General features: G+C 43.6%; 1 protein-coding gene across 7 annotated transcripts; it reads right to left on the bottom strand.

Moving 5' to 3' along the window:
* Positions 1 to 1,695: 1,695 nt before the first annotated feature.
* Positions 1,696 to 99,702, bottom strand: NDST4 (N-deacetylase and N-sulfotransferase 4). 7 transcript variants are annotated; one of them, XM_053941306.1, is made up of 17 exons: positions 99,499 to 99,702; positions 77,430 to 77,569; positions 64,978 to 65,081; positions 54,555 to 55,792; positions 35,408 to 35,495; positions 30,835 to 30,989; positions 24,761 to 24,946; positions 23,706 to 23,834; positions 12,720 to 12,902; positions 11,730 to 11,826; positions 11,505 to 11,628; positions 10,458 to 10,632; positions 9,290 to 9,460; positions 8,206 to 8,315; positions 5,310 to 5,412; positions 4,544 to 5,061; positions 1,696 to 2,354 (listed from the first exon to the last, which is right to left on the bottom strand). In XM_053941306.1, exons 4-16 carry the CDS (start codon positions 55,533 to 55,535, stop codon positions 4,942 to 4,944), a joined length of 2,622 nt encoding a protein of 873 aa, XP_053797281.1. In that variant the 5' UTR covers positions 55,536 to 55,792; positions 64,978 to 65,081; positions 77,430 to 77,569; positions 99,499 to 99,702; the 3' UTR covers positions 1,696 to 2,354; positions 4,544 to 4,941. The 7 variants fall into 7 exon arrangements, with proteins under 7 accessions (XP_053797281.1, XP_053797283.1, XP_053797284.1 ...); XM_053941308.1 differs by having other exon boundaries at positions 99,568 to 99,702; XM_053941309.1 differs by lacking the exon at positions 99,499 to 99,702 and adding an exon at positions 91,873 to 91,941.
* Positions 99,703 to 121,896: the final 22,194 nt, after the last annotated feature.

Raw genomic sequence — 121,896 nt, 5'->3', positions numbered from 1 at the left:
CCTCGTAGCTCAGCTCCTCCTCTGAAGAGAAGCTAAATTACCCAACAGGGGATGTGTGTTACAGATAAGTTCTGCAAGACAGAAGAACATCCACCAGACTCTAAGAAGTGGCAAGTACAAAGTCAATTGGATGACATGCAATTATCTCCCAAATTATAAACCACGCTTTTCAGCCCCCACAGTATTTTATGGAATTGCAGCTTAGATTGAAAAATCCCACTCCACCTGCTGCTGACCTTCCCCTGGCTGAAAATAACCTCTGAGAAAACCCCAGGATGACTCCAACTACCAGCCCATAAACCCCCCTGACCTTCTGCAATGGAGACAGATTTGTGAATTAACGTGTCACATTCCCATTCCCAAAGAAATAGGAGCACTATAAAACTGGCCCGGGTCTGGTTAGAGGGAGCTGCAGCAGGACAAACAGCTCTGCAAACCCAAAGTGGCACATAAGGGTTTATTGAGATGTTTTAAATGTTTTTCTCCCCACCCAGCAGCTGCAGCTGACTGAAATGCAAATATCAATCTGGTTTCCTGGGAAGTCTCTAATTCGTCATGAGCGGAAATAGGAGTATAAATTATATGCAGGATTCATTTCTGCTGTTCTATAAATCAGTTGCTGACTGAGATTTGGATATTTACAGGCCTGACAAAGACCTCTCCTCTCCTCTCCTCTCCTCTCCTCTCCTCTCCTCTCCTCTCCTCTCCTCTCCTCTCCTCTCCTCTCCTCTCCTCTCCTCTCCTCTCCTCTCCTCTCCTCTCCTCTCCTCTCCTCTCCTCTCCTCTCCTCTCCTCTCCTCTCCTCTCCTCTCCCACTGCACACAGGAAAAGCTCTTTACACGAACAGATCACTTCACAAGTTTGTTTGGTGCTTTCAGGTTTCCAGGTTCCAGGAGGGAATAGTCTGATTAATGAATTTTGTGGCAGTAGTAAACTTTTGGAAGAATTCTGCTATTGTTTTATTGAATAAGATTGAGGCAGGAAATTTGCCAAGGCCTGGAAAGCCTGATGGAAAGCCAGCAGATTTTTAGGGCCTACAAGAATAGGGGCCTAAAAGTTTGGGCTTTTTTAGTTCTTCTAAAACAGATTTAGACTCCTAAAATACTTGGAAAATTTAGCTACCTTTGAAAATTTGTCTACAAGCACCAAGCAGACCTGGAAAAAAAAGATAAAACTTGTGGTGCGATATCTGAAATGTCATTTCTACTTTGCTCAATGATAGAAACTCTCGGGAGGTGGAATTTGCTATTCTGGGAGGTTTGTAGAAAGAATCCTCGACTCTGATAAGATTTAACCTCATTCTGACACAGATCAGTAAAACAAATGAATATTTTATAATAAAAAATAGAAGCATTATGAGATTCTAGGGAGGGAAAACAGCTGTCTCATACTTCTGAGTGCACACTTTGAGAACTTTGCAATAGCTGGAACCAGGGCCTGTTAAGATTCTTCAAACAGAGCAGAAGGAAATTATTTTTAATTAGGGCAAGAGCTTGCTTGGGGCTGCACGTCCCTCTCCTGTGGGGTGCAGGGAGGCCAAACTTTGGGAGGGCAGGCCCAGGAATTGTGTGTAACAAATACTGAAGGGTCAGACGTGCCTGGGTCCACGTGCCCGCCTGGGAGGAAGAGGAGGAGGAGGAGGAGGAGGAGGAAGAGGAGGAGGTCAGTGGCAGTGCCAGGAAATCCCACGTTTTTGGGGCTGCTGTGCTGAGGGCGGGTGGAAGCCCCGGGGAGATGCCGGGGCAGGAGGAGTTGGGAAGGTGCACGGTTTGAAATCCATGGCAGAGGCCGTTGGAGAGCAGGTTTTGGCTCAGGAAATGGGAAAGAGGGTTTAAGGAAAGAAGCAAAGCTCTCCCTGTAATACACCATCAGAAGTGTTTATTCTGCAGCAGTGAGAAGAACCGATAATCAGGTGTGTGCACATCAATTATTTAAAACAATTCCAGCAAATACAGCCCTTGACCTCCCTCATCACCCCCACCCCCCCCAACAAAAATACTTTGAGTGATCAAAATTTATTTTAATTCCTTCTGCTTCAACACCAAGTGTTTGTTCAACTGGATGTGCTGTCGTCACGTAGGAGGGGAAAGAAAAATTTAAAAAAAAAAGAGCTTGGGCAAGACAGTGAAGTTTTTCCTCAGCTCTATCAACAGGATGTCCTTTGTTCTGAAATACTACAGAAATCATAGTAAGTCTTATAAAAGTTATCCAGTCACTGGAGCACTGAACAATTCAGAATTTGTGTTGCTTGCAAATACTTATTTCTTTTTGGCAGCTTTTCTAGACAGGAGAGTGATGGAGGAATCGAGTCCATGGGCAGGTCCACACCTTTGCAGTCACACTAAAAGGATGAACTGAAAGCACAAAAAGAGAAATAAAGACAGTGTAAGAAATGTTGTCTGATGGGGAAATTCCTGTCCCATGAACACAGAGTTATGTAAAAGAAACCCCAAACTTAGCCTTATTTAAGTACAATAAAATCAGCCATGTGGTCACTGCTGATTTATGTCCCTGTGCTGTACCTGTTTGACACAGATGTCACACACTCATATTCCTGTTAGAAACACTGATTTTAAGCCCATGATAAACATAATTCGTTACTGATGGGAACTAAGTGAGTGGTTGATGTCTCCCTTTTGGGGGCCCAGCAGAGAGGAAATGAGCACCCCACACCCCAATCGTTCAGGGGAGGAAAGATCCCCCATCTCCCTGGCTCAAAATGGGGAGAGGGGGGAAGGAAGAGGAGAAAACACTCAGCTCTTGATTCTGCATTCAGGGCACATCCCCACTGCCTTATTATCACATCAGAGAGCCTGGACCCATCAGTGCTTTCATTACACAACCATTTCCTCCCCCAAGAATTTCTAATTCTGCCATTTTAATTTGTTTGGGGGACTCTCGGCAGCCTGCTCCCCTATCAGAGCGGAAATTTGGTTTATTAGACAACATCTCAGAGCAGTTAATCCTGCAACTTTATTTTAGACCTTGAGAGGTCAATGCATAATTTAGAGGGGTTTGGATTCTGTTCTTCTTGCCTCTCTCAAAGACAACCTCAATTATACGAGCTCAGCTTTCCGAGGGCCAAAGCCCTGCTTTCATCATCAGCTCTGCTGCCAGGCCCTGACTCCCCTGCCTGGCCCACAGGGTCACATCCTGGAATCCTCCTTTCCAGGGGAATGGGAGCAAACTGCAGCTGCAGCCCCCTGCAGGATGGGAATCCCGTGGCTTACAAGCAGGAAAGAAGGACCAGCACGATCTTTCCCAGCCACAGCCCTCTTGCCATCAATAATTGTTTCATTTTTGTGGCCTTTGTTTTGCTGGTCTGCAAGGATCCCAACAATGATGTGGTCAGTGACAGAAAAAGGCATAAAAAGCAAAGGAGATCATTTCCAGACAGTTCACAAAGGCTCCTGTGTCACATGGTGGTCCAAAGAAATCCTGTGCTGATGGCTCCTGTTACAAGTGAAGGGAATGAAACTTGGGAATACTGTTATTTCATCTTTGTGACACATAAAGAAGTCAATTCAAATGTCAGTTCTCAATGGAACACGAGATCTCTCGGAAATGTGAGGCCCATTCAGACTTAAAAAATAACAGTGAGGTATAAAAATATCCAGTGGATTTTCAGGACATGGTGCCATTACAGAGCTGAGAGTTGGAGACACAGACCTCTTTCTAAATAAAAAGCTAAGAACAAGAAATAATTTTCTGGATTCTCTAGTGTTTTTCTCATCTCCTTGAAAGGCTCCTGAAACCAATGTCATGTTTATTCAGCTTTTAATCAAGAGTTAGGCAGTCCTCTTTTAATTAAAGCTGAGCCAATTTTAATGCATTTTAACAGCTATAATTCTATCAAATGCTCCATTTAGATACTCTTCTCTGACCAAGCCTGACTTATCCAAAGCTCTCATTACTCCAGTCATCTGTGGTGTTGCCAGTGCTCTAAGATAAGGGAGTGTGAGTTTGCATGTTACAAACACAAATACGTGTGTTCACCACTTCCAGATCTGAGGAATGGCCTCCGTACAGGACAAGTAAGGAGTTTCTGCCCAGCCTTGCTGACTTTGCCCCCACAGCTCTGAGAACCAAGCACAGTTCATGTCATATTTTTGGTAAACCACCCTTCCATTTCCCTGTGGGCACAAAAAGGAGATATTTAAAACTGAGTGTGTCTGATCTAGAGATACACTGGGTAGATATTCAGGAATGAAGATATGTATGTCATACACGTATATGTGATATACAATAACTGTCTTTGTCCTTTCACCTCCAAAAAAGTCTACAGGAAGAGTTTGTGCTTCAGCAGACTGTCCTGTGTCCAGAACATTTCAAAAGGTAATTAAAGTTATTTTTCTGCACCGGCTTGCAGACTGAGACCCTAAATGCTCACCCAGTGCCTGAAGGCTTCAGAGCCACAGCGCTGCTTTGCAGACAGAAACCGAGCTGTCAGAATTAGGCTATCGGCGGCGCGCTGCTGCGTGGCCTGCTTGGCATTTGAAAGGATTTGAAAACAAAAGTGGGAAAAGCCCAGCGCGTGACCAACCTCCCAGTCCAGCGAGAGACGTTCCCATCCTTCGCCCGTGTCCTGCCAGACTGCAGTCCGTCAGTGATCCGGGCTCCGCCGGTGCTCCGCGGGGCTCCTGGCACTTCCCGGCGAAGGGAGGGACGAGGCTCCGCGCGGCTCCCGCCCCGGAGCCCGGGGGTGCCGCCGGCGCCTGCCGGGAGCTCCGCAAGGGCTCGATGCCGCTCCGCGGGCAGCACGAGCGCGCCGACAGGCGTCGGCCTTGGGTCTGGGGCTTTTTGACTTATTCTCTTGCCGTTTGTCCGGTTTCGCTGGGAAGAGCGGGGTCCGTGAGGTCCTGTCCTGACGATGCCGAGTGAGCCGGAGGAGCGGGGGGGGTCTGAGCGGGCAGGAATGCGCCTGGCCGGGTCCCCCCGGTGCTACCTGACCTTCTGCAGCTCCTGCCGCAGCCAGGAGGGCAGCGGCTGGCCCAGCCTGTGCAGCAGCTTGGACAGCTCCACGTTGTGCTCTCGGTAGTAGCTCGACAGAAACGCTCGGGACTGAGCGGGGTGGGGGGGGAGAAAGCAAACCAAGATCAGGTTAAAGGAAACCCATCCCACAGGCAAACGTGCTCTGCTGCCGCAGAGCGCTCTCACCGGGGGAACTCTATGCCCTCTCTTCCAAAGCTCGAGGTTCTGATTTTTAAAAACATCAATCCAATGAAAATGCAGCAAAGAAAAAAAAAATCCGTGTGTTTATTTCGGGCCAATATTAAAACTGCTCCCATAAATCTCTGAAAAGCCCTTACCTCTTGGTCCATTGGTGGGTATTTCCGACCTTTGCTTTTCCCCAGGCACTTTGTTTTCCCTCCTTCCAATAACTGGCACCAGAAGCCTTTCTGAGGGTCGAACCTGTAGAGGATCATATCTTTTAAAAGACCTTGCTACAGAAACATCTCCTGGCTCCTGAGACATCAGTGTCAGCCCACAATTAGTGCTGCACACATTCCTCTAGATGACTGGAATTCTGAGGCCAGAGTGGGAAACAGCTTTCCTCTCCTGTGTAAACTCTGGGGATTCATTTTTCCCCACAAATCTGCCTTGGAAGTGCCTAAAGGCAGGAATGTTCCCCCACTGTGCTCTACCTGCACTGGCTCATTTCTGTTGTCCTTGTCCAGCACACAGGGTGATGTGCAGGTCTCCTAAGGAAGCGCTGGCTGGGTGCTGATGATTTAACCCGCCTGAAGAAGGAGCGGGCTGCTCCCTATCACTGCATCTAAAGACCATTTTCGTTCCTAGGATGGCATTGTAGCATAAACACTGTCTTAGCAGCCTTATCTGAAACATGCAGTTTGATTGTGATGTCTGAAATGCAGAGATAGAAGAGGTTTGGATTGAGGCTTGGAAACACGCACTCGCTGAGGAACCAAGGGCACGTGGCGTTGGGTTTGGAATTTACTGCTGTGGGACTTGCAGCAGGCATAAAACATCCAAACGCTGCACATTCCTGCTGCTCAGCAGATGTTTGAGAAGGATGAAGGATAATTGGCTGGAACAGAGAGTTAATTAGTTACACACCACCTTTCTGCCCCTGCTCTGTCCCTGCGACATGGATGCACCTGCAATTTGCTGCTGCACAGAAGTGGGCAAATTTCAGGAGAAGGGTGAACCTTCTTCATGGGCTTTTCCTTGCCCAGCCTATTAATGCAGCCTGACCTTTGTTTCCTGAATTGTCTCTGTAGCTGTGTCAATTAAAAACAAATAAATCATTGATTAAATGGGTATATTGATGATAGATTAATTTCTGCTTTGGCCTTTCCCATCTGCTCCTTGCATGGTGAAGTGCTTTAGCTGCCCTGCATTAATTTCCCAAGAGGAGCAGCAGTATCTGTGCTGAGTAAAAGGGAAACTGCAAAACTATGCCCCAATCTCTCTGCCTCAGAAGGAGATTATTGAACATTATGAAAAGGATCTGCAAATTTGGGAAGGGGAATAGAGGGTGAGACAGTTCGGGCTGAACTCAACCCTCTGCGTTCAGAAATCACAGAACTCTCAGGGCTTCTGTAAACGTAATTGGGCACAGTGGAAGTATTTATTTAGAAATAGTGATAGCCCTAAGGCTAAAGCTACAGGGGAGCGTTTTAGAGCTGTCAGCAGAAATCTTTGGAGGCCTGGTTATCTTCCCTTCCCTGCAGAGTAAGCCTGGGGGAGAGGCAGGGTTTTGGGGAGGCAGTACCGGATGCCAGAGGCAGGGAATGCCTGCGAGGGCAGAGCCAAGCAATGTCACCATGAGGATCTTTCTCTCATTCTCTGACAGAATGTAGCAGCCCTCCAAGGGAGAACATTTTCCTAAGCGCACTCCTCTCATCTTGTGTTTTCCTCGGGCCTTGCCTCTGTGTGCTCTTTGCTCCCCTCCCATGGGGAGGGTTCTGCCTGGGTTGATTTTACTCTCCTGCAAGACTTTCACGTAATTTCACTCAGGGTGATGGACTGGTTGCTCAGTGTTGTTCACAGGTCTGGGTCCTTAGGCTGCTTCCTGACACCTTTAAAAATGTGTGGTGGGCAGTTGTTAGGCAGTAATGACTAGGAACAATCCTATGCCATCTTTTCCCCTTTGACAAGCCCTGCCAGAAAGCAGCTACACACTTTAATGCATTTTCCCCTTCCATCCCAAATCCGTGGAGAAGTGTGTGCTTCCACAGCACATTTGCATTCTTGATGCCTCTAAACAGGGAGTGCATAATTTTATGGATCTGTTTACAATCCATTTTTCCTGTCCAAACCAGTATGAGAGGCCAAATTTCTTCCTGCCGTGCGACTCCACTGACTTTAATTTAGTTCCAGCAAGGAAGATGTATGTCTGTGGGTGTGGATTTTAAAAACCCAGCAGAAGGCACTGCAGATGTGCAGTTGTGAGTTGTTCAAACATCAATAGCTCAGCTCAGTGATCAGACTCCTCCTTCCCTCCATCCTCTTTGGAAAGCAGTGACTTAAAAAATTGCGTTCTGAAATCCAAAATTCTTCCTCTAGAAAAAGGTTTTGGCAGAGCAACTTCCTTAAGCACTGAAGTCTTACTTTGAACCTTTGATACAAAGAAGCTGAACCCTGCCAGGAGAGGAACATTAAATGGTAATTGCAAGCAGAGAGGAGCAGTGTGGGGCAGCTGCAAAGTCCATGGTTGTGTTTCCCTCAGGAGCAGCCTGCAGGGAAGGTGAAGCAGAGGCTTTGCTGCTTCCCACTCCATGTGCTGGCTCAGGGGCTTGGAAAAGCAGGGCCAGGCTTCCCAGCTCACGGATATCCCAGGGTGGGGCTGTAAGGAGATGGTGATCCTCACACAGGGAGGCCCAGGGCAAAAGCTTCTTACAGTTTTCTGCTGGACTAAGAGGGGAGAGGGGAATTCAGCCCACTCCCACCCCTGCAGGAGTCTCAGTGGTTCGTGGAAATCCAGAGGGGAAAATGGGATTAGGGAACGAGCGCTTCTCACCCAGCCTCTGCCATCAGGCTCCTTTGGAATGGTAAAGCCAAACTTGCCACACCTGACACTCCAGGCTTCAGCTCCTGGAGACTGATGGAAGAGAGCCCCAAGCTTCTCAAATTATTGTTCTCCTGATGTGTTGTCTGTTTGTAATTAATAATGAAGGGATCCTGGTGGGAGGGGATGTACCCTGGGATCGACAGGGCAGGTGAGAAAAGGAATACACTCACGTTAGGGCTTCGGAGTAATTGTAGTGAGGAGAGACTCCCAGAAACTTCTGCACTTCATCCATCACAGTAGCAGGGTCACTTCTCAGCTGCTGTCCATCAATAATGAGCAACTGCAGGGGTAAATATGGCACTGATTTGGAAACAGGACTAAGGTTAATCAAAAATGGCATTATTTCACTTCTGTGACAACCTGGACTTAAATTAGCACATGACTTTGTACAGTGCTAAAAACATTCATGTGGATGAGCTCCTTTTTTAGGTTTGCTTTTTACTTTATTGAGTTGGATTTGCATAGGTGGGCACCTTGTAACTCTGTGTGTGCACCTTGTTCAAATGCAGGAGTTAAACCTCCCAAGCCAAACCTGACACTCAGACAATTCTGAGAAGAAGAGATAAGGAAAGGACATAAAATATTGTTGAGGTTTATGATGTGTCTGTGGGAAATCTCGAGGAGAGAAGGCAGCAGCTCCAGGTGAGGGCAGAGGAGGAGCCCAGGGAACAGGGCACGGGAAGCTCAGCACCCTCTGCATGCTCAGAGTTTGCCAGGACATCCCCCTCTCCTTTGGAGGGGTAAGCTGGGATGAGGTGGGCGAGGAGGAGACGTGGCCTGTTCGCTCCCAGGGCAATACTGCCCTTGCTGCCACCTCAGCATCTCTGGGCAGGACTCCCTCCCCATTTACAAAAGAGCAGGAAGGCCAGAGAGGGAAGAAGGAAGTAAATGACTGACTGAGATTTTCTCCCTTCTCCTTGAAATGGGATTGACCTGCTTCTCCTCTCTGTAGTACAGCTGAGGCTGTATAAAAGGAGAAATTTCTGCAAGAAGGCAGAGCTTCTAGTTCTTTTTGTTGTTTTTTTCCCCCCAGGTCCCTGACAAAGTAGGCAACGCTCAGCTCTGCCTCCTTTCAGCAGAATTCTGTCCCACCAGAGCAGTCTCTGGGGATCCTTGCTGGTTTGCTCTCTCATGAAACAGCCTTTTGCAGCCTTGTCTTACAGTAGGTGCAGACATGGACTGCCATAGGACCATGTCCTTGGATAAAGACCGCCTTGGGCCGTGCCGAGGCTCGGTGAGCGGGGCGGGCCTTACCTGGGAGGCCGGGAAGTGCGAGAGCCACCTCTGGATGTGCAGCGCGTACCAGCCGGGCGTCAGGCAGCGCCTCTGCAGCGCCCGGAGCTCCGGCGGCGCCCAGGGGCCGCAGGTGATGACTTGGTAAAAGTTGAACCGCAGCGCAGCGGGGTCCTCGTGGGAGCGCTGGTGCTGGGGCAGACACGGAAATACGTGGCACCGGGATGCTGGGGATCGAGCCCGAGATCCTGCGGGAGCTCCCCCTCGGTGCCACCTCTGCCGGGCAGGAGAGGGATGGGGCCGGGGGAGCAGCGTGGGGACACCGTGCAGCCAAGGCGCCCCCGGGCAGCGGGGAGTCACCGCCGTACCGCTCTGCCTTGGCAGCTGGGAAGGTGCCAATGAGATATTACCCGGGTGCAAACTGCGGCCCCTGGCCACGCTTTGTTCCTTGCAGAACTGCCTGGCAGGATCAGAAATGATGTATTTCTTGCTGTTCCAGCATGATTAATCCGAGTCTCTTTTAACGCTGCATTTATTGTTTCCTTTATGTGCTTGCCTACGCCATTTTTCACAAGCATGCATTCTCGTTTCATTATACATTTCTCTAAAAACAGAATTTTTAAATAGTGCAGATTTTGTTATGGAAGGATGTGGGCTCAATGAAAGGCAAGGAAGAGCATCCTGGAGTTTTCTGGGGAAAACAACAGGCTTGCTTTTGTTTCCGAGGAGAAAAAAAAAAAGCCAGTGTCTCCAGTCACAGCTCTTTTTAACTCCTTGGAAACTTCAGGAGACACTGGGTCCATCTGTGCACCGCACACATTGCTGAGCTTACACGCTGGGGGAAGGGATGGGGGCCAGACCCTCAGCACCAAGAGCTCTGGTTCCCTGGCTGGGCCACGCTCCTCTTCCCTGTGCATCTCCCTGGGCTCGGGGCACTGCTCCCCCTCTGTGCCCTGCCAGCTGTAGTTGAGATTAAACTGTTTGTTTGCAGCTGGTGGCACCTCTGTGCTGGGAAGTTTCATCATTCCTGACACCGGTGTCATCCAGCTGGCATCCAGCACCCTCCTGCTCCCGCGGGGTGCCAAGGCTGTGCCATAACTCCCATTCCTTGCTCAAGGACATGGATTCCCAGCCCCCATCCCCTGCTGCCGGCTCCACTGCGCATTCCTCGGGGCAAAGGATTCCCTACCTGGTACCAGGAGTACGCGCGGTCCGACGGGTCGATGAGGATGGTGATGATCTTGGCCTTGGGGATGAGGGAAGCAGCTCTCCTGGGAGCTTCCTCAGAATGGAAATAGTTGGCACTTTTCTCAAACAGGAGGTCGGTGGTGGCGTTGGAAGGAGTGGGGAAGAATTCCATGTACCTTGGAGGGGAAGAGACTTGTCAGAATTAGCAGCAGCACAAAAGGGTCATGGCCCCGTGCTTCCCATTTCATGGTGGGTGAGAAGGTGAATTTTCAGACATAATTCTCAAGAAGGAAAATTGAATTTTTCAGCTCAGCCCAGACTGGAGTAATAGGAATGCATCTTGGCTCTTAGGTGGTGCCGGTAATAGCTAAAGCCCTCATGAAGTCTGGTAATTAGGTTTTTCCTGTGATGGATGGGATTTTTGCTAATAACTGCAGTGTCAAAGGGATATCTTTCACCAGTTTGGAGTGAGTTCAGTTTTAGCTGCAGAAAAAACATGGGAAAGCTTCAAAATGTCAACATTTAATGTCAACATTTAAATGTCAAACTGTTTAATTTTAACATTGTTGAAGTACTTCATTTTGGAACTGACATCTTTGCTTTTGGACGCTTTCAGAATGCAAGATTTGAATTTTGGCTTTGAATGGTCTTTTCCATTTAAAATTGATTGGATGGATTCTCGTGAAGAGATAAATGGAGCCTTACTTCATGAAAAGCCACTTTGGAAGGAACAGAGTGTCAGTCAGTGCAGCTACAGCTATGACAAGACAGAGATGTCATTCAGCGTGAAGACAGAACTCATGACAGAACTGCCTCTTGCATGCATTTGTGTGAAAACTCACAAAATTCTTACCGTACTATCTAAACAAAATTAGGGGCTTGATTAAATGTCCCATCGTTACCAATTAGATTCTCTTTCTATCTGATAATTCCAAGCATAACGAGTTCATCCAGTGATTAAGGCAATGTCACACCCACTCCTGGAATTGTTCCACTGTGATTTTCCATGTATTAAGAATGAACACCTCGTTTTTGTCATTCTTCTTACCAGTCAATTCCCTTGTGGTAGTTGTTGCCATTGAAGAATTGAACTTCCTCAAAAGTTTTTGGACTGGGGAGATTGCTGATAATGGAAGGATGCATCAGAAGGAATAAATAAAGGGCTGTTGTTCCTATGACGACAAAAAGAGATGCCATTAGGAAATATTAGAAAATAAAAAAGGCACCTTTGACTTTGTAGAAACTTTTTAAAAGCTCTCCTGGTGCTTCTTACCTGTTTTCTGGGGTCCTATCACCAGGAATTTGGGCAGGTGGTCGCAAGTTTTGTCTCTGGACCAAATATCCCTGTGTCGCTTATCGTCACACGGGTTCTGAAGGACAAAAGGTGGTTGTGGCCATCACACTGGGGGATCCCAAATCTTGGCAGGGTCTCGATGTCATGCACTAATGCCAGAGCCCTACACTGAGTAGCAAAATCCCACAGTGTGTGTACAATGGTTTTGAACGACTGAGGGCAAGGTTCAGTCATTAGCAGAAAAGACAAAGTGGGGAAAAAAAAGATTGGAACATTGATTTAATCACGTTTCCATTTGAGGTTCAAATGCAAACCTCTGAATAGCTTTGAGGCATTACTTTTTGAGCTGTCAGAATGGTTCCGGATGCATGGGGCTTAGTGCCAATTTTAATTTACGTGAGAATGCAAAAGGGAAGGACAAAATAGAAATGTGGGATATTATTCATCTCCTTATCTTTCTACTACCTATGAATGCAAAATAAAAGCCTGTGAACAAAAGGCCCCACAGAAGAGGTTGGGACTGGCTGCTCTTCAAAGCAGTTATCATACAGATGCTGCTTTTGCATAGGTAACAGAGGATACACTTTGCTGGTGAATTAAAGTAACAAAATATGACTGAGAAAATCATCAGCTGAAGGGAATTGCTGCAGCCCAGTGGAAATATTATAGATTTATACTGCCTTTGTAGCTGGGCCAAAAATAATAGGGCAAATTTTCAGCACCTTTTTGCCAGTGTAAGCCCTAAGTAACTGCACAGGTTTCCTTGGTGCCCCCCTGGATTTATGCCTGCATAGCCAAAAGCTCAGTGTGGTTCACAGTATTCTGGTGAAGAGAGGAGGCAGATACGTGTAACCATTAAATTACACTGTTGAGCTCACATTCCCATGCTTGAAAAAGGCTTTTTAGAGGAAAAGATGCTTGCTCCAGCAAGCAGATTGCAGCTGGAGGAGGAACAAGAGGTGACTTTACCTGCCAGAGGGGGTCTGTCTGCTCAGGGAAGAGCTCGAAGTACTTCTGAGCCAGCTGCACGGGGGGCAGCGTCCGCAGCCTGAGGTTTGTGGAGCTCTTGACAAAGCTGGCGAGGTTGGCAAAGGTGTACAGGCCCAGGCGGTCGTTCCCGTAGTTGGACAGGTGGGTCATGAAAATGCTGATCTGGGGGCAAGAGGAGCCTTTCAGGCATGGCACACCAAAAATCCAATATGCTGTCCCCCCGCCCGGCGCCTGGAATAGCATGGCTGTAAGTAGGGGAATAAATTCTGACACAGAAACACTCCCAGGCTTTGTGAAGGATGGTATCTCAGCTAAGTATCTCTGTCTTTATTTTCTCCTTAAAGCTGATATAACTTCTGTCTTTTTATCAGCCTTTACGTGGCCACTGCCTTGTAGATGTCATGATTTATTTCAGAGGGATAAAGAGAGTTTATAAGAACAATGTGACAAATGTTCTACCCAGCATTTTCTTTCCACGAGGTGATTAAACTCAGTTTTGTGGCTGTTTTACCTGTAGATTGTCATTATTTACTTTTATGGAGATGGCACCAAACTGAACGTTGACACTTGGCTGTTTTAGTCAGTGCAGTGGCCTGAGACTAGATGGACTGACAGTGCAATTTGATTACAGCTGCAGGCAGATTTGGGGGGACTGAAGCACCATTCTGAAGAAATTAGCTATCAACAGTGAGCACACCTGATTCCCAGGTAAAAGGTTTGCTTTGCAGAGAGATAATTGTGTTCAGGTGAGCCTCGATTCGGCTGATTAGGAATGGGAGGCGTTTATAAAGTCACGCGCAAGAGCACAGGGAAGAGGTTGTAGGAGAGCACCTGCACCTTCCTCCTTTGAAAGCTGCTGCGGGAGTCCTGTTCAGGTCGCTGAATGTTGAGGTTTTTAATTCAAAGTGAGTTGGACTGATGTGCTGGAGGGCTGCCGGATATGGTTTCAGTGATGCCTCGCACAGCCCAGGCGTGGGGGCCAGTGTTTACACAGCACTCCTTTGGGGCCTGGGGTGTGGGTCAGGTATGCTGGAGATATGCTCTAAAATACCTCTGTGCGTGTCTCAGGAAGGTTTTTTAGCAGTGATCCACCTGACGAGAAAGCTTTCCCTCTGGTCGGTCCCTGCTCTGTTGTCCCAGGCTTGTTCCTAGCACATCAGGGATGAGAAGCTGCCAGCTTCCCACTCTCACCCTCCTGCTGTGCCAAGGTGGCAGCCCCCAGTGCTGGAAAATGTGTCCATTAGTTAGTTAAATTATTAACAAGGCTTTTAGTACTCCTCCAAGGGGGAGACAGATGGAGCTTGGGAGAAGGTGTCCCTCATGGCCCTTCTGCAGTGGGCTTGCATTCTGCACGCTTTATGCCACAAAAGGTAATTTATTCTTCCCTTCTCTTCTGCTCTGGGCCTTGGCTAAGCAGAGACTGGAAACTGTATGAGTTGTTTTTTTCTGTGGATTGATTTGGTGGATTCCAGTGCCTGTGTGTTTTATGACCCCAAGTATTTGACGTAAACAGAGTGAATCTTAAAATTACCCTGAACTTGGTGCATGTCTCTATGTACTACCCCAGAAACGGCAAGGAAGGTAATAAATCATCCTCTCCTCACAAAATAAACCCTAGCCAACACAAACAGATCCTTGCTAGTTCAACTCCTGCAAATCTGAAAAGTTCTTCCAGCAAACTCTTTTGAAGTGATGAAAAGAAAATCACTAGTAGGAAATGTTGCTGGAGAATATCACCTTGTCTCTGGAGTGTTCATTTGATGAGTGCTAAAGGGTCTGCCAATGACATTTAATGTCAGTGCACCAAGTGAAGTCTGCAAGTAAGTCTGCATGCTCTTTGTGCTTTGTTTATGCTTGAAAATGGATGAGATTGTTTTTAATGTTAAAATCTGCTTGTAGGAGATGAGCATTAGCTTATTCCAGGAGTTTCATTATGCTGCAAACCAATTTAAAAGATCCAGTTAATCACTTTTCATGGAGTCAAAAGATCTTGGGCATCTCTTTTGACTTCTTTTGCTCTGTTGGTCCTTTTGGAAGTGAAAAAGCCCCAGACATGATGCATTATTCATGGAGTAAAATGGGATTTAATTCTTTCCCATCTACCTCCACATCACTGGGGATGAAAGGTGATGGGTTTTAACTGTTTGTATTTAGAGCATGGATGATACCAGATTGTTTGCAAACTAATGGCAGGACCATCGCACCATTTCACTGTGTGGTTTTGTTTCTAGGGCTATTTCATATCGCTTACATGTAGAATTTAGATACAGAGTGTTTTCTCTATATGGAATATTTGTATATGCAGGCTTTTGGTATATAGAAAGTGAAAGCTACGGTAGCTAGTAGAGAGAAACAAAGGGCTTTTTAGAAGAATGATTTGACTATAAACCAGTGCCTTGAAACTGCATTCTGTGCTCAGTTTGTGTGCTTGCTCTGGCTGCACAGCCCTATTAATGCAGAGTCGAGAGCTTTTTTCCTTCTGTAACTGCCAAACTTAGCACAGCTTTAGCGAAAAGCACTTGGTTTTGGACAAAGATTAGCCACCTGGCTCTGGAGGGCACAGCTGAAGCGCCACACAATCTCAAGGATGGCAATTCCATGCTGTTGATATCTGAAACTCTGCCTTATCCATCGATCAAGCACTTGCAATGAAAAAATCCATTAGCAAACTTAGGTACAGATGTGTTCCACCTCATCCTCTCAGCCATTCCATAATTAAATAGGATCAATGTTCCCTTGTAGGTCCTTTCCTCCTGCTGCTTGGCCCGTTGCTGGAAAGCCCAAGAGCCGGGTGTCGTGTGGGAATTCCGCTGTTCTGAGAGGAAATGGATGGCTACTGTCTGTAGCGGCTTTTTAAAGTAAGAGTTGCCAGAAGGGAGGAATTAATGCAAGGGGTGTAGCTCGGCCTTGTGCATAGCGGAGCCGGGCTATCCGTGGTGCTCCTGCAGGGATGTGGAAGTGCATTTACTGTGGAAGTGCATTTACTGCCCGGCTCCTCTCCCACCAAAACGAGTTCAGCTCCTCCGCGCTTTTCCATCGCGCTGGCAAAATGCCGCGTCCCGGAAGGGGATGTGGGGGGCAAGCCCTTGGATTTCTGCCCGTGTCAGTGGGACGGCAGGGCTGAGGAGCCCAGGCCTGCCAGGTCTTCCTGTGCTCATCCCCGGCAGCTCCGTGCCAGGCTGGCCGGGCACTGCCTCTCTCGGTCTGGGGTGGCTCATCCCTGTCCCGGCGCAGCAGCCTCCCGTTCTGGATTTACAGCCTTGTCCCTCGGGAGCCAGAGCCCCGCTCCCGGATATTGAATCCCGTAATGCAGCTGTTTGTGCGGCTAAGGGGAAGCTGGGAGGGAGATTTTTGTGTTGACAAAGCACTAATTTTAATAATGACAAATGGCTTCTCTAGAATTCAGCACTATTCATATTCATGACCCTTCTGCTGCTGAAGCAAAATCATTTCTATGCCTGAAAATCGCGGGGTTTTTTTTTTTTTTTTTCCCCTCTTTCCACTCTGCACATCTGTTTACACTTTAATGTTCTTGACAGGATAATCAAATATTTTCCAAATATAATATCTCTAAAGAAAGCAACAAAGTCAGTGCTTGGACAGAAACATTTTTGTCTCTGATTGAAGGGGAAACAAAACCATTGAATGGCATTTTTTTTCCTATGCCCATATTCATTACTGTGTCTGCTCTCCACCTCGAGTGCTCCCAGGATGGGAGTGGAAGCTGCTGTCCATCAGTGGTGGGAAGTGGCCCTGGGACAGCTGTACAAATGCTGTAGAGCCTCCATGTTATTTTAAAATTCCCTATTGGAAGAGCAAAATTGTTTCTCATTTACCCGGGAACGCTTTCTACTTTTCCATTGTTTAGATGGCAGGATTAAATGAATTCCTTAGTATTGACAGAACAATCCCGCGCCTTGTTCCTTTCCTTCTGAGAATACAGTTGCTAGGTTTGATATTTTATTTTTTTCCTGTTATTTCTCCAAGTTTTGCTTCTAAAATAAAGGCTAAATCCTGAGCACATTCCAACGCTGCCCCTGCTCCCCAGGTCATACACGTTTTTGACACCCCAATGTGCATGGGGTCCCAGATGAAGAAAACTGGTTGGGAGGTTCTAATCCATTAGTTATATATATTAAATACCTTTTTTTTTCAAAGCCTGCCAGTAGAAAATATTGGGGTTTTTTTAGGGTTTCTTTTTTCTCTCAGCACACGTGTTCAGAGGCTGTGAAGAAGATAACTGCTGCTTCTGATGAATTTGTGCAATTGGTGCGTAGCTGCATGAGGGTAGAAAATCTGAATGGGTGTTTAATGGCTGTCCATTTGTCACACTTGTGTAAGTGATCAGCAGCACAGCTAATTGTGGCCAATGCTGAATGAATTCTGCCCAAATGTGCTGCTGCCACTCACATCTGTGGGCCCCGGGAAGCCTTTGCAGAAGTCTACAGCAATTCAATTCTCTTGTTATTTCCATTTCCTAGTGAAATTCATGATACAGGAATTTGTTTTCTTGCCATCTGTGTTTTCTCATTGAAAAGATTTCCTTAGACTATAAGCTCTCTCTTAAAAAAAAGAAATAAATCTACTCAGTTCAGACTTAAGAACAAACCCAAGTTCAAATTAAGGAAATCAAGCAGATCGCGGTGGTGTTGGGTACTGTTGGTTTAGGTCAAGCTGAACATGAAGCAGAGCTGTGGAGGTCAAGGGGCATGCAGGCAAAAAGAAGCCCAAATGATGATGAGTTTGGATAAGTGCCCATAAATGACAGTTTCTCTGCCATTTCTCCTTAGAGATGTGGTAAATTAAAAAATGATGGGAGGAATTATGTCATTTATACCTGACATGGCACTCTGTAATCTCCAGGTGGAGGCAGGAAACACAGTCCTGGCATTCCCTATGGAAACAACTGCCCAGGACCCTGCTGCACAGCACACCAAGTTATAGAACAAGTCTAAATCATTCTGTTTATTCTGAGCTCTCCTATGAACACTAAGAAAGAGTTTTCTCTCTCCAGGATATTTTCTTTCTAACTGCGAAGAAATGCCTGGCAAGTTGCTATAGGTTGGAGATGCAGGAAATTTATCATTGTTTTTATAACAGTTCTACTGTCATGTTGCTATCTTGGCAGTTTTCTGACTGCTCTGGGTTATAGAGTGCTCATAAATGATGATTAATTAATCCAGTTTGGTGGCCTACTCTGAGCAAACAAACCTCAGAGTTAATTTAATTCTCCACTCTTGGTTTCAGAAAAAAAAAATAGGCAGCATTTTCAGTTCACTAGAGGATATAATATTCTCAAATCAGCCACTTTCCAATTAATTTTGAATGGTGAACGCAGTGAGGAAATTTAGTTCTCGGCCATTTACTTCTATTAAGGATTCATTTTCAATAATCAGGGAGTTCTGAGTCAGCTTGTTTTCACCTGAAAGGCTTGCTCCTGACACTTAAATAAATTATTGCATGGCTTATGCATGAAGGTAACAAATTCTTTCCCTCTTCCCCAGTATCCCCTTGTTGACACACAGTCATTTACTGCTATTTCTGCCATCACCCAAGTTGCTGGGAAGGAATGCTGGTAAAATATCAAAACGTGTAGAGTGGAGCAGCAGCTTTTATAAAGCAGGAAAATGTCATGAAAGAAGGAAAGGAGATGTGCTATCCTTGAAATGTTTTCCTCGTGCTCTGGGTTTCAAGCTAATTAGTTTCTAAATATGCTGCTGAAGGCTTGGGTTTCCAAGGGATAATTTTTCCCTGTAGTAGCTCTGTGCAGCCATGTGAGATGAGGGGGAAAAATGATTTACCAAGGGGGAAAAAGATTCAGAAACATGAGGAAGGTCAGGATTGGCTTGGTGTTTTTGTGACCATTAAGATAAATTCTGATGTAACTTGTTAACGAAACTCCCTTTTAATTTGGTGGAATGAACCTTTCCTCTTACCAGGTTGGAGAGGGACACGTCTGTCCCTGTGGGCTGCACCCTGGTAATTGCAGCTCCACAAATATTGACATTTTTTATTGGGAGGTTGCCTGCCTGCTTTTTCCTGTCCCCGAAATGTGCTGAGATGCTCAGCTCACAGGGCCCTCAGCAGAACTGCACTGTGAATTACTTTTGGATTGCAGCACATTTCCTACAATGCCCAAGGTTATTTTTTATTCTTTCTCTAACTACGCTCAGAGAAACAAAGCAAATAAAAAGAAAAACATTACCAACGCTCAAGATGTTCCATAATAACATTCCCAAATCTCTTGTGGAAGGTATAAATTAACCCCTCTCTGCATTTACTTTTAATATTCTGAAGCAATAGCGTGTGATTCTCCTCTGTCTCTGTGATGAGAGAGAGCAGGGAACAAGAACAAAATCTTCCAAGTGTGGCACATGCAGGACGTGGAGAATGCAGATCTAACAGGCTGGAAATGAGCAAGAGCCCTTTAGTCACGGTGAGAGTTTAAAAATGGAAATGCCTTTAAGTGGCCCTCAGAATTAAAAGCGTCCCATGCCACTTCCCAGGGAGTTAGAATAATAATGTACATTATTATGGGCTGCCTGTAGCTTCTGCTGAGGGGAGTTCAAAGTTACCTTTCAATCACAGGTCTGGTTTCGCTCTTGACAACCAAATTCCTGCAAAAAAAGAGCTAATCTTCCTGAAATTCATCTGCCACGTTTCACCTCTGGTTAAAGCTTCTTAGGGGTGTTTGATTGAAGTGGGAAGAGAAGCCTGAAGAAGTGTTTAACTTGTCCCTTTTTCTGCTGCTTTTCCATTTTTAACCTGATCTGTCAATTGCAAATACGTGATACTTTGGTGGGTTTGTGGGACAAATGTTGTGCAGGGTATGCCTAGATCCCATGTGGGTGAGGCAGGTGTAAACCTAGAGTAGGGAGGGTTATATATATAAAAATACGGAAAAAAATGACTTGTGCCCATTTTTATGGTGGAGCTATGGAAAGGAGTCAGTGGGAGATGGAGTAAAAACACCCTGTGAGAGGAAGGGGAAGGGAAGAGTCAGCCCGGGTGAATTCCTGTGTAACAAGGAGAGAAAGGGAGAGTGGGAAGGGTGCTGCGGGAAAGGGCTGCCAGGATTCTGGGTTATCCAAAAGCTTTTCAAGGTTAACAGGTAATGGAAAAAGCTGTATCACATTGGCAAATAAATTAAATATCCAATTCACTGACTGCTCAACCAGGCCCGTGGCTGTTGCTGCTTCTCCTCAAAGCCCTGTGCGCTGATTTTTGCTGTAGTGCTTGACTGAGGTGCCTTTTGTGCTGTCACTTGCTGGCTTAATAAAAAGCTCTCTGGTTTAAAGAGGTGGTTTTTTTTAGGAGAAATGACTCTCTCACTGTTGTTTGTGGAGGCAATAATATTTAGGGCTGTATTTATTAGCTTATCTTGGCTGTTAAATGTTTATGGCTGTTGTTTATGGCCCATGGAGCAGGGGAGGAAAGGAGAGGAGCTATCAAACAGATAGTGGGAGACCTTGTGGATGCTCAAGAGGTGATAAATAGAACAGTTTTTAAAAGCATTAAACATGTCAGGCTCTTCCCAGGAGACTGAATGAAGGGCAGTGGTCAGAGAATCCGCTGGGTTTTGAGCCTGACATTTGGATGTGGAAAATCCCCCTGAAAACTTCAACACCAATGGGGTTCTCTACCTTTTCCTATGAGAAACCTGCTCCTTTTTTTTTTTTTTTTGTGCTGCTGAAAGCATTTCAATTTTGGGGACTTTGTTACAATTTGCCTTTAATTCTGAACTTTGATGGGTTACATTTGGAAGCAAAGCAGGGATTTGCTCTGTTCATCCCATTTGCTCTCTTTGCTCCGTGTTTGGTCATGCTAGCAGACGATGGGAGCCTTGGAAAATACCAAAGCTTCCACACCAAACTCCCTTTCCAAAAAAAAAAAAAAAAAAAGCAGGCACCTTAAAGCAGGCTGCTTTTACTGCTGGTTCCTTGTCTTTCTCTATGGAATGTGGCAAAACCAGAAGTGCCTGGAGAGTTGATGGGAAGAGGTTTAAAAGGAAAACAATGTGGCACAGCACTGGTGAAATAAGCAATGAGGAAGGGAGATTTTAAGAACGTATTCTGTGAGAAGAAAAAGTGATTCAAAAGCACAATTAAGCTCAGCAAATAATGAGCGGTAGAATTTTTAAAAGGCTGAAAATAACTGAAATGTTGAATTCCTTTGAAATGCCATAGGTTTTCTTTTCATCTTATATAACCCAATGAAGCAAATGTTAAAAAAATATCTTTGAAAGCACCTCAAAGCACTGCAAGAAGTTGTAAAGAGTTGGGAAGGTTTAGGAAAAGAAAAAAATGACATGATGCTGTTCAAAATGGTTTTAAACAGGAAATAAATTTTTACAAGTTTCAGGCTGACTTTGCTTCTGCTGCTGGAGCTGTGGAATGCTGCACACCTGCAGAAAACCTAAATATTTTTTCACAATGCTGATCAGAACCAGAGAATTTTCTAACATATTTACATAGCTGGGTAGTGCTACATACCTATTAAGGACATGGTGATTTTGTTGTCTGATGCTCTTTGGTGTTCCACTCCTGTCTTTGAAGATACACCATGAGTAGCAACGTATTTCTTTGAGTATTAACGTGTTTTCTTGGCTTAAGATCTAACCACACTTAATACTTATGCTGTCCCAAGATTCATGTGTTGGGACAAGTTTTATTTTGCTATCAAAATTAGACTGGGCACAAAACCAGTTTTGTAAAGGTTTTTACATTTTGATTGGTTGAAGTTTTAGATGTCTTTTTTTTTTTCCCTCTTCTTTCCAGTGGGTGTGGTAGTTTTGATGCTCTCTTTTCACTGCTGCTGTGCAAGTGCTGATGCTACAGCTTTTGGGAGGTCTGTCCTAATTAAGATTTAGTGACTAACTGGGTTTTGATGCTTGTCAAACCACATAGGAAATAACATCAAAGATGATTATAACTTAATTCTGAACATCCAGCTTTGGTCTGGCATGGGAGATAAGAAACTTTTAACTGAAATTTTTCTGAGTTGTATTAAATAGTAAAGCAAAAGTCCAATAAGATAATATTTCATTTTCTGCCCCAAACTGTATTTGTATTTCTTATTTGTACATACATCTGCATCTCCTTGTTATTGCTCTAAGCCTCCAAATGAAGGAAACCCTTCAGAGGGGAACCGGATTGATGCCTTTGAAAGAGTTTGACTATTTGGGTTTATTTCAAGCCCAGTCTGTTTGCTGAGCCTTCCCCACTAACTTTAATGAGCTTTGCTTTGAAGTGTTTATGCAAAGAGTAAGTACCCCAATCTGCAGACTTGAGCAGCCTGCTGCCTTAGCTGGATTCTGGAAAGGTCTGCCTGGGATTCTTGTAACCCTCATTAAAACTCCAAGGAAGTTGGTTTGATTTCTGTCTTGGTGGAATTTATCCCTCCTCTGCCTACTACTAAATCATCTCTGCCAGACATGACTCATCTTTAAGATTCATAAATTAGACAGTGAAAATATCTCTCTGAGCCACGGAGTATTCAGTAGAAACCATTTTTAAAAAATCCATCAGTAGATCCTCTTGACAATCTCTGTGCAAACTTTATTCCAATGCAGTGTCCCTTGGGCACTTTCTAATTTAACCATCTGTGTGGTATTGCTTCATGGAAGCACAAGCATTTTTGGTATTTGAACTTAATATGTGTTTGTAATACATTTGCTGAAATTGCTACCATGACCTGAGGAAGGGACAGAGTTTATATAAACCTCTTGAAAAACTGTTTAATCAGAAGTTGATCATTGCAGTTTTTTCAAATACCACCACCAATATCTAGGGCACTCTCAAGTTATTGGGACACAGATTGGCTGAGGAATTTGGACTGTTCTAAGCATTGCTTGTGGGGTTAGGAGCTCTACATGCTCTGCTGCAGGCTGCTGCACTGCCCAAATCTCAGGAAATCTTCACATGAGTGAGAAGTGCACAGGTATTCGTCCAAGTATGATAAAGCTCAGTGTGAATTCCAAGCTACACTTCAGGAAAGTATGGGAAGAAAAGCCAGCTTGAGAGAACTGCAAGTAATGGGGAGACAGGATCAAGAAGAGGGATTTGTTTTATTCTCAAATGAGGTGTCATGTGTATGGTGCAGAAAATTTCCTGATAGAAATGTTCCATTTCTTTAAGACTACTGTATCAGACTCGGACACCAACTTACTTACCCAGCCAAAATGTTCACTCACAAGCCTCTAACTGTATAACACCAAAAATCTATATTTAGGTCTCTAAATAAAAGTGACCTGGATTTGGGAGTCAGCTCCACCTGAAGTTTCTTTAGCTCTGCAGAGGAGTCAATGAATACTGCAGTTTAGACTCACTGAAAATGAGGCCACCTGGCAAGACAAGGGACATTCTTCTTGTGCCTACTGTAGCTTGTTTGGGTGCAATGGGAAGGAGGGAGGACAATGTCAAGAAAATAATAATTGATATATGGGGGGGTTTTGGCTCTTTCCCTTGATCCTTGCACATTTAGGTCTCTGTCTTAAATGGTACCAGGCAGTTTTTTAGCTCAAAACCTTTTTTTTTTTTTTTTTTTTAGGAGCTGGTGGTAAAGGAATGATATCAGGTCTGAGCCCTGAGGTTTCCATTGAGCTGTATGAAGAGTGCCTGAGGAGCCAAGCTCATGGAAAAAGGAAAAAAAAATTAACAAGATGAGTTTTTTCTACCCTCATGGGTTAGTTTCAGCTTCAGACATGTCTCTCAGGGGGACCTGGCTTCAGGCTGGGAAACAATAAGGAGCTGGAATTAATGCAATTCCCAGGAACTTGTTGCACATACAGTTATAGCTGGAAATTGGCAGAAGATGTTTTTCTCCTTTCTTCTTGAACTGCTTGTTACCTCAGAGCAAGGGGTCCTGGTTTTGATTTCCCAACCTGATCTCCTTCCCTCCTCCCTCCCTCCTTCCTCCCTCCCTGTTAGTCAGCACATCCAAAAAACAGCACAAGAAGGTACCTACGGGGTTCAGGAGAATGGTGAGGAACAGTTCACCTCCTCGGATACTTTTGTCCAGCTCCTGAGGACCACCAGGATATTCCTTGTAAAAAATAGTGTGGGTGAAAAGGCCACAGGTCTGTCGAGGGAGCACCTGGGAACAGAGGAACAGCAGCTTACAGGTATTGCAGTGCCATAATAGACCTGGGGAAGGACTTTTGTTTCCCTTGATTCAATTCAATATTTTATATTTTGTTACCCAGTTAAAACAACAACCAAAACCTGCATTTAGTAGAGCATTAGAGTACATGTGTAAAAACACTGCTGATTTTGAGTCTGTTCCAGCAGTCATTGGACTCCGCAGGAATTTGGTTTTGAGACACTCCCTCTGCCTTGTTTACGGGATCGCAATTTGGACTTGGTATGCACAGGCAATACTCAGATTAGCTTTTGGGACTTTAAACCATCCCTTGGAATATTTGTCAGTTCACTTCAGCACACCCAGCCTAGGGGTTTGCGGCTGGCTGGTAGGGCAGGCCAAAGGGCTTGCTAAGGTTTCCTGTCCTCTGTGCACTTTTAAGTGCATGGGAGGAGCCTTCTCTCCCCTGGCACACATGCACAGGGTATAAGAGACAGGCCTGTGTCCCAGTCCTGCCTCTGGGAATTTCAGGAGCAGAGCTGAAACTTCAGCCTTGCAGAAGTGCTGGAGGAGATTACTTCCACCTGTTCACCTTCCCAGGTGATGGATTTCTAATCCTTTCATGCATAAAGAAGCAGCAGAGCTGGGAACAGAGGTCTTAGGCAGTTTAATGATTTCACAGGGTGCAGCCATGACTCGGTCGGTAGTGGCTGGGGCCACGAGCACATTTTGTTTCTGAGGAATACTTCTGCAGTTGCCCGAGTCTGCGTGACTTGCTTTTCCCCCTCTCTTAAACTGCCTAACAAATGCACTCTTTTGGCAGCCTTAAAGCCGCTGGATCCCAGGGAATTTTAAGGGTGCCGGCACACGTGAGGCCTCCAGTAAAAGCAGCCCCTCTGGGGTCCCTGCACTAGGGCTATGAACATGGAAATGCAGTGTACCATGATGCCATTGTGGATGAAGCCCCGTCTGTACCGTGCAGGCTTCAGGTGCGGGTACTCTTCCGTGCTGGTGACGCGGATGTGCCACACCTTCTTCCAGGCCTCGTAGAGCTGCACGTGCACCGGGTACACCCCGGAGTGGTGCGGAGCCACCGCGTAGCCCATGCCCGTGGGGATGCCGTGCTCCTGCGGGGCGCCACAGGGAGGGACACAGTTAGGGACACACTGAAAACCCCCGTGTCCTTATTCAAAGCCGCGCGCAGTGGCACTGCAGAGCTGCTGTCCCTAGGCAGAGTTGTACCTACTGTAGCACGAGCTGGAAGGGAGGGCAGGCGGAGGGAACTGCAGTTTGAGGAGTAATCCTCCTGGACTATGGCCCATTGCTGTTGCATGGAATAGATTTGCCTCCTGTTCTGTTACGTATTGCACGTATTTTTATATGCATCCTACCTGTCTGGTTCCTTTTAAAGGTGATCTAGTGAACTACTGCTGCTCATTTACTAAGCTAGTAAACAGATGGAAAAAAATGTTGCAGTGACATACATGGGATTTTGTTTCCTAGTTCTGGCATAGGAGAAAGATTCCTTCCTAGTTTAATAAATAAATATCCTGCATATCTCCTAAACCTCCTTATTTTTTTCCATGGTAGTAAGGGAGTAGCAAAAAATAGCTTGGACTACTTTAACATTTTATAAATATTTATATTTAGCTCCATTTCTATATGGAAATATGTGCATCTTCATCATATAATCTATAGATTATCTTGCAAATCTCTTCCAAAGACACAAATTCATCTTGCTCCCAGTACTACCGGACAACGTCAGCTCTTTTCTACTCTTTTAAAACTGATGTGCAGAGGGAAATGGCTAAAATATGAGATGATTATTTTATGGGGTTTTTTGTCCTTCCTCTTGCTCATATTATCCATTGATTACTTTAATTCCAGGAACAGCAGGTTCTGCTGGGCATCCTCAAGTACTTAACAAAGAAAGGGTTTTGATTCATTGGCAAAAATTAAGTTAAGTCTGTAGGGAACACTCATTCCTACATCGCACAATGCAACCACTTTAAATGATCCACTCCTTATAGTAAAGACCTCAGGTTACTGATTGATCCTGTAAAAGAGAAACCCGAACTCTCTATTTTGTAATTTACTGAGAACAAAATGTAATTTCAGTTTACTTAATGCTGTTACCTACTTGAGAGGCATGAGTCAGTTTAAGGGTGGAATGGGGAATAGCTCTATAATGACAGACAGTAAATCACCCTGTTCTCTATTTTTTTTTTTTTTTTTTTTTTTTTGCCATGGACATGTAAAAAGGAAAAAGCTGTATCAAAAGATTTCTTTAAATCTGGCCATTTATTGCCATGCCTGAGAGGTCTCTGATGCTCAGACTGTCAAACAGTTAACATGAATATCCTGTCTCAGCTTTTATGTACAAACCTTCACCAAATGTGGGGTAGGGAGTACACAGAAACATAGATGTAAGGCAGATGTGTCCTGGGGTTGACAATGAACACTGCTCTGGATGACATATCCCAAAGCAGGGATCTGGATGAACATGTGTAAGATCCTGTTTATCTCCTTACTGTTTGATGCTGGGATTGCCATAGCAACAGAATGCTGAAACGGTGATGTGCCATTCACAAATAAAGTCAGGCAGTTTTTCAGGAGTTCTCAACATAAAACACAAGTTAGCCTCTGAATAAAACCTGCTCACTACATAGTTCATCACAGAAATACATCAGGTACCCAGATAGCCAATATGGAATTAAGAAGAAACAACTATTAAATAATTGTATTTTCTTTGGGCAGTTCTATCTGCAGTTTACCTGGGAAGAAAAAATGCTGTGTGTCCCCTTTTAGTGATTTTCTGTTGCACTTTTCTCCTTTTCCTCTCATTTTATTATTAAACTTACTTTGGGAGTGAAAACTCGTGTGATAAAGGAGGAGTATACCACTGTGTCAAGATATGAGAAATACCTGTACTGAGCATTTTTTCCTGTGTATTCTAAGGAACAATTTCCTGATTTTTACATTCACAATGTACATTGGGTTTTTGTTTTTTTTTTCTTTTTCATTTCAAAACTTGTGCTTGTTGGTTTACTTTGGAATGTAGGTATGATTTGCCATTGTCAGAGAAAATAAGAATGCAAACTTTAAATTTATTAAATTCTATGTCTACTGTAGGTCTTTCCATGAAGTCAGTCAAGGTGCAGGTGTGAAGGCTTTTATTAGATGAAAAAGCTAAATACAACCTCAGCTAAGTTTGCCCAGCCTTTTGGCTTTGTCTGATAGCAGGTGATGCAGCAAATGAGTATTTCAGAAGAAAATAAGGTGAGGCAGAATAAATCTCATCCTGCTGCACAGGATGATGTTATCCTATATTCACAGCCCATTTTTAGAGGCAATCTCCAGTGGGCATCTCTCCTTCCCCACATTAAGTACAGCTATTAATAATGGGACAAATTAGGCTCTTTTCATCACACATAGATGCTTTGCCTTGGCTGTGCGGTCACTGGGCCCTCACATCGTTGGGGTTTAATTGGAGTATTAAAAGCTCCTGGTGTACTTGTGGCTTGAGCAGCTCAAGAGGTGCAGGCGGAGGATGTGCTAATGTGCATCTGCAGTTGGTTGTAAGCAGGAGGTGGGAGCCAAGGAGTGCTGCTGGACAGGTTCTCAATTGATTTGTTTAGTTTTACATCTTTGTTTCTTCTTCCTGTCAGCTCACAGCTGCCTTGTACAGCCAGTGACAGTTTTTGCCCCATCTCTGCTGTGCTTTGGGCTCTGTACTCACAAATGAGCACAGAAGATAATCACTGAGCAAACAATCCAAAGGATGGAATAAAGAGCTACAGGCTTTGGATTAGATACATTCTACTTGTTTTTGTCAGATAAGGATGTACAAAGGGGGAGAAGGAATATCTTGTTGTTGATGGCAGGGAAAGCTGGGTTTGCTTTATTTTTGGAAAATATGCTATCAGAGACTTCCCCTTGAGCAATTTTTTTGCCTCTCTGTGTACCATTGCATTGCCTATAAACAAGGAGAACAATACTTGAGGAATTATCAGTTTGTAAAATTTAATCTGAGATTTTGTTCATTAGCATCTTTGAAGGGTTTTGGAATTCTCTGATAGAGAAAAAACCCGAACCACAAAAAAACGATCAACTCAAACCCAACTGATAATCAAAATAATTATGATTTCCCATTTCCTTAGGCAGGCTCTGGAACACACCATCCATATTTCCATAAATAGGATGACATTGGGATAGCAGAGCTTTGGGTAGCCTGGGACTTAGCTTACCACAGTCAAAACCTCTGTCTCTTGTCCCTCTGGGGCTGAGGATCTTGTGCTTGATGAGAGATTTGGCAGTGAGGACTTTGGGAATGGGGCTACGGATGGTGCAGCTGTGGGGCCCATCACTCAGGTGCACAGGGATAAGGATTTTGCCAGGCAAAGCTTCCCCTGCTTGCCTGCCAGATCCAGAGCAATGGGACAATGACATTTATTGCAGGATGTGAGGAAGTTTCTTCCTCTCACCATTTAGGCAGTGGAAATGATAAATCTCTCAGGGATGGATGGAACAATTTGGAAGGGCTCTGGGTGAGGGCAGTCTCCTGGCTCACAAGCAGTGTAGGTGGATGGGAATCCTTGAAGGCAGATGCACAGAGGTGTCCCTATCTGCACTGAAATCAGGGCAATTAGATACCTAATTAGCAATTAGTTCTGTGTGTACAGAACTGGTTAAATACCTGATTTCTATCTGCATGCTGTGACAGAGCTATTTGAGGCAGGCTGCAATTGTAAGCTCCCATTTTACAGAACCTTGTTAGGAGGTGTGGATAAAGCCCTGTGAAACAGAGCCAAGGCTTTTATCTACCAGCCAGAGGAGCCAAAAGGTCTTAATAAACACAACTTTTGTGTGTTATTTAGAATCTTCAGCAACCTTGAGTATTGTTCTTGGATATAATGGTGTGCTTTCCCTTCCTGAAAACCCTGTTATCTCCTTAGCCATGTTTAAAAAAAGTGAACAAAGAAATAGCACATTAGGTGAAGAATTAATGTGATCACACTTCCAAATAATTACTGCAGCTTTCCTTGCAGAAGCTGACACAAAGTGTCACCTCTATGTGGAGCCAAAACAGGAGGTAGGGAGCTATGGTCAATAAATGAGAAATGCAAGAGAAAATGGCACAGCATCAAGCTGTGTTCTCCTGAGTAGAATATTAAACAAAGATGGAGGACAACAAACAAAACACGTGTAACATCAAGCAATTTTTCTATCTATTCTAATTTAAATTTGGATCCACCTTGTGACATCAAAAAAGAATGGAAAAAGGTTTGCTTTAACTTGGAGGGCTTAGAGAAGTGCAGCTGCAGGGAGTTAAGACATGATGGTGAGGATGAGAAAGCCGGGGATGAAACCTGCTCTGAAGTCAAGGCTGGGACCTCTCTGATAGCTATCAGGGAGGCTGTCATATCGGGAAGATGGATTTCTCCCACAAGAGAGAATTTCAGAGGAAGCCTTTTGAAAAGGAATGTTCTCATAAGTAAATCGTACAGCTCATATAGATTCAAGGTCAAGGGGTTGATACAACCCCTGTTGAAATGTTAGCAGGAAATAAAAGTGTAATAACAGCAGCTTTTCACTGACATCAGCTCCTTATTTATAGGCACCCTAAGGAGTCTCTACCCTTCAGGACACGGGCTTTATCTTTCTGCAGTTGAAGTTACAAGCAGATTCCATTACCAGCTCTGTTTTCAGGCTATGCTGTAGATTTTACTCCCAAAGGTCGCTCGACCTGGACGACTTCATGCTTCCTGAAAATACTAGGAGAATTTCCCCATAGGTTTAAAGATGAAGGGGCTGTGTCTTTTTGAGATATGGATTGTTGAAAAAAATTACTGTTGCATTTAAAATCTCAGCTCTGTTTGGGTCTCTGAGCCAGGCTACACAAAAGGCATGAACAGGCCGTGCCAGGAATGAGGCTGACAGGGAAGCAGAACTGTAGAAAGGAAAGGAAGTCATCCTGCCAAGCAGGAGATGGGAAGGGGGGAAGTCTGGCATAACGAGTAAACAGTTAAGCCATTTTTAATTAATTTTCTTTAAAGGTTGGTAGGGAAATATTTCCATAAACAAGGGAATAAATTGCTTCCAACTGCTTGTTCAGGCATTTGCCTCTGCCTTTTTCCTGATGTGCCTTGGCTCATGTGAGGGATGGGAGGAAGGGGCTTGGCATTTTGGAGCTGAGAAGGGCTGGGGAATTGCTGTTCCCAAAGCAGCTGAGAAAGCCCCACTGTGTCCCTCAGCTCCTGTGAGCAGCTCTGGTTGCTTGGTATTTCTGTGCCTCACCAAAGACCACACAGTGTCTTTCCCAAAGCCAGCTTTTACAGATTTCTGGTTCTCTTTGTTGCGTGCAATAAGCCAGCAGAATTATCCTGAAAAGGCTGTAAATACTACAAGCACCGTGAGGTCTGGGCAAAGGGGGAAGGTGGCTCGTGGAAGTTGAGTACAAATGAGGAAAAGGGAAGCACCACTATCTGTCAATATTAGCGAGAGGTTAGCTATATAAAGAGCATTTTTCAAGCAGGTCATTTAAAAAGGCACAGGGAAATCCAGCAGCTTCACTTGTTTGGCTCTGTCAGCATCAAGATTTCTCCCAAACCATACACCAGGCTTTAGGGTTCACTGCAACTTCCTCCCTGCCTTACTGAGGATGCAGCAGAGTTTACCAAGCTGATAACCTGTGTACAAACAGCTGCCTGAAGCTTAGAAGGCCAGCTGCTGTCTGCTGTGTTTTCACTGGTTCTGATCCCTATGGTCCTGCCAGGATCCTTGGGGTGGGGCTGCTCCCTCTGCAGAGAGCCTGTGTCAGTGGGAAAGGCCAAGACAGAATTCAGTTTGAGTCACAAACAGGCTGAGTTTGGGTTGAGTCTCTAATCTCACTGCCTCTGTTTGCATGCCTGAGTAAATATATAGATATTGTATGAGACAGGCATGAAACCAGTGGGGAAGGCATGGCCATGGTAGTGAAGGCATCCCAGTAAATCTCTCGGGAACTCTTACTCACCATTGCAAACTCTTTGTTGAGGATCATCTGCTCCACCAGCGAGGACTCATTGTGGAAGAGGTGTGGCTGCATGTGACTCCACATGTGGGGAAACCACCAGAACTCATCCACAGATCTCAGCAGCAGGTCATCACCCTCATCCTCCTCCTCAGTGCCTGCAGAGGGAAGAAAGGGACAAAAAAGATACTGGAAAGCAAGAAAGGCCCACAGTTTCTTTTTAAGGACAGAAGAATCTGCCAAAAACCCTGGTGTCCTTGGCTTGTCTCACTGTGCTCCTGTTATGTTTATGAACTATGGGAATATTGAATATAAAGATTAGGACGTTTTTTTAAACATATATGATCTTAAAAGCCACCCCCTCCCCATTTTCTCTATTTGCTTTATTTTAATGCCAGACTATCTTTTCATCCCCATAACCTGGCAGCTTGGATTTAACATGACAAAACTGTGTCAGGAATATTAATGCTGTTTTCCAGGTCTTTTGAAAGCTGGACAAATGAGGATGTTCAGTATTAAAGAAAAGGTATCAGTTATTCTCCATTTTGTCCTGATAATAATGTCACTGTTAAATACAAAATACTCTCCATAAAGGCAACATATGGATAAAAATGAAATCTTATCAAAGCTTCTCCTCTCTTCTCCTTGTAACTACCAGTTTATTAGCCTTGGTTAATTAAAATCTGATAATTTCTGGTAAAGTGTGAAGCAAGTTTTAAAATACAATTAGGTGGAAAGCACGAAGCTGTAATGGCAAAAGGCTTCCAAATATTTCTTAGGGTTCAGTATTCAATTTTGCTCAGATTTAATCTTGAAGTAAACCCAATAAAACCTCCTGTGTTAGTGAAGGGTATCTGCTTCAGGCAGAAGTGAGGACATGTGGCTGTAACAAAGAAAATCTTCCGTTTGGGAAAGGACACAATGCTGCTCCCACCATCTGCAGACACGTCTGCCCTGCCTTTACAGCCTGGAAAGGCAAAGTGACATTCCAGTCATTTCACCTTCAAGCCACCCAACAATATTTGGTTTATAGCACATTTCCTTTGTGTTCTTTGCCATTTGAATGCTTTTATTTTGCTTCAGTCTAAGAAATAATTGCCAAATTCAGTCTCCTGATGGAAACATAGAAATCCTGTCTTCTTACAGGCCCTTTAATGTTTTGCAGAACTCATTGGAAGCAAATGCTCCATGGATGTCACTGTTTACTTGGCAGGAACATTCAGAGTTGCCTGTTCAGTGCCTGCACTTCAGCTCTTGGCTTTTATTTTCCATTTCTGCGGTGGTTTTTGAAGAATGCCACTACACGAGGAGAGCAGTACTTTGAAACTTTCTCCCGGAGTCACTGAATCCCTTTGCTCCCCTCTTTGCAGCACTCTGCAAGTTCTAAGGCAGCTGCTCTCCTACCGATGGGAGTGCTGCTGGAAAAAGAAAACAACCATGTTTACTAGAGAATTCCATACTGAAAAGAAAGGCCTGGTGGCTGCTCCCTCTGTGCTCTGCATTTTGGGAGTGACTGCTGTCTGGTTTTGGGGTATGTGCTTCACTTGCAGTCACTCAGGCATGGGCAAGGGAAGAAACTTAACACAGGCTTTCAAAATGGGGCAGAGCAGGGAGAAAATGGAGTTTGTGAGGCAACTTTGATAAGCCAAAGTTAGGGATGAGGAGGAAACAAGTGGGTCTTGGAAATGCATTAAGAACTACAATCCGAGATTGTAGATTTAGGTCAAAGTATAATTTAGTGCCTTAATAACTTTTGAAGTAGAGTGTGGTTCTTGAAATAAAAATCCTACTTTTGCCCATTAATTTCTTTGTAAATTTAGATATACATGTAATAAAACTTTGCACTTCTTTTACTATAACAAAAAACAAACAACGGAGCATAATGCTTTCCATTTTAAAGAAGAATAACCCTGTCCTGTAATGCCAGAGGTGAGGCAGAAAGGTTGGAAGTTTAACCTTAGGTAATGGCATTGCTTATGAGGTTAAATTTTCTTGCAAACCTTAGAAAAGAATGTTGTTTGATTTTATGAATTCTTAGGTAGTATTAGTTCCAAAAAATCTCATGCAAAGTTTGAATGGAGAATTTGATGCTTATATTGTTTAAATATTTCTGCCCAACCCCTTATGCGGAGTAATGGAGGCTAAACAAGGGATCTTGAGATTTTAATTTCTTGTACAATCAACATCCTTTCTGTAACTGTCTTCATTTAAATGTGAAATCTGAAAAACGCATGAAACCTATGAACAGGGTGAGCATGTGTCTGCTTTGAGTGCGCTTTACACAGGTAATAATTCAAAGTTTGTTGGTGCATAATATTTAACCCCATATTTTAAAACTATAATCATAGTTATACAGTTGGAAGCTGCTACCAATAATCTTGTACATCTACAATGCAAATTCTGAGAATGTGTTAATTTCAGCTGCTGCAGCATGAACAAGTGGAAAGTGTTTGTTAAAGCTGCAGAACTAACAGGGTCTGCTCATTCTTTTTGTTAATGTTGTTAATGCAGTGCAGAGTTTACCAGCTGATGTGGCCTGATGTATTGCAATATCTGAGTTGTCAGCAGCATCTTTCCATGAAAATGTGTAACAGTTTAGTCTGCCAACACATCCCCACACTCATCTCCCTCCCATAGTTTTAAAATGATCCAAGTTTTGTAAAGGACAGCACAATGTCACACTAAGGAAGTTGAGTACTTGCTAGTAAAGCCTCTGTGGGTCAGCAAACCACGTGTACAGTAATTAAAGAACACCTTTCCATGCTTTCTTTATAATGAGTCAATAAAGAGCATATTGCATGGAGAATATGCTGCAAGCTTTCCAGTAAGCTGAGATGACAAAGGGCTGTCTCCACACTGTAAATGAAGTGCTCTGTTAAAAACCCAGCTGCTTCCAGGCCTCTTCATGGAGCCAAGGCCATGCTTCAGCTTGGGAAGTAGCTCTGTGCTATTCTGGGAAGCTTTAGGAGGATGGGCACACATCCATATCCTCCTTCTTTCTCTCTCTACAGCAGTAGCAACTCTGCAATTGGTCAGCATTGTACCAGAAAACCTGTGACAGCATCGAGAGTGCTGGGATGAAGGAAAGAAGGAAAAATAGTGGCAGGTCAGGGAGTGGGGTTTTCACAAAGGCTACATATTCTCTGCCAGCCACTGCCCACTGTGTCATAATACTAACAGTAACACCGTCTCTTCCTCCATCTCCTCCCCTCCACGGATCACCTTTCTCCACAGTGGGCACAAATGACTGATGCCAGCTGTGCTCTGGAGATGGCCACAACAGAGCAGCTTCCTGCTTTAGAGCAGCTCAGAGCCTCAGGCTGCTTTTGTTTGTTTTGCAGGCTTGCACGTGTGTCCAGTTCATCTCCAGCAGGAGCAGCTGCACAGGCAGGTCAGTGTGAAGTGCTGCGTGTGTAGCTCTGTCCCCAGAGCTGCTCTCTGACCACAGGTCTGCCACTGCCTTGTTATATGACTCCAGGCAAGTAATTCCATCTCTGTCTGCCTCTCGTCGTCCCCAGGCTCTCCAGCCTGTATCTTTAGTCCATGAGGTTTCCTGGGCAGCAGTTGCTCAGCATTAAGTGCTTGCACAAGGGGAAAACAACCTGGACTTAGTGACAGTGATACAAACACATCATTTTGCCTTCTCTCTACTCATCCAGCTGCCTCACGGTCTAGGAAAGCAGGGACTGCCTCATTCCTAGGTTTTAAACTCACCCTCCCATCCTCTTGCTGCCTTCTCCCAAGCTCCAGATAAGTTTCCCTGGCATCACTCCGTGAGTGTGGCTGAATGGGCTGACAGCTGAGGCTTTTGGAGCTGGTCTCCAGAGGTGGCAAGGGTTATGGGGTTTGGAAAGAAGGCCAGGAGGTTCTCCCTTGCAGGGAGTCTCTTCTTGCCTCAGCAGTACTAGGGAGCAGCACAGCTCCGTGGCACCACAGGGAAGCCAGAGTGCAGGTGCGGCAAAGGGGAAGGCAAAAGAAGAGGAAAAGAAACAACATTTTTAAAAAGGGGGTATTGTGCTGTGAAGAAATGGAGCAAAAAGGAGTCACAAGGACGAGGAGGTGTGGAAGTGCCTCATCTTCCACAGAAGCACAGGTTTCAATACAAATTCCTTTTCATCATGTTTTCCTTTATTTTCCCTCCTGATTTGCAGATCACTGAGACAGATTTCCTTCACAGGCATAACAAAATCTGGTGCATCTCATTGAAACGCATCTGCCTCCTCAGAGGTTCTGAGACATGATTTTCCCAGTCTTTTATAATTCATTATACCTATCACACCTGGAAAACCTTACTCTGTCTTCTGTGCTGGCCTGTCTCCTGAGGAATTAGAGAGATCTCTGCAACTACTTTGCCTCCTTTATAACACTATGATTTACCACCACACATCTTTCAGGAAAACACCAAGGGCATCATTGTGTACCTGAGCAGCTCATCCACAGTGTGTCTTTACCCCTTTGGACACTGAAATGATGGAACATATATTTCCCAGTGAGTCACTGATTTTTTAGAAAGGGAATGTTTAAAGCTAGATTTAAAATTCTGTCACCTATTTAGCTGCATGAAGTTCCTTCTTACCTGTGTGGTAAAATTTTCCTGAAAATCCAAGGTTGAAGGTAAAATTTGCAACCTGAGTGCGCAGTAAATTTTGAGTCTCTAGTAAAGCCTGAAATAAATAAGAAATTAACATGGATTTAGAAAAATTAATATTATTTTGGGCTCATATTTTTTTTTTAGGACTATTACAGAGAGCTTAATTTGTTCCATGAGAGTTTGGTGGGCTGGAAAAGGTAGAGTGCCTGAGTATCCAAGGAGGTGATGGTTCTGTGGCTTGGCCCAAGATATTATGCACTGGGGCAGTGATCTGGGGCAGGACTCAAATCCAGCCACTCAAAGGCAGCAATATACTGGGTCACCCATGCTCTGGCTTATTAGTGAGGCTTGATAAAATGTGCTAAAACCCCAAAATAAAATTAGGAGTACTACTCGTCATCTAGGCATGAAGGCATTGAGATTTACTTACCTGCAGGACCATTTTGGGCTGTGTCTGAATAGCAAATTCAGCCTTAAGTGTGAATGAGCAAAGCTTCAGGTTTGACCTCTGGTAGAAGCTGTGTCCGTGTCATAAATGAATTTTTAATGTAATTAATGTTTATTTTTATTCTCTCCTCCAAGCTAAGAGAAGCCCACTGTAAATGAAATGGAAGGAAAGGGTGTTGCTTATAGAAGAAATAGGTAGTCTTGGCCACTTGTCCACTTTTTGTTTTGGACACATTTCCAGCTACTAGGGAAAGAGAGAAGATGGATAAGCCTGTGTGAGCTTTACTTGGTGTTTACTGCTGGTTGTTAGCTCTGCACTGCTCCTGCAGCTGGCCCCTGTGCACAGATCTGCTCTGGATCCCAGGCCCCTGGAATTTGGGTGTGCTGCATGTGAGATGGGGAGTGCATTTCTCTCCCTATTGGCCTTGCCAATGCTGAATAGGTTATAAACTCTGTTTTTCATCAATTTTTTGTGTCTCCATTATGTGGCCCTTGAGAACTTTACCTATTATCTATTAATAACACTCTATTGATTGGATCTTCATGTTCTTGCAGAGTTCAAAGATAAAATTATTGCAGTGGTTTACACAAACCCCTAGCCCAGCTAATGTCCTTCATTTGAAAAGATTGCACTCTGTATGGTCATAATTTCCCTGAACTTTGTAGGAAACTAGTTTTTTGGTCTAATTTAAGCAAGGACTAGCACCCCTGCTTGGGACCAGAAACCAAAAGTATCTCCAGTGCAGGATAAACAATGAAACCAGGGTTTAAGCAGCTGAGGTGTGTGAGTGTAATGCAAGAGACTTCCAGGCAGTGTGCATCTGCCTGGATTTTTTTTAATAGAAACGTATTTACGGTGGCAAGGAAGATGTAAAATTGAGATAGTGTTTATCAGCTGCAACAGTCACCAAGCAAATTCCTCTCCTTGCTGGAGGAAATAAAGTAATCTTATGACAGTAAATCTTGTGCTTTAGCATTAAATATTAAGGTAGTTGTATGGTTTCCAGCCTATCTTGCCAGACATTTAGTAAGTTGATTATTTCAATCCTGTGACAATTTCACATGTGGGACTATATTTACATAATATATAACAAGTAAATATTCACTAAAATGCAAAATCTCAGAGATGAACACCACTGTTAGCTGAGCCATTGAGGAAAATCCCCAGCTGGTAAAAACTGCCACTAAATTGACACCATTAAAGTCAGAAGCATAGAATCTGAGTCGTTATATTTTAGAACATAATTTTCCAAGCTATCTAGAGCGTTTTAGATATGTTGAGAAAGACTGATGGGCTGAGCAAAATCAATTTAATTTTCCTTTGAGGGAAGAACGTCTTGAGAAATTATCATCACTTAACATATAGTAGGAGAAGGGGCACCGAACAAACATCATTTCATCACCTGGGCTCCTCTCCTGCTCACCTCACATCTCAGTAAGATGACAGAGCTGCAGGATAGGTGGGAGCCTTCCAGCCCAGTGAGGCCTCATTAAAAACACAAAGCGAGGATTAAGATGTAAATCCTGGAACCTGCAGTGTGTCAAGCCTTTTCCTCTGTCTAAAGGGCAAATCTGTCACTCAAAATGGATTTGGCTTGGTCCTAAAGACTTCTTTTTTGCCATTTCAATTTCCATATATGCATATTAATTTATATAATATGCAGCTCAAATTTTTTTGTCGTGACCTCACCTCTTTTTAATGCTAAGAAGATATTGTCAGCTAAGAGAGTCCAAACTTATTTTGTCACTGCTTGTCTGTTTGGAGGAAAGGCACTAATGTCTTTCCCACCCTTAATACGGAAAAACTTTTTAAGTGATTAGGGTCTGCCTTGCCCATCTTTAATGAAAGAGTGGAGAGGCTGCATATCCCTGGCAGCCAGGGCCAGAAACCTTCCAGGGATTTGCACAGGCTCCATGGGAGGCAGAAGGTATTTATTTCATTTGATTCCGAAGGTTCTGCAGGGTGGAGAAGGGCTGTTGAATTTTAACAGCTGCAAAGCTGTTCCCTTTCCAAGGCCAGGTGCCACACAGCTATTCCCACCCTGCCTGCTGTCCCTGACCTCACAGGTATGCCCCCTTCCCTGGGGGCTCAGTGGTCCCCATCCCATCCCTGTCTCCACTGCATGCCTGTGGAAGTACAAGCAGCGGTCCCTGTTGAACCCACAGGTGGTTATTTTTGGACAGTTGAATAGATCATGCCTAATAACTATCCTTGCCAAGGAAAGAGCCACGGAGCACACTGTGCCTGGACAAACAGGCATGTCTCTGTGCCTGACTAAGCAATACAGGGGCTTTTTTTAAGGTAATCTAAGCTGTTCTTTCAAATACAAGCCCTTAATTGCCCGGAATCTCTCAAAACTCACGGATTTAACTTTATTAATTGATTCTTTGCTTTGTCAGTGAAGCTTCTGTCTGACACTCACATGATACAGTTTCTTCATTATATTGCATTCAGTAGCTTTTTACATTAATCCATATAATTACCTTTTGTAGATTTGAAGTTGCCATGTCTTTATTCTTCATAATTGATGCATCTATTAGGAAGAAGTTGATATTTCCCTGCTATGTCCTTGTTAATTATAACTCTATCCTTCATTTACATAATAAACTTTTTGGGGCGATTTCTGCAGGAACATTTCATGCCTAATAGGAAGCAATTTGCTTTCCTTCATTAAGTACATTAAAACTTCATGTCCCAGACATCATTGACTGTAAACATTTGATTCTGCTGAAATTTAATGCACCAAGGCATTTTGCTCTGCCATATTAGGTTTATTTATGTGCTATGTTCTGGATTGTTAGCTGCTAATGAGACTTTGGCTCTTATTGCTCTAAGGCCTGAACAGTAACCTCATTTTAATGAGTTCATTATTTGCTGCCTTCTGAAAGTGAAAGACAACAAATTTTCCTTTTAATTAAAGGTCAAAACACCTCTGGCTGAGGGAAGTGTAGAGGTTTTCAAATCCTGAGAGAAGGCAAATGAATGACTTTGCCTGATTTTGATGCCAGGCATGGGCTGGCCAGGCTGAGGTAGAAGGTGCCTCTCCGGGGAGCAAAACTCCAAATCTAAGTTAAATGAGAACAATGCTAAAACGCAGTACTGGATTTCTGAAGACATTGTTAGGGCAAAACGGAACCTGAAAGCCAGCCCAAGTAATTAAAGAGGCTTTCCTCCCACCCCAGAGGTCTGTGTGGATCAATGGAGCTGCTAAAGCATGAGCCAGTCCTGGCACAGGCAGTGGTGTTTGGGGTGAGGAGGGCAGATGCCACATGGATTGAGCCAGCACAATGGAATCTCATATCTCACACTGGGGGTCAGTACTGGGGCTGTTTGTAGGGAGAGAGATATATGTGCAGATGTGGGCTTGTGTGTGGGCAAGTGATCCCTGAAACTTCAGTTGAACCAAAAAAGGATTCATTATGGGAATTGATGCCCAGATCCTTGTCCTTTTTCTAGCGTTCTCTTAACCAGTATTGTTTCATGTGCCTTTCATTCTGTTCCCAGCACAGGTAACAGCATTAGAGGCAAGAAGGGCTCTTGGGAAAGAAAGGATCAGTGTCTGTGACATCAGCTGGTGAAAACTTAGTCTAGTTTTGAAGGAAAAATCCTAGAAGTCTCTGAGACGTAGACATTGTTTAGCTTGAAAACCGCAGCTGTCAGAATATCTTTATGACACCTCTAAACATTATTTCTGCAAAACAGAACTAAACTCCGGACACTCAGAGGTGTCTCAGGGACGTTCTCAGAAACTGAGAGCATCAGGGAAGGCACAGGAAGGACACAAGCTTTGCAGGACTTGACATTTCCCCGGTGTGGAGCAGACAGCCTGGCATTTAGGGCTCCTGCTCATGCATGTGCCCTTCCAGAGGCAACACTGTGAATGTGAATTTTGGGAAGCAGCAAAACCTGCAGATCTTGGAGGTCCCCATGCCTGTGGCAGGATCTGTGTGGTCGTGGTGCTCTGGGCCATTCCACAAGGGAGAGCTGCCCAAGGAAACACCATCCCAATTTACCACAGAGCCTGTTGGTGAGGACGCACAGTGGGTGTGGCAGGTGAGGAAGGTCTTCATACGGTCTGGAAGGAGATAAGGGAAGGAGGGGAAGTTAGATATCCCAGCTGTAATTCGCTGTCATCTTGAGTTATTTTACTTGCACAGACTGGTTGAGGAAGTGTTTCTGGCACGGGAGGATGTGCCAGTGCCCAGCTTCCCAGGGGTGCCTGGCCAAGGTGACACTGTCCCATCACCTTCGGAGGGATATGACTGAGAATCTTGTCAAAAATGGGCTCGCTTGCCGTTACTCAAAGTCATTATTCATTTGGGAGCAGATCCTAGTGCTGGATAGTGATTGCACTGCTGCAGGTTTCTGCTCTTTTGTGTGTGTGTATAAAATATGGATATGCTCACTATAAACACAATACTTTTTATTTATATCTACTGTGGGCAGAAAATACATGGAAATATTTGCACATATATAACTTTAACATTACCTCTGCTTTGAGCTGGGGCTTAGATTAGATCACCTCCAGAAATTCCTTCCAACCAAAATTGTTTTTCACTTCTAGACAGTTTTCTCTTCTATGGTACATATTTGTTATTAATACCAAGAAGTCTTTTAATGCAGTTATTCATTTTTGTCCCTAACATCTGTCCTTAATGCTTGTGCAGCCCCATAGCCCTGAGGTTCATTCCCAAGCTGTTCTGTGCAGCAATTTGCTGGTGGTCTGTGCAAAGTTGAAGGACTACAAAATAATAGTTTTTACTCTAAATTTCCAGCTCAAATTTTTTGGAAGGAAAAAAGAAAAAACAAAGAGTACTTCAGCAATGTTTCTTTGCACTGCAAGCAGCTGCTGTCAGGATGTGATTTTTTGATTGCCTCTTCCAGCTCTTGCTCCCTCCCTGAAATCTATGCTAGGATAAAAAAATCTGACTAAGCCTGCTGTGGTCTTGGCAATTTTCAAAGCTGGCAGAGCTGGAATTGATAGGAATACCACAAAGCAGTTAAAATCATAGTGATGACTGTAAGGAAGGTGTGAAATAACTAGCCACTGCTATTTTCTGACAGGAAAGCTGTCAGTAAAAAAGTCATGTCTAGCCTGACATTACTGATGGGGTCACTGCAAGACTGGGATTCCAAGTTCCTTATTTTCAGCTTTCAGACTGCAGCATAAATTTCTGTCATAAGGGGGACAATCAACTCAGCTGTGTCTGCGCTTGTTAAAACTCACCTTGGTGAGGAATTTATAAGCCCAAGGAAGCTGAGTTGATGATTTCTGTGTGGTGAGGATTGAAGCCCACTTCCTATGCTTGTAGCAGATAATACCAGAGTGTAGGAATTAGGAAGAATCCACATTACTGACTTAGTGGCTAGAGTTTGAAGGCAGTTTAGGGGTTGGATTTAGTAAAATCTGTCATGGGATTTGGAAATCACTCGCCCTATACCCTATGCCAAACCTGACTGGAATAGCAGGGCCCGGATGAGAGGGAAACTGCCAAATCTCAAAGACCTGGAGACACTTCTCACCCAGTTTTGCTACAAATGGTGCCACTCCCAGTGCTGGCTGCAGAGCGCTGGGCACAGCCAGGGCTTTGGCCCTGCCTTCCTGAGGGATGGGACTGCATTTCCTTGTGCTTTTATTCCTGTGAAGCACACTGCTAATCCGTAGTGCCATATAAATAATTAACAGGGAGCTCTCAGCTGGGGCTGGACACAGCCAGCTCTGGCTGCAGATCTATTTTTTACTGTAGAGCTATTACTTGAGCCTGTTTAGCATTTCCCTGGAGCTGGCTGCCTTTGTGTGAGGTCTGACAGCTCAGGTGGGTTTCTTTGAAGCAAGACAAAGGTGATGCTCTGCACATATTTCTGTAGTATGTTTATTGGAAACAGAAAAAAAATTATTTTTCCTTCTTGAATGGAGCACTCAGTTTATCAGATCTATTGCTGCTGCTGTGTTGTAACTCTGTCCTAAAGTCAGAAAACTGTCAGGAGGCTACCTGCATTAATTTGACCCAGAGGAGTGCATCTGTCCCAGTAGAGGTTCAGCCAGTTTCAGCTGAAGGAGATGAATGGGGTGATACTGCACCAAATTTACTCCTCACTCATGACTAAGTGGTGAATAGCATCCCTGAGAACTCAGGAGGTGGCTTTTGACTTAGGATTAGAAGAGAGATGATGCTGAGTGTGACACAGATACCCCAGCAGTGAGAGCACCTTGACCAACTGCACAAGCGTGGGTGCACACATACATAAAAATATCCATGGCAATTATCCAGTGTCTCTTCTTGGAAAAAGGAATTCCTGGCCTTGGTAGAGCTTCTAGCAGCAAAAAGCTCAAATGAGGAGCAAGGTGACAGTCTAGCAGGGCAGAAAGTATGAATAGAAGATAAAGAGCATGAATAAAAAGCAGGGTTTATTTTAACCAGGGCCACACAGGTGAGTTAAGGCAATTGGCTCCCATTCTGGGCAGGATCCAAGGCGTTAGGCCTGGCTGGGAGCATGCACAGGAGCTGGAGCTGCAGGAGCAGGGAGCGGCTGCAGTGCTTTCCTGCCAGCAGTGATTGCTGCTCTGTGTTGGCCCTACCTGCTGAGAAGATTTACAGCCTGTTTGGGAGAGCACTGAGGGTCTCCAATATCAGTCACTGCTGATTCTGAAGGATTTTCTAGGAATACTAACCAAATGTGCTGACAAGTCCTGGGAGGGGAAAAGGCAGCCTGTGCCCAAGCTGAGAGCAGGTGGCAATTCCCTGGGCTGTGGGAAGCCTGCTGGCACAAGCCTGGGCTGAGCAGGATCCCTCCCTGCAGGTTCATGCAGCAGGGACAGGAGCTGGTGGCACTTGGAGCCGAGCAGTGAAGGGGCTTAGAGATTATTGCTTATCAGTTCTGACTTTTCAGAAGCTTAAGCATTTTCAGCCAAAGAAATCTCTTGAAGAAAGGCTCTTCAGGCAGGGGAATCAGGGGAAGGCAATCTGCCCGTGGGAGATCAAGGATTATTGGTCCAGTTTTTGAAACAACCTGATCAGGAATGCTTGTTTTAATTTCAATGGCTCTGCCCCTTACGGCTGCAGTTCGGCCTGGCCAGCATAACAGCCCCATGAAAAAAAAGAAGAGGTGCTCTATTTCCCCATATCCACATCTAGGGATTGTCACACAGGGTTTCTCTCTCTCTAATTCCACTGTAGAGCTACCAAGAAAGAGGCCCAAAAGGCAGGGACAGAACCCTCAGGTCAGCCCTAAGCAATCACAAAATTAGTCCCTAAAACAAGTATTCAACAGCAAAAGAATGTCAAGACTTTACAGGGACAACATCAAGGTCTAAAGTAGTCCATTAATAAAAAAAAAAATGCATGTTGAGCCATAGTGGTCCTGTTGGAGGAAACTGTGCTGGTGTCAGTCACTGTGCTGTATGTCACCAACATAAAACCCAGACTGGACATGACCATGAGCTCAGGTCATGTTTAGGCCATGCCAAAAAAAAGGATCAAAGTGTCTCTTTCTCTTTGGCACAATACAGATATAGGGTAAAAGACAGGTTACACCAACAACTGCATTTTGGTTTAGTTGTATTGTATATTTTTTTCTTATGTCTCGTTGCTTCAGACTTGCTTTCTTTAGCAAAAAAAAAAACTACAAACAAACTCTACAACATGTTACAGGTGGGTATTCAGTTGCTATAAATTATTTAAAGGCTAGACTAATGGAAGCTACCTTATTTATCTTCTTTAATTTATGGACTTGGATCTACTAAGGTTTAATCAGAGTGGTTTTCTGTTCCTTCACTGCCCTTGGAAATCATTCACTCAGATAACTTGTCACAAAAATAAAACTTCCTTCAAGTTCTCATCATGTACATTTATCTCAAAATTCTGAGCACCTACCAGCAGTGTCAAATTCCTGCCTTAAATTTACTGCTTAAAAACTAACTGCTGTATATGCTTTGTGGTGGGGAATTAAGTTTTTTTTTTTTTTCTAGCACATATTCAATCATAAAGGAGAGATTGGAGCAGGTGATATACCCCGAACTGAGGTGTGTCCTTCAGGGTTCAGAGTGGGCGTGTTGGCACAATGATGGATCTGTCTTGTGGCTTTAAGAGAGTGCCTCCATATCTTTGGGGTCTTTTCCCTATGTGAGTCTGCCCATTGCCCAGCCTCTCCATAAAAATCAGAAACCAGGGAGGTCTGGAGAACTGGTTTTTCCTTGGTTATTGTGAAACCTTCAGTTTGCAGAATCTTGATGAGTAAGGGTGTGCTTTAAAAACCACTAGGATTGAGTGTTGCTTTTTAATGTTTTTGAGATGCTTGATACTTGTCTGGCAGAGCTTAACTCCTCTGACCTTTCTTCCTTCTTTGTGATGCTGTCTTCCATTACCCAGGGAGCTGGCTTCAGTGTTCTGATAACTAGAATTGGATGTTTCTGTGGAATGAAAAGGGAATTTCAAGGCAAATGTTCTTGCTTTACACTGCATCTCTTTCACCAGAGATCAGAGTGCTTCTGCCACCCTCTGCTCCTTCAGGTTCACAGCGGAGGGAGCTAAAACCTTTATTGTCCTCCAGGACAGGTTTAAAATCCCTCCATCCTGGAAAATCCTCCTTGCTTGCCACTGCTTCATTATCCTTCCCAGCATGAAGACAGCATAGTGAGCTGTCCAGAGGAGGAGGCTGGAAGATCCAAATTAAAATGGCAATGCCCTTCTTAGAATTCTACTCCGTTCTCTTGAATAGAAACATGGAAGGCCAGTATGTTGTCCAACAAAATCAATTCAGATCACCAACTGAGGCTGGCACATTTGAAATGAACAATTTTCAGAAGTTCCAGTAGGCTACTTCTTCATAAAACTAGGTAATTTCAGGTAAAATTGAGAACAAATCTCTTTAACAGTCAAAGGAAATGTTTCAGGTTCAAAAGTATCACCACACCCTTTCCCATAAGTGGGAATATTACACTCAGAGCAAAACTGAAGTACTGCTCTTCCTCAGATCACTCTGGAATACAGACTGGCAAAAAACTCAAACCTGCACCCTTGAGAAATTGAAGGGGTCCAATGTAATTGTGGAAAAGTGATGAAATCTTTCAGTCCTTCCAGCAACTTCCCAGGAAGAAAACTTCTGCTAACAGGAAGCCCTTCTACATGGCTTTTCCAGCTTAGCCTTGTGTAAGTGCCCACAGCAAGCCAGCTGGTCCCAAGCTCCCTGAGCAGACCCTAGAGGAGCAGCATGTCTTCCAAGAGTAATAATGGCTGATGGCAATAACAATCCAGTGAAAAATCAGTGTTTGTCATCCTTTCCTGAGTCTCATAACAACTGAAGCTCTTGGCTTTTCTCTTTCTCACATACAGGAGCACACTGGTTGTGAACCCTTGTGGTGAATAGGTCTCCAGCACTTGGGACCAGGCAAGAGAGCTGATCTCACCAGCACATGGAATGCTTGCATAGCATTGTCTTAAAAAACAAAATCAACACAGAAAGGTTGGGACAGAAAGGGTTGGTTTTTGCCTAAAACAGATTCCTATTTCAGAGCCATTCATATGCATTTTGGTGGCAGCCAGAAAGTGGCATTACTGAGGCAGTTAACTTTGAAATCTAGTTGCTTTTGATCTTAATCATTAAAGGCAGCACTTTTCCCTCTAAATATTCCCATTGAAAACTGTAGCTACTTGCAGTGTCAAGTATGAATTCATGTAACACAGGACCATTAAACTGAAAAATATGTTCAGCAAACTATCAAGCTTTTAATTATAGTTGTTACACTAAATTTCCACTCATTTCAGAAGTGAGAGATTCTATTACTCTCACAGCTGAAGGGTAATGCCATAATTTTATTTTATATGGGAATAGCTGTTTAAAAATCACAAATACTGAATTGCTGTGACAGGCTTTGCTTGGCTAATCTCTGCTAGCCAAACAGGACTGTTTGATAAGGTGTATATCCAAATCCTGGAAATAATTTGCAGCTGTAAGATGATAAAGAGCTAAAAACTGGGTGCTATTTTCCATTGTGGAAAATGTTCTTTATTCCTCAGGCTCTCCTTTGAGCTTGCATTCCCCCTTGTTTTTCCCCTCTCTCCTCTGCTGGGGTTCAGCACACCCCACGTGTTAGGTCGCCAGTGAAAGGAATAATCCAGGATATTCCTGTAGGTGGAATCTCAGCTGGCTTGGAGCAGTTGAAGAGCAGAAGGGTGGTTTTAACCGTCCTACAGCAGGCTCTTTCCAGGCACAGGTTTCCTGCCCAAAATTCCCTCTGGTCTTTAACACTCACCTTGCAAGATTTACAGCAGGGATGGGTGGGTTTTGTTTCCTGATAATGTACTGGCAGCCTGTGCCCAGTTACAGCAGAAATAAGAGGGAAAGCATATGGGAAACTGTATTCCCTTTCCTAATAACAAATACAGTGGAATTACACTTTATAGTAGCACAGACGTATTTGTTTATGATGCACATAAATCTTGGGATATGTTACTAGGAAGAGACATGCAGAGCTTTTTTATTAAAGAATTCACATTCTGCAGCTGAACCTATTTTTTAAGTGCAATGCATTATTACTATTATTATTATTATTATTATTATTATTACTATTAACTATGCAGAGCATAGCCTCAGAAGTTCTCATTGTCCCTGGAACTCCTAAATTAATACAATTATAGAGTATTTAATCTCTATTAGTTATAGATTCATATAGATTAATGCTTATTTATGCATGTATATTCAATTAATTCCCAAACATATGTGCTAATTTGGTGAAAAACCTACAGTAAATATTATTACAAAGGAGGTCTTCAGTCTTGTAGCCCTCAGGGATTGAATATTACCGGAAAATGGACAAAGCACTTTGATCCTCATCCCCTGGGCCTCTCTCCCTTAGCAGGCTGCTTTTCCCCAGGTACAACCTGCTGCCCACATGATTTGCCCTCTTAAAACAATTGGGTCTCCACCAAAAAAGCACTTGTGCTATCAAGAATCACTGACAGCTTTAAGAGCCAATATTTCATGAGGTTTGGGCCAGGCAGGCAAATACAGTCTCCTGTCAAAAATGTGAATGCCATCATTTTTTATACCATTTTTTACTTGAAGGGCTGATGTTTTGGGGTAAAAAAACCGCACAGGTCCTGAAGCCCATGGCTTTACTTGAGTCTGATTCAATCCAAGCAGTTCAAGTGGAATATTGAGACAACTTTTAGGAATTGCCTCAGTGTTGGTATTTTAGATTTAATATGTAATGTCAAAGCTACATTAATAATTCCGGCTTTTACATGAAATGAAGAGGCAGCAAAAACCTGAAATATCCATTTCCTGGGAAATTCTTGTATTAAAGAAATGTCTCAGCAAAGTGTGAATTACTTGCATTTTTTAATTTCTGGAAGATCAGCAATTCCAAAGGTACATTTAATTATCATCTTTGGAATTTATTTTTTTTAATTTTCTACGAACTGCCCCCTTTTCCTTTAGTCTGCCAGAGCAGATGAGCTGGCAGAACACAATTTTGTTTGACTCATATTCCAGTGAAACATTCTGCCTTTCATAAATCAACCTTTTGCCACAGGAAGCTGTTTCACTGGAGCAATCCAGGTTGATCAAGTAACAGGAATATAAACTTAATTTTCCTCTGCCTTGTCACTTTGCCATTTTGGAAGGATTTTCCACCCATTTAGTATAAGGATAAATGGCTGAATGAGTAGGATGAAAGGCAAATGAAAATCCTAACCTCTAACTCTTTGAATTTTTCCATACCTTGGTCACAAAGTATTGGGAAGGTGGTATTAGTTTTAATAGATTTAGTTTGTGTTTTTTTTTAAACTAAATGCTAAGATGCCAATTAAATGATGACATCAATTAAAAAGCTAAACTCTGAGGTAAGGGATTGAGCATTTTCCAATCAGAAGTGTTAAAAATAGCAGGGATGTGATGTGCTAGAGGAGCTGAGTGTGTCCCACACCACAGATCCCACTTGTGTTCGGGTACTGTCTGGATGAAAAATGTGAACAGCAGACTATGAGAGTGCAGGTAATTAGCAGAAAGAGCAGGATCACAGAAAAGAGTAAGGCTTACAAACATTTAGAGACTTTTTCATGGCTTAGTAAAGGACATTTCTAATTTGTGCTTCTGAAGGGGAAAAAAATACTTGATCCATGCCTTTATTTCCTAAAGAAGGCCATGAAGTGTTTTGAATAATACACTGGTTTGCAGGAAATTCTTACTAGCTTATCCTTTAATTTTCTGGTAAATTTGGAAAACTAAATTCTTAATGGAATTCAATAAAATTTGTTTTGTTTTCTCCCTGACATTTCTGGAGAGAAATTCTGAACTAACTTAATATCTTAAGACATTATCTATAAAATGGGTATGACTGTTTAAGTTATAAGCTACTATATTTAACATTAGAAATTTTGTTGACACAAAATGACAAAACTAAATTGCTAAATAGTCTTATGTTAGAATTTCCCATGAGGTGAAAAACTCTTTAGTACTTTGTTGGATTTTTTTCCTGCCTGGATGGAAAGAAGATACTTGGAGGTGTAGAACACTGGAAGTAAAAGCAGTAATTGAAGGGATCTTTAGCCATATTCATAGAAAAGAAAAAGACCATAAGATGTAATTTCTGTGAGGATGTGTATATAAAGCTAGAGGGGTGGATGGATAGATGGATATGTCTAAGGATTTGAAGCCAGACTTAGTCAAATATTTGGCTTGATACTTCATTGTGACACAGAGGTTGACAAAAAATGCCTGGTTAATTATTGCTAAGTAATTGAAGTCTCAAATTTCTCCTTTTCTCTTGGAGATTTTCTCTGTTCCTCACCTGTTTGTCCATCTCTCCCTGTACCCACCCTTTTCCTGGGCGCTGCCACTTGCACATCATTTGAATAATGCCAAGAGTGCTAAATGCAGCTTTTGCTCTAAGTGTTCCTCCTGCTCCCATTTGGATGACAAAAGCATATTTAAAGTCACTTAAGTAACACTGCTCCTGAAGGAGCTGCGTTATAGATGGGCTCCTGGTAATGTGTTTATTGCTGCTTCAAGTGCTTTTAAGGAAATAATTATGACTGCTCTTGCAGTCTGCACTGCCTGGCCCTTCTACAAGGCTATTCCATCATTTCAGAGTGCTGTTTTCTGTGCAGGAAGCAACTGTTAGGGCTCCTTTTTAACTAATATGTGTTGTTTTAAAGCTCAGGTTAATGCAGGTCTCCTGAGGGTTGCTATTAAGCAGATGTGGCTTTTGGCTCCTATGGATTCCCTAAGTGAGGCTAAATTAAATAGAGTACCACGTGTATGCTGGAAATATATCCAGTTTGATAGAACCTATGACTTCAGAATTAATTTGGGGAAAGGATTCAAGAAATCAGTACAAATCCGGGAAATCAGTGCAAGTGTAGAAGAGCAATGTGCCACAAGTCAGTGACACAAATCAGCTTGGCACAGGACATGAGCACTAGAAATCTCTGAATTTGATCTAGAAGAACTTCAATTTCTATATTTTAAAATGGATTATGACATTTTTTAAACCATCAAATTTCAAAATCTTTTTCAAAATTAAGTTCTCTTTAGTTCTTATAGCCAGAATGAAGGATGACCTTTTTTAATAATTAATTTGTTGTTTTGTGGAATAGTATACTTTTTTCCTTGGGGAAAAAAAAACCCAAACATCTGAGATTAATTCTGTGATGAACAGAGATTATTCTGAGATTAACATCTGAGCTTAATTGCTTGTACAAACAATACCAAATTGAACTCCTTGGAGTCTTGTAACCCTACAGACCAAAAACCCGTGTCTTCCCTGGGACAGAAGAATACCGAGGCAGTTTTCAAACATTCAGGAAAATCTTGCTGGGGAGATAATTGTTCAATAAATTCAAAAGGTAGAAGATTTGAGCCACCAGGATCTATTTTCTGGCGAGACTCTATAAAACACTGTCAAGACCCCCTAATCTGGAGTGGGAGCCTGGCAGATGAGAGAACCCCAAATCTATTAGAATTCAGGGAGGGTGCTTGGATAGACAGTCAATCCATCAGGCTGCCAAGGAGAAGAATAGAGGTTCTGCTGGTGGCAAGGGAATTGTGGTTTTTAACTACATTGCTACTGAAGTTCTGAATGAAAGAACAGGCCCTGGTGAAACAAAAGAAGTATGAAATATTCTGTCTGATGTGTCTTGTCAAGGCACTTGAGAAGTATTCAACACTCAAATTATTACAGAAAGAATTGGGGGATTCAAGAGACCTGAACAAGGAAAATATTGAATTAACTGTCATTTCTGATGAAGCAGAATGGAGCAGGCACTCCCATTTTAAAAAAAGATTATTAAAGTTTTTGTGTAATGCTTCTCAGTTGCTTTTTAAATTCATTTTTAAAGACTTTAAGCCCATCCAAAAGTGGGAGCTGCCGAACTCCACTTGGTTGTGTTCTTCACTGTCACTCTCAAGTGCTTCAAAAGGTGACAGAAGTGCCACCCAGCCTGCAGTGACTGATGCTTGGCTGTGTGCTCTGGGTTCCTGTGCTCACACATCTCCTGGGCTCAGCTTGTCCCTGGGCTGGCCATGGCTATGCTTACTTTACTGGAAGGGGCTTATTGTGATTAAAAGGATATCAGGGTGACTGTTTTATCTCAGGACTGAGCATTCTGCCATGCCTGGTGATGTGGCCCAGACATTGCCAGTAATTCCACCTGAAAGCAGCTGTCCTTGCACAAAAATCAGGGACAATCATATGCTGGAGAGATTGAGTGGTTGGGCTCAGCTCCCTGCTGTGCCAGTACTTTCTAATTTGGAATTGCCAGGAAAGATGCAAGTCCAACATGAATTCTTGTCTTTAAAACACTAAAATGAGCCAGAAATCACAGGCTTTTAAGTGTTCCAGGCATTTTAATGATGGTGAATGTCAAAGACCAAGCGCAGGCTGTGGCAGTGAGGGAGTGTCAGAGACAAATTCTGATTTCCACTGAAGGAAGTGGACTGGAGCTCAGAGAGGGAGGCAGCAGGACAAGGCAGACAGGCTGCAAGGAGAAGGGAGGCCTGCAGTCAGCACTAGCACAAAGGACCTTCCCGGGCATGGCTCCATCATTTTACCATAGCTCAGAAAGTCAAAGGATCCCATCCCAATAGTGACAGTGAGAGGGATTACAGAAAGGGCAAGTTGAGGTCTTAGAGAAGGGGGCTCTGGGATATGGTGGTGCTGGGACGGTCAATTTCTCCTTGATAATCTTATCAGCTCCAGCTGGGAGAGTGGGAGAAGAGAGGGGAACAGGTGGTTCCTGAGTCCACCCAGAAGAAGGTGTGGTGCAGTCTAAATTGTAGAGCTGAGAGGGGGGTACAAAGTGAAAAGCTAAAGCTTTTTTGTTAATTTGGAGTTTTTTTTATTTGTTTTATTTATTAAAGGGTAAATGCCTTAGCTTGCACTGTGCTCTTGCAGGGAATTGAGTTAACAATAGGATGTGTATTTGTGAAAGGTGTTGGAAAAGCCCTGGTGACTGCATTGAGCTCTTCCTGGGTGAGTAAAGACTGTACTAGCTCATACTATGGCAACAGAAAATATAGAAATGCTTCAGCAAGTTCTTACTCCTTGTTTGTGCTCAGTTAAAAGGAAACTTTAAAAGTGAAAGCTTTGTATTTATTCTGTGTGGCTCTCCCAGAGACAGCCTAAAAAGACATTTCCAGGAGTTTTTTTGCCAAATCACTGATGGCAGTGATACTGGACTCATGTGGCTGGGAACCAGTATCATTTACAAGTACACAAATTCAATGTTTCTGCAAATTAAGTGAAGAATTCTTTTGCCTTTGAAAATCCAGCACTGAGATGATACATTGGCAGGCAAGAAAGGGAGAAATTCATTTGCAGAGGCTCGCTAGGCTCAAGATAGAACTCCACAAAGCTTGGAAAAACAGCTTTCTGTGGCTCTGCTGAGTTCCTGTTAATTACTTAGCCAGACATGACCTTGCAAAACTTGTTCAATACCAGGGACTAGGAGATTTTCTGTGGTAAGGAGAGCCCATAATAACCCTGTTCTCTAATCTCTGTTTCTGTAGCTGATGCTACAGAATTTTATAAAAGCATGTGTGTATATATACATATGTCCCCGAGGCACCTAATTGAGAAATGGCTTTGTGAGGGAATAACAATATTTGGGTTGTAGGAGGTAATTACACAGGCACAGGTTGACTGGTTTGATTACTGTTACATGCCAATATTGTCATCAGGAGATTGGCTGTGTATTAAAGCATTCCTGAGGGATTTGGGTGGGCATGGCACCTTTGGAGAGGCTAGCAGAGTCCCTAAATCTCTGCTGTCTGTGAGCAGCCACAGCCACTCCTCCCGAAGGCAGGGCAAGGCTTTGCCATCACTGAAATATCAGCCTCCTAAGTAGTGGTTATTTTTGCCTCTCAAGCAAAGCTGTTGTGCCTTATGGGGTGAAGGCAGGTCTGCTGGTTCTTAATTGCCTCCTTCCCCAGTGACTTGGGAGATTGTTCTCTAACTGGCTGTAATTACCCTTTTCTGTAAACTAACCAAAGTGCACTCTGCTTTCGGTGTTATGTTCATGAACAGGATTCTGTTCTGTGGGTTAATGTGTGCTGGGAATGTCCAGTCTGTGGGAACAGACTGATGTGTGCAGAAAGTGTTTGTGAGGTACCCTGAGGAACAAATCTGTGCCAGGTAACTGATTCAAAACAAAATCCCTAATGTTGAGGACAGAGTATCTATGGGTGCTCAAGTTGCAGGGTGGATTTATGTGCGAAATATTCACCTAAAGAGGGGAGATGAACTTTTTATTGTCCCCGAAAGAGAGCTTGAGGGGAAGGCTGGTTCTGAGCCTCTCTCTGCAGATTTCTCCCTGCGGTGAGTGATTGTGCCATGATTACTTGTGTGAGGTGAGGAGGGGATTTATCCCATGAGTGGCACTTCTGGTGTTTTTGTGAGGAAAGTGGCTGCTAATTTGGCACTGGAGAAATATGGGAAGAATGAAAGCTTCCCTTTGTACCCTGACTCAAGCATAATGAATGAAAGAAGGCTCGCCATGCATTGCTTGAAAAAAAAAATGTTGAAAGGTCTGAATCCTAGCAGATGTTTTCCTTGTTATTGTCTAGATATTCAGCAGTGTGCACTGGTTGGTTTTCAGATGGATAAAGGCGTGCAGCACATAAATAGAATTTGGAATGCTTTTAACAGCATCCAGCTCTTATTGCAGCCCCTGGACGTGGAGTTTTCTGCTGTGTCCCCTATAATGAGCATGGAAGCACGACTGCTGTGCCAAGCACAACTGGAAAGGTTTGCCTAGCGATGTTGTAGACTGCTGGATAGTAATGGGGGGTGACTTGGGTTTTTCCCTGCATAAGGAGATGATTCCAGTGAGAACTCGGCTCTGAATCTCCAAGTGTCTCTGTGTGGGCACTGCTCTGCTGGCAGTGGGGCTCTTGAACCGCTGTGGAACAGTAACAGGCTTCCTTAGTGCAGCAAACCACGTCACAAAGACCCTCTCAAAAAGGCACAGGCGGGAAGCTATTGCTGAAAAACTTGTTTCACAATTGCCTTTGGAGTGAATTTCCTCTTGTGTGCGAGCCCTCGCTCAGAGCATTTCCCCATGTATTTCCAGAGAGAGAGCACTTGATGGCTGGGCTTGTGTGCAGTGCTCAGCTCTCAAAGGCACCAGGCACTCCAAGTGCTTGGTGCTCAGAATCAGCCCTGATGAGCATTCATACGCCTGGTTTGGCTAATAGCATTACCCCAAGTGTTCTGATGTGCAAAATTGTTTCAATTGTATGCGAGACTACTGCTCTTGCTGGGTTCTTGGATACCCCAATGGTCTGGAGAGGAGGCAGGTGAATATAGAAATTGTAGAAACGGAAATAAGGATTTAGAAATTAAATAGAAATCTGCTTTTAAAAACAAAAGGCTTGCTTATTGTTCCTGAAAGCATTGGGTATTTACAGGAAAAACCCTCGAGAATAAAGTCTGGAGAATGTGATATTGCATGCTTAGGGATTCAATTAATCTCTATGATTCCCACATGTGGAAAATGACAAGAAATAACTGTCATGCTGTTGAGCTCTGTCTATTCTTTCCAAGTTGCACACATCTTTGAAAACTACTCTGAACAAATTTAATGGTGTCCCTGGATACTACAGATCAGGAAAATAAGTGTAGAAGAGCCCCCAGTGAGTAGTCTGTGGGCCTTTCACTCTATCAGATGCTTATGTCATTTGCTCAAGTGCATGCTGTGCTTCCACCCTGTAACTGGTAACTTTAAATGCTTACCTGCTAGTCTGGTAATGAAAATTATCCTGCTAACTCTTAGAAGTCATGCTGGGGCTGTAACTCCTTGAGGCTCTTGTTTTTCCATTTGCTCTTTTTGTTCTTTTTAAATTCAGTGATGGTGAGGTTCAAAAAGACAAGCATCTTGTATTGTTCTGGCTACTTGACAGCAATAGTGAGAGAAATAATACAGAAGAGGGTCCTAGAAGATATATATATGCAACATACATGTATATGCCCCTACATATACACAACCATAAGTGCATCTCTGTACGCATGTGGGGAAAATAGCCTTTAATCTCAGGTTGTGGTTTATGTATCTGCTGGCTGCACCTGTGCACTTTGAGCCCTTACCAGGAAAAAGAGCTTCTCAGATTTTCCAAGCTTTGTCTCCTTTTAAACGCCCACTAGCACACACACGTGTCTGGGATGGTATCCCCCAGTTCTTGCCTTACCTTCACGTCGTCGATGTTCATCCTCGTCCCCTCCTTCCCGACAAAGATGTCGTCGATGTCAACCAGAATGTACCTCTCCAAGGAGAGCGTGAGCTTCTTTCCCGACAGGAAGGAGATGGCGTCGATGAAGATGAGCTTGTGGAGCCAGAAGGTCAGGTTGTTCCCAAAGAGGACCCTCTGGATGCCGTCGTGCAGGCCCAGGTCCTGGATGACGGTTGCATAGAGAGCAGCCCTGGGCAGCGTGGCGGGGGTGGGCCTGGCGGGCTGCAGCTCGCTCAGGAGCACGGGCTGGTAGGTGGAATGGTTGAACTGGAACACTGTCCAGTCCTCGCCGGGCAGGGGGCCCTGCTCCACCCTGGGCGCTTTGGTGATGCGCAGCAGGGGCGACCGAGGGTTCACCACGCAGTCTCTGAGGGCCACGTTGTTGTACAGCTGTAGTGGCAGCCCTTTCAGTCTGGTGCTCGGGGAGCTGTTCTCGTTGGCTTTATGAAAACCAATTATGCTAACACTGTATTCCACACAGTATTTTTCCAGAAGCTCTCTATTCCACGAGTCCATGGACACGTACTTTAAAATATTCTCATATATAACAATCGTGTACCTCCCTCTACCGTTGTCTGTGAGAGGGGGAACGTCCCCCTTGGCTGGTGCGATGACCATGTGGTACTGAAACTTGCTGGACTCGAGGATGGCTATGATGTCTTGCCCCAGCTGGGAGTACTGGCTTTCCACGAACAGGAGCACGGTGGGATCAGTCCTAGAGGGATCAATTGGCTTAGGTGTTCTCAGCTCCGCAGACCTGTAGGGCAGAAGTTTGAGGTCCTCGCACTCTGCTTGCCCAGTGGTTTCCACGAGGGCCATTTCCTGCTTGTAGCCAGTGTAGAGGAAATAGGCAGAGATGACAATACTGGCCAAGCAGAAGGTGGCCAGGAGAATGACCAGCGTTCGGAAGCTTCTGCGGAGCTTCCCGATGGGATTCATCTTTCACAGGGCTTCCAGCTCCTGCTGGACTTGCCGCTTTGCCAGGTGCTCTTCCTAAAGTGCCATGGGAACGAGGAGTTGCGGAGGTTCCCCTTGCAAGACGTTCATGTGACCATTGCAGTGCATTTAGGAAGCGTTCGGGGGGGCTGTAAGGCTGTCGGAGCGGGAAGTCAAAGGATCCGCAAAGACAAATTGGAAGAGGTTTTCTCAGAACGCAGCAGCTGCCAATAATCAATGAAGAGGGCTCTTAACATTATCTGCAACAAGAAGTAAAAGAAGAGTAAGTAAAACAAAATCCATAGAGCAATTAAAAACACACATTAATAAGGCCGGTGATTGATACTGGTAATGTGAGTAAAGAGGGAAGTTTCTGAGTAGTTCAAGGAGCACTCAGTGTCACTTGCTTTCTTGGTGCATTAAGATAAGCTGCATTAAACAGCTCCCCTGTGTTGTTAGGATACAGAAATGAACTCTGAACATAACTTGTTGAGGATGTGCAACTACTTATCAGCTTTTCTTATCTAAAATGCGTTGTTGCTATTGCAGATGGGAACAATGAAAGATTATGGGGGCAAAATTAGGTCAAAGTGAATTTTTGTTGAATCTGGGACCATGTTCTATGTCAAATTCAAATTGCATAAGGGATAAATTCTGTGCTGGATTGGAAAACTAATGTGACCCAAGTGAAAGACCTGGCAGGACTTTGAGGAGAGGTTTGTAGGGCTTTCTCTCCAGTTTCCATTCTGCACTTGGAGCGATCCGAGTTCACAGCCTGGTTTGGGAATGATAAAGATTCTGTGGGGATTTTCCAAGTGAATGGACAGGCTGCAGGGTGCAGCTGTGCCTGGCTCTGCCTCCACCAGGGATCAATGGGAGGTGCTGTGTAGCAGAAGTACCTCAAGGGGGCTGTTGTAGTGCTAGGTGGGCAAGTGGGTGATGTGTGTGCTGGTCCATGACACCTCTGGCTGAAGCCCTCGGCCTCTGCTCTGCCCCTGTATGGATGAAGTACGAGGTGCTTAAACCTCATTGCTCTGAAGCCCTTGTGCAATTCCTGGCAGTTCTGCCGAAGTTCATGAAAAATTGCCATTGGTAACAGTAAACCCTATGATTCAGAGGCAGTTAAAGCTAACTAAATAAATAGCCCGTGCTGCTCTATGGATTTAAGTAGGAATTAACATCCTTGTGAATTATTTATATTGTTTGTCTAGTGGAACAATGTGAGACAGTAAACAATGAATGATTTTGGAACTGCAGGGAAGAAATGCTTTTTCCAGGCAGATACTTCCCAGTTGATGAGTTCTCCTCCATTAACTCAGATTACACTTTTGACTTGTGTTCTGAAAACTATGCATTCATCTTAAGGTTTGCACCTAAAAGTGGAAAATGCTTGTAAGAAGCATGTAGAGAGGAGGAGTTGTTTTCTGAGGCCATTCGTGACTCTGGCAGGTTCAAGCTGTTATCTGATTTACCTTCCTCAGTTGGAATCTTGCAAGGAGACATTGATGCCCCTGGATTGTGGGCTATTCCAGCAGTGACTCTGTTGTGTCACACAACTGGCCAAGAGGGGAGTGAGGTAGGGGCAGAAATAAGAAACCTCTTCTGCATTTACTCCTTTCTTTTCTGTGAGAGAACAAATGTAAGAGAAATCACAGCTACCATTAGGAAATTGAAGTCACCCTGATAATCTTAAGGGTATTTGCCCTGCTTTGGTGCTTCCCTTGTTCTGCAATTGTCTGCTTGCTGGGATTTCACTTCTTATAAAACCTCCAATTAAGATTTCTTCAAAAGATAACACTGGATCAAGTGAAGCATCCTCTGCAAGACGGCGTTGGAGTTTGGGTGACATTGAGGACTCACTCAGCCCGGCTCCGAGGCTTTTTCAGATCACGACTCCTGCTCTCCGTGGGCGGGGCAGCCTCCAGGGCTGGGTGGTGTGTCCCCCCGCAAAGAGCTGACTGCAAAAAGCCTGTTCGGTCAGCGCGAGACAGGAAAAGCGTCCCGAACTCCCCCTCCTCGGGCTGTGCATCCTGGGCTTGCTTTGGGCACTAGAGGGCAATCGCGTCTTGCTTTTGCGAGGCAGCGCCTGCTCTCCCCTCGCTCCCCGGCACACGGCCCTGCCCGCGGCCACGCTCCCCCCAGAAGGCTTCGGAAATCCCCAGGGCACCCCGAACACCTTAATTAAGACTCCGATGTTTAAAATGAAATAAAAGCCAGGAGTTCTACTCTAAGAAATGTGCGGCTGGATCACCCTGGATGCTTTGCGAATGGTTCAGCCTCCACCTGTGGCACAAGGGAATAGCTTGTGGGAAGACCTAAAATGGCACTGTTTTCCCTCTGTGCCTGGCTCTGCTGGATCTCCTGGCTACTGGTATTGCAAGCTGTCAAAACAATAAACCTCACGAATATTATAGCTTGTCTTGTTAAATTTGGAGAAGCCCCTGGCTTTATACTAGTTGAATCAAAACTATGGTCTTCATCCCTGTTTCCTCCCAATGACACTGGTAAAATCTCATTGAGATAAAATACTAATAATCAGATTTCATGTTATCTACTATGTGTTGTATGTTATAATTAAGTGCAAGTATTCCCACTTATTGAGATGTATAATTACATAAAATTGATAAAGAATTTAAACTTGCATAAGGAAACCTGGCATTGGAGCATACCTTTTTTAGTCTGCACATTGTTTTTCAACTGCTCTGTTGAACTGATTATACTGTTCAGTAAAAAAAGGATGGTGTGAAGTAATTAAAGGTTATGAAAATAAATCAGCTAAATTAGCCATTAGTGGAACTTTCTCCAAGGCATAATTGGAAGTTAAGTGCCATTTGTGCCTTTGAAACTCTCCCCCTTAAAGTTCAACAGCTTTACATTCACTCCAGAATTCAACTGTCTTTGGAGAGTTCCTGTGCTAGATTAATTTGAAAAACATGAAAATAGGCCATATTTCATAATTAGTGTTACTAATGGAGTTTCATTTTGGTAACTGGTATTTGAGGTCCTGTGCTCCTGTGGTCACTGATGAGCATTCATCAAACCTCCTCTTCAGGGAGGTGAAGCCCAAAGCGGGGCACACGTGGTCGAGGAATCAAGGCTGCATTGATCCAGAGTTGGTCCTTCAGTAGATCTTGTCCATTCAGCTGATTTCCTCAATGTGGGGCCTTTGCCCAGCAAGAGCAGAGCGCTGCAGTACGACTCTGTTGTGATGTCAGAGACATCTGCGGGGAGTCTAATTTTTCTTTAATTCAGGCAGCTGAAGAAAAATGGAGGTTTAAAAATTGCTGCCTCCTTGCTAAATAACACTTCCTGCTTGCCCGCAAAAGCGCGTTTGATGGATGACTAAAGTGTGCTGATTTTGAAGATGATTGATTGGGAGATTAGGACTTGACTATTTAAAACTGATAGCACGACAGCGAGGAGAAACAGCCCCTTGTTAATGCCATGTGTTAACTGTGCAGCAGGAATTAAAGCTGACTCCTCGTGGGCCAGCTCCCACGGGGAACAGCTTCCCCCAGGGCTTGGTGCCTGAGCCAGCAGACTTGGTGTGTGGGCTGGGGGAGCTCCTCTTACCTCTGATCATGGGTGGGCAGAGGATCCCTGAGCCACCTGAGCTTGTGGGAAGTAGAAATATTGATATTAAGCCATCAGTTGTGTTGGCTCACCCTGAGGACGGAGCTAATGGACTTGACATCTGCAGCGGGTTCGGAGCGCGTCAGTGCTGACAGTGCCCAGCAGAGGAGCAGGACCCTCGTTGTTCCACAGCAGTGTGGCCATTCCCGACCTCCTGTCTGCACCAGAGTGCACCGCAGGGAGCAATTCACCTGGAGGCAGGCCAGAGCTTTCCCTTCCTTATTCCGGCATAAATCAGAAGTCAGAATGTCTTTATTGTCTGTATGTAAAACTTCCCTTTAGGCTAAAAACCTAATGTAAAGCCTTTCCTCTTTTCTTTCCTTTCTAAGCTTGTATGACTCCTGTCATTTACTAGCAGCCCAATGAATCATGATAGCTGCCTTGCTGCTCCTTGCATGGGGCTCCTCATTCATTACAGAAACAAGCAACCTGATTTGAGTGATAAATGACTCCTGGTGGCCATTTGCAAAAAATTCAGGACTTCTGTTCACTGCGGAAGGAAAAATGAGCATTTTTCTTTTCTTTCTCTCAGAAAAGTTTCCAGGAGATTTTTTGGCTGAGCTCACAAAACTTAGAGCCTCTTTGAAAGTAGTTTTTGGTTGTTGTTTTGTTTTTTTTTGTTTGTTTGTTTGTTTTTGTTGTTTTTTTTTTTTTAATTTAACAAAGCTACGAGGTCTTTTGTGTTTGTAAATGTGGCTTTGCTTGAGAGGGGTGTTGGTACCAGCTTCTCATAACTCCTCAAAAGGTATTAGAAAGCTCTTTTTACCTAGGATAAGGCCAGCCTCTCAGCTGATAAGGGCTGTTGCAGACCTTCTGACTTGTATTTTATCATTTCTGAGTGGAGAGGCCGCTCACTACTTTTATCTCTTTTGTTTCTTTTCAATGCATAATCATGTGTACGTTCAACCCTCAATTTTTCACTATTTTTAGCCGTTTGATCAAGTCTATATTGTACATGTAATCTTCTGTGATTTCAGAAAGCTAAATGATGCCAGAGGGTGAAGTCAATAATCAATTAATATAAAGCAAAGAGTTTGAAATACTTCAACTTGTGCACTTGATGAAAGCTAGTGTGATTTTAGCGTGAAACAATTGGAAGGGAGCTGTTTGACCCTTCTGACGTCTATTTCTCTTTGGCTTTAAGCTTTTCCAGATGATTGCAGAGAGTAGTGAAAAGGCTCCCTGGTGGAGCAGTGGCTGGAGGGTGACTTGGAAATGAGTTTTGCCCATAGGGATCTTCTCACACATGTACACACCTATGCACATGCACATCCTTTGGTTCCCCAGCCCAAATGTGACGTTTCATGTGGCTTAGCTCCTTGCAGAAATGCGTTTTAAAACTTAGCCAGGCCACCCTTCTGGTGAGTGTTGCCTGATGTTCAGCCTCACTGCTTCCTTCTTCTGACCCATTAACTTCCAACAGTCCCACGGTCATTTGGACCACCCAGAAAACCCCATAAGTATCCCATCTGGGATCTTTCAGTGAGGCTTCCTCCAAATGGCACAATTTATGGGTCTCTAACGCATCGGTACTTCTGAACATAAAGAGTAGTTGCAAAATTTCTGACTTGTGCTTTCTCTGGAGTGTCAGGAGTGGAAGCTCCTAGAAATCAGTAATGTAGGTATAGTCTGAGGAGAGCCATGCATGGAGAGAACCTATATATGTATTTCTTGTTTCTTGACAGAGTGGCTCTAGTGATCATCACAACAGATAAGTGTTAGTGACCACGCTCACCCTCTGAGCAGCTCCAGATGTTGTGTGGCGGTACCAAAATTATCACAATGCACATAATATTTTGATGTCACAGGCAAAACATCTTAACTTTGAGGCTAGACTTAAAATAATTTAATGATGACTTTAAATGTACCTTCTCAATACAGTTTCTAATAAATGTGTCTCTCTAGCATGAATGATGATATTAAGATCTACCACTTCACACCAGTAACTCACCAAAAATTGAAGAAGCTAAACAGCATTAAAGGGTACAAGCCTGACTTTTCCGAGGTCCCTCAGACACCTGTGACTGAGCTGGAAGCAGCAGCCCCTTGCCCTTGCATAATGCCCTTCAGCAGCTGTTTCCAGCCCTCATGATGTACGTAGGAAAGCGAAAGGCTGAGAAGGTGGTGTTGAGAGATGATCTGAAGGTCAGCAGCTTACTGCCAAAGGCACGATGACAGAGCCAAAATGTCAGGGCAGGGAGTTGGGCCTGTGAGCACAGATGTGTGTGCTCTGCAGGACTGGGTCCTTGCTTTGCTTTCCTGGTGGGATTACTGGAAAGGGCAGGTGGAATCACCATGCTGTCAGTGCCCCAGCCCAGGGGAATGGAGGTGGGAATAAAAGCAGGCTCTGCACGGTGTTCTGAGGCAGCCCACAAAACATTCCCCCTGACTTGATGCAACAAATCTCCTCCTCTCACTTGGTTAATGGCTCTTCATCACTTTTCAATTCATAGTTTAATGCTCCAATGGAAGCCAATTTGAATTCATTTAACTCTTCAAATAAAACTTTTGTGAGATGCTGTATCAGATGTTTTATTACAGTCCATCTATTCTGGTACTGTTTTCCACTTTCATAATGCTGTCAATTAGCGATCCAGTTCCAACAGAGTGATTTGTGCTGTGAACTCAGCTGAGACACAACATTTGTGCAGTGGAATGGCTGCCTAACTAGGACTCCTAAAAGTCAATCAGTGCAGTAGCCAAACTCTGTGCGTGTTGTTTGATCGGCTACACAAGTTAAGCCACTAAAAAAAATTGCTAAAAACTTTTTTTATAGTTCTATTACAAACCAAGTAACTGCACGTCTTCTATATTGATTTTGAAAATTTACCAAAGATTTCAGGTTTGTGGGTGAGTACTAAAACTTTACTTTTTGGAGGTTTCTTACACACACACACAAAAAAAAAAAAAAAAAAAAAAAAAAAAAAAAAAAAAAAAAAAAAAAAAAAAAAAATCCCAGGCTCTGGAACAGCCCCTTAGAAGCTAAACTATTTGGTCTTTATGATTTTTTTTTTTTAGTAGTTAATTGTTTCCCACACTTTCTGTTGTCCTATTGCTTTTCTGGGAGCTAAAAATGTTTGCCACCATGTGAGATAATTAAAATGTGTCCACTCTTATACCAATGTCAATATATTTCACTGAATAACATGCTTTGTGGTGTCTGTATCCTGTCATAGGGACTATTTGTGAGCAAGTCAGATGTGGTCACATCTGTGCTAGGAATTAAAAGGAGGCCACTAACTTATTTCAGAGGGACTACTGCTGTCACATAGTAGTGATCTATTGCTACTGCAGAGGAAGTCTATTTAAACCCAGATAACAAAGACTTTTTACTTAAATCTTTCATACAGCACGTTTGCCACATGAAATTTAAACAGAGCTTTATTCTGAGTTGGCTCAAGCCTGGTTCCAGCCAGTCAGACACAGTTTTCAAGCTCTGTATACATTAATTCTCATTATAACAGCTTCCCTTTATTTATTCTTTGAGTAATTTCTGCTGGAGTCCCCTATCTCTATCTTTGTCCTCACTGGCTGAAGGGTGTTGTTATCGTTGAGAGGATTTGGTAGAAAAAGAGGAAGAAGACACAGAGTTTGGTCCCACCAGTCTCTGATCAGAGCAGATGTGAGGGCTGGAGCATCATCCAAGCCACCAGTCCTGGTGACAACCTGGCAGGGCTTGGCAAGTAGTGGCTTTCAAGCAAAATGAAGCAAGGAGAGTAAATGAAGCCAGAGTGACCCTCCATGTGTGCCTCCTCTTTTTGTGTGTGTGTGCTTCTTGGGCTTGCAAACAGCTTCTAAAGGGGAAAATTCAGTCCTTTCCATCTTGCTCATAAATACTTGCATTTATCACTGCTTTTATTGCATGGCAGCTGGGGAGCAGCAAGTGAAGTTTATAATATATCTCCTGCTTCTTCCTAGTCTTGGTTCTAGGCAGTCCTCCAAGAAAATTTGGAGTCTTAGTACCAGTGTTTTACAGGCAAGATGAGCTTTTTGTGGCAACCAGTTAAGGCTGCACATATGACTGTTGTCAGTAAAACTCATCTAGACAGAGAAATTTGGTCATGTAACAAAAATACTACAATATCCAAGAGACTTTGCTTTTAATGTACTTAAGTGTTGCAGACAAGACAGAGGAAGTTTTATGCAAGGTGATTAGCACAAATTCAAATTCTTACCTTGAAACAACTGGAGGGGTACTGTTTGCCTGTCAAGAGGAAAATTGCTTTATGGTGAAAAGGTAGGGAGTAGAACCTTTGATTTCTGTCTGTGCCACTATTGTGTTTTGCCCTCTGAAGGCCACTGATTTTTTTCAGTATTTCATTTTCCCTGTCTTTGCTGAGGGAGTACTGGTCTTTTCTACCTTTACATGGGCATTAGCTGTAAAATGCTCTAAGATGATTCATGTTTGGTTCAGATGTTTATAGCATGGATATTGCAAAGTGTGCTTTTGGGAAAGCCAGTACAAAATTCATACTTTCATGTGCAGGCAAATGTGTTTGCTGTCCTTGCTTCCTATTTCTTCTTTTTTGTTGTACCCTGGTTAAATTCCTTTGTGTTTATTCCTGCCACTGCTTTATGGGGTTTCTCTGAGAGAAGCCACTTTGTCAGCCAAATGAAAGATCTCTTCAGAGATTTCTGGTGTGTCATCTGTGACCTATAGATACTGTTTTGCTCTTGATTCAAAATATAAACAAATGTTTCTTTTTGAAAGATCTATTCTTTGTTTTGTCTAGATAAAGTTTAATTTGGAAATGCCACTAGTAGGATAAAGGTCCTGCTTGGGAATTCAAGGGATTTTTTTGTTGAGTCACGCTGAGCTCAGAGACTGGAACTAGAACTAATACCATTAGAGCTCTGTGATGGAGTAGAGAGGCTTTGATTAACCTCTTGCTTTTGTGAAAAATCTCTGTTTATTGAACTACTGAGGCATTAACTGATTGTTGAAGGGGGAGAGTGTAGAATAATAAAAAAACTCCAAATGGTTGTCAGTCTTTCTGAACATACTGCCCCTGAATCAGGCTGGGATTGTCTTTACATTCCTGTCCTCTCCTGGGGGCTGAGTGCATAACTCCACTTGGTTTTCAATAACAATCTCCAGGATGTATCATGGACAAGGAACTCCAGCCTGGCCTTCTGGGTTATGGAAGGGGCTGACAAAATTATGTCTCATCAATTGACATAATATCTTGTAATCCATAAAGCTCAGTTTTAGGTAACATATACATAGAGACTTTATTTTCTGCCTAAACACAATTATTTTTTTTTCCATGGGGGAGAAAGCCCTTTAGGAGGTCCTTCAGCTACAAATCTGAGTGTGCAGAATGATTGCCTGTGGTTGATGCAGGCAGATGGAGCTTGCGCCAAGGCTGATGGAGAGTTAGTCTGATGGGAGCCTGTCTGGTGTTTCGAGGCATGCATGGCTCGCTTTGCTTGCTGTGTGGACACTGCATATCACAGAATTCTCTTTATCTTGAACTGTGATTTTTGAGGTACAAATAATGGTACCATGCCCTTCTGCAGGTGATGAATTCACCAGGATTCTGATGCACAGTTCCACTCTAAAGAGCAGGACTCTGAGGGGGTAGAGTAGTGAAGCCATTTAAAATTGCACCCCAAATATGATTTACAGAGTAGTAATAAATAAAAATGTCCTATAGTTATACCAGCTATTTAGAGGGGTAGAGTGAAGGTAGTCTGGAAAAAATATCAAGGCAGAGGCTCCTGCTTTTTTTGGTTTAAATTAAAAAACCCTGAGATGCTATGAGGGCTTTAAAATCAAATGTGATCAATAAGTCTAATTTCTGTATCTTACCTAGAAGCCTAGAAGAGTGCACTTTCCTCTCATTTCCAAACATTTCTCTGTGAATCACTGACCAGCTGCCCTCCCTTCTGGTGGTTTAGGAGATGATCTATACCCTGGTGAGAGAGATTAAATTCAAGAATACCCTGAGGGTCTGGAACTTGAGCTCTGGCCTCCTCCTCGCATAATATGGTCCCATGGAAAGGGACAAGTTGTTGGCTAAAACAGCCCCTGGAAGTAGAACACAGAGGAGGTGGGTGCATATTTCATGACAGACTGTTTTAACTTTCCAAACAGCCACCTCTTTTACAGCCAGCAGCTACAATTAATTATTTATCAGAACACTTATTTATACACTAAAAGCTAAATGCAATCCTTTCAGTGGAGCCTGGCAGAGTGTGGGCTGGAATAAGTAGCTGTGGATAGTCCTTCAGGAGGGGAGGTTTTGTGCAGAGCTCTGCTCAGTGGAGAGCCTGTCCACATGATTCTCTCTGCTGTTTGTGCCTGGTACTGATATTTACATGTGGAAGATGAAAACCCAGCCGTGAGTAAGAGTCTGTAGCTGTGGGGGCATCAGCCTGATCTCCCTTGGCCAGGTTTAGTAAGCCAAGGACAGTTCTATGCCACCGGCATCCAAGGAAGAAGAGGGAATTCCTTCCTTTGTGCCTCCTTCCTCATGAAGGAAGCCCACCCTGTCCTGGCTTCTCCTTCTGTGTTTGCTCTGGCTCTATAAAACCCATCCTTGCAGCAGAGGAGGGAGGATGAATTTGCTCACTCTTCCTCCATTTAGGGAGAGCAGTTGTGACCCCTTCTGTAGCCAGAGGGAAGGAAATAGGTTTAAATACGTCTCTGTTCCTTTCAGAACTGAGGTCAAAAGGCCATCCATGATGGCACTTCCAGTGCCAGTGTGTTTTCCTCATCAAATACTGACATGGTTTCTACACTGGTGTGCTGTTGCCATGTAATTCTGGTGGCATTGCTGTTTAGGTAAAATATTATTGTTTTTCTATAGCAACTGTTAGTTTCAGTAGGAATTCCTATTCCATTGTAATTATTCCTGACAGTAATTGTAATAAATTTTTGGGATTGATATGCATGATTTTCATTTTCTTCCAGCAGCCAATGCTTTTAAATGGCTCCATTTTTCTAATCTGAATGTTGAGATAGATGGAGAATTGATTCTGGATTTCCACCTGGCACTCTTCTGGGTGGCTTACCTTGGTGAGGGGCATTGCTTTAACATCTCAATAGGAGAGAGAGACTTGTTGCTGTGAGCTGTGCCTTCTTCAGCCTGTCTCAAAATGGGAGACAGGACTCTTTGGCATTCCACCTGATTTCTAGCAGAGACCCTCCTTCTCTCTAAGAGTCCAGCCCTTCCACCTGCTCTAATGCTGCTCAACTGCATCCCAGGCCTGAGAACACGGGATCTGATAAACTGCCACCTTACACTGCACTCTTTAACACTTGCAGATGGCTTCAACCCAGGCTGCCCTCCCCTTGGAAAGTGTGGAGAGCCCTTGGCTCACCCAAGCTCAATGTCCTGTTCTTGAAATGACTCCCCAGGCTGGACCAAGTGCAGCTTTCTGCACAATTCCGAGGTAACCTTTCCTTCAGCCATCCAGGCCCCAGCTTGCAATGCCTTGCTGCTCTCAGCCCAGGGGTTGCTTTGTTCAGAAAAGCCAATTTTGTGGGTATGGAAAGCAGTTTCTTGGATGCACCTATGGAGCTGCAGAAGAGGGTTGGCATTAGATACTCTTTAAGGTCCCTCCCAACCCAAACCTTTCTTAGATTCTGTGATTATGGAAGCTTTGCAAGGCAAACACTTGATGGAAGCAAACAGCAGAGTATTCATGCAGCTGAAGCTCAGCCAGCCCTGTGGTCATAGAGGCAATCAAAGCAGAATTGTTTGTGGGCAAATCAGAATGATTTGCAAGAGAAATTATACTTTTTTTTTTTTTTTTTTTTTGGTAGAAGTTCATTATATACTTCCTTTACTGCTTGTAGAGAAATGATAAATCTTTTTCTGTGGATAGAGAGTTAAATGCCATTTTTTGTTTATCTAACTGAAAACTCATATCAGAACTAATAGTAACTCATCAGCGTTTTCTGTGCTCAGTATTGCTGTGGGTTTGCAATATATGGCCACATTTTCCTTAAAGTATCTCATTATACTGCTGGGATAATTCCTGTACTGCAACCCTAAAAAAACCTATCCTTACTGTTAGCATATTTTTATCCTGCTCATAGTGAATATGGTAGTTGAACTCTAGAGCAGCTCATGATTCCTGCACGGTGCTAAGTCTGATCATGGCCATTACAGAGAGTGATGCAGCAGATATCACAGCCTCTAAACACCCATAAAGTTTTAATAGGACTTCCAGCACTTGATAGTGTGAGTGAATAGGGTGCTCAGTCTGAACAGGATTTATATGTGGGGGTGTGTGCACAAGTGGTCAGTCACTGAAGCATTCTGCTCTCTGCTGAAATGTAACCCTTTGAATTTGATTTACTCTGATAAAAGGCAACTGAGAGGAGCATTTCCCCAGCCTTGCAGAAGAGAGTGGTGTCAACAACACACCAAGATACTCCTGCTTTCAATTCTGAGGCTTTCAGACATTAGGCATCTATTATGAAACAAAAAAAAAAGGCCATGTTCTAAGGAAAGGGCCTTAGAAACCTAACAGACAGTCGTAAACCTGTGCACTGAGCACTGGCATGAGGAACATCTAACCCAACTGAGCAGATCACTGGATCTGATTGATAAGATTCGGGAGAGAACTCAAAGCCAAGAATTTCCTTAGTTAGATGAGACTTGGCAGTTTACAGCCCACCCCCAGCCCCTCCTTTAGAGCAGCATTTCCAAAAGCAAGGCAGGCAGTGCAGCTTGGTGGAGGGGAAAAGGTGCATGGGCAGAGTGCACAGACAGGATAGGGCGAGACAGGGAGCGCCTGGAAACGTTGCCAACTATTGAAACTTGATGAACAAGGAGATCCTGCTCTCCTTCCACAGGCTGAACATTTATGGCAGGAGGACCATGATTCAAACTGCTGAAGGAATGGGTGAAAATGAGTTACCTCTCTTTCTAGTTTTTATCTCTGTGAGCATTCCAAGCTAGGACAGGTGGAGTAACCTGCTACAGGGGGGCAGGCCTGATTCTGCAGCATTTATTACATGGAGGGAAGGAGGGAGGCTTCAAGCAATGTGAATGAGAGTGGCAGGAGTTAGTAAAAAACGACCTGGTAAATTCCCTGGGGAAAAGAGAGCTGCATGAGTGTGGGGTCTTGTATGTGTGGTTACAGCAGTGCAGTGCTTGAGGGAAGAGATTCATTCACCTCTAAGCATTTTCCTGTGGGTGTTCATTCCCAGCAGCAGTGACTTGGAGCCCCTGTGCCAGCTGTGAGATAAAAACCCTGGGCTGCTGCTGGACTGGGCTCTGAAGAGCCCAAACTGATTTCCTCAGTTTACCTCTCACTACCTCTAACAGTCCTTGCTTCCACTCTATAAATGATCATGCTGTTTAAAACAAAAAAACGTTGCTGACATAGTTTGCTATCAAACTGGTGGAAGAGAGCAGATCTGTAAGTTTTGGCTTCCTCACAGTACAATTACTCTTGTTTTGGCACGTATTTAATGTATCTCCATGGAAAGCTTCTACCATGTCCTTCTAGTACAGTAGTTCTGCTGAACTTTACTAGATGGGAGCAAGTAAAAGCAAAGGATGTGGAGAAGACTAAAGAAGCAACTGTATCCTCTTTTCCCCCTCACATAACTTCCCGTGCTCTCCCTTCCATGGTCTTTCATATATTTGGCAGACAGCTGTTTCCCTCGGAAACAACATCCCTTTGCATCAGGGGCACTTGCATGCAAACGTGGCCAAGACTGTCTCAAACTTCCAAATAATCCTTGGAATGCCAGGCTCCAGGCTGCTTTTGGAAGCACTTAGGTTCCAGGCAGACCACTGGGCACACTCTGGGTATTTGTGCCTGCTCTGAGTATAGGCACTGTCTGTGTGCTGGTATGAATGGATGCCCAGAGGTTGAGAAGCTGAGCAATAGCTTACCTAGAGAAGAATTTCTCTTCCTAGCGTGCAGCAAAGAGACACCTGCTATTCAAAGCTCTTCACGGGGCTCCAGGTAAACCAGGCAGAGTCTGCAGTTGCCAGCAGCTGTCAGCGGCATCCCAGGAAGGCTCTTCTTGCTCCGGCCCCAGTCACTGAACTCCACCGGCGCAGTCACATCTCATTTGTACCCAGCCTGTCCTTTCAGAGCGAGCAGCCAGCTGGAACGAGTCAAACCTCTGCTCGGCACGCCGCTCCAATTGCAGCTTCCTTCTTGGACCCGGGGATTACGGCGGGGAGCCGCCAGGCTCCGGCAGGAAGGCTGCGAGAACTCTGGAATGAGCCCGGGAGCCGCCGCTCGCGGTCCTGCCGCCGGCGCCGCGCTCCCGAGCGCCGGAGTCAGCCTCCGCCTCCCGCGGATCTGCGGGAGCAGCGAGGCGGCTTCGCCGGGCTGTGATTGGCAGCAGCGCCCGGCTCCTGCCGCTAATCAGCCCGCGGACTCGCACGGGCTCGGAGCCGCTCTGATGTCATTCCGGCCGAGGCGGGGATGCTGGCGAGGCTGGTTCGGAGATGAGCCGCGTTCCTCTCCCACCGCCCCGATCGATTCCGTGCTCCGCGAGGATTTGCACAGCCTGTCATCGTGCGGCTGGAACACCTCCCCTCCCGCCCGCCCGAAATGCGGGAGGGAAGTGCCTCTTCCAGCGCCCGGGTTTACACCTGAGCCTGCAGCGGAAAGCCCCGGAGAAAGGAGAAGTTGACAGAATCATTTTTCTGACAGGAGGATGTTCGTGCCCCCAGCGCCCCTCATCACCCCTCACCGTCTCCAGATGCTAAAAAAAGAAGCTTAACAAAATCCCAGCACTGGAAGGCTTTGGGTTCCTACTCTTGTTAGGTCACGGATAAGATCACCTGGTACAATGAAAGGTGGGTTTTAGCGCATGACCAAAATCAAGCAGGGGTCACCCAGCAAGTTTGTTACAGACGATCTCCCTGGCACCAGCAAATATTCGGTGCTCGGAGGTGAAAAGTATTTTCTTGCTGTATGTGACACAAGTTCCACCTATTTGTTGCATAATTTCTTATTAAAATCCTTTATTTCGTCCAGCTGGAGACAAAACCTACCTCCACAGCCAAGAAACATGACTGCTACGTGACTTCAAATTGTATTACAAAGGCATAACTAAACACTTGCTATATTAAAAGAATTAGATTTTATTCCAATCTAATTTTCAATTTTTGCCAGCCTGACATCTTTCACTCCAAAACTGTTCTTTGTACAATACACCTTGGAATTGAAATTCAGCCAATTCTGTGCAGCAAATGTGAGGAGAAAATAGTTTTGTTCAAGGAGACGGGAACAAACCCGTTCTGAGATGATGAATGACGCTGTAAACTCAGATTTGAATCATAGGAGGGTCAGCTCAACCTTTCATGTTTCCAAAGCAATGTAAATAAATGGTGTTCCCTGCAGTTCCCCATTTACATCCTTCAGCTGGGACCTTCTACATGAAGAGCTGTTTGCTCTCTGAGAATATCCAAGTTTCAAAGATGGTAGAGATTCCAGACTGGAGACTAATTGATTCCTTCTGGCTAAATTAGAAACAGAGGGAAAATTAAAATTCAAACCACATCTGAGTAATTTCCTGCAATTTCTAATTACAAAGCACTTGCTGGGAGATCTTTTAAAAATGCCTTGCACCTATGGCCTGGCTGTGGATTTGGGATTTGTTTTCCAAAGACTGTTGTGAATGCTGGCCTTGGGGATCCCCCTGCAGCTGGGTGGTGAGCAGGTGCTTCCTTGCATCCTGTATGAAGGTCAGAGCTTCAGTCAGGCTGTAAACTAAAAGAGCCAAATTGAGTTACAAGTTGGGAAGAGTCTCTTCCCAACACCAGGAAATCTTCTGGTACAGTTTGTCCAAAGCCTGCCAGAGCTTCCATTGCTGGATGATGTTGTGAAAAGAAACAGACCAGCTGTTTGTTGCTCTCGGTGCTGCTATCCTTGGCTCCTGGCTGCACTTGGAGAGGGAGGGTTTGGCTGAGGGACAGCTGTGCTGCTCCAGATGTGGCAGGAGCAGCGCTCTGCCCCCTGCCACGGCCGCGGATGTTCCCGGGTGGGCCAGCGGCCAAGTGGTTGCACAAATGTTGAGAGTGTGTTTTAATTCAGATGCTCAAGTCACTCTTTGAACTGAAATCCTTGGCTTAAGCCCTGCTGAGCTGGGTGAATTCAACATGAAGAGGCAGGGCTGTGGATTCACGCTGCCCCCAGAGCTGTTTGCTCTGCTGGTGGTTCATTTTAAGTGCAGGATCAGGAGAATGACTGTGCCAGGGTCTGCCCTCATGAGAAACATGTGGGAATCTGCTGGCAGAATTGCTCCAACTCTCTGTAGCAGAAAGAGCACACCAACCCTTGGGAGACCAGAATACTGTTGGAATTTTCACTTCCCTCTCCTTTGGGTAGTGGAGAGAATTGAACTCTTCCAGCTCGGTCACAAATGCATTTGAGTTACCTGGAATGTCCTTGTGGTCATGATATAATTCTCCAGCTCTGCTTGAGGGGAAAAATAGATAAGAAAGAAAACAGGACAGCAAGAAACAGAAATGAAGTGTGGATGGAGAGAAACAAGAAAATAAGACAAATCCTAGTAATAAAGCACTCTATGAATGAGGCAGCACACTTATGCTGAGATCCTTGGCCCAGGAGATAAGTTTTCCTGGCTCTTAACCTGCAGCACGGATTTGGCACTGGGTGCTGTACATTATTCTGTACCTGTTATCCTCGTGTGGTTTATTTCCTCCCTGCACAGGCAGGCAATCACAACAGCTTATTATTATTTTGGTAGAACAGAACCTAGAGCTGGAACCTACCATTGCTTTGCCCAAAACCTTCTGAAAAACGTGACTTTCTGGTTTCTGAACTGTGGGTTTGACAGCAGTTGGCTTTTTTGGGTTTTGGTGGGGTTGTTTTAGGTGGTTGTTTGTTGCTGTGCTTTGTTGGACAGGTGAAAGTCAGTGTTGCTGTGTTCTGCCCAAATCTTCTTGCAGCTTACACACCTATCACTGCAATGTCTGTACACATTTTTAAAGTATTCACCTTCACACCAGCAGATGTGGGACACACAATTCCTGCAGTTCTGTGGTTAGAAATATAGAATGCTAGAACCATTTAAGTTGGAATAGACCTTTAAGGTTATGGAGTCCAACTAGTAACCCAGCACTGCCAAGCCTACCACTAAATCATGTTCCTAAGTATGATGCAGAGCAAGCAAATCCTCTCAGAAATCAGTGTGTGAACATATGGTATCTCCCTGGTTCACTCTTCCAGACTGTCTGAAAACTTCCACAGGAATATCTGGATTGATGTTGTGCTGCTCCTGTGTTGAGTTTCTGTGGTCTGGCTGCTCCCAGTCTCCCCACCTGTTATTCCAGTGCTCTGAGGACACTGGAATAGGCACTCCCAACTTCTCCTCTCAAAAAGCCCCTCGCAGCACCAAGGCCACGCTTCAAAGCTGACTGCAGTACACAGAACCTTTTCTTTCAGCTGAAGACACATTTATGCCTCTACCAAAAGAAAGATGGCTTTTGACACTGAAGTTCATAATGAGTTTAAGAGAACAAAAAAAAAGACTCCTCCTGGCAGAACCAGCTTTTTCCTGAGCTGTGGAGATTGCTTCTGAACCTGCCTGTAATGAAACAGCAGTGTGTCTTATTAGACACACAGAGCACTTCCTCAGATGGTGTAAATTGTCAAAACCTCCCTTGATTTCAGAGGAACTGTGACAACTTATAAGAGTTATAGATTAGTCTTAATTCTCCAGCAGCAGTTTGAGATTTGCAGAACTTAATTACACTCACATCAAAAGTGCAAGAAACATAAAGGCATACCAGAATGTGGTTTGTTTTTCTTTGAGTATCCATATATTTCATTAAGAAAAGTCTATTTTGTTGTCTTGATGTCTCAGTAAATTGTTAGGGTTTGGCTCTGGCTCAAAATGTGTTACAGGTTTTACAGAATCAGAAATGTAGGGATGAAATATGGATACACTTGGAGCTGAGTTTGATGCATTAGACCTCAGTTAAGGCTTTCATGTCTTGTAGTGGCAGTGCCTGCCTTGTCCTGGGTTATTCTTGTTTCCCAGATGTCAGAGGAGAACAGGTTGGTCGTGGTCCACTTAAGCCTGAAGTGCTGATTTGCAACAACATGAACAGCAAAAATGCTGCTCAGTAAAATGAAAAATGAATGAAAATGAAAAAATGTAAAAAATAGCTGTATTCCCTGACTGCTGGCTTTCTCCAGCTATACCGTCTCTTTTCCAGCTTCTATTATCCCCTCTTTATGTCTGGACACACTTGTACAGATGATGAAGGCAAATCAGTGCATACCAGTTCTGTAATGACCTTTATCTTATGCTTTTATTCCTCTGTAAGATAACTTTGATATTCTAGTGTGGCTTTGTTCCTGTATGGCTTTGGATGTATCTGTTTCAGAGAGTGTGCTGGTAGAAACTAATGTGGAAATATCTGTTAAACTAACTTACATTCATTTACATCTAGCATTAGAGCTGCTCCAGATATCTCTAATTACATTACTGTTTTATGTCTTAGGTGCTTACTCAGCTATGAGGATATAAACTGCAGTGTTATAAGTTCTCTTATTGAGATACCATCAAAGCAAGAAGTGAGTTTGTGCTTAATCCACAGCCTGATCTTTGTCAGCACTTCCCACGTGACACTGAGCCAAGGGTTCATGGTGTGTGCGAGAGAGATGGATGTCTTTGTGTATCCATGAAGCCGCCTGGGCTCTGCCCCACAGTTTCCTAACAGAATCCTTCCCAGGTTCTGCTTTGGCCTGAAGCAGCAGACAGCTCCTGGGAAGTACAAGGGGGCAGGACTGGAGCTTAGAGAGAGAAGAGCTTTTTCCCAGGCCACACCTTAATGTAGCAGGAGAGACTAAAGCAGCGAGAAAGCTTAAGCTCTGCTCAGCCCCTTTGGGTTTGTTGTTTGTGCCTGTAACACGTGACACTGTAAGAGCTGTGTCCCCTTTGCTCTGTTTTCATGATGACTCTTCTTGTGACCTCCCTGCTGGTAAGCAAGTCAGTCTAGTTTTGTAAATCCTTGAAAACCAAGACTAAGATCAGGTGCAGGTCCCATACACCCGACTGCCTCACCCAGAAAAGCTGGCTGCTGCCCCCCTGCATTGCAAACTGGCAGAAAACCAGATCTAGGAACTTTGGTAGTGCCCCCATTTCCGCTTTCTGTGAAAGCCCAGGGAATCATTTGCTGTGTGACTCAGAAAGGTTGTGCTTCACCAGAGACCACCACAGGGTTTCTCTGGTGCCCAGTGCTGCAGACAGAAGTGGGGTCAGCCTGTTGTCCATCTCTCCCAGCCCCAGTTCAGGCTGGGCCAGGGGCTGGTTTGGGTGGTAACACGTTTTGTACAGCACTGCTCACAGCACCTGCAAGGGGCTCCTGACAGGGCTGGGCAGGGCTCTGCTGTTCCCTGCAGGAACTTCAGCAGAGCCATTCCAGCTCCTGCTGATCTGCAGCCGAGCCAGCACCAAAATGGTGACTGATGATTTCCATGGGCTGGGACAATTATCTCTGTGCGACACCAGCATTCTGCTGCCCTGTCTGAGCTGTAGCAGGGCTGCTAAGGTGGGCAGGGGAAAGGGGCTGCTCATGGAGAGCAATGCAGGCCAGCTGCTGGCAAAGCAATCATCATAAAGAGTACAATCTGTAAAATGAAGTGATTGCTTACAAATCTCAAACCCAAGCATTTTGTCTTTGGTTATTAAAACCAAAGAGGCTTGAACTCTCAGTTTGATGTAATAAGTGATTATTTTTTAAAAGAAAATTTGAGTTAGTCAAACTGGAATGATTCATAGAGTAGCTTAATTAGACCAGAGCTCCAGTGGGAGTCCCCTTTAATATGTCTACAGAGACTCTTTTCATACTCTAATGCACCTCTGAATTAAAGGTGAAACCAGGAATGGTAGTTTCAAAGGAGGAACTACAAAGAACATTTATCTTTCTCTTTTTGCTATCTGTCCTTGCCATCTAGATATCAAGCTTCCATTGCATTCTAAAGATTACTTTTTGCCAGGTTAGCTCACACAAGCAGAGCTTTAGTCTGTTGTGCAGTGTTTTGTTTCACTTCCTAGCAATTTTCAAAAAAATGTTAGGTCATCCTGTTATAATTTGTCTTCTCCTTTATCTGGTGCTATAGGAGGAGGCCTCGTGCTAATGCTCCAGTAGGGTGGGAAATCCTGAAATGGGAATGGAAGTATGCCCTAAGGTCTATTTTTAGACTGATGTGACTAGGCTGTGCTTCAAAGTAAAATGAAAAAAAACCCCACACAGACCTGGGTTCAGCAAAATGGAGGCTAAAGACTTGAAAATGCTCTAGTCTAACAAGGGAAATCAAGATCATGATGTTATATTTACTTTGAACTGGCCTTCTCTAGAGATGTGAATTCTTTCTGCAACATCTGCTAGAACAGAGTTAACAAGCTAAAGAAATGCTTGTGATGTCTCACTGCTATTGATTCCCTTTGCTTGAGGTAGGAATTGCTTATGGACTTTGATCACTAACCCTAAAATATCAGGATGGTGGCAGAAGGAATGGTTGGGTTTTTTGTTTTGAATATGCAATACAGTTCGGTGTCAACAATGCCCTGTGATCATTGCTCTCCAACCATCTTTTGACTGAGGTTTCTTTTTAAAATAGATTTTTCTAATGGAAAGAAAACTGAATTTTCTTTTCATGAATTAAAATGAGCAAAGAAAAACATGGATGGAATAATCCATGAGCACTCCAAGTGAATAACAACTTGATACTTAACCATTGTACTTCTTTGTCATGCTCATTCCTACTTGACTTGTGGCACTAATGGTCTGCAGGCTACATTTGAAAATATCTGTAATGATACCTTGGAGATACATCTCTGCTCTCTGAAGACTTTGGGGCACTTTAGAAATAATATTCCAAATGCTGTTTGCCTATTCATACCCAGTGATGTGGCTGCTGCCTTGTGTGCACTTGAGTTTAAGTTGTGTTTATTTGTTGTTTCTAAGCATGACAGAAATGCTGACACATTTGGAGCAGGGCTACTGTGAACTGAAATTATCACATAAAAGCTAAATAGCAGTAATAGAGATATTTGTTACAATTTGAAGGGTAGGCTTGAAAGAAATAAATTAAATTATGAGAGGACAGTAGGTTGGTTTCTCCTGGTGGCATAAAGCTTTTATGTTCAAGAGAAGTGTTTTAGGAAAGCAGATGCTGTGCTAAAAAAAATGATAGGGCCAAAGAACAGCAGCGTGCGTGTTTCTGTCATAAATCTGTTACACCCTGGGCTCCCATAGATGGCAATGTTGTATAACTGATGGTTCTAAGCCGTGTATTCGGGGTCTGCCAATTTCTCTGTGCTGATGTACCTTAAGGAAAATTGCTCTTACAGTAAATTTGATGGTGCATTTCCCTTCAGTCAGGCTGTGACTAATACACACAATGATGCACGCCAAACCACATAACAGAGCCTCGTCAGATGAGAAGGAAATTAATTTTGAAGATTACCTAATTGTAGGTTGTAGGGGGAAAGTCTCTTTTTAGCTCACACATTTCTGTTCAGTAACCAGGTCACAGCAAGTGTGAGCTCTCCTTTAACAGAGGGGCTTGGACAAACCCGTAAGAAAAAGGACCCAGGTTTGTGGTGTCTGTGCTGGACGCAGGGCTTGTAGAGAGATGTCTGGGGTGCATGAAATCCCCTGCATTTCCGATTGTATCCTGTGTGTCTTTCCTGGGGGACACATGGGCACAGTTATCATCACGCTTTCCTTTACTTTTGTGCTTTTCTGGTTTTGTTGTGCTGTCAGCACAAGGCTCTGACTTCCATCTGTCTCAACCCCCTGGGTAGTTGGAGCACTGAAAGATCCGTGCCCCTTTAAAACAAGTTCATATCCTAAATTTCTTTCCTATACTTATTTACTGCCTGAAATCTCTCCTACGTTATCCTGCCTAAGCTGTGGAAGTACAGAGATGGTTAAAATATTTTTATTACATCTCTATTCCAGTAGTGACACTAAGGACCAGCCCCACTGTAATGTTGTACTCAGCCCTGGAGCTCAGTCAGCGAGGCTGAAATCTGTGGCACTCCTTGTTTCACTGACTGTTTCCCAACAGAAGTGATCCAGGGAGCCTCACAGCAGCTTCTTGCTGCTGGCATCTTGGAATTCTTCACAGAACAGGAAAGAAAAGTAACCAACATGAACAGAATCCTGAGATCCAAAAAGGAGTAGGAAAAAAAACCCTGTGTCCAGGACATGAATATGGGCTATCAAATAGTTGAATGTATGAGTGAGTTTGGTTTTTTTCCCACTGTAAATTAGATTTTCCATCCAGGTTTTGTACCTGAAGCCAGGTCTCCTCCTGGGAGTCCAGATGCATCCCTAGGGGCTCTCCCTTTGCTGATGTGGCAGTCTGTGCTGGCAGCCAGGGCCTCCTCTCTGGAGCCATGTGTCTCATTTTCTGCTCTCTGCCACTTCAGGAATCTGGAAAGAGTGGGAAAGAGCAGGTTGTGGCTGGCTGTACTAGCCAGGGTCCCAAAATAGGTAGATTCAATGAAAGAGAAGAATTACAGAAAACTCCCAGTTAATGGAGGGGTCTGTGCTCTGGAAGTGACAATTTTTGGCTCTTAACTCAGGTGATATTTGGCAGAGTGGGTTTCTCTGCACTTCTGTGGAGTTTACATTTCATTAATTTGCACATCCAGGGGTTATTTAAAAGTGAGTTAATGACACCTCACTGCATTTGTAGCCATCAATCTGTATGATTCTGGTTTAACATGGAGCACTCAGTGGAGTGTTTCTCCACAACCATTTCTTGGATTTCAGTATTCGTATGTTCCCAACAGACATATTGTTTAACAGTGGTTAAATAATGAGACATTTCCAGCTTCTATAAACACAGCAGGGAAAATAAACACTTCCCAGCACACCCCTGTATTGGTAAATACAAGAGTACATACATTAGACCCAAAAGAACAGTTAGAAAGGAGCTCTGACAAATTTATTTGGGGCTTTCTAGAATGACATGAACACTTGACATCTTTAATAACGTTTTTCAATAATCAGTAACTATCCAACACAAGTGTTCTTTGTGTTGCTGTTATTTTGCTGCTAATAAGGCCTTGGCAATGACATTCCAATGCAGAAGGCTTATGGAAAATGAAGATGAGTCAGCAGCATATATTGAAAGCTGATGTCAGTCATAAATAGGAGTGCTGATTGTGGCAGTGGATCTGTCTTTTCCATCCAACAGGAATGAGGTGTGGAGTGAGGACATCAGTATGTTCTTCAGAGCTCTGCTCTGCATGACTACAGCCAGTTTGCATAACCTCGGGGCTTTGGATAATCCGCTGTAACCCGGATGTAAGAATTTGGGTTCCTTGTAAGCCTCTGTAATTTGAGAGGCTTTGCACGCGTTGGTGAGGAGAATTATAACACCACTTCTAGAACTATTGAAATGCTGCCAACACAATTATTGTTGGAAGAGGAAAACTTAACGTTAGGGTTAGAAAAGGAAAACTCCATAGTAAGGTGTGTCCTAGAAGTTTAGTCATGCAAAAGATTGAGTGGAGTTATAATTATGTTTTGGGGTTTTATGTCTAAGTGGTAGCAGCTTAGTGCTTCTCAATGGGGGGGGGGGTCTCTTCAAGGACTTCTCATTTTGACTTTTTGTGGAAAACTGGGTAGGGAACAAGCGGGAGAGGAAGTTAAGGTTTGCGTGCAGGGTGTAAGAGGAGGGAATGATGGTCATTGTGCACAAGCCTGGAGGTGGAAGCTCCTTGGAGGGCACTCCAGAAGCTCTCCATCCTGCCTCGTGGCCCTGCCACAAGGAAGCCACGAGTGCTGGGGCCCCGCTGGCACAGGGGCTGTGGCGTGTGAGCTGCGCCCCGCAGGCGGTGGGGGAGTGCCGGGGCAGCGAGCTGCCGGCCCCGCAGCCGCCCTCTCTCACACAGCGCCGGGGCCGGCAGCCCTGCAGGGCGCTCAGGCACTCCAGCGTGTGAACAGCCGGCTCTGCTCAGCCTTCTCCTGCCCTTCCATCCAGCCCCTGCCTTCCCAGGCACCGCACGGGGACTGACAGGGATCCAGGTTCCCTGGACATGTCCCTGCTGCCTCTGGTGTTCCTCGTTAACGAGGATCGAGGATCGCACCCAGCTGCGGAATCTAATTTTGGCTGATGGAGGTTTAGAGTCCTCCTGTGTGTGTCTGTGAGGCTGGCTGCCCAGGAGGGGGAGAGCAGGTGAAAATGCACTGACCAAAGATCCCCTGTCATTAACTGCAGTGTGGGGACAGTGAGATTCCAGCGGGGTAGAAATCATATCATTCCTGGATAATCCAAGCTGGAGGGTGTGCCTGGTGTGAGATACCTCCCATGAGATCTTCTGTGTCCCTTGCAGTTCATACATCAGCAGGAAGAATCACCCTCATTTAAAAAAATAAGGGAGAAGGCAAAAGGCTTCAAGCCTAACAAAGATGCGAAATGAAACTTTAAGCGTTCATTGATTATGATCCACCGCTTTTCTGGCTCTGTGCCTGCATGGGCATGCAGATGTTACCAGCTGGAGATGCTGTTTAAATCAGCATGTCACATCCACTTCTCCAGGCACCAAGATCTTTTCAAACAAAGATGCAAATCCAAGACCAGTCCCAGTTTTAAACTCAGTTCAGGGGAGCAGGGAAAGTCACCAAGGTGCCAAAACACTGAACTCTTGGTCCCTCAGCTGCTCTGACAGAGTTCATGTTATTGTGCAGACAGGACACATACATAACCTCAAAACTGATTTTTAAAATCACAGCGGTGAATGTTTGGATTTATTTGATTTTCCTGAGTCAGCAGGAAGAAGTAGGTTTATTCTTGTGCCCACTCTGGGAACCAATTCTGCTTCATACAGAAACAACCCTTCTGTTTCAAGGAAATGCTAATTTAATTTAAAAACTAAATGGATTCCTCACCATTCACAATTCAGTTTTCTGTTTGTCCATGACCAAAGAATATTCACAGAAACCAGGTTCGTTTAACTGCAGTTCAGTACTGCCATGCAGCTTCCTGTACTGATAGAACGAAGCAAAGTCAGCTGAAATAGAAACAGGTGTTTCAAACCTAGCAAGACGATAGGAATATGAGTGTTCTGCTATTAGAAAGCTAAAAGCTCATTTTCTCAGTGTTTAAACTCATTTTGTGGTGGTTGCTATGCTACCATCTCTGCACCTATTTTATGCAGCTTTGAACTATAGCAAAAGAAGTCTTTGAAAATGACAGACCTGAACTAAACTGAAATCCAACGTGAGACCTTCCTGTAAAGTTTTTATAGTGGATAAAACTTTATATTTAGCAATATTTAAGTTGGCTACTCTGAGGATTCAGCTAGCCTTTTCTTCTGAGCCTACTGGACTTGTTTTGTTTTTCTAGCAGTTTTACTAAGTTTTATCTTTTACTAAGCTTATACTACCAGCATTAACACTGTTTGCTTCAGGATATGTGTACATTGCAGCTACTGATAACAGCAATAGCTGTTATACTCTTTAATGTACATGGAAATGGATCAAACTCTCAGTTAAAAATATATTTGCACAGTGAGAAAAAGTAGCCTGCATCCAGGTGATCCATCACAAGATGCTAGGCGAGCACTCCGGTGTTGAGGAGGCAGAAAGGTAATACCAGGTAAATGGTCTGAAGATATTCAAAAATGTAATAAGCAAATTGATGAGAGAAGAAAATGGCAAAGAGAGTTTTCCATTTGGAAAAGCAGGAAATGCAGTCAGCTGTGAGTGTAAAATGCTGTGATAGATTTCTTTCAAGATCACATCTGCAAAGCCCTTTTAGGGAAAACACGGGTACCATTACACCAGGAGGAAGGAGGGCCACGTGTGGATGATGAATTCCACCTAAGGGGAATGGTGGCGGATAACTTGGGTGCTGCAGCTGGAGAAGACCTAGAGCGAAGGGGCTGCAGCTCCTGCTGAGCACTGGCAGGTCCTGGTCCAGCCAGTAAGGAAGCATGGCATGGCTAAACCTCAGGTGCTAATGCAGGCAAGCAAGGAGAGCCTGTTGTTTAAGGCTTGGGCAGCCAAATGCAGAAAGCATGAGGCATTATCCTGCAGGGCCTAATGGCAAAGGGATGGATGGGATCACTTCATGTGACTTATTTCACCTCCAGAGTGACTGTTTCTATCTAGTGGAATTAGATAAAATTGCATACCAAGAGATCCATCTGACTGCTCTGAAAGCACCTTAGGAGAACCATTCCTGGAGGAGGAATATTAGCCATGCAGCAAATCCCTCTCTCTTTGCTTCTGCCTTGGCACACCTGTGTGTGTACACACATGCTTGCACTGGGGATTGAGAATTCCTCATTGTGGCTCCGAAAGGCTCCCGTGTGGTTCCTCAGCTCGGCTGTTTGTCACACGGCTGTCACTCCTGTGCCTCCATACTGGAGCAGAAAGGGAGGGGTGTGCTTGTCTATAAATACCTTAACTGTAGTGACTGTAAAGATGCTAAGGAGTTATTGAGTATTTGAAAGATGTAATGGATGGAAACCAGAACAAAGCACGTTCTTTTTATGCTTTGGGAGAAAAAGGCCTTCTTGAGGGAAGGTCAATCTGACAAAAACTTAGGTAGAGAAAGTTCACCGTGACTGCAGAGGTGAAGATGTGAGTAGTTGATAAGGTACATGAGAAAATGGAGAGGTATAGAAAAGTAAATAGTAAGTAGTTTGTTGTAGTAAATAGCTTGTAGAAAATGGTAATGCACTAACTGAGCAGCTGGAGGGGAGAGCTCAGCATTCCTTCCCCATCCTTGTGCTGTTTAGGATTCTGCTCCAGTGACAGCAGCAGCTGTTCATGGCCAGGGGAAGGGAGGCACAACAGGATGATCTAGGAGGCCCCTCTCAGCTTTAACATCCCCAGGATTCATTCAGCACCCTCTTGGCACAGGAGTGAACGCACCCTACTCTGATTTATATATCCAGAGTTTTCATTTTAATACCCTTGCATGGAGGGGAAAAATATTACAGCCTGACAGGAACTTTAAGAAGTTACTTGCCGTGGGAGAAGTGCATTTTTGCTGTTGTCACTGGGGATTGCTCATTTTCTGCCCACTGGCCACAAGTGCATTAAAGGCTCAGCTATGGTAACACCAGTAATAAATAATTATCCTAAGCTGCGGTATGGGCTGTGCAAAGACTTTCAGCCATCATAAAGATTCCTTTCTGTACTGTCAGATTTCTGTACTGTGGAATTACAAGGATTTATTTTACTGAAACGAAAAAGCTGTCTGCTGATAAGATCACATATCAAAAATATGCAAAAATGTTCCCTCTGCATTGGCTGAGGCAGGGACCGCATTCTTCTTTTGCATCCTAATTTGGGGACCCAAAAAGCGTAGTGCTAATATTGAGTGTCTCAGCAGTTCTGTTTTCCCTCTGTTCAGCCACCCAGCACCAATATCTCATTCTTCCATTCATAAAGTACAAGGAGAAGGGGGGGTTGTTCTATAGGACCAGAGTGCACTCCCTGTGAGGCTGGTGTGCAGTCCTGGGTACTTGCTCCTCTCTGGAACTCTGGAACATCAGGAAGGAATAGAACTCAGCCTCTTCTCTTACTGATGTGCACAGAGAGCCCAATGCAGCAGAGAGGGAGGTGGAGAACACGTGGTGCATCCTTCTGCCTTTTCCTGAACAGCTGGAAGTTCCTGTTCTCACTCAGACTTCAGCAATAGAAATGGAGTGGACAATTTCCTGGCTCTCCTCTTCTTAAGATTGCCATATCTGGGAAAAGCTGAGCTTTGGTCACCAGGGGAGGCATCTCATCAGGTGTTCTAAGTGATCACAGCTTTGTTGAGTACACTTCATGAAAAGGAGGGGTATGCTCTGAGGATTATGATCTCCCCTGCTTTCCTAGCTTTCCCCTAGGATGGTAAACAGCAATTATTTGTCCAGTGCAGACAGATGCATCTAAGATGTTTAATTTCCACCAACTGCAAAGCAGCAGGTGGGGATAATTTTTTTTTCTGTTTATTTCTTGATTTCAGTCTTTATTTTTCCCAGAAGAACTTTGTGTTTTGATTTCCTCAGTGATGCACAACATTTTGGGAACTTTATCTGTACAAAACAGACCAGAGTCTATGCCACTTGGCAACTTCAGTGTGCTTCTCTTCCCTTTTAGAACTCAGATGGTCAAGAAAGCACACAATACAGAGTTTGGAAGGTCCTTGCACAGTGACCTTTATATCTTAACTCTTCATCCACCCCTCTCTACTTTTTAAACTCTCTACTGATGAGTTGCTTTACTACCTGTTCCTTTCAAGTCTATGCAGATTGCTCAGACTTCTTCCCAAGCCTTCTATAGAAAAGCACAGGCAAATACACCTCAGTCTTAATTTCTTGCATCACTGACTAAATATTCATATTTGGGACTATTTTTTATTTTTTGTCTTTTTCTCCTGTTTTTCAATCCAGGTTTTAGGGCTGCTGTATTTCAAGTGACCTGACTGCTTTCTGAACTCCCAGTCCCCATCTTTCAACCTTCTCCTCCTCTTCCAAGGCCCTTAGTATTGATGGATTCAGGCAGGGGATCCCATGACACCCATACATAATTTACTCTGAGGTTCTTTGGAAACAGGACTCCTGTATGTTTGGTGCTCTTGATGACAGAGCCATGCACAGGTAATTAATTAGCAGCAGTCTGCTGCCAGGGAGGGATGCTGCTGTGCTGTGCTGAGGAGGTCACTCACCAGCAAGCTCCTTCTCTGTCAGTCCTGTTCCTCTCAGCTGATGTTTAAGATTTGAGAAATTTAAGAGCTAGTCAGGAGAAATGGTGAAACAACTGAACACAAATGAGGGATGAATAAGGCAGAGGCCAGGTCTGCATTGCAAGAGGAGAAGCAGAGACACTGTCAACCTTTGCAGTGAGATACACATTCAAAGGCATGGCAGGTTCACGGAATTGCTTTTGTAATCTGTTAATTTCACAAGATTTTGAAAGTCTTGTTTTCTGAATTAGTAAAGTTTCAAATGGACTATCAACCCATTTCACTGCTTTTCCTATGAATTTGGTTCTGAGACCATCAGCTTTTCTCTCCCTGTTAACTGTGGTCAGGTACTTGAGCAGAGCTGTGAACACAAAGCCTCTGACAAAGCAGCCACGCCACCGGCTGAACCATGAGCAGAGTCAGCTGCATTGTGCACGGTGCTGCCACACTCCATTGAGTGGCAGCTGCCACCTCCAGGCCCAGGGGAGAGCAGAGCTCAGGACTGCCACGCTCCCTCTGCAGAGGCACACGTGGCTGCACGGAAAGCACATTACCCTCTTGGGAATGCCATCGTGCCCAGGAGCCCCCTGAGCCTGCGATGCTGTGTCAGAGACAGGCCTGAGCTTGGACAAGGACTGTATCCAAGCTTTGCAGCTGCTTCCTCTCTTAATCCTGAGATTTACAGTCCAAAGCCAAAGGGAGATGGGAACACAGAGGTAGGGTGGGAATACCCAGCATGGTAGCTGTCCCAGGAATGAGGAGCAGCCTGGGCACACCCCGTGGCTCCCCTCTTTGCAGAGGCACTGAGTGCTGCTGAGCCCCTGCTGCAGGGCTGCTCTGGCTGGGGCTGGCAGGGCTGGCTCAGATGGCAGCACACGAGGCAGCTGAAGGCAGCCCACTCCCTCAGACTGTGCAGGGCAGCAGTCTTGCCAGAATGTCCCCAGCCACACCACGAGGGAGTTGAAGGGAGCAGATATGACAGCTCATACCTACGTGTTCCTTAACTGTAGTCACTCTAAGTAGGTGTAAATTGCCTTCATTTTAAGGACAACTTTCTTGTTTTCACTGACATGCCAGTGAAGTTCTGGCAGTTTTCTTAAACATGATAATTTTGCATAAAAGACAAAAAGGGCCTTCAAGGGAGCATGTAAATCAAATGCAGCCTGTTTGAAAAATCCAGCTGGCCTTTATCACTCTTGTTCTTCTGTGCCACAGGGCGTGTCCTGAGAGCAACGGCCAAATTAAGTGAGCTGCATCCCAGTAAAGGTAACCAGTGCCTGATTTAATCCATCCCAGACACTGTCACGACCCTTCATTTCATACCAAGTTCCTCTAGCCCAGCATCTTGCTTGCAAGTTTGAATTCAGATCTGAAATGAGCTGATGCTTCTTTCAAGACATTTCTTCTGCTCACTCCTCAAAGCCCTTGCCAGCCTGCCTTCAGCAGTAACATGTACGACAAGGGTTTGATTTTTTATTCTTAGGCCCTACTTCACTTATTCCACGTTGTGTGAAAGAATCCCAGGCCAGGCCCAGAGAATCAGGAAAATCCTTCTGCATCTCCAGGTTTTGTTCCCATTTTTCTTTGTAATATCTTTCAGTCAATTAGAACAAAATTGTCAAATGAAGTAAAAATCTTGTCTCCATTATAATGACCTCAGCAAGGAACAGCAAACAAAGAAGGAAAAATCTCCAGCACTGTGGGAGCATCCTGCACAACCTGTAGTCTGCCCTTTGATAAATACAGAGAGAATGTGAAGTGCTAATGATAGATTGGACACAGAAAACAGGAGACAGCAGGGGATTTTTTTACCTGCGTTATTCCAGCAGAGCTTTTGAAAATAATTATGTCTTTTATACTACTTCAATAGGTCCTCACGCCTACTGTATTACAATTGCACAATTCCAACTATGAAATCACTAATTAAAATGTATTCACAGCAAGGTTATTTATTGAAGTGAAATAGTTGGGGTGGACACAGAACATTCTTGAGACTAAATTAGCCTTTCACCTATCAATAAAGCACAATAAGGGGGGGGGAAGAAAATAAAAACTAAGGATCTCTATTCCAAATTATTCTGCTTTACTTGCATGTTTGAAGAGCGACAGGTGGGAGAAGTGTGGTTGATTGCCATACAGCAAAATAATTTAATGATATTTCACTTTTCTGGTAGCTAACAGGAGTCCTGTTTGTAGTGTAATTCTCAAAATGGAGCAAAGGTAGATGGAAAAATGGTGGAAACAGTGTTTAAAAGCTGTTAAGCAGAGAAGCTGCTGCTGTCCCAGCCATGAGACAGAGCAGCTTCCAGTGCAGGACAGATGAGTTAGGTACATTCCCTGTCTGAGCAAAAGGTGCTCACAAGTGGAACACAGAGTTAGGGGAAAGTGCAGGGAGTACACTGTAGGTGAGATGAGCCTGTCCTAGGAGCTGTGGGATGGGATTTCCTGTGCCAGCCCTGGTGCACATGACCCTTGGATTTTGATTGTAGAAACCTGACATGGAAATTGATGGAGAGAGCTCTTTGTCCCTCATCCTCCATCACCAAGTTCTTTTGTATTGGAACCGTGTTAGTTCATCTTGTGGGATTATGAGCATTAGTCAAACCAGAGCCTTTAAAGCAACAATTGCAGAGCAGTTACAGCAATTAAATTTGGAGTCGTGAATGCAAGCATCATGGCTCTCATTTTCTAAGGACTTGCATACAATCAAGAAGCAACCTATATTGAGAGCACCAAATGTTCCATCAAAATGTTCTGCATGTCAAATGATGGTTGCTCATGAATAATGAAGCCAAGAAATTAAAAGTTTTATCCAGTCAATAAGGCAGAATATTAAATCTAACTTGAAACTGAGTTGCTTAGTATCTCTGCAAAGAGCCTGGAAATACTAGAGGTGCTGTGTTTTCTCAGAGTGTGACCTAGCACAGCTTACACATGGAGTAAAGCAGGGTTTGGTTTTTAGCTAGTTTCTGTGCTCTACAGGCTCTCCAAAGCCAGGCTCGGTATACAATATAACAGGGGGAAAATATCCTTGTAAAGACCGGAAAAGCTTTGTGTTTGGCATTCACCATGACAAACCTGATGTTTTAAAACAGGTGTGGTTTTGGCTCCTCAACTTGGAGCATTTTCCAAGTAGCTGGTTTTCAAGGAATGAACACTCAGCACTTGGGAAAGGCTTCCACAGCATCCATACTTGTGGGACTCAACGCCATCCCTTGCTGCAGGCAGTGTCAGCTCCTGTGAAATGAGCTAGATCACGTCACAGCAGTGGGGACATGCCCAGTGTCAGTAAGGAGGGCTGTACTTTCATTGGCAGGGTCTCTCTGGTTTGGCTTGGCATTCCTTAGGAAGCTTGTTCCTGGGTCAGTTAGCTGCAATAGGATGCAGGTCTGTTGATCTGCTCAGCCTGTAGGAGGTGTCGTTGCCCTAAAGGCAATTTACTCATCCATTTTCCCCAGAGAAGCAGGGACTAAAGTAAAATTCCTATAGTGTAGGAGGAGCTCCAGCTTTAATTCCAGCTGAGGACACAGCTTCAACTCAGCCAATGCTGTTATTTTGGCTGGACCAGTATTTTAAACAACTTGAGGCACAGAGAGCTAGGTGGGAGGGGCTCCTGACAGCTCACAGCTCCAGCAATTAGGCAAATGCTAATCCAAACCTTCAGTGTTTTCTTGGACACATTTTAAACCTGTTACAGCATCCTGTTCTTCTGCTCATGTGTTTTCTGGTGGCAGTGCTTCTCATAATTAGCCTCCTCTGAACAGGTCCCAAAAAGTGCATAAAAATTACCTTGGTCATATTCATTATCTGTTACAGGTCATCTACTCATTTTTAACCTTCCGTTTCCTCTTGTTCTAGCTCATAAATTTTTGATGGTCACTATGAAATGGTTTTGGAGACTGCAAAGGCATTTCAGGTACCAATAATGCTTATAAGGCGCCCCTTACTGGCTGTGGTGAGCAAGAACAAAGAGTCTCTCTTCCTACACTGTTTATTATCCTTTGCTTGTAGGTGTTTTGCCAGGCACTCGTAACAAAATGCCACTTCCCACCTCCACATCTCATGTGAAACAAAGACTGAGATGAAATCCCTTGGATTACACGGGTGGCTAAGATATAGCACGTCCTGCTTTTGGACAGGCTTGTTCAAAAAAGGATTGACATCAAACAGGATCAGATGGGGTTGTGCTTTCTTCCCACCATTATCCAAATGCTGATAACCACATGATCCAGCAGTCTCATCCCACGGTAGCAAATCAACATACCTGAATACAAATACCTGTGTGCATGAACAAAACTTCAGAGCGAGTGTTCAAAGATAATTGAAAGAATACTTGTTTTCCTCAGAATTTCTGAGCAGTGGCTGTGTTGTTTACGACGACTGAGATATTTTGGCTACCTGCAATAACTTTTTTACACCAGAAGTTTTGGTCCTTGACCTTGACAAAAGGAAAATTGTAGTCAGTGTCCCACATCTGTTCAGCCTTATCAAGGCAATTGTGCTTCTGCCCAGCCACAGTGTGTTGTTATCAAACATCACCCGAAATGACAGCTGCAAAGCTGCTCCTGGAGAATTTGTATCCACACTTAGGGCTGCACACATCCATTTAGCAGGTAAATGGGTATTTCCATGGATGCTTTAATACCCTATTATTCTGCAAATCCAGACACCACAGCACTTTTATGGGGGAGGCTCGGAGTGGCTCCTTAATTATTTTGCTGGATGCTTACATAAAGTCCTGTAAACTTCCAGAAATATATGTAATGTTCAATCATGTCGCAGTAATCCTGGTGTTCTGCTGACAGAAAAGGCTATTGGTATCCATCTGGGAATGTAATTTTCAGCTTATTTACTGGCACAGAGCAAACTCTCTTCTCTCCTTTTCATTTTCTCTCTCCTGTCTTTGTTTCTTCTTTATGGGTATTAATTTGCTCTTTGGTGCTTGAACCCTTGTTCTGTGTCCACCCTTCTGCTGCTCTTGCTTTGAATATGTTTTTAATTAGCATTCTTAAATGTGCATTTATAGGTATGCCACGGTAGGTGGGGAGGACTGAGGGAAAAACAGAACTGAAATGGCATAGTTCTTTTCAAAGGAAAGAAAAAGTGAAACTTCAAATCTTCTCACTTTCCATTAGGTTTTACCATTGATTTCTGCATTAGCTCATTCACAGTGATCCTGAGTTTAAAGTTAAATTATGTTGTCCATTATAAGTAGGGGGCTTTAGACCTCAGTTCAGCAAAACAAGTCTACTTAAATGTTTACAGCTAAGCATGTGCTAAATTTTGCATTCAGCTAGGACTTTAATAGGCTTAGAGAATTTCCACCTTCATTTCCAGCCTGTCATGGCTTTCCCTGGCCTGAATCAGAGTGTCTTGTCTTACAAAAACTGGAAGGAATCAGCAAACAGAACTATATGCAGCCATATTTCCCTTTGGAGCTGGTTTTGGAGTCTGTACATAATTGTGGTTAACAATTGTGGCTGTATCAGATGAGTGAGAGAATGTGGTTCCAGTAGAAGAGTAAATGGCAGCTGCCATGAAATAGATCAAAAGCAGTGACAGCCTCTGGTGAAATGCAAGGACAGACCCCAGAAGGCTGTAGGGGGTGTGTGGTACATATTTGCTCCCTAAAGTCCACACAGCAGGGTCTGAACATAACTGGGTACCTGTAGGAAAGGAAGAAATCTGATCCCACAGTGTTCTTCAAAAAAGGATGCAAAGCCAAAACAAGAACTATGGCTAAAATCTGGAGCTCACAAAACTGAAATGCAAATACACTTTTAAGACTCCAAGTTAGATATATATCTCTTTTATTTTCTCACTTGGAGAATGATGAACTCCCTCACTGGTTCACGTCTCTGATTATTTTTGCCAAGGGGCACTTGACTGAAGCTATTGATCTCAGTGCCAAATGAGCACATTTTGCAGGGGTTAATGCAATTTTGTTATAAAGGTTCCTGTTGCCTGTAGATCCATAAACAAGGCTGTACTCCAAAGGAAGGCACAGAGTATTTGTCAGTGATGAGATAGGGTTGTTTCAGTACAAATTGGGACTGTTTGCCAGAAGAAAGTGCCCTGCCCATATGAAAATGCCCCTTGAAATAAGAGCTGTGATGTTTGTGTTCTAGTTGTAATAATGGAAGATGAGAAAAATGCAACCTGTGAGACCTTCTGAGTAAAATTAGAATCAAGAACTCTGAACCATGTGAATAACTTGGAGAGAAAAAAATCTGCATTTCTGTGGGTATTCCGTTCAGTCTCACCTAGAAGCTCATAAACCCAGTGTATTTTTCCCTAAATAAGGCTGTAAGGCAGAGCAGAGACTGCATGGACATCAGGGAATTGAGCCGTCAGCTGAAATTGTTGTCCTAAGCTCTCCAGTCAATACAACAGGAAAATCCCAGAAAACCCTGCTGAAATTCACATATCCATTTCTAAATTTCACAGGACATGGAAAAGAGTGCAAAGGGCTTAGTGGCAGTGCCACTAAGGCATTCTAAACTTGTAAAATGAGGGAAAATAAATGCAGCTTAAAGGAATACCAAAAAAGCACAGCAGCATGCACCAAATTCTGATTGGGATTATGGGAATTTGCTCTGACACTACAAAAAAAGCAGACAGATAGAAGTGAAAGTGTCTGTGGTTTACTGGCTGTCCTGCCTAAATATAAACTTCAGTTAATTTTTAATTTGATATTTGGAACAGAAATATTCAGAGCATTTCACTAAGTAAACCCTACAGGAATCCAGGTGGTAGCTGGATTTCAATATAGATGTGATGAAAGATTGATAAATTTAGATGTCCAGAGTAGGCTGAATTGTGATGTCTCCTATACAGAAACATATTTAATGTGGGTGTTGACAGAAACACTAATACAATTGATGCTGCTAACTTACCTTCCAGCAAAAGCAGAAAAATCACAAGAAACAAGCCTGCTGCTTTGACTCAGTTGAAGGAATGAATCTTATTATTACCCAGATACCAAGCTAAGAGGAAAAAATAACAGATGTGTCTTATTTTATCTGTCTGGTCTAAAGCTGTTATTTAAACAACATAACCTTCCACATGGATGTTTGAGAAAGAAATCCTTGGCTATTTAGGCTCTGGCATAGCAACAAGCCACAGTGTAGACACTCTCTTGTCTAGCTGCAAGTGTTGAGTTTCATTCACTTTAGAATCCCAGATGAGCCTTGCCTTAAAAATCATAAACAAGGCATAAAAACAGAGTTAGGCTGAGCTTCAAAGTGTTATCACCTAGCACTTTTCATCACAGTTATTGTACAGCAAGTTCTCAGCTAACAGGTTCCATAGTTTAGAGATCTGCAGCATTTAAGGTTTTTGACACTGCCAGAAAGAAGTCTCTGGCTGGCAAATAAGGACTATTAAAACCTTGTCCTTTGAAATCTGGAACTTTCTAGAGCAGCACTGTCTTTGTTCATCAGGAGATTGGGCAATACAATAAAATTCTCTGGTGATTTTCTTTCCAGTCAAAGAAACGATTCACAACCACTAAAATTAGATCAGGGCCTGGACTCCAAAAGCTGAATGCAGCCAGGAGTGAGAAATAATAAATCCAATTCTATAGTTCATGGATCCTTTGTGAGAGCAAATTTAAAGACAAAAGAGCGCAAAGGAAGATCTATTGCAAACCTGTGGACTTTAACTTTTCAGAAGGATTTAGAGCTCATCTTTCCAGTCATGTACATGCTGACAGTGCTGTGTGGATGTAATGGAAGGTAGATATGATTTCAGGTGACAAAAATTGCAGTGTTTAGAGAAGGTCAGATATTCTTTTCTCCTCCTTCATAATCTTATTTTTCAGCTCTTGACCAGGAAAACAAAACACATCTTGTTGCAAATACCCAAATGCCTGTAAGTCCTGAGGAGTACTAAAACAACTCCACCTCCCCTGAAATCTTTAACTCATTATGAACAGCGTGCATCAACTTCCCAGGAAGTCTGATCTTTCCTAACATTTTAAGGGCACATTCAAGGTTTAACTGCAGGAAAACAAACAGAGAAATTAAGAGTGTGGGCTTACCTTGCATTAGGCACTGCCTGAGTGAGAATTCTTGCTCAGGGGTAACTATGAGGTTGTACAGATAATTTTGGAGAACCTTATTGCCTGTGATATTAAAATTCTGGTATGAAAGCAAAATCATAAAATATTTATAAAACTTCTGTTAAAAGCATAACTTAAACCAAGATATTCCCAAAAGCTTTAATTAATTAATAATGGGAATTCATGAGAAAAAGGTCAAGCAATAGTTTCTGTTTACCCATGTAAGTCCCTTGGGAAGGTCACAGAATCACAGAATGGTCTGGGTTGGAAGGGACCACTAAAGAGCACCTAGAGCAGCTCCCTGCACTGAGCAGGGACATCTTCAGCTGGATCAGGGTGCTCAGAACCCTGCCTGGCCTGGAATGTGTCCAGGGTAGCACATCAGCCACCTGCCAGGCAGCCTCTCAGGCAGGCAGGGCAAGAGGAGAGCACACCTACTTGTTTTAACCATCACTAAGTCCCAAACTGACCTAAGTACAACTTGTAGCTATTTTATTGGGAACTTTTGCCTGAGCTTTGGCTGACATATGGCTCATTTACACAATCCTACTGGGAAAAAATAACATTGGGCTTATTGATTTTCTGCAGACATTTCTTTTCAGGAACCCCTCACGTGTACTCTATGTCCCTAAATGATTCCCTAAATGAAGTGAGGAGTGTATGGACATGGGACAAGTTTGAACAAAGCACAATATTTGTGTCTTTGCAAAGTAGGGGGTTTATTTGCTGTATCAATCTGTGAGGTCATGCAGTGCTCAAAATAAACTCTCCTTACAGCATTAAGCATAATTGTTATGTGGCTGATAAAATATCCTAATCAACATCTTATCTTGGGTTTATAGAGGTGTTGTTACAAACAGGCTGCTTTAACCTTCATTGATTTCAAGGACTCTGTCATTATCCATTTTCCAGGGTGAGTCTCTAATTACCGAGCATTCTGGTGCTTAATTTCATGTGATAGGCCTGAAACTCATGGGTAAATGGTCTCACATCATTCTGAGGGCAAAATCCTTTCTAGAGAAAACACCTTTGAGAGGAATATCTACAGGCAATGGCTAAAACCACACATTTCACACGGCAAAAATATCATTTAAGCAAGGCTTGCCTGCTATTAGGCCACCAAGAAGTTTCTTCTGTCTGACTTTCCTGGCACTGTGCTAAGACAGCTCCACCAAAGGAGGTGATTGTTTTCACCCTTTTAGCCAAACCTCTAAACACAAGGCACACTGCACTAACAGGAGTTCATTATTCACTGAGGAGTTTTATTTGTGCCCTTGGCTGTTTGCTTTGAAGAAAGCATGTGGGCTGTAATTTCAAAATGCCATTTTTCTCTGTAAGAGCACTACACCTGCTAATGAAAGCTTCTCACCCGGTCACAGAATGAATACTTGGTGTTTTGCAACTCACATCAAACTTATTTCATACCTCGTATTTTTTTGCAATATTTTGCTATGGTGTTTTAAGTATACAAGCTGAGTGGCTTTCCCACTCTGGAAAGATTAGGCAGGGGCAGACATCCCCACCTACAACTGGGCTCTCAGTGGGGAGATGGGCAGGAAATAACCCTTCATCTTAGTGAAAACTCTCATTTTTTTCATAATCAAGAAGATCTTCCAAACATTTATTTATTCCAAGTTCCCCTCTGGAGCACGTGCACAGCCAGAAAAGCACTCTGTCCAGATGGGGTTTACGAATTTATTACTGAGGTAATTCTCCTCCACCAGTGCCATTGCACAGCCAGGTCTCAGGCACTGCTTGTTACTCCCAAGCACAGATTTCCACCAGTGAGAAGTAAAGCCAGGTGAACAAGCAGCAAGGCTTTTTTGTGGCACTTACACAACTCCTTTTCTTCATTACCCTCGGCCTGTGAGCAGCTGTGTTTGCAGCAGCTGGTCAGCCTCAGCCTAAAGAGCCTTGGGGGCCGTTTATGTCTCTGCTTTTCATTCTTACCATTCAGCAAGAGGACTCAGTTGCATAAGTGGAGATGCCAAATCAGAATTAAGTTTCTGTTTTGACCTTTCTCCAAATGTCAGCCCTTAAAAAGCTGCACTCACACCTGGCCCACTCCTCAGGTACCTTGTAATCAGGAGGGTGTCACTGGTCTCTGTCCCAGCCCAGCACACCCTGTGTGACATTGCACATGCAGAATCTGCAGTGCCACGGTGTAACAGGGGACAGAGGGGAAAAGGAGCAGGTAAGAAAATATGAAACAAACAGTTCTGACTATGAATTATGCACTCAACTGTGCATCAAGTTAACATAAAAATCTTACAGGACAATGCTGTGACAGTGCATCAGGCTGAGAAATCTTGCCTAGGAGAAATATCTTCTTAAATGGACTTTGGTTCTGGAAGTCAGGCTTTGTCTATGTATTCATCTGATATCTTTGCTAATTCCATCTTTGTGAAGATGGTTTCATAGTATAATGCAGTATAACTGTGCAGTTTTCTTAGAACTAGAGGAAATCCAACCTCTTGTATCACATATAAAAGGATCTCTGATTCCAGAAACAGCAGTTGAGTGTTTAGGAAGTCCTGGAAGGCATACCAACATTTTAACAACATTCGATTAAAAATGTATTAGCTGGAAAAAGTCCATAGGTATGACAGGTATAGATATTACTGAACTGTCTAGATGTCAAATCCACTTTGAATTCCTTTAGTAAGGACAATAATGCACCCTTTCTGACAAGAAAAATCCTTGGATACCAGTGGTTTTTATCCTTTCCCTCTTGTTCTTGCATCATAGAGAGAACAGAAACTATTCTTAGATGCTACAAAGGGTTGTGGTTCTGCTCCTTTCCAGCTATCAATTGTTTCCAGGATTTTTTTTTTTTTTTCTATTAATGGTGTAGGGCACAGACTTTATGTTCAAGATCAGATGTTTTGCTTCAGAGAGAGAGAGGGGGCTGTGATTTCCTGACAGCTAGCAGAGTTACTGCTCTAGCTTGAGGGGCTCAAAAAGAGACAGATTCACTCCTCTGTGTGTGTCTCATGACATTCCAGGTGTCTGTATGGGGTCCTGCCATTCCTTACAGAAAAAAGCCTACTGTGGAACTGCAAGTGTTGGGTCCTAAAAGCTCAAAAGGAACTTGTCTAGTGAATGACGTAATGCTGAGTGTGCTGATAGCAGTCCCCCACTGGTGTCTGACCTGTGCCCACAAAGAACAGGAGTGCTGGCAATGCACTGGTGTGCGAGCTGTTCCTTTAGGCAGCTGCAGTGTGTCCTGGCAGAGGTGCAGCTGCTGTTACAGAAATGCAGAGCCCTCGCAGCAGCAGCAGCAGCCACGGGCAGGGCCCTTTGCTCCCTCAGTACGGGAGAGAGGGGAGGGCTGTGCATCAGCAGGACCTCGAGCATGACTTGGGTTTGCTGTTAATCATTCCTCTTGGCAGACCCTCTTTCCTCCTCAGGAAAGTGCCACCTTCCCTTGGCTGAGCCTGGAGGTCGTCTCCAGAGGGCTGAGGTGGCTTCAGCCAGCTCTTGGCAAAGCACATCTGCCAAAGGAAGGGGACACGTCACAGAACTCTGCCTCTGCCACTCAGCTCTGCCATAGCTCAGGAACTAAATCACTCATGCACAGAGAGTGTTCAATTATTTTCATTTTCTGCTTTAGGTTTTTGAAACCTTCCCTGTTCCCCACACTCTAAGCACAAGGGGCTAGGGTCAGTGGGGGAAAAATGACCCAATGCCTTGCCCCAGCTAGTTTTACTTCAGAATTACGATGCAAATAACTGGGACAGAGGGACCCTATGGGCAATGTATTGTTTAGTGGTTCTGGCAGAATTACTGATGGACTGCAGAGCAGTTGGGTGAGACCTCTTTTTATGGACTCTGTGTTGTAAGAAGGAGCCATAGATTAAGCAGTACATCCATCCTTTTAAATTAGAAGATGCATTACTTCTGAAAATGTGTTATTCTGCTTACACACATACAGCAAGCAAGTCCTGGCTCTGCATTTCAGGTCAGACTGAAGTGATTCCTGTGTAAGATATTTTTAAGAGCCACACATCAGCATGCACAGAACAGCTATTAAAGTGCAGGGGGATGCTTGAAAGGAGAGGCAGTAACCAATGTATTGCTGGTAAACACTTTTGTCTCCTAATGTCATTTGTTCCCTGCTGGTATTCCAGCCATGCCTTTCATTTCCCATTGTGATTAAAACGAGGTGAGTGTTTAGCTCCAAAAAGGCAGGGTGCTAATGCTCAGCACTGTGTATCAAAACATGCACATGCATTTCATTCCTGTAATGTGCCAGCCAGGGAGTGATCAGAGCTTCAGTCCTGAACTGCGGGCTCTGATCTTGATTAGTGGCACTTACACACCGAGGCAGAGACATTTCTTATTGTGTGATCTACATTTCAACACCATTTGGCATAAAGGTAAAATCATTTTTCCATGCATAAAAATGGTACATCAGATAAGAATTGATTGTATTTGTTGGTTTAATGAAGTAAGATAGTGGATTTCTGACTAATGCATTTGAAAGTATTTATATAATAGAGAGTTCTGCCATCATAAATCACTTCGTGGCGAATGCAACAATTTCTTATTGCAGGTCACCAGAGTTAGCAGCAAAATCAATTCAAATCAAATCACAGAGCTGCTGTGTGCATCAGGAGACTGCAGAGGAATTAATGCACTCATGCATTTGCTCACAGGGCACGCCTAAATGAAATATGAGCAGTTTACATGACAATGAAGATGCCTTGCATGACAACCAGTTCACTGCTCTCGTGCCAGGCAGTCCAGGAACCTGCTCCATAGGGACTGGGGGAGTTTACATTGCGAAAATCAGACCACATCCTTTTGGCTAGAGAACACAGGGATGGTGTTTTTCCACTCCTGTACCGACCAGGAGCCAGTTTTGGAAATGTGAGGAATTGCACTCACAGTTAAATTCCTTCTTTGGGCAAGAGAAGTTCAGCCCTGAACTTTTCAGCATTTTTTTTTCACCTTGTCTAATTAATACCCACAGAGCAAAATTGCTGCAGTGGGTGTTGTCAAAGCCATTTCTGCTTCCTCTACAGCTCAAGTTCAGAGTCTGCTATCTCATAATTCTGGTTAATGAGCAAATTCTAAAATACAAGGATATTTTCCTTCTTTAGTGGAACCAAAACCTGGCACAAGGATAAGTTGCACGGAGGCGTAGAATGATTGCTCTTAAGCTTCCTTTCCTCAGTAAAAACAGGATCAGTTCTCTGAAACTGAAAAGTCAAACGTAGTTGGGAGGCAAAAGCTGAAAAAGCCTGTTTCTCCCGAGATCCTTTTTCCATCTGATAAAAATAAACGGACATTTGCTACTCTGCCCATCCACGAGCAAGGATCATCAGGTGTGGTCAGCACACACTTACACCTTGGTGTGCTTGTGCTGCTGAAGGGCAGTCAGTGGCTTGCAGTACCTGTGTCAGCAGCCCTCCACTGCTGGTTCCTGCACCGGCAGTGCTGCGGACCTGCTGAGCTACAGCCCTGCCTGGCAGGAAGGTCTCTGAGCAGGGACCGTTCTCAAGGGCCCTGCTCAAAGGAGAAGCTGGAAACTCAGTGACAGGAGTAATTATAATGTCAAACACACGGACACCAAGTCAGTTCCTGGCCATACAACTGCAGGATGTCTTTAACGAGCCAGCGATCCAAATTTAAAAGCAAAAACTCCACTCACAGGCCCTAAATGTAAGTCTTTTCCTGGGTTCTGCAATTATGTAAATGTAATTAAAGAATGGAGCAGTTATTAGGGGAATTAAATAAGGCAGGAACTCAGTCCACTTTTTCCTTTCTCTTACGAGTTAGGCTTCAAGTCCTGCACGAGGGACATTGGGAACCAAATCTGCTCTTTATTTACACCTGTGCAGCTCCATTTGGCCTTAAGCCTGAAATGCCAGGAGCAGAACAGAACCACTTTTCCCTGAGCTGTGGCCCCTTGAGCACAGTAACACAATGCAGGGGGAAGAAGCTACACAAAATTGGATGAAGAAAGCCTTAAACCAATTCCTGAGACCCATGGACTTGCATGAATTAAACAAAATCACTTTGAGGTGTGCTAGATCCTTCCTTGCACTCCACATCACAGGGGGCACGGGCTGCCTTCTACTCATTCCATAAATAAGCTGAGTCACAGTGGATCAGGCTACTCTAAAGCATCCCCAAATTTCAGGTAGGTACCCGGTAAAAATGCAAAGCAACTGTTCATTTCAGAAGCTAAAACTTGATTATATCATTATATAGTATGAATTATAAATGCATATACTTTATACACTTCTAAATATAGGCATTAAGTACAGAGCTATAGATTATAAATTATATAGAGGCACACAAGTAATGTTTCAACACTAATGGGTGATTAAAGTGAAACAAATCCACGTTTAACAACTACAATGGGTGAACCTTTTCCTCCAGTTACTGTTAACCCCTAAACTCCTGCTTTGCTTGCAAATTTGGACTGCTCTGAAGGCTGGGAGAAAGCTGCACTTAGAAAGAGGCTGCTAGAAATTGTTGAACACAGGGATAAGGCAGAGGCCTCCTGGGAGCTGACTAATGGAGTGTTTCCTTGCACGTCTCAACAGCCAGGGCAGCGCAGGCCGAGTCTGACTGTGGTACCTCGTACCAACAACCAGCTGATTCTCAGTGCTGCAATTAACTGGGCTTGTGTGAAACATTCATGGCCTGCAGCCTCCTGTACGGTGCTTTGCTGGAAAAGCCGCGCCTGATGTCTTCTGCTGTAACACGTTAAGCTCAGTGTGACTGAGCTGGGTTCTGCAGAGTGGGTAGGCAGCGTTCCCTGCGCTAAATTTACCTCTGACAGAGAGGGTACTCAGACTCAGCCAGTATAACCCATCATATGATGCATTATTCACAGTAATGGGTTTATTCTTAATCCCATCAGCTTTATCGCCAAAGAAATGGGATGGGCCTTTTGAGGGAAGCTGATCTTCAAGATGCTCACAAAAACTGTGCTGGTAATTGCCATGAAAAGCATCCATTGAGGGTTTGGTAAAGCTTTCCTTCAAAACTGGGCCTAATTTTTCTAATCTTCACATAACACATTTCTCTCAGGTTTATTTTGGCCTACGTAATCCTGTTTAGCTTTTCCACCACTCATTTCCAAGATGGAAGTTTTGGAAACTGGTAATAATTTTGCTCTTCTTCAATGTGCAATGCGCTGCAAAATACAGAGTACAAAATGTACCAGGTTTAGCACTGGTGCAAAAACCCTTCTACATTCCCCAAACTTTCTCTGCTAAAGCTATGAGCCCTTTTGCTGCATGGAGACTTTTTGGATTTTTGTGGGTTATCAATTCTTTTGCAATCAGCTGCCACTTAGCAGACTTTAATTAGAGATTGCTCACACTTCCAGGTTATATGGGTGAGGTTACGGGTACTAAGATTCAGGTTACTGTTATTACTAATTGCACCATGGTATAACAGTCTAGGAAATGTGATTTAAAATATCTAGCTGGGACTTGAAAGCAGTTTGGTGATACTGCCTGCGATCTACAATTGGGATCTCCAAGACCTAGTGGCAGCCTGCCCACCAAACCCGGTAAGTCCCAGGGACAGCACTCTTGGAAAACAACCTGAACCAGCACTGGCCGGGGCTGCGCAGCTCCTCACCAGCTACAGCCTGCGCAGGAACAGCTCGGCTACAGCCCACAGCACGGGCTCAGGGACCGGCTCCCGCACCTCCATCTCCGGCCGCCGCTGCTGCCTCCGGTCTTTAATCGGTCTCCTTCGCACAGCTCCTCTCAGCGATCCGCCTGCTTTGCACGTGAGGGGAGGAGAGGAGAGCCGGGCCGGCCGGGCCGGGAGCGGCTGAGGGGGAGCGGCTGAGGGGGAGCCCCGGCCCGCGGCGCCTGAGGGCGGGAAATGGCGGGTGGCGCGCGCGGGCCCCGAGGGCGGGAAATGGCGGGGGGCGCGCGAGGGCGCCTGAGGGCTGGGGCGGGGGGCGAGCGGGAGGAGCGGTGTCAATTGGAATTACTGACTTGTAAGAACCTCCGAGGTACGACGTGGACACAAGGCGGCTTGGGGCATGGGGCACGCAAGTATTAAAGCGCCCCAGTGAGCTCCGCCAGGTCTCGGCCGACTCCGGCCTTTCAGCCGGGCGGCGTGAGGGACGCTGAGGGCGGGCCGAGGTGCGAAGGCGGCGGGACCGAGCGCTGAGGCGGAGCCCCTCGGCGCGGGCACCGTCGAGGGACGGGGCCCTCCCGGGCCGGGGAAGGGGAGCTGATCAGAGGAGAGACAAGCAGGGACGGGATTTTTTGCAGTGCTGGCGGTACGTGTGTTCGATTAGCCCGGTGGGCGAGGTCTGTCGGTGTTGAGGGAAGGAGGTTGCCGTGGGAGGCCGTGAGGGCTCGGGAGCCGCTCCGGTGGGCACAGCCTTGTGGTGCCGCAGGGCAGGGGCCCTCAGGGCTGCCACGGTGGTGGGGACAGGACCTCAGGGCCTCTTGCGGCTCTCTGGGCTGATGTGGTTTCTGTCTCCTTCCCTCGGGGCTAAAGTGAGCTTTTTGGCTTCGCACTGAAATTTTGGTTCCCTCTTTCCCACTTTAACGTGTCTTAACGGTAGAATAGCCATGTCAGAAATGCGGCTATGTGCATATGAGATGTAAAATGTATTGAGAGGATGCCATTAATGCACATATTTGAACAGCTTGGTTGGTTCTCCTTCCAGTTCCCAGCTAACACAGGCACTGGTGTGTCTTGCACCCATGGGGCAGCCTGACGTCTCCTATTCCGAAATATCTGTGCTCCCTGAAGTATATGTGGTATGTGTCGCTGTATGTGTTAAGTATATTTGAAAACAGCGTCAGAAAGCATTGTTTGTGGAAGTTTGCAGTACTATGTAAGTTCTGCTATATATGTCCAAGTTGGGCATCTTCAGCTTCAATACTGAAATGCTTGGGCTGCCGTGAAGGCAAGAGATGAAATGCCTTCGAGTGCCAACCAGGTGTTTCAGGCAAACCTAAGATAAAAGCAGGCCCATGCATTCACCCAGGCTGCCATTCCGGCTGTAAGGGCACAGGGATAATTAGGAATTCCTTTTTCCTGGCTTCTTTATTACCATTGTCTGGGTTCTTATCAGGTAAACTTGCACCGTCGTATTGACATCTTCTCCTAGAGAGCCTTTAGTTCCTAAAGTAAAAACTAAAATGTTCTTGAGAGAGGCTTACAATGTGAAATAAATGATGACATTTTAGCTGTATTGCTTTTGAGCTCTTACCGCTCTTTTAGGTAATTCTGAAGCAGCTTTGAGCTGTTGTTTTTTCAGCTGACTTCAAGGTTACTCTGTATAAAATCCATGCTTGGTTTTTCAGCACAAACTTACCGAATTGCATGTATCTTAACTGGGTTACATTTTTGCCTTTGGTCCTTACTCTAAGGTACCGACCTATCTCTAATGGGAGCAATTACTTGTAAGTTCTTCGGGAGGTTCTGTGTTTTCTGTAACCTGGCAAACATCTGCTTAGAAATACCTCAACTTTAGTGTTGCCTGGGATAAGGATTAGGTCCGGCGCTGTAACTACAAGGCATGGGGAGAAAAGGAAACGGAAGGTGTAAGCGCAGACAAAACTTTGGTGTTGGCAGCAGAAGACACGGTGTTTTCTGTGATGGCCGTGAAACTGTGTTTCTTTCTGAAACAAGCTGTTGATACAGTAGTTAAAATACAGGGTAACTGCAGGGGGCTGAGTCACTGGAGTGTGTAAGGGGGGGAAAGGAATGAATGCCGAAATTTATTGCAACCTTTGAAAGCCTTTAAAGCTTTTTCTACAAGAAATTTTCTTTTATTCCAGCCAGCCTCTGTCTCAGGGCCTTGAAATGTTTGGGCCCTGGGTTTTGTGACACCATTTCACATCCCATAAAGGCTTATTACTGGCTTTGTAGATGTGTGCTGGGGACTTTGCACATCAGACTTGTAAAGCGGTTCAGAAGATGCTGGGGAGGAGCCTTTAGGAGTTTGGCTGCTCGGGCTCACAGCCTCCCAGATCTGAGGGTCCCTGTGAAAGCAGCCTGGCTTCCCCGTGGTCAGATCTGGCACAAACCCCACTCTGTGCCGAGTCTCAGATCTGTGCACAGAATCTTTATCTAAAGAGAGCACATTTCTCCCTTTTGGGGACAGTTTAGAGAGCCAGAGCACAAAGTATTGACTGAACCCAGCCAGTCATGGGCGGTGACAAAATGTTCCAAATCCCTGCTGGGGAAAGCTGTTAGAAGAAACTTGTGTGTGCTTCTGACCCTTTCCTTTCTCTCTCCTGGTGAAAGGAGATGGTCCAAGCAGAGTGCAGCAGAAATACTCCTGGTGGGAACTGGCAGGTCTTTGACCGTGCTCCCTGAACTGTGCCCATAACAGAAAGGTATGCCATGTAATTCTGAGTGTTCCCCATGCTAAACAAGGCTGAAGCTGAAGGCTTTTCTTAATTGCCAAAATGACCATGCTTTCTGATGTGCAGGGACATCCACTTCAGAAACTCTTACACTGGTGTTTGTCAGTGCCTGGATGTAAGAAATAAATGCCCATAAAGCCACACAGAATGACTGTCAGTTCCTTCCTGTGACAAGGAGTCTCAAAGCTGCAGGAGCTGAACATTTAATGTCCATTATAGTGTGGAAGACTGGCTTTCAGTTAAACCAGGTGTAGCACTTAATGGGAAGTCTAAAGGGGGAGAGTTTTCTTCATGACTTTTCTGCAAATGTCTGTGGACTACTCTCCAGTTCTATTGGTGTTGCCCAGTTTGTTGCTCCGAGGAGTTGTGGCTGCCTCATCCCTGGATGTGTTTGAGGCCAGGCTGGATGGAGCTTGGAGCAGCCTGGGCTAGTGGAAGGTGTCCCTGCCCCTGGCAGAGGGATGGACTAGATGGTCTTTAAGGTCCCTTCCAACCCAAACCTTTCTGTGATTTCTCTTTGCATGCCACAAAGGAGAAATCCAGCACATTTTTTGGTGGAATATGAAGTGTCAGTTTGTCTTTTTCGCTTGTGGCAAGGTTTTAATGAAATTCCTCAGGTGCTTTTCAGTTTCTCTGAGAAAACATAATAAAAACCTGAAACCTTTCTCATAATTAATGTGTGTGTGAACTGCAGAAAAGCCTTCTTTCACAAGGCCAGTGTCTGCTTGAGACAGTGGGTGTGGAAGAATCAAAAACCCAGTGCAGTGAGGGAACTTCTACACAGGCTGAACAGCAATCCTACAGGAAAACAGTGTTGCTGGCTGTTTGCTTTCTGACTTAGCTCTCAACCTCTTCATCTTCAGGGATCTTGAAGTTCTTCCATCTTGCAAAAACGGGCAGAGAGACACTAAGGCTGTGTGGAGTCACCACATTCCTAGTGCAGAAAGATCAGGTGTGTCTGTTCCTGGAGTGTGGGAGGGTGAAATGAGCAGGGGTGTGAGGGCAGGCAAAGGGAGAGAGGAGAAAGAAATGAGAGAAAAGAGAAACAGAGCTGTGAGCACCCACTGCTCTGCAGCATTACACGGGCTGCAGCCAGAGCTGAGTTTTTCCAGGACTCACCAAGTGACACAGGTGTTTAACTGAAACACTGACAGATCTAGGTGGGAGCTATGAACTAGTGTGTTACCTGTGCAATGTAAGTGCAGCTCTGCTTGATTCTGTTGATCATGCAGAAGTTTTTTCTATAAGACCTTCCCTCATTTCCTGGGAGATTCAAGTGCAAATAATGTTGATTAACCTCAAGTTGTTGTATGTTCAGTGCATGGGAATTTTTTAAAAAAAGCTTAGTGCTTTGGGAAATCAGTGACAGTAGACTTAAAAGTTCTAATCAAACAAAAAAATCACTTGGCTTTTCTGTACAGAGGTGGATGCTTATAGACATAAAAACAAGTTGAATGTGCAGCTGGATGACCTTTAGCATGCACCATCAAACGCCAGTGCCTTGAGCATGGGTATGGAAATCTGACGACAGCTCAATAAAAATACATGGATGAAACAAAGTCTTCCAGGGTGGGGAGAAGGCAAAGATGGTGAAAAACAGAATGTTTCTTGAAAATGACAGGCTGCTGTAGCAGGAACTTCCAGCTGCAGTCCTGGCCCAAGGCGCTTGTCGAGCAGGGGCTGTTACACTCCAACCCGTTTGGCTCTTGCAGAAGTGTCACAGCAGCGAGCACTGAGCAGTGTCAGTCAGCACTGGCCAGGGGAGCAGTGAGTGCTGCAGCTGAAACCCTGCACTCCATCCTGCTGTACAGGGATGGCACACCAAACGTTGCCCTGAAACAGCTCCTTCAGGCACAGGGCAGGGTGGGAATGGACACACTGCCTGGCAGTCCTTAAAGGCTGGGGTCATTAAAAGAAACCTTTTTTTATTATTGGGTTTTTTATTACCTATTTTGCTGTCTTTGCTGTGAGGTTTATTCTGGTTTTCCTATTGATGTCCACAGTTACACATCAGCATAGTGTTTGGAATGAGATTAAATGAGGAATATAGGATTAACTTTATCCCTTGTGCACAGCTGGTTCAGTGTATAGTGTCTGGTTGATGACATGTATTCAAATTAGTGTGCATATCATGTTTTCCTGTGTCATTTTTAGAAGGACAGAAAAGCTGTGTTCCTGCTATAGAACCTTGGTTTTCCTGCTTCTGAAACAAAGTTAAACAGGTGGGAATCCTGTGGAGCTTTTTTTCATGGTGAAGTTCTGAAAGGTAAGTCTTGCTTGTTGAAGACTATCAATTTTCTCAATAATCTGAAAAGCATTTCAATGTTTTTGTGCTTGGCTTAGCAGAAAAAAAAAATGAACATCACATCAGCTTTGAGCACGTTCTAACCTTCAGAATTTTTAACCAAGTATTCTTCAGGGCAAACACAATTCTGCACAATGGTACAAAAGCTTCCACGGGAGTCTCCTATTATTTCAGAGCTTCTATTGTGGCATTTGTAAAATGTGAAGACAGTCTGGTTTCATGGATGGAAAATAGGGGAAAATGTGAGAAAAGAGAACCTAGATAATTTGGAATAAATAATCTAAATCTGGGATAGTAGAAAGAAAATCAAATAAACAAAAAAACCCACACCAAAACCCCCCCAAATCAACTAGACAAATTTTCTAAAAAAAACCCAAACCAAAAAAAAAAAAACCCAAAACAAAACTAAAAAAAAAAAAAAAAAAAAAAAAAAAAAAAAAAAAAAAAAAAAAAAAAAAACAAAACAAAAAACAACGAAACTTCCCCCAACATCAACTTGTTCAAGTGCTTGAACAAGATTAGAGAGCAGCATAAAAGCAGGTATTTTATAGAAATGATGTATCAAAGAATGAACAAGAATTAAGAAGAAAATGCTTTAAGGAGAAACCTTTTTTTTCAGAAACCTGAGCCTGTTTCTCCACCAGTGCAGAACTAGTGAGCATCTTCAGGCAGAACACTGTGGGCAAATATGCACACAGCATTCTTCAGTGCAGTGAAAATGGAGTATAGAGGGTATTCAAATGTTTAACACAATCATTTCCAGGGATTTATACAGCATTTAGTCTTTTATGAAATGACAGACTGATAAAACTACTTCTGAGAAGAGTTCTTAATGTACATTGGTAACTCTTGGGGATGCAATTGCAAGGGTGCAATCCGGCTTATTCTTGGGAAAAAATCTGTTTTACTTGGAGGGAATAGGATTACATTTCCACAGAGCAAAGAGTACCTGGTGTGTACTAGATGAATCTGCAACACAACATAATAGTGAAAGAGAATACTTCATAAAAAATCAAAGTTATTGTTCAAGTTTTATTTGTTCTTACATCAGTTTCCAGTAGAAAAAAATTCACTTTTCTCTGCTCTGAATGCACTGTTAACTTTCTGCAAGTCTTGTGAGTAAATAAAGCTTGTTTGCCTTGGAACTTCTTTGCAAAGGAAGTTTTCATCCTGGCTTAAGGCCTGATGTTATCAGGTGAGGAGCAGCCTCCAATTTTTCACAGGTAAGAGTGTGCCTACTCAGACATGCAGAAGCCTTCAAGGTAAAACCCACAGTGCTTTGATATCTCACTGCTTTTAATGCTGAAGGAAAACTGAAGGGAGCCATAAGTAAATGTTAAAGTGTGGGACTGATTGTATGTTTTTATATGTATATATTTTTATATACATAAGTATATACATATGCACATATATATTTATATATTTATGTTTGTATGTTTTTATGTATGAATAAGGGGCTCTGACTGGAGGGTGCTGTACAGCAGTGCTTGGCTGCAGTGGAATTAAAGCTCACCCAGGGAGGAATGAGAAGTTCAGGGGGTTATGTGAACTGTGTACTGCTTTATTCAGCAGCACTTTGAAAAAGCTCATTTTTAACTGGAGAGAAGCTTTGCTCGTAGCAGAAATCAGAAGCATCAGGAGAGCTTTACCTGAGGTGCTGCTCAGCCCCTTCCTTCCCCTCCCTTCCTCTCACCTCTCTTGGTTCTTAGGAGCAGTTGTTCTTCTCTTCTCCCCTTTGGCCTCCTATACACCTGCCCCTGTATTTTCACTGTTTTTTTTCTGTTTATTCATTTGCCTCTCTGACTGAGATGATCAAAAGCAGAACAGGAATTACTGCAACATTCAGCTTCCCCATAAAATCAGCTGCAGGGGATGGAAGGGGGCTTAGGTGGTGTTCCAGCAGGAGCTCTGCTGTGGAACTTGTAGGAGGGGCAGAGTGTGAAGATTTATGAGACAGTTCAGGTGAAGAAAAAGGGGTTCGGTGCTGTGCAGTTTAGGGCAGGATCTTCCCTGGGACACTGCTCAGTTGTGCAGGCAGCAGCTCTGATATCACAGGAGACAGGCTTGGAGTTTTGATAGGCAAAGCACTGGGAAACTCTTTTGGAGCCCTCCTGATGTTCCTGCCCAGCTCAGGCAATGTTCAGCAGCCAGAGCAGCGCTGGTGCTGATGTGCAGTGGAATTGGCTTCCAGAGCCCTGGTGACCTTGGGGATTTATGGCAAAGCTGAAGGAGCTGCTGTAATCAAAGTGACATTCAAGGTCAACCTTTTTGCCTTTGTTTCATTTAAAAAAAGAGAAAAGCTTGAGCAATTATTCTCCTTAAGTTATACTAGTGGAAAAGCATTGCTGCTTTAAAGACAGAGCTCCTCACACTGGATATCTGTGGATATTTTGCTACAGAATCGTTTTCCTTTGTAATGAGAGAAAGTTATTTAGCCATTATCAGTAAGTAGTGCATCTTAGAAAACTTGATGCTTTTTCTGACACTTTAATCTCTTTTTATATCTCAGAAAGCGAATAGCATCATGGTTTTCCTCAAAGTATTACTGAGATTTATTTTAAACCCACACAATCAAGCCTTGTAAACAGGTGTTAAGTCCTTTGGTGATTACTCTAAAGTAATGTTAATTTTTTTTTCTGTCAAATAGCTTTTCATCTTACACTAGGATTATATGACTTTCTGTATCTCATATAGGATTAAAGTTTTAGCTGTAGAAAGTATTTTAGAAATGATTTGCACTTTTTGTAGTCAGAGTCCACATGTGACTTGTTCATTAGGTAAAGACCATCTCCCTAACAACAGGCTGGTGCAGGACACATCTTTAACTGCAGATTTTGAAGTGTGCCAACTGTAGCCATGGACTGCTTGAGACAGTCTCTTAAGGCATGAAAATATTTAATTGCATTGGGCTTTTGCCTTCATTTCAGTGTCTGTTCTATAAGCTTGCTGTGCATGACTTAAAATATTAAAAAATGACAGGAAAATTAACAGCTCTAGCAGTTAGTCAAATGATAAAAAAACAGCAGTTCCAGTGAAAACGTTCAGTATTTTCTATGGCATCACAGCCTGGAAAGGCTGGTGCCTTTTTGCTGCCCTGTGTAACAGCCAGAGGCATCGGTGTGCTGCTGCTGCTGAGATGGAGACCCTCTGCAGGCTCTTTGCTGGCTTTATTTCATTAACTTTTATAAACCTCTTGCCTTCGATAACAGCAAATGAAACTCGGGCACAATGTCTCCCTCTAGGCCACAGACAGCTCCAGCTCGCAGTAACTCAGCGCTGGAGTTGAATAAAAGACAAATTATTCTTCACCTGTCAGCAGCTAGAACACGTCGGGCGGCAGTGCCGGGTGCTTACAGCGGGAGCAGCGGGGCTGTTCCCAGTTCCTGCCGGCTCCCGAATTCCCGCGGCTCGGCGGGGGCTCTGCGGGGCTCCGAGCCTGCTGCACGGCCCTGCTTCCCGCTCAGCCCCAGCCCTGGGCTTCCTGTGTCCGGGCACACGGCGCCAGAAACAAAACCCGTGGTGGCAGTGCTTTTCTGGGGTAGTTCAGGGAGGTACAACGTGTGATAAACTCAGTGTTACCTTCTGCACTGTGTGTGTTTGTGTAGGGCAGAGCTGAACCCGAGCGGAGCACAGCGACCTCAAGCACACACAAACTTCTGCTTGCTTAGGAGCAGACTTTGTGATCTTGCTCAAAGCAAAACAAGACGTGACCCTTCCAGGCAGCTTGACACAGCAGCTCTCTGCTGTTCTCCAGCGTTTGTTTCTTCTCCTCCTAATGGCCTGTGTTGCACGTGGCACATTAGTACTGATTGAGAAGTGATTCTGGTGACAAGTCCTGATTATCCCTGGTCTAAGGAGTGACAGAAGGTGTTCTCACAGTGTCCACCCCAGACAGATGTGTCTTATTTTACCCTCTAGAACTGATGCAGCTTGATTTATTTTCTAGCTAATGTTTTGGTTTGTTTTGTTGGTTTTATTCTTTGAAAAACTTGCTAGGACTCCAGCACCTCACTACTACTTTTTCAGTCTAAGAATTTGATGCTGAAGGGCAGCCTACTGAGAAGTCATCTGTAAATTCCAAAAAGAAAGCAATGTTTCCATGTATTTGTTGTCATGTTTTCTTTTTCAGACTGCAGAGCATTATTTCTCCCCACAAAAAAAAAAAAAAAAAAAAAAAAAAAAAAAAAAAATATCCCTCAAAGTCTGTCATTTGAGTACAGGAGAGGTTGGTTTCTTGAGCCTGTCTCTCTTGTTGTGGGAGGTCTCAGCTCTTCAGGTTTCAGAGCTGAAACAACCTTGTTTGAGAGGTGTTGCCACCATGTGTGTGTGGGGTTGTGCTGGTTTGGGCTGGACAGAGGGAATTTTCCTTGTGGCAGCCTGTATGGTGCCATGATTTGCTGTGTTTAGGCCTAGGTGCCTGCCATGGTTAAATTCCAATAGGGGCCATGCCCAGATCAGGAAAACTGCCTGGATCCTGGGAGCTAGGAGTTACCTGATTTAATGCTGTCAGTCTTTAAGTTGTACTTTGCACAATTATACAAAAATGCTTCTATGATTTATTGCACAGCTGCTTATCAGAAAAGGACAAATGTATTTCAGGCTTGCTAAGTAGTGTGTGCATACAGCAGGCTGTATGTGTCAATGTCACATTAATTATCCAATAATATTGGACTTAATTCTTGGTGTAAACTTAGATGTGCATTCCCTTGCATCATAATAAATAGTGTACTAAGCCACACCTGTTACTGCAAAAATGTTTGTAGCAAACCTTATCCCCCCAATTAGCTGAGAAATGAACAGGAAGAAATTTCCCCTGTCCTCTGCTTATTTCCTCAGGTATTAGAAATTTATTTCATTCACTTGGTGTGGACAGACTTGGCTGTTTAATAAGCACCAACATAGGATGGTTTTGTTGCAAAAGTAGCAGTCTAATTAGAAGATTCCAGTTTTTTGTTTCTGACCTAGACTTCAGTAAAGAGATGAGCTGTAATCATTGCATCCAGTTTCCCTGATCTTTATCAGGATTCTCTGGAGCTAACCTTACAATAACTGTTTATGTTTTGGAAACCTCTGTTCAAATGAATCCTTCAGATTTTAATTATTGTTTAAAAAAAAAAAACCAAAAACTAAACAGCAACAACAAATCACAAGAACCAAATCCTGTCTTCTGGGTATTTAGGAACTGAGAGAAAGCATCATAAATTGCTGCTGCTCTGCTGGAACAAACTGTGAAAATTATCTTAATCTAGTTTTGGTCTTTGTTTTACGCTTTGTTTTTGTCTGGGATTTATTTTCTTTTGCAATTGAAAACTAGTAAACCTAGTTACCATGTGACTCTCAAAAACCTGTTGCCTGTCAAAATATTATGGTACAAAATAAGAGGGACAAGCCATTGCATCTGATGAATAGCAACAGGGAAAGGAAAACCAGGTTAGAGAAACAGAAGAGAAAAAGGGAGGAATCCTTTGTTTCCTGGCAACTTTCTTGCAGTACACTGCAGTCCAGGGATGCTTCTCTCTAAATTCATTGGATGTGACAGTGATGTGAAATTTTACAGCTTGTATCACAAGCTGTCCTTTTTGTTCAGACAGTCTAAAGCTCTGCTCGTGACAGCATGGGAAAGAAACCCAGGAGGTGATAGGGCTTCACTTGTAATTGGTGATTTTGCATTCGTTGTTGGTGTTAGTGATGAATAGCCCAGAGCTGCTATTGTAGATGCTGGGGGTGGCTTTTCTGCTGTGCTCTTTCTCCTTCAGTCAGTAGGTACAGAGGGACCATCAGGGTACAAGTTTTAGCTCTCACTGTGTCTGGCCCCACACTTGTTTAAAGGCATCCAAATAATTTCCTGGTATCAGCAGGTGCATTTCGGCAGTTTGCCAAATAGACAAATAAGACAGCAAAGGCTATTGGCCAGTGCCTTCTGTCCACGTGGCTTTAGGTGCAATATCTGAGTCAGGGAAGTCACAGTTCAGATTATGTTTTGAAGAAAGACAAACAAAAAAAGCAGCCAAAACACTATACCACCACTCACAAATTAGACAATGAGGCTTTAAAAGTACACCCTGTTTGATGTAGAATTCCTCTATTTTAAAAATATTTTTTAATGACCTCTTGACTCAGTCTCTGCAGGAAAACCTGCCAAGAGTACCCAGCTGACCACCCTGATGCTGCTTTCCAGAGCAGAACTTACTTCTTGAGCAGTGATGCCACCATGTCCTGTGTGCACCTAGTCTTTCTGAGGTAAGCCCACAGGAAAGAGCGATGGCTGGAGGGCTGTGTTGTGTCCAGACTGGAGTCCTGCTCCCAAGGTCCTGGAAAATGGTTGATCAGGTTCAGGTAAGTTTTGCTGGCTTTCTCTGAGGTGATCTGTGGTGTGATGGTCGTTGCACACTGAGCCCTGTGGAGCAGAGCTCTCAGGGCTGACAACATCTTGTGTGCACCTTTCCTTCAGCTGGGGAAGCCCACACAGCTGAAGAGTCCGGGTTGTTTGAGGCTGTGTGTGCATTATTGTCATGTGCTTCTCTTCTTTGGCATGGCTCTCACACAGTGTGAGACAGGATGTGATTAATGAGCAGACAGATTTGTTTTAGGAATAACTGGGACAGTTCATGTCCCCCGGTTATGGTACAAGGAAATCATCCCAGCAGATCTGGCAGGACATGCTTAATTCATCTCTTAAGGCTCATTATCTGAACCAGCTCACAGGAACATGCCAGGGAATGCCTTAAGAACCTGACAGTTCATTAATCATGTAGTCCTGCAGTAAAAATAGACATCAAGTGCAATAATTACTCCTCAAACAGTTACATTTGTTGGAACTTTCTCTTAGCTGGCCTTGAAAGATGGCTAATTTTCCAGAAATAACACTCACTTTGCTTCCTTGTTTCTAAATAATCAATAAAGTTTTAACAGAAAAATATCTCGAGTAACAGCATGTGTCAGTATAGATTAATGTGCTTGAAATTCTAAGTCGGATTCTGTGCTGAAACAATTATTCCTTTAAAATAGAGCTCATTAAAGGTTCTTTGCCTCCAATTTTATTACATGATACTGCTCTTAGAACTAAAGCAAAGTCATATGGAATAAAAGATGCATAATTCAGAACATGAGGTGGAGAATGAGGAATACCTGCTTGGGCCAGTGTTCCTCTTTTGAGGTACCTTTATAAAAAATCCTTTCAATCTTTTCCTTGGGTGCTGATTTACCTCTAGCATCTCTCACAGGAAGAGTAAACAAGGTTTAGGAAAGGTAGTGATGGGGGCTTGTGCCCTTAAAGCACTGTGGGGTTTTTTTCCCCTTGTCAATCAGCAAGCCTTATAGCCAAGCCAAAGTTAGTCTCCTTCATTGGAGATACATCCTTTAAGGTAATAACTCAGCAGACCACACTGGTGTGCACCAGAAGAAGTTTAAAAGCCCACATGTGAAGGAGAGAACATGCTGTGGGCTGATAAGCTTTGAGCGGGTTTTCCTAAATGGTTCAGGGATTTTGGTGAGTCACTGGGGGCAAAGCTTGGTGCAGTTTCTGCATAGGCTTTATTTTTTAGCTAGACTTTAAATTTGAAGAAAAAGAAAAGCAGATCTGTAAATAATCTATTCCAAAATAGATAAATTTTGGAATTGATACAGAGAAAAGTAAAATTAATATTAAATGCAGAGATGTATTAAGAATGTAGGCTTAAACACATTAGACAGTCATCACTGTGCCTGTTGGATATGAATCCCTTGCCCAGCTCTTAATTGTCGTTGCTCCTCTGTGCAGACATCATTTCACATCATGGAGTTTGTAATCCTTTTGCCTGTGGCTTGAATAAAAGGCAGGATTCATTCATTTGGCTCTTACTGTCTTTATGGCATTTCTTTAGCAGCATATTCTATGTTTAATGAGGCTCTGAGGTGCAAAATTTAAAGTGACATCCTGTTTTCATGCAAATTACTAGCAAAGGGCCAAAAGTACCAGGAATTTACCTTAACTTCTGAGAACCAGCCTGGAACATGAGAACAGGAGAGTGGTTTAGGCACAAGTTTGGTTTTCTGGGACTTGTGGATGACACTTGGTGGCACCTCACCCCAAAAATCCTGAGGTCTTCAGTGCCACTGGAGCTTAAAGTCTGGCTTGGCAGCCAAGCTGGCATTGCTTGCAAGGAAAGAGACCACTCAGTGTGAAGAAGCAAACTGTGTAACAGCACTAGACATGAGCAGGAGCAGATGCACTGTCATCATAGTGGAATCAGGACTAATAAATCATTGGCAAACTGCTGCAACTCATTTGTGATTGACTTGTTACAAACTTTGCCATTTGTGTTTTTTCTTATGAACCTAGAGAAACATTTCCCTTCATTTGCTGCTTTTGATGATTTATCAGTTCTGTTTTTGAGCCCGGGTGTTTAGATAATAGTGAGAAACTCTGGAATAGGTGATCCTGGCTCCTGCCTGATAAGAGAAGCTGTTTGTAAGTCTGCAGTACCAATATGTAGGAGTTTAGTGAGGAAAAACAAAGGGAAGGGTGGATGCATTGATGTTTCCCTCTGGCTTTTTCTCCCATTTTCTTTGAAAGTAGTATCTTTCAGTACCAGAGCTGTGAACTGTGGAGGGGTCAAAAGGACTGGGGGAGTATCAGCCATGAGAGCAAAGGATAAAGAAATAAAAATGAACCGCAGTGATTGAAAGAGTAATCGGATTTATTTCATTTTAAACCACTCAGCCCTGATGCTGTAACATGAAAGGCCCGACAGAAAAACAGAAGCAAGAGCAATGTGCAGAGCACAGCACCAGGAATTAGCCAAGGCATTGGGCCACGTTAGAGGGGGGTCTGTGTAAATCTGGATTTGGTGCTCCTGCCGAGGCTGTGGTCCCTTGGATTCACCACTGACTGCTGCTGGGAGTGGAGGAGACTTGTGCTCTGTCCCTCTGATCACCTGTCATGAGCCATTTGGATATCTCATAGTTACAAGACACTATGCTATGGACGTGAAAGTTTATTTTATGAACTCATTCGGAGATCTAACAGGACAAGGGTTCAAAATGCAAATCTTGCATAAACGTCTCTAGCAATGACTCCACACAGAACTGTTGCTGTGATGGTCCCTGTTTGCTTTAAGCAGCAACACATAATGAATTCAGACATAGAAAAATGACTGTATTAATGCACTAGGAACAAACTTAGATACTTCATGTGAAATGAGTGGAAACTGGAGATGTATTCCCATCATACTGCCTTTATCAAATTCCTTTGTAAATAACCTCTTTTTTTTTTTTTTAAGATTCAGGTGATGTTGAACATGATCCAATTTAACTACATTGTTTTTTCTTTCATGATAGAAGCTTGGAGATTTGATACTATTTTCCTCTCACTCTAAAATAGTGTCATAATTTTGTATGATTGTGTACTGTAAATTGGTGTTTATTCCTCAGAAATGGCTGCAGATACTCAGCACTTGGTAAGTCTGATCAGTAGGATATGAAAGCACTGGATGATTCCTGGAGGTAAGGAATGTGTTTGTTTTATGAGACAGTGATGTCTGTCATCTCCAGCCTATTGCAAGACTCTAACTCTGTGTTGCTACTTTCAAGCTCAGGTGAAAGTTTTCTGTACTTTGAAGTTGATTAATACCTAATTTTCATAGACTGTATTCATAGTAATTTCATTTTGTAATAGGCTTCATGCAAGTTGAAGGAGACTGATTTATTTCTTTTATTATTTGTTTTCCTTGTGCAAAATGCAAAGAATTCTGAAAAGCAGAGATAATCACTGTGCATTTCTATGTTAATGCTACCAGGTAATCATCTTGAAAGACTGGATATGATTAACACCTTGAATCATAAACTGGGGAAAATGCACAACACTTGACAGGGAGGGAAATGTCTGATACAATGTGACAACATCTGGCCAGGAAATTGTTTTCCAAACACTGAAAATTATAAGCAATTATCAAGTGTTTTACCTGACTATACTCACAACTCTGTTTTAGTGACACTTGAACTGATGCTATGCTGCATTCCTCAGCAGTCTGATTTTTGGATAATCACCCTAGATCTGTGTTTTGCACTCTTCCATCTTCCTGCTTGATGTGCACAGAAGTGCTTCCCTGGCGCACTTGAAGGGGCAATCAAGGCTGCAGATGAAATAAGGCACTTGTGACAATTGAGGGGAAGAGCTTCATTTGGCAATTCTCATCAGCCAGGGGTCTGACAGGATATCCAGGTGGCCCTAAATCAGCTTGAGCTGAACTTCCAGGGAAGGGAGCCTGCATGTGCCAGTTTTCTTAGCAAGAGCTGATGTTTCTGTCAAGAACTTTCCTTGGGGTGAACGGGTAGACTTTGGGGCGTGAGGAATTGCCAGAATGTGGTGGCAGAATATTGTACTGGCTTATAATAATAATTAAAGAGGACACTTGTCTATGACACCCAGCTGCAAATCCTACGTGAAAAGAAAGGGCAGCTCCAGCCCTCCGATACCCATTTATGCATTTTATTTTTATTACAAGTTTTCCCAGAAGAAAATGTGATAGGGACAGAGCCACAGGATGCTGGGTTTCCTTTGACTCTGAGAACATTTACAGCTCATAAATTCAGATGCTGTTTCTGGCTTTGGAATATGGTTGTGAGCCATTGGTGATTTTTATTGTGCTAATAACCCTTTTCCTGTAGCTGGCCTTGGACACTCAGTAGAAAACTGCCTTTTCATCTCAGAAAAGGAGCTTCCTGTCTCAAATCATTCCAGGACACACCATAAAACTGACATCCCTGGTGGTTGTTGGCTCATCTCAGAGATGAAAGTTGCAGGAAGAAAGAATGGCACTCAGTCCCTCAGGGAGCAGGTTCAGAGTAGGTCAGGTCCTGACATTCTTACACAGCTCCAGGAAAAAAAAAAAAGGATGTAAATCAGGTTGGTTTGTTAAGGAAATGAGGTGAAATTTCACCTCAGGTGGTGACAGTGCTTCAGTGGCACCTGCCCCTAAGCTGTGTGAGGTCAACTCTGCCCTGTGGCAGAGTTCCTCACAGGATTTTATCAAGCAATGCTTTTTGGGTGATCCTCCTAACCCAACACAACATGAGGGGCCATTAGGTACTGAAGATCACAGCAACACAAAATGTTATTGGCTTTTATTTTAACTTCAGGTACCATGACCTCATAGGAGGGCTATAGCTTCCTAGTCTGGTGCTTTCATCGTGCTAGAAAACCGTGTAGGTTTTAGTTTGAAATTGTTTCTACACTGTTTCTTTGATTTTAGCAGGTTGAGGGAATATTCTTGCTTTTTCCCCATGATAATTTTCTTATTTCATGAGCTGGAAAAATAACAGGGAAATTTTCAAGCAATTTAGTGGTTTCACTCTAAATATAGTGAAAAATCAAAGTCTCAAAGTATTTCAAGGAAAGGCTGAAATAATCAAATGAACTTTGGAAAACATTCTTTTTCACTGAAATTGAATAATTCATATCAATGCATACAGGAGGATTAAAGATAAATGGAACAAGGGAATTTCAAATGAGAAAAAGGAAAGCTTAAGATGAGATAAAAACAGTCTGAGTTCTGCATTTTCAGTTTTCCTGTTTTTTAAAAAGAAGAATTAGTTTCAATCAGCACATTCTGGTATTCTGGTATTCAGAAAATATAACAATATTTTCTGCAGATGACCTGCTGGGAATTTTTTTTTTTTTGCAACTTTATGAAATATTTGAAATACACAGATTTCTGCTGGAATTCTGTCATATTGTTTGGCAGTGGATTTCAGACCTTATTTTCCTTAGATGATCCATATTTGCTCTGGGGCTTGCTTCTTTTAAACTGTCTCAGGAGTTCAGAGATCTCTGAGCCATAGGTAAATCTGTTTTAGACCCCCTTGTGTCACTTGAGGTGGCAACTGGGGGAGAGAAGGTGCAACATGATGGGAAATGGACTTGATGAGTATTGGAACCCTAAAGATCATCCAGTTCCAACCACTCTGATGCAGTTATTAAATTGATAGAGGAGGCTGTAGCCAGGCTAATTCATTAAGAGTTCTGTGTCCAAAGGAAAAAAAGTGCTAATCTAATTAAAAATTTGCAGATGAGAAAGCTGGTGTTAAATTCAAGCAGCAGTGAAAACTGCATGCTCTGAGGACTTGGCCTGCCTATGCCTGAAGTGAAATTTCCAGTCACATTTGAGAGGGTCAAGGTAAGCACCTTGGTAGGGTAAGGGAACTGGAAAGGTGGTGTGCTTCTGAATAATCAAAACAAGCAGAAAACTGGAGGGATAAAGAGTGTTGATTTAAATGAAATCAAATGTTATCAAGAGATGTGCATCATTGTGCCTTGTTGAATTACAGACTTAATTTCTTCAGCTGAGTCTGTGCCTAACTGTGAGCAGAAGAATTCACCTGCCATTTTTCCACCTCTAGGAGGTTAAAATCACTGCTTCATATTGCATGTTGAAAATGTTATAGGTATTCCATTTAATTCACATGCTCCATTTAATCTGAAAGTTACATGAGTCAGAGCTAGCTCCTTTAATCTCTAAAGCCACAGGCATACCTGAGGTGCATCTGGTGTATGGAAAAGATTGCAAGTGGAGCAGCCCATTGGACCTCTGGAGACCTGATTTTGTTTTTGTCTGCCACTGACTGGGTGGCTCTGGAGAAGCCACATTGCGCTGCTACATCCTTGGTTTGCCTCTCAGGAGGGAAAAGATAATATCACTGACCTTTAGAAAGCACTTGAGAGCTAATTATTTATAGATTAGGGAGCATTACAGGACAGGTTTGTGGTTTTTTCAGTGTAAAAACTTGCTTGTTTTTTGACTGGGAACAGAGCTTTTTTCCTCAATTATTTATAGATGAAATCACAACTCAATGGTCAGTCCAAAGCAAATGGTGTTTTGAAGAGGAGGCTGAAGCAAAACATGACTCAGGCCATTGGAAGAGTACATTTCATTTGCAATAGGGTTAAACACCATTACATTTTCTAAATGTAATGATCTAGTAATCAAGGAAAGATAAAAATCTCTACTAGCTTTTCATTGCATAACATTGTAAAAAGTAGCTCCAAAGGCTCTTCGTAGTAATTTGATCCAAGTGAACGTCTTCTACTCACATTCTCCCTTCTCAAATACTTGAATATGGAGATTTCAGGAGTTTTGACATATTTCTAGTACTGAGCACTCTGAAGAGATGAGTGGGTTATGCAATTTCTCTTTTTTAGTAAGTCACAGTAAGCAGCATCTGTATTTTTGTACAGCACAGCCCTATTGCTCTTTTAAACAGTGTGCTGACAAAACAATTTCACTATAATTGAAACAGCTCACTGCCACTCCTCTAGAGAAAATAAAACTGAATTTGATGCCCTGGTTGTTACCGACAAGACATTTCATCATGAAAACAGTTAAAGTTTCATTTAAATCATTAGACTAGGTTATAAACAGCCAAATACCTAATATCCGAGTTTTCTTACTTGTTCTTGGTGTGAACTTTGTGTTGCACAGTGAATATTGATACAGACTGAAGAAGCCTGCAGAACTCTGCAGCATTGGCTTTATTGAAAATCTTTGGCCAGAACATTTGTACTAATTGAGCCTCTCCAGTCCCCTGCCTGCTGTGTTGGCTGTAAACTGGAAACCATTGCTGCATAAAAACAGAAACCCGAATATTTGGGTGTATCCAGCCAAACAAGGAATGTCTCTAGGTTAGCAGCCTAGCTGGTTCAACAGTGGAAATTATGAAAAGCAAATACGCAGCAAAAGAGAATAATTCTGGCTATTTTCTTGTGCTCCTGAAGGTCCACCTCAGTTATCCGCAGTTCAGTCATTCCACGTGGATAAACCTGGCAGAGAAACCAACTCAGTCTGTGGGGGCTTCCTTGTGCTGAGTATTTGCACAGGAAGCATGTTTAGGAAATCTTGTCTGTGTGTTCAGCTAAAGCATTTACCTTGCTGAAACCTGCATTTGAGTGCTCACTTACCTTACTAACTCACTTTGGAAAAATACAGACAACTCACTGAAATTGCCTAAAAATCACCGCCTCAGACATGGCAATGTGAAGAACTGGATTTAAAAAGAAAAGCAAAAATGAAACAATTTAAAAAACCGCACCAAAACCCAGCAGCCCCTGAAAGGGAAAAAAACAACCATCAACCCAAGCCCAAGCACTGTAGGAATTATATTTTACCTAGAGACTTTGAGTACTTGTCTGCCAGGTGCTTGAGCAGAGATCAGAGCCTTCTGTAATCCTGTTGTCATCCAGTGATAAAACTGGAGGAAAATAAAAAGGGAAAAGGATGCTTCCAGCTGAGATGGGAACAAAATCTGGTGAGAAAGAATTTATGGGTGTTCTTAGGGACAAAACAGGCTAAATATTGTGATGTGCTTTGTGGGTTTTTTAAACTTTGACACTGGGAAATACTCAAAGGGAATATTATTCCTGTGACTTGGGTAGTTTGTGCCTGTGTGGTGTCGTGCCTCGGTAGAAGGAGTGTGTGTGGGTTTCTGGTGCTTCTGTAAAGCAGTGGTCTAAGTGTCTTTTAGGTATTTGGAAATAGGCTTGAGCAGAACATTCTCTTGGCTTCAAGCTTTGCCTAAAATCATCACAAATCTTCAAGGTTAAAACCCAGGAAAGCAGATTTACAGGTGAGGTTTGTACAATGGTTTCAGAGTACAGGAAATTAAAGAACAAAACAGATCACCATAATCAACTCTGTGGTTATCAGGATGGTTTGAGCTCTTGAAAATACATCCTTGAGACTCTTGAACTTGGTGAGTGAAGGGCATTTGTGCTGGTTTGGCATCCATGTGAAAACACAGCTTCTGAGGTCAACAGAAACCTTGCAAAACTTGTGCAAAATTTCATCTTTCAGGTGAAACTGCTGCGCCCTGCAGAGTGCTTGGTATGCACCGAATTTGAACAAGAAAAAGACCTGGTGCCATTGTGAGCTGTAGCTCTGGGGAGAGTATGTTATGCAGAGGGCCTAGGAGTTGGGTGTCCATGTCCTTCCTTGCTTGGTGCTGTTGTAGCAGAGAGGTGGATGAGCCATCTGAAAAGCAAATGCAGAACTCAGATCATTTCAGTGTCTCAAAGTGAAATCTTTGGTAGGCAGGTGCTGCTGCCTATGAGTGGAGTTGGAATCACAGCTGTGGGAAAACCTTGCTGTGAGCATGTGCACATAATTTCCTTCATGTGAGCATCCCTTGGATACAGCGCTCTTTTTTCAGAATTGTGTTCTCTGAGCTCACATCTCGACCTGTCTACCCCACTGCCTTTTAATCCCTCTGCCATTAGATCCAGCTCAGGATGAGTAGGACAGGTTGCTGTGTATCTGCCCTTTCCTCTGAGAGGCACTGGCACAGGTTTCCTTCTCTGGTGCTCTGTGATTCCATGATCAGGTGTTCTTGGGTTGCTTTACCTCAGTCCTTTCAGGAGCCTCTAACCATTACAGATTCCTTCTCCGAAGCATCTTTAAGATGTTGCTTTGCTCTATTGCTCCCTGAACAGACTTTCAAAGCTTAATGTCCCAGTTTTTGTAACAAATTCATGTATGGGTGGAGAAGACTGCCAAAAGATTGTGTACTGCTGGTGTTTCTGATAATTTTTAAATTGGCTTTTTATTCTTCTGCAGGCTCCCACTTTTCTTTAGCATCAAACATTTTAACCTGACCTTCAGAGGACCTTGCTTCCCTTTCCCCTTTTTGCACTGTCATTTACCCAGAAGCTGGATTCTGCCTGGGTCTGTTTTCCTCAGATACACCTCTGTGTGCATTTTCAGCATTTTGTCCCCACATTACATGTGACAAAGTTTCTAGAAACATCTGTACTTCATCCTTTCATCACCTTTTTTTAAACTGTACTAATCCTGACAGTGACTGTCCTGTGTACGTGTCAGCTGTCCTTTGTGATGATCCGTGTCCCTCTTTATTTCCAGTGCCACTCCAGCTTGTCCCTGGTAATCAGCTCTGTCTGGTTCTGCTTTTCCCTGCTGGCTGTTGTGCAGTGAGTCTGTAACCTGTGCTTGGCTGGCCAAGGGCTGCTGCAGTGGCGTTCTGGGCGATGCTGCTCGCTGTGTGGGAAGGGGTTTGGTGTCTGTTCCTGCTGGGAGCCCTTCACGTTAAAGGCTGACTGCTCAAAGTGACAAATCTGTTCTCTACCTTGGTCCAAGGCAGCACAGGGGCAATTCACAAAAACGTCCCTGTCCAGGACGGCATTGAGCTAACAGCTCGTGGCGGTTCATTTCCCATTAGCATTTGTTTGGAATTATTTGGTGCTTTGAGAACAGGATTTTTTCTGTGTAGTTGAACTTGGCTGATGTTTCAGTATTTATTATTTATGTTCTATTTTTTTGTACCTCATCTCATTTTACACCATGAGAGCTTAGACAAGGATCTGATATTTCCTTGACACTTCTAGCACTAATGTAAAAGAAAAATTGTTAATATGGCATTAGACAAATTGATCACACCCTGCACACTCTGAGGGGTCAAACCACTGGGTTACAGAGATGTTTTTCCATTTTGGCCAAACAGAGATGGAAAAGATTTCCTGGAAATTTAAATGTTAAAAAAGAAGTTTTTGCTCTGCTCTTTTGATGGGCATTCTTAGAAAAATGTCTCAGTGGATTGCTAAAAATTAAACATATAGTCCACAGAAGATGTTAAGCACTGATTCACTTCCAATGCTTTGAAACTGAATTCCAGAGTACATTGCTTCAGTTTCATATCTAATTTTTAGTGCCTATTTTCCTGTTTGTTTATTTAAGTGCTCTTCCACAGTTGGATTTTGTGTCCTTTAACAAATGTTATAGACTCTAAACAATGACAATGTTCTCTCAAATTTTTATCCCTATTCTTCAATTCTAGCCCTAATTAATTTAGCTGCTGTATTTCAGAGGATTAAGTGATTCTTATGCATGAAGTCAGACAAACATTCTAAGCTCTTTTGGGATAAAAATTGCAGGTGATACATATTGCAGTTGGACTAGATGATTATTGTGGGTCCCTTCCAACTGAAATATTTTCTTCTCTGAAATATTTTGTATTATTACCAAGTCTTATGGACAAGTTGTACCTGTTTTGATACGTTTCAGATTAGCAAACAGTTTACATTTGGTCAGTGCCATTAATATCTTTTTTATGGCCTGTTTGGATGCAGATGTTCCTTTCCTTGCAGCATGAACTTTAATGAAGTTTTTTGAAATCCGTGTTTAATTGTCAGGTCCCAAATTCTTCCAGTATTCTGTGGTAGAAGGGTAAATTTAACTGTTTATGGTAACCTGGGAAAAGATAAGCCAGAAAAGAGTTAACATCATGTATCAAAAATATAAACTCAAATAAGTAAATTATTTTTGTACTGCAGAAAAGTTGAAGGCA

The sequence above is a fragment of the Vidua chalybeata genome, chromosome 4, assembly GCF_026979565.1.
Source record: "Vidua chalybeata isolate OUT-0048 chromosome 4, bVidCha1 merged haplotype, whole genome shotgun sequence".
Classification (NCBI taxonomy): Eukaryota; Metazoa; Chordata; class Aves; order Passeriformes; family Viduidae; genus Vidua; species Vidua chalybeata.
Note: the sequence above shows the minus strand (reverse complement) of the source record. Positions and strands in the feature narration are given on the sequence as shown.

Bases quoted from the DNA above. Each gene is read 5' to 3' on its own strand.
- NDST4 (XM_053941306.1), bottom strand. From the start codon at position 55,535: ATGAATCCCATCGGGAAGCTCCGCAGAAGCTTCCGAACGCTGGTCATT. The intron at 35,496-54,554 runs GTAAGGCAAGAA...TATTTATTTCAG, and splicing joins TGAACATCGACGACGTGAAG to GCTTTACTAGAGACTCAAAA. The intron at 5,413-8,205 runs GTGAGTGTATTC...GATCCTCTACAG, and splicing joins AATTACTCCGAAGCCCTAAC to GTTCGACCCTCAGAAAGGCT.